Source organism: Schistocerca cancellata, chromosome 11 (genome assembly GCF_023864275.1).
Source record: "Schistocerca cancellata isolate TAMUIC-IGC-003103 chromosome 11, iqSchCanc2.1, whole genome shotgun sequence".
NCBI lineage: Eukaryota > Metazoa > Arthropoda > Insecta > Orthoptera > Acrididae > Schistocerca > Schistocerca cancellata.
The window spans coordinates 60,307,373-60,451,551 of record NC_064636.1 but is presented as its reverse complement, the minus strand read 5'-3'; the positions used below and the strand labels follow the sequence as shown (position 1 = coordinate 60,451,551).

At 40.5% G+C, this 144,179-nt stretch overlaps 1 protein-coding gene across 1 annotated transcript; it reads left to right on the top strand.

Annotated features, from left to right (window-relative positions):
- The first annotated feature begins 69,048 nt into the window (after positions 1–69,048).
- LOC126108895 (uncharacterized) lies at positions 69,049–128,020 on the top strand. The gene is made up of 4 exons (XM_049914263.1): positions 69,049–69,158; positions 95,326–95,406; positions 108,953–109,033; positions 124,071–128,020. Exons 1-4 carry the CDS (start codon positions 69,147–69,149, stop codon positions 124,875–124,877), a joined length of 981 nt encoding a protein of 326 aa, XP_049770220.1. The 5' UTR covers positions 69,049–69,146; the 3' UTR covers positions 124,878–128,020.
- Positions 128,021–144,179: the final 16,159 nt, after the last annotated feature.

The following is a 144,179-nucleotide window of genomic DNA, read 5'->3' as shown; positions in this document are numbered from 1 at the left end:
TCACCATCCACAACACGAATTCCTACAGATTCTTCCCCTCTGCCGATGTGCCCCAGGGTTCCGTCCTCTCCCCTCTTCTGTACCTCTTGTATACAGCGGACATGCCACCGCCTTCACCTGCCCATCCACCTTCTCCAGTACGTCAATGACACCACCTTCCTTGCCCTTGCCCCCACCCTGCAGCACTCCCAACACCTTCTCCAATCCCATCTTGACCAGTTCATCGCTTGTTGCAACCAGTGGTTGCTTAAGGTCAATCTTGCCAAAACCCAGGCGATCATGGTAGGCAAAAACCACCCCTTCCTTTCGCCTCCTCGATTTCTACATCACCATCTATGTCTGTCCTATCGCCCTCACCCCCACCCTTAAGTACCTTGTTGTCACCCTCGACCGTCGCCTCTCCTGGACCCCCCACCTCCGGACGATCCAAGCCAAGGCACGCTCCCGACTATGTCTCCTCAAACTCCTTTCCGGCTGTACTTGGGGTCTGGTGTCCTCCACCATCCTCCATACCTATAAATCCTTCATTCGCCCTATTCTCTGCTACACACACCCTGCCTTGATCTCCGCTCCCCCAACCTTTTACAAATCCTTTCAGATCCTAGAACGCCATGCTCTTCGCCTCGCATATAGCATCCATCTCTCCTCCCCTACGCAGATCCTGTATGAACTTATTCCGTTCCCCCACCTCCTCCTTTTCCTCAAACGGATACGGATCCTCTACACCTCCCGTAAACTTGATCCTCCTCACCCGCTTGTCTGTCCCATCCTCTCCCGCCCCCGTCCGTTGCCGCGCCTGTATTTCCACGTCCCACCTGCTCTCCATCTCTCCACTCTCCTTACCCTCTCCCAACGTGGCTTCCGCCGTCCCTGATGATGCCCTCCTCCCCTCCATCTACCCCTCCTACCAACTTTGATACTCCCATCCCTCTTCCTATGTTTTTTCCTTTGGGCACCCTCTCTCCCTTCTCTCCCCACTCCTCCTCCAGGCTTCTCCTACCCCCATGCCTACATTCCTCCTCCAATCTCCTCTGCCACTGGCATCTTTCCTCTCCCCTCTCCCCCTCCCTCTCTCCCTTCCCCTCTTGGCAGGTCCCCGGACTTGCACACGTTACGTGGACATTTGCGCACCGGAGATCAACACCATCCGTTTTCTCATGTGTGTGCCATCGTGTTTGTGTTTAGTGATCGCCGTCACGCTCCAAAGTTCACCTGTGCCATCGAAGTCGTCAGTGCTTGTGCACCATGCCAACATGTTTCAATGTATTTTTCGTCGAGTGTGAAGGGCTCCGTGTTTTTTTTATTTCTGTGTCTACTGTTTTTTGCCCGTCAATCTGTCCATTTGTATCTTCTTTATGTTTTCTCATTGTCGACTCTAAGGCTGAAGAACTGCGTAGGATGCTGCTGCCAGCATACCTAATGTACAGGTATTAAAACTACAATAAAGGGAAAAAAATTAGTAATTTTGAAGGCTTTAGTAGCATATCTTCCGTCTTCAATTTTTGGCGGGCCTGGATCATACAGTTGTGATCCGCGTCGATTCGTTGAATGTAGTTGTGAAATGTCAAGGAACTCGTTAGAAATGATTCCTTATATGAAAGTACCATCCGTAAGAACTACTGTCATCTTTTGAATGTTTTCGTACGTAAATTCCAGTGACATACCTCGTCAACGATAGTTGAAAGTGATGGTAATCGTAAATAGCAGTGAGGGGGATGCCAAATGACCTGCGCAGATCGGCGAATATTTCGTCGCTCTGCGCGTGACGTCAGCCTAGGAGAACGTGCCGAGGCACCAAACCAGCTTCTTTTTCGTAGTGTTGTTTTACTTTAGTTTGTGGTGTTGCGGCGTTGTAAAAGTTTTCCTTTAAAATGCCTGGGTGTGCTGTAACAGGGTGTCTGTCGTACAGCAGAAAGACAAAAGGCATGGATATAATTTATCATTCGTTCCCAAAAAACGTTAAAAATGCAGAAGGTCTGGATAATGAAGTGCCACCGAAACGATCGCTTCAGTGTTGCGACGTCAACTGTTTGTTCGTTACATTTCACATCAGATGATTATCTCCATGACTTGCGAGCAGAACTTCGTAATCTACCACCGAAGAAAACGCTTAAACCAGACACAGTGCCGAATGTAAATACACCAGGAAGTGTTCCCAGTGTTAGTGGAAATTCAGGCGCTGATGGTATAATTTATCCGAATAGGGCAGACAGGTTGCAGGCAAGAAAGACAGTGGAAAATGCAATTGAGCACGTGGCTAGTGTCTCCGAAGAAAAGAAAAATAGACCAGTCAAGAGCGACAGATAACTCTGACACTGATAGTAAACAGATCAGCGAACTCTGTAAACGTATAGAAGAATTAGAATACAGGAACCGCAGACTGACAGCTATGTGTGTACACCTCAGGTATAGTGAGAAGTGTTTGAAACTCAAAGTGAAAGTTTGTGGTGAGAAAATAAAATATCAACGAAAATGTCAAAAGAAGCAAGTGCAGGAAAAAGTGACACAAACATTAGGCAAATTGTTTTCAAAAACACAGATAAACTGCTTGTTGAGTGGAAAGAAACGAGCGAAGTGGCAAAGGGAAGATATTTGTTAAGCAGTTGCACTTCGTGTTGTGTCTAGGAAGTGTTATTTGTTTTTAAGGAATCAGGTCGGTTTCCCACTTCCAGGACTGTCAACAATTGAGAGAAGGACGTCACTCTCTTTCAGAGTACACCTCCTGCAGTATGCTGATGACATCGCCTTCCTTGTCCTCGCTCCTATCCTTCAACGGTCCCAACGCCTTCTCCAGAATCACCTTTTTAACTTTTCTGTAGGCTGCAGAGCGGCGTATTATGCTGCTGCCATGCCGCCCCCCCCCCCCCCCCCCCCCCAGAGGGGGCCCACTCATCTGTATTGACAAAAACCGAACGTGTGTGTGTGCTATCATTCGACGAAATAAATGTAGATGGCAATATTACTTATGATCCTGTTGAAGATCGTATCGTAGGGCCACATACGTGCTATTTGTTATGGTATGTGGTTTGTTTTCTGGATGGAACAAATCATTTACCATGATTCTGACACACAAATAACAGCTGATCAGTTAATGGAGGTAGGACGTCAAACGGGCCGACTAGGAGAAGGAGAGGCACCACAGGACATTTTAATTTCCACTGTCTATACTTTTACAAATAAATTCATAAAACTTTGTCAGCATGACCAGGAAGGATTCAGAATACACACTCATAGGAGTGGAAGTTCGAAAACAACGAAATGATTTTTTTTTTTTTACATGTGAAATTTCATCATTTTTTTCACTTACTAATGGCAGTATTTGTTGCTATAGGCACACTTTCCTTGATAAGTAAGAGAGATTCTTCGATGAATTTTGCGCAGCATACAAATCATACTTAGAGGTGTATGAAACTCTAGAATTTTATAAATCTATTAAAAACTGTGGTAAAAATTGAGGTAATTAACTATAAAACTTGTGTTTTTTTCTAAACATGAAGTTTAAAATATAACAGTTCATTCGTTTTTTCATAAATTAAGTAATTTTTAGAGTTTCAAACACCTGTGAGTATGGTATGTATTCTGTGCAAAATTCATCGAAGAATCTCTCTAACTTATGAAGAAAAGTGTATCTATAGCAACAAATGCAGCCATTAGTAAGTGAAAAAAATGATGAAATTTCGCACGTAAAAAAAATTATTTTATTATGTTTTCGAACTTCCACTGCAATTAGTGTGAATCCTGAATCCCTCCTGGTGTTGCTGACAAAGTTTTATGAATTTATTTGTAAAATTATAGACACTGGAAATTAAAATATCCTGTGATGTCTCTCCTGCTCCAAGTCGGCCGGTTTGACGTCCTACCCCCCTTAAACGGTATTATGTGCTCGGTACAAGATGTTGGTTGCGATGTTGTTGTGGTAGTGTGCGACATTGGAACAAAAAATCGATCTGCATGGAAAGATTTTAATGTGACAGAAACAAATTCCTGCTTTTCCATTCCGCAGTATGAAAAGAAACGAATCTGGCTGTTTTCAGGTGTTCCACATGTGTTTAAATTAATGAGGAACCACTTTCTGGATGAGGGATTAAAGCTTCCAAGTGGGAAAATTGTTAATAAATCTATTATAGAAAGACTGCTCGCATTTTATAGGAGCGAAATGAAGTTGTGTCCTAAACTGCCAAAGCTTCACCTCAGTGTTAAGGAGAGAGAGAGTCAAAGGGTTTATTTGGCAATGCAACTTTTTTCGAGTACCATAGCTAAAGCCATAAAGTACATAATGCCTGAAGAAGAGGAAGCAGCAAATTTCTTTCAGTTAGCAAACGAAGCATTTGACTTTCTGAACGCTGGGAGTACCACAAGAGTGCGTTATCATGTGGTTATGGGATACATAAGGATGTTCAAGAAATAATATTACGGGAACTGTATACCGTACGTGTGCTCCCACTCCAGAAAGGCATTATGACAACTGTTTTCAGACCTTCAGCCACTACAAATGACATATATTTTAACTGCAACATTGAACCAGGATGCACTGGAAAAAATTTTCTCACAGATCAGAGGAACTGGTCATTCCCATTTGAACCCTTCTGCAACAGAAGTAAAATATCGATTACGGCTGTTCTGGTGGGACACAATGCTCGTGATATTCCTCTGTCATGTGACACATTAGTAGAGGCAGATGAGTGTGACGGATTTTTGACGTCACATCGGTTCACAGGAATTTTGCCCGACATGAGCGAAGCACTGCAAATGATAGATGGTGAAAAAGAGCTACAAGATATTGACTTTCCTCTTCAACCTGCGAATCTGCTGTCAAAGAGGGATGTGACTACTCTGCAGGATTCCGCTACCTGGCTGGCTACATTGCATATCGTGCAAAGAACTGTGACAACACACTGGGAACGCCGTCTGGTGATATTTTAGGTCCTCCAGCAAATCAAAATTATGGTTGGTTTGAAGCCCTATCTGGGCGTACAGTTCCAACAGAACAGTGGCTACATAAGTTGTCTCAGTTTGAACTAATTTTTAACGTATTTAATGGATTGGATAGTATTTCCAAGGGAAAAAATATAGTGAAAACAATATGCACTGCTGTCCAAACCAAATATCCGGAGTTTTCTTCACAAGTTATAAAACTGTATGTCAGAATACGACTTTTCATTTGTATGCAGTTCCTCAATCTGAAGCATAAAATGCAGAAAGCAGCAGCAGCAGAGAAGCGGAAATCAAGACAGTGCCACTCTTCTTCCACTACAAACATCTAAACAAGTAAATCAATTGTTTTCAATGATTTCCTGAGAACTTGTTGCTTGTCTTTAATAAGAATCGCTTGCTGCGCTAGCCGCTGCCTTGCTTTGCTCCTACAGTGACGTCACTGTGCCAGCCAATCACAGCCGATTTAGCTTCGGACCCAACCTCCCTTTTAAATAACCTAGGTAAGTAGCCTTGCTAAACTTCCCAGTACAGAGGAACGTAACTTCGTTTTGGAATCTTACAGAGAAGCAGCCCCGCGACATTTTTAACTCTTCTGATAATTTCTTTCTCTGCCCACTGTAACATCACCGTCAATTATTGTAAACATAAATACTCGTTCTTAGGTTTTGTGATGTTCACCTACTTGTTTGCTTGTACATTAATTATTTATTACTATGTAGGGTTGAAGCAACTAAATTTGTTTTTCCTTTTATTGGGTTTCGATCCCTCCAGAGGGGGCGGGCTGGCAGCAGATTCGTACGCCGCTCTTAAGCACCAAATTTGAAGCCTGCTTTGAAAATTACTTTTTTTTTCTTTATTGTTATTTTGCACCTCATACAAGGTGGGCTGGCAGCGGAAAATTTTACTCCGCTCTTCAGCCACAAGCAGTACAATAAAAGAGAAGAGGAAGACAGAAAAGTAACAGACTGGTGGTTAAAAAACAGTAGATACAATAATAATTAAAAACATGAAGCTGTTCACACTCCACGAACAAACAAGAAAACTGTCGGCACTGTACACAAACACTGACGAGTTAGACGACACATGCGAACGAAGGAGCGTGGGCGGCGAAAAACACTGATGCACAAACACGACGGCACGTACACTAAACCGAGGGCGATGATCTCCGGCGCGCGAATGTCCACTTAACGTGTGCGAGTCCGGGGACCTGCCAAGAGGGGAAGAAGGTGGTGGGGGAGGGAGAGGGGAGAGCAGAGATGCCAATGGGAATGGAGATGGGGGGAGGAATGAAGGTATGGGGGGTAGGGGAAGCCCAGGGGAGGAAGGGAGGAGGGAGGGAATGGAGAGAGGGTACCTTAAGGAAAAAACACAGGAGGTGGGGGGGAGGATCAAAGTTGATAGGAGGGGTAGATGGAGGGGAGGAGGACATCATCAGGGAGAGGGAGCTGGCGGAAGCCACCTTGGGAGAGGGTAAGGAGGGTGGAGAGATGGAGACCGGGTGGGACTTGGGAATACAGGCGCAGCAGCAGGCGGGGGCGGGAGAGGATCGGGGATACGAGCGGGTGAGGAGGATCAAGTTTGCGGGAGGTGTACAGGATGAAAATTACTGTTCTTGCTTACCTAAAATCGACGACATCACTTTATCTGCGAAAGAGATTGATTCGCCCGTACGGAGGGCTGCTGTTGTTTTGTAATTGATTCCAGAAAGAATCAAAATCTTATAAACGAATCAGAAACTTATAAACAAAGAAGTGGCTTCTCTCCAAGATTGTCTTTTACGTCGCGCTGTGCTATATTTAACCCGGGTTGAAGATCTCTGCAGGAGGTGTAGCGGCAGAGACGCCACACCCGGACGCTCTTCGTAGTACGTATTGCCGCCGATAGATGGCAGGAACGAGCTGCAGAGCGCAGAAAGCCAACGCCCCTACGGCGGCCATGGTTCTTCAGGCAAACGTTCGGACTGGCGATAGCGGGGTGCTGTGGAAATACCTACGTCACCGAGACAAAAGCACGAGATGACACGGAAAAATACGCTGCTAACGTTTCTCGAACGATTAGGCGCTTACTGGATCAGTAATGGTATACGCTCCTAGTAGTACAGTTACAGTGCGATTCCGTACAGTGTATCCAAATAGTAATCGGCGCATATATAGGGTGGTCCATTGATAGTGTCTGGGCCAAATATCTTATGAAATAAGCATCAAACGAAAAAACTACAAAGAACGAAACTCGTATAGCTTGAAGGAGGAAACCAGATGGCGTTGCCATAGGTCAAACGGATATCAGCTGCGTTTTTTTTAAATACGAACCCCCCCCCCCCTTTTTATTGTGTATTCGTGTAGTACATAAAGAAATATGAATGTTTTAGTTGGGCCACTTTTTTCGCTTTGTGATAAATGGCGCTGTAATACTCACAAACGTATAAGTACGTGGTATCACGTAACATTGCGCCAGTGCGGACGGTATTTGCTTCGTGATACATTACCCGTGTTAAAATGGACCATTTACCAACTGTTCATCTAAAATTGTGAGCTGTATGTTTGTGACTATTACAGCGCCATTTATCACAAAGCGAAAAAAGTGCTCCAACTAAAACGTTCATATTTCTTTACATACTACGTGAATATGTAATAAAAACTGGGGTTTCCTATTTTAAAAAACGCAATTGATATCCGTTTGACCTAGGGCAGCGCTATCTAGTGGGCCAACCATAGCGCCATCTGGTTTCCCCTTTTAAGCTAGACCAGTTACGTTCTTTGTAGTTTTTTCGTTTCATGCTTATTTTGTGAGATATTTGGCCTGGTCACGACCAATGGACCACCCTGTATATTTCTGGTTTGAAACTTGTTTAGAAGACAAATCACGACAATTATAAAAACGTAAACAAGAGTATTTGTTTTCCGTCTCAGGTGCAAAAAGTTAAAAATGGAACGCACTTTATGACTGATAATATAAAATCGTACTCAGTGATCCGCTTGAGAGATCTTCAGACAATCCAAGCCAAAGCACGCTACCGACTCCATCTCCTCAAGCTCCTCTCTGGCTGCACATGGGGTCTGGACCCCTCCACCATCCTCCACACCTATAAATCCCTCATTCACCCTATCCTCTGCTACACCCACCCTGCCTGGATCTCCACCCCTCCTACCTTTTATAAATCCCTTCAAATCCTAGAACGCCACGCTCTCTGCCTCGCCTATCGCATCCGTCTCCCCTCCCCCAGACAATTCCTGTATGACCTTATTCCATTCCCACACGTCCTCCTTTTCCTGGAACGGATATGGATCCCCTACACCTCCCGGAAACTGGATTCCGCTCACCCGCTTGTCTCTCCCATCCTCTCCCACCCCCGTGCACTGCCGCACCTGTATTCCCACGTCCCTCCTGCTCTCCATCTCTACACTCTCCATACCCTCGCCCAAGGTGGCTTCCACCAGCTCCCCCTCCCTGATGATGCCCTCATCCCCTCCATCTACCACTCCTATCAACTTTGTTTCTCCTCTTCCACTTCCTGTGTTTTTTTCTTCAGGGCACCCTCTCTCCCTTCTCTCCCTCCTCCCTTCCTCCCCCCTCCTCCCCCTGGGCTTCCCCTACACCCTATACCTTCTTTCGCTCCCCCCTCCCCATTTCCTCTGCCCCTGTCATCTGCACTCTCCCTTCTCATTTCTCCCCCACCTTTTTTTTCCCCCTTTGGCAGTTCCCCAGACTCGCACACGTCACGTGAACATTAGCACGCCAGAGATCATCGCCATCAGTTTTGTGTGTGTGCCACCATGTTTGTGCTTCAGTGTTTTTCGCCGCCCACTCTCCTTCGTTCACGTGTGTCGTCTCAATCATCAGTGTTCGTGCACAGTGCTGACAGTCTTTTGTTTTTTCTTCGCTTGTGAACGGCTCCATGATATTTAATTACTGTGTCTACTGTTTTTTTGTCCACTGTTATGTTATGTTACTTCTGTGTCTTCATTGTTTTTCTCTCTTTGTACTGCCTGTGGCGGAAGACCGGCGAAAAATTGCCGCTGCCAGCCCTCCTTGTGTAAGGTGTAAAATGAGAATAAAGGAAAAAAAATCCGCTTGAGACGCACAGAAATAAAGATGTGATAACAAATTTTTGCTGGCTGGATACTACTCACGGCTAACTTCATCAGTAAGAAGCATTACTGAGATCAAGCAATGTTAAATGCATTGGAGTAACGAGCAAATATAACGAGAAAACCACCTCTACCCCACAACAAACATTGTTGTCTAAATTCAAACAATAAATCTGCAGATCTGGTACAATACAGGGTGAAAACGTTTGCAAAAGCAGTTTGCTCAGGAAAAAATTTTAGACAAGTGTTCCGCACTCACGATTTTCTACTGGGTCTAGTATATATCATGGGCATACACTGTCTTTGCCACAGAATATGAACACTCAAGCTGCAACAACCAACGGAGAATCGCGCTCCAAAGTGACACATGCAGTGCTTAGCTATAAGGTGGCTCACAATTTTGATAAGCTGTTCTCCTAATTTCTAGCCTATGTAGTTTACTATACACACGGCTTTCGCCAACAGCACTGAATTAGATTAAATGAGTTGGTACAGAGGATCCACATTGAGGGTGCAATGCACAAGAGGACAGGTGGGTGTTCACCAGGCAGGGAAATCATTGAGGATCATATCGGCCCGCGGAAAAAACTGTGTGATTATCTTACTTTATTCATGTACTGATCTCTAATATTGTGGCCAGACAGAGAACACTGCCTCCACCCATCTTAAAGACTTTTTAGTCAAATACAGAAAGAAGATGGAGTGCAGAACATTATGAGGCATGACTGTATACAGGTAAATGTAGAAGTGCATGTTGTTACCCATACAAGTATCTGGTGAAGTACGAGGGCAGTTCAATAAGTAATGCAACACATTTTTTTTCTCGGCCAATTTTGGTTGAAAAAACCGGAAATTTCTTGTGGAATATTTTCAAACATTCCCGCTTCGTCTCGTATAGTTTCATTGACTTCCGACAGGTGGCAGCGCTGTACGGAGCTGTTAAAATGGCGTCTGTAACGGATGTGCGTTGCAAACAAGGGGCAGTGATCGAGTTTCTTTTGGCGGAAAACCAGGGCATCTCAGATATTCATAGGCGCTTGCAGAATGTCTACGGTGATCTGGCAGTGGACAAAGGCACGGTGAGTCGTTGGGCAAAGCGTGTGTCATCATCGCCACAAGATCAAGCAAGACTGTCTGATCACCCGCGTGCGGGCCGGCCGTGCACAGCTGTGACTCCTGCAATGGCGGAGCGTGCGAACACACTCGTTCGAGATGATCGACAGATCACCATCAAACAACTCAGTGCTCAACCTGACATCTCTGTTGGTAGTGCTGTCACAATTGTTCACCAGTTGGGATATTCAAAGGTTTGTTCCCGCTGGGTCCCTCGTTGTCTAACCGAACACCATAAAGAGCAAAGGAGAACCATCTGTGCGGAATTGCTTGCTCGTCATGTGGCTGAGGGTGACAATTTCTTGTCAAAGATTGTTACAGGCGATGAAACATGGGTTCATCACTTCGAACCTGAAACAAAACGGCAATCAATGGAGTGACGCCACACCCACTCCCCTACCAAGAAAAAGTTTAAAGCCATACCCTCAGCCGGTAAAGTCACGGTTACAGTCTTCTGGGTCGCTGAAGGGGTTATTCTGTTCGATGTCCTTCCCCATAGTCAAACGATCAACTCTGAAGTGTATTGTGCTACTCTTCAGAAATTGAAGAAACGACTTCAGCGTGTTCGTAGGCACAAAAATCTGAACGAACTTCTCCTTCTTCATGACAACGCAAGACCTCACACAAGTCTTCGCACCCGAGAGGAGCTCACAAAACTTCAGTGGACTGTTCTTCCTCATGCACCCTACAGCCCCGATCTCGCACCGTCGAATTTCCATATGTTTGGCCCAATGAAGGACGCAATACGTGGGAGGCACTACGCGGATGATGAAGAAGTTATTGATGCAGTACGACGTTGGCTCCGACATCGACCAGTGGAATGGTACCGTGCAGGCATACAGGCCCTCCTTTCAAGGTGGCGTAAGGCCGTAGCATTGAATGGAGATTACGTTGAAAAATAGTGTTGTGTAGCTAAAAGATTGGGGAATAACCTGGTGTATTTCAATGCTGAATAAAACAACCCCTGTTTCAGAAGAAAAATGTGTTGCATTACTTATTGAAGTGCCCTCGTATTTGCTGAAATTTTCAGTTAAGTTGTCCAGGAGGGTGACTATTGGCAACAGAAAAGCCTCTGAAGATTCTAAGTATCTAAATGTCTATTAAGGACACACAGAATGACCCAAACTTGTTAGTTTATTTGCAGTCTGACAAACAGATGCATAACAGAGTGTACATCAGTAAGAGTGTAGGCGATAAAAGCAAGGGAATAAAACACAAGTGATGATCGGTAAGTTACAACCAATATTTTTTCTCCCCTGGCGTTGGAGCTGGGATTTCACGAAGCTACAGTTTGAAGTTTGCTCTACAAAGGGTCTCTTGTTTCTGCGTGCAGCTCTAGTGAGAGAACTACAGAACAAATGAGGTGCACATGTTACTATGGTCTGCTTGTGAAGAGCAGCGAAGTGTAGTTCGATATTTGTAGGCCAACAGGCATAAACCGAGTGAAATTCAAAGGGACGTGCATGTCGTGTGTGGGGACGACTGTACGGATGGTAGCTATGTGCCTAGGTGGTGTGCGTTCTTCCAAGAGGGCCATGTGTACCTCAGAGATTTTCCACACTCTGGGCAGCCGGTAACAACTGCAACCCCTGGGATATGCATCCTGTGTTATCGGTGGACTCTGCTGAATAGGAGACCACTGTGAATGCTGCAGCCTACATTAGGCTCTGATTGAGATGCGTCACGCCCTTCGTGACAAACGCCACAACACTGATGTTGACAGTATCGAAATTCTTTGTGCCTATGCTTGCCCACACGTTGGTGCTCCTGATGGTAAGAAAATCGCCCAAATTTGGGAGGCCGTCGCTCCAGCATCCATCACACAGTCCGGACCTCACAATGCTGGGCTTCCATCTCTTTGGTCAATGAACAAAATCCTGGCCAGAGAATACTCGGTGACAGATGTGGAAGTGAAATCGGCAGTTCGGAGATGACTATACTCCAACCAAATTTCGTTTTGTTATCTATTAAACTTCTTGAGAATAGAGTTATTGTGCATTACCTTCCAATATGCCCTCATAGAATTCAGTATCTCTGTTTGTCAGTAATTAACAACTGACGTAATTACCCGTTTAAAGAATAAAAATAAATAGCAGAAAAAAATCCAAACGTACATTCCATAGACAATATGCACACACAGATTTGCTTGGTACAGAAACTGAAATTCCTTTGCTTTACAAATTTGTCAAATAACAGTACTGAGTAATGTACAACATGACACTCATAAAAAGAACGCAAAAAATACCTAAACATAAAAAAAGAAAAGTATTTGTGTCATATTTAATCCTAAGAACTTGGTATTTTTTAGAAAATTTTTTAGCAGTGATCAAAGGCTATTGCCTTGGATCTGATAGTTATTAGTACAGTGTTTAGTACAAATAATAAAACTTCTAGAGGCTTAAACAAAAGCTTCGATCCCCCCCGAAGGGGGCGGGCTGGCAGCAGCTTAGTATGCCGCTCTTCAGCCTACAGAATTTGTTTTAAAGAGATGAAGATAATAAATAATAAACACAGGCGATAAAATCGGAGACTTAAATGGTAACATGGCGGAAAAATCGTGTAACTTAAAACATAGAACAAAGAGATGATGATGCTAATAAAATACATATGAAGCGACAGGTAAAATAATAGACAGACAATTAAAAAACACGGCGACGGTCTGGTTTCTGTTCGCAACACTTTGGAAAGACGAACAATACTGAACAATCACTTGAACACTACACTAAAAAGTTGGCAAGTTTGATATACCACAGCCGAGGGCTGGTGGGGGGAAACTAGACAGATGATGGGAAAATAAAAAGGGGGGAAGGAGAGGAAAAACGAAAGGGGGAGGGGGGAAAGGAGATGATGGAGGATGAGGACCCATAAGAGGCGGGATGGTGTTGGGCAGACATGACAGGTAGAGGAAGGGAATACGAAAGGGCTCGGGAGGGGGGGGGGAGAAGGGATGTAGGGAGAGGTTAGGCAGTGAGAAAACAGAATGGAAGGGGGGAAGAGGGAGCCCAGGGAGAGGACAGAGGAAAGGAGAGGGGTGAGGATCAGAGTTTGTAGGAGAGATAAATGGAGGGAGAGAGGGCATCATCCTGGAGGGGGAGTTGATGGAAGCCAAATTGGGAAAGGAAATGAAAGGTGTAGAGATGGTGGCTAGGGGGAACACAACAGTGAAGGTGTGGCGGAGGACGGGGATGGGAGAGGAGAGGAGCAACCAGGGGTGAGGGGGATCAAGGCAGCGGGAGGTGTAGAGTATGCAGATATGTTCGAGGAATAGGAGCAGATGGGGGAAAGGATTAAGGTCATAGAGGATCTGCATGGGGGATGGGAGGTATATACGGAAGGCGAGGCAGAGTGCATGATACTCAAGGATCTGGAGGGACTTATAGAATTTGGGGGGGATTAAGGATTTGTAGGTGTGGAGGACGGTAGAGGGGTGCAACCCCCATGTCTGACCAGAGAAGAGTTTGAGGAGTCGGAGGCAGTTGTGGGATTTGGATTGGATGGAGCGGAGATGAGGGATCCAGGTGAGGTGATGGTCAATGGTGAGGCCAAGGTAGGTGAGGGTGGGGGAGAGGTGGACAGGATGGGCGCAGATGGTAAGGGAGAAATGCAGGAGCTGGAAGGAGCAAGAGGTACGACCTACGATGATTGCCTGGGTCTCGGAAGGATTGATTTTCAGGAGCCACTGGTTACATCATGCAGTGAAAAGGTCAAGGTGATTCTGGAGAAGGCATTGGGACCGTTGGAGGGTAGGAACAAGGGCAAGGAATGCAGTGTCATCGGCATATTGCAGAAGGTGTACTGGAGGGGGGGGGGGGTTGGGGCATATCGGCCGTGTACAGGAGGTAGAGGAGAGGGGAGAGGACAGAGCCCTGGACACACCTGCAGAGGGGTAGAAGGTGTGGGAATTGGCATTATGGATGGTAACATAGGAGGGGCGGCTGGAGAGGAAGGAGGCCATAAGAAAATGTAGTTGACAGTAAGGGTGTAGGTTTGGAGTTTAAACAGGAGACCAGGATGCCATACACGGTCGCAGGCCTTTTTGAGATCGAGGGAGACAAAAATGGCGGGGCGATGGGAGTTAAGCTGGAGGGAGAAGAGATGAGTGAGGCATAGCAGTTGGTCATCGGCAGAGAAGGAAGGTCGAAAGCCACATTGGTGTGTTAGGGAGGAGGTGGTGATGGATACGCCGGATAAGAATGGATTTTAAGAGCGTGCTGAACACCAATGTGAGACATATAGGATGATAGGAAGAGGCATCAGATGGAGGCTTGTTGGGTTTGGAGAGCATCAGGATACGGGAGGTTTTCCACAGATCAGGGTAGAAGCCGGTGGCAAGGATGATGTTGTAGAGGATGGCAAGGAGTGAAAGGAAGTAAGGAGGGCAGCGTTTGAGGTGTCAGTAGGTAACGCAGTCGTGGCTGGTAGCAGTGTTGCGTTTAGTGTGGAGTGTGAGGCTGATGTCCTGTGTAGTGATGGGAGTGTTAAATGCAGATGGTGGTTTGTGGCCCAAGTACTGGAAGCTAGGAGCAAGGGCAGGAACAGATGTATTTGTACGGTAGATGACGTCAGGGAAGAGGGAATAATCAAATTGGGGATCATCTGGGATGGAAAAAACATCGGAGAGGTGAGAGGCAAAGTGGTTGGCCTTACTGAGGTTGTCAGGAAAGGGACGGTCATCAAGGAGGAGAGGGTACTGGGCGGTGGGGCGGTTCCCAGTAAGGCAGTGTAAAGCAGACCAATACTTGGAAGAGTTTATTGGGAGTGTTGTGTTGAGTTGTGTACATGTCCGACACAAGGCACCGCGTTTCTTAGCAGTAAGCAGGTAATTGCTGGTGGTGGGTAAGTGTGTCCCGGTCACGAGTGCGAAGGAAAGAGCGGTAAAGGCGGCAGGATTCTCGAAGGAGGACGGCCTGTGGGGGCAGGGCTGGGTGGTAAGGGTGAATGGCTTTGGTGTGGATATGGGAGGCGACAGCGTCAGACACGATTTGGTGCAGGAAGGCAGCAGTGTGAGAGATGTCATCAGGAGATTGGAGGTTAAGGTCGTGGCCGTCACCATGGGTGTGAATGGAGTCCCGGTAGGCATCCCAGTAGGCATCCCAGTTGGCACGAGAGTAATTATGGACAAGTTTTGGAGGCATGTCGGGAGAACGGGAGCATGGTCACTGCCAATGAGGTCAAGGACATCTTCGGTGATGCGCCCTAGGAGGTTGGGAGAGGCAAGGACCACATGGGAGTGGTGTTGGATTCGGGTTGGGTGTGCTGGGGGAGGGGAACCAGGTCACCCTGGAGGGTGGTGATAAACTGATGTCACTGCTGGAGGTTGGCAGGAGCATGACTGGATATTGAGGTCGGTGGCAGTTATGTAGGTGGAGAAGGTGCAGTTATTGTAGGCCAAGAAATCGTATGGGATGGGGGTGTGAGGGTGGACATAAATGGTGACACAGGTGACGGTAAGGGTGGAGAAGAAGAGTCTGAGGGTGAGATGGTCGGCAGGATTGTTAGGGAGAGACATAAATTCCGTAACATTATGTGGGAGGCATACAAGGTCAATTAGCCAAATTTGATGATGTACAAGCCGATTGACGATGGTGACTTTGAGCACGATTTTTGCAAACTTTGCCAAAAGAGTTCGATTATATTTATATCACATGGCATGGTCTACCTGGTGAAGAAAAGAAATGGAATAAATTACAAAAGCGGTGTTTGAATTATGAACTAAGAATAACATATCGTGATGAGGAAGGTGTTGCTACAGCAATTATGTCGAAAATGAAGATTATCAAACCGCAACAGAAGCACAAACAAACCTCTTCTGAAGCAGGTTCGTTAAAAACGCCTCATTATAAATGGAATGAAGACAGAAAATGCTTTTCGTGTGGTAATGTAGGTCACTTATCAAAACATTGTAAGGCAAGGTTGGTTTGTTTCAAATGTAAGAAAAAGGGCCATCGATCCAATGAATGTAGTAGTGTAGACAAAAGAGAAGATTGTGCCATGTTATTAAGTAATCTAACATCAGTGGATAATTCAAGAAGCTGCAGCTACACAGGTACTTCAAAATCGATGGAAACAGTATCAATGGTGAGACGCAATAGTTTTTCAGTAGATGTGAATACACTGGACTGTGATGAGTGGTACATTGACAGTGGAGCGGGTCATCACATAAGAAATCGGCGTGATTGGTACACTGTGTATGAACTATTTGAAACTCAAAGGAAGATGGATAGTGCCAAGAATGGTGTACATGGTACAGGCCGAATTGATGTACAGGTGTTCAATAGACAGACATGGACAGAACGATATTTTGAAGATGTTTGGTTTTGCCCTGATGGATCCTGTAACTTGTTTTCTGTTAAGAAAGCTGCACAGAAGCGAATAAAACAAATAATCGAAAATGATGGCAAATCATGGGTATTTTTCAAAAACAATATTGCAATTGCTATTGCCACATACTGCTGTGAAAATGAGCTTTATCGCTTGGCTGTGAAGGTTGTTCATCAAGAAAAGTCTTGTGTTGTTACTGAAACTGATGACACTTTACAGAGCTGGCATGAAAAAATGGGCCATCACAATAAACGCTATGTGCACCAATTTTTGAAGGATAATGTTGTAGAAACAACAACAGATAACAGTTTTTGTGCAGGATGTGTCTATGCTAAACATCACCAGATGCCATTTGGCGAAAGAGTGCAGAAATCCATTAAACCTGGAGAGTTAGTGTGTGCAGATGTTTATGGTCCGATGGAAGAAAATGATCTGCAGGCTCATCGATACTTTGCAATTCTTAAGGATGATTTTTCCAGTTTTAGAGTAACATATCTTTTGCGACACAAAGATGAAATTAAAGAAAAGTTGCCACTGTTCATTAAAATGATAAAAACTCAGGCTGGTGTTACTGTGAAAGAATTACATAGAGATGGTGACCAGGAGTTCCATAATAAAGATGTGGATAAATTTGCTGGCTCAGTTGGACTGAAACATTCAATCACAGCAACATATACGCCTCAACAGAATGGAATTGCTGAACAGGAAAATAGAATCCTGTGTGAGATGGCACGTTCTCGGCTTTTCTCTGCAGAACATCTGCCAAAAGCATTGTGGGGTTAAGCTGTTCTGGCTCCAACATACACTTTGAATCAGACGGGTCCCACAAAAATTAAAGATAAAACTCCAATTGAAATATTTCTGAAGAAAGAAAGTCGTTTTGATAATTTGGTGATATTTGGAACTGAATGCTATGCTTCATTTCCTGCACAGAAACGAAAGAAGATTGATGCTAAATCTTCAAAAGGATATGTGGTTGGTTATGATGATTGTGGATACTGTGTTTATTTTCCTGAGAAAAGATGCATGTGTATTTGCAGAGATGTAAAGTTCAATTGCAAGCCATTACAGAAACCTCTTATCGGTACTCAAAAGCCTGAAAGGGTTGTTGAAATATCGGCTATAGATAAGATATTTTGGAGACTGAGCATGAAGATGTTGATTTTGAAGAGGATTGCATAGGCCAAGATGTTGCTACAAGTGATGAAAGTGTTAACAACCACTCATTTGACACTGGGGGAGAAGTTGGAGGTACCTTGGAAGCAAGAAATGAGGAAAGAGGAAACCACAATTTATGTGAACGGCGAAATTTGAAGAAACCATCTTGTTACTGTGAAGATTCAATTGATCAACCAAGAATGATATTTATTTGTGAGACACCAAAAAGCTATAAAGAAGCACTGCAGTCGTAGAATTCTGAAGAATGGAAGAATGCAATGGAGGAAGAGATGGATGCTCTAAATAAAAATGGAACATGTGAATTAGTTTACGAAATTAAACCAAACAACTTGATTGGAAAGCGATGGATCTTTGCTACAAAATCAAATTCAAATAATGATGTTGTTCGATATAAGGCTCAACTGGTGGCAAGAGAATATACTCAACGGTTTGGAGTAGATTATGTTGACATGTTTAGCCCTGTTGCAAGATTTGAGACAATGAGATGCCTTTTGAGTGTTGCAATTCAACATGATTGGTGTATAAGGCAATTTGATCTGAGGACAGCATTTCTCAACGGTATATCTAAGGAAAAAATCTACACGAGTCAACCAGAGGGATTTGATGATGGTACAGGAAAGGTGTGTAAGTTACTGAAGAGTCTATATGGTTTAAAGCAAGCCTCAAAATGCTGGTACGAATATTCTGTTGGGTTCCTTACTAAATGTAACTTACGGGAGAGCAGTTCGGATCTATGTATGTTTTATGGTGAAAACTTGGTATTATTGTTTTATGTTGATGATGGATTGGCTATGGGCTCTACTGATCCAACAGCTAAGTTCATTGAACAGGCGGGTAATCGTTTTTAAATCAGTGAAGAAAAAGTTGATTACTTCTTGGGTTTACAAATCAGGAGGTTTGACAACTGTATTCAAATAAATGAATCTGCATATGTGAAGAGGATTTTGAAGAAATACGATATGATGGATGCAAAACCATTGTCTTTACCCTCTGAGCCAGGGTGGACACGAGGTGAGTCACCTCCTTTTAATAATACTGGACTGCATCGAGAAATGGTTGGAAGTTTAATGTATTTAGAACAAGGCACAAGACCAGATTTATCATATGCTGTTAATGTTGCCTCAAGAGTTGAAGGCTCACCAACTGAGTCGCACTTTGCATTACTCAAACGAATAATTAGGTATCTTCAATCAACAATTACAGATGGCACTAAGTTTACAAAGGATAAAGACTGTAGTATTGAAGCCTATAGTGATGTTGACCATGGTGGGGCCAGAGGCACAGACGATCAACAAGTGGCATCCTGCTCAAGTTCCAAGGGGCCAGTTGCGTGAAAAAGTAAATTACAGCAGTGTGCTGCTCTTTCTTCAGTGGAGGCAGAATATGTGGCTGCAAGTGAAGCTTGTAAATCGCTTGTATGGTTAGACCGACTTCTGAAAGAAATTGGAGTTGTTGATGAGTCATCAGTTTCTGTTTTACAAATTGATAACCCAAGTGCTATCAAATTTATTCATGGATCAAAGTTTTATGAATAATCAAAACACATAGAGACAAGGTATCATTACATTCGTCAACTGGTTAGAGAGAGGAAGACTGAAGTGAATTATATACCAACTGGTGGACAGGCAGCAGACATCCTGACAAAAGGACAAAGTTGCAAATGATGAAGGAACTTGTTGGTGCAGTGTCTTCTTCATCATATATATAAAACATAGCGGGAGAGTGTGAAAGTATTAATGTCTCGATGTTGTTATATGTATGTGTACATATGTACCGTTCATATTCTTTGAAGGTGGTCTGTCGTGGGTAGCATTCATTTCACGCTAGGTGAGGAGAGCCCTACGTCAACGTGATGTAGGCACGCGTCATCATGAGTTCCATGAGTCGTCCTATCGACTGTTGTGTGCATTCTGTATGCATCGACTGTTGGGTGCGTCTTGAATTTGCACTGTTCATTGTTCTTAGTTGATTTACAACATGACGGCAAAATTAAATCGACCTAGATGGTTTAATATTTCCAGCAACATTCGGAATTACTTCGAACTTCAGTTTCACAGTTTAACGTTTCTGCCCACATGAATTATGTACAATTCATTGGCTTTTTTAAAATACGAAACACTTTAATTTCTCCCTATTTCACGTTTTTATCCACATGATTTATGCACGATTAATCGGACTAAAAATGCCTACACACTTTCGTTATGGTTATGATTCCTTCATTCAGATTTTCGTTATGTTCATGAAACACACAATAACATCTCACATTCTTTGGATTGCAGCTTAATAATTAATTATTTCATGTTTCTATCCACAGGATTTGGACATGATTCATCGGATTCTTCAAAAAATTTCAGGCTAGAAAAATAACAAGACACTTTCCTTATGGTTATGATTCCTTCAATCAGATATTCGTTATGTACATGAAACACACAACAATATCCCACATTCTTTGGATTGCAGCTTAATAATTAATTATTTCACGTTTCTATCCACACGATTTATGCACGATCGGATTTTTTAAAAAAATTGAATAAAAGTTTTTTTTTTTTTTTAACTTGCGTTATGGTTCCTTTGTTCAGACATTCATTATATTCCTGAAACACACAATACCATCCCAAATTGTTGGGATTACAGCTTAATAATTAATTCAACTGGGATGAGCGTAACAGATAACTCCTGTCACTTCGTTTGTACACATGTATTTACATTTAGCTTTGACGTTATCGGTACAACCGCAAAGATCGATTAACGCACTCATGTAGTCGATTTAGGTTATTTACGTCTCGATGACGTAGTGTTACGTCACTATGACGTAGGGTTCTCCTCACCTAGCGTGAGATGAACGCTATCCGTCTGTCGCATGTCTCATAAATTCTTTGGTTCAGTTTTGGTGTAGTAGTGACCTAGTGATGATCTCTGGCTATGTTTTGAAATGTGCAGTTATTGTTTCGTATCATATTGTCGTACTGTGTGATGCTTAATAAATGATTCGTTTCTAAAACTGCATTTGATGATTTGTCAACAGGGTACAACACTATTCCGAGTTCACTTTAACGATTACACACAATGTAATGCACTAACAGAAATAGTGCTTCTCACTGATGTCGGCAACTTTTTAATTTCTGCTGAGTCACCAAAAATTCTGCAGTTCTAGTTGTACCTACGGTAGTACAAACATAGACAAGGAATAGGAGAGCTACGTAGATAAGCTGGAAACGATACACTTCTGCATAACAAAGAAACCTTACCTACTAAATCTGAATATGAAACAGCACTTCGCAAAATGAGCCCCAAAACCTTAAGTTCTTTGCTGTGTATGCTGATGAGCAGCTGATATAGCACAAACTCATCAAATACCCTGAAAATGTAATGCATGCTCCCAAATTATAGAATATATAAGTAACTGCTCATGATTAAGACCATTTTACTAGTTTGGTGGAAGTAGTGTTGTCATTCTGAGATCTGACCGTACACAAAATTGCACAAGCAATTAGATGCAACTTAAGTACAGTACTTCACCTCAGAAAAGGTTTCAAAACTGAAGCATAAGAAATAATTTGCAGCAACTATCAAATAATACAATTCAAATTCACATAACTACCTAACATTTTAAGTAAGTGCATGCATAGCATAGGTTTTACTGGCCACAGCATTGGCACATTTCAAGTGTATATTCTACTTCATTTTCAAACAGAATATCTTCAGGCAAAATCTGACAAATCGTATCACCAGTTTCAGTTTAATTTTGTGACAGTCAGGAAACTGAACTCGATATGTCTTATCACCACCATGAAATTTATCTATGACAAATTGGAAACATTCAATTTCTGTGTGTTTTCAAGTGCAGGAGCAATATTAATAAAAATCACTTCCATTGTCAAAAGCTGTCTTAGATTAACAAAAGCACAACAAAAAGCAGTATGTGAAGCTACAACTTTCAGGCGCTTTTCACACAGCTAATCAAACTTCATTGAGAAACTGAAATACCTTTACAATTCCATTGTGGAAACTGTGGTAAAACAATGACTATCAGGAAAAATACTTGGTTTCACTATCCAAAATTATCGATCCAGACCAGCATAGTTCATGTATCTTGATGGATTAGTGAGTACATCCCGCAAGCAAGAGCATCAAAAAGTGACTTATCTACCAATACCGTGGAAGAGTATTTCTTTCTTTTTTTTTTTTTTGTAATATTGACGAACGACCGATCGGTGTACCAAATAAAGTTGTTGAAATGGACGAGTCGCACATAACAAGCAGGAAAAACCAGAGAGGACGACCTTTGAAAAATGAAATCGATCGTATTTGGGTTCTCGGTGGCATAGAACATGAGACCCGGAAGTGCTTTATGGTGAGAGTATTCTCCAGAGACAAGGAACTTTAGTCCGTTTGATTAAGCACTTTATATTGCCTGGGCCCAAGGCTTCGATAGGCAAACATTCTTGGAAATGACCGACGATAGGTATACAATAATACAAGGAGCACTGCAAACAGCATGAGCACACAACCGGAAATGTTCGCGGCCAGTGTGAACACAAACAGAGACAGGAAACAAAGGATTGCAGAAAACAATGTTTCCGACAAAAAATGCTTCCAGCGCCAGTATGTGCGCGGCTTAAAGTCTTGTCAATTAGGTTAGTCTATGCTAAAGTCTTGTGTGCGTTGTACGACACCATTTTACTCTCTGGTTAGTTATTCCCGGAATAGCTTTCCCATGCAGTTAACTTGGCAACAACTTGGAGAGCACAGAGGATATTTTAGCTTCTGTCATTTCATATTTACTTTAGTCGTAGTCTGCAGAAATGGCGTGTCTAACATGAGCGATAAGCGTTTCAGATCGCAAAATTATTAGTTTGCGGGTATTTTGAGGCTGGTAGATACTGTAGACAAGTTCAAGGGTGTTGTAGAAAACACGAAAACTTCTGCAGTCTCATTCAATGAAACGTTTAACTAAGTTTGTAGGTTACTTGCACGTATGACAATATAACGTTCTATCATGTTGTTGTTGTTGTGGTCTTCAGTCCTGAGACTGGTTTGATGCATCTCTCCATGCTACTCTAACCTGTGCAAGCTTCTTCATCTCCCAGTACCTACTGCAACCTACATCCTTCTGAATCTGCTTAGTGTATTCATCTCTTGGTCTCCCCCTACGATTTTTACCCTCCACACTGCCCTCCAATACTAAATTGGTGATCCCTTGATGCCTCAGAACATGTCCTACCAACCGATCCCTTCTTCTGGTCAAGTTGTGCCACAAACTTCTCTTCTCCCCAATCCTATTCAATACTTCCTCATTAGTTATGTGATCTACCCATCTAATCTTCAGCATTCTTCTGTAGCACCACATTTCGAAAGCTTCTATTCTCTTCTTGTCCAAACTATTTACCGTCCATGTTTCACTTCCATACATGGCTACACTCCATACAAATACTTTCAGAAATGACTTCCTGACACTTAAATCTATACTCGATGTTAACAAATTTCTCTTCTTCAGAAATGCTTTCCTTGCCATTGCCAGTCTACATTTTATATCCTCTCTACTTCGACCATCATCAGTTATTTTGCTCCCCAAATAGCAAAACTCCTTTACTACTTTAAGTGTCTCATTTCCTAATCTGATACCCTCAACATCCCCGACTTAATTCGACTACATTCCATTATCCTCGTTTTGCTTTTGTTGATGTTCATCTTATATCCTCCTTTCAAGACACCATCCATTCCGTTCAACTGCTCTTCCAAGTCCTTTGCTGTCTCTGGCAGAATTACAATGTCATCGGCGAACCTCAAAGTTTTTATTTCTTCTCCATGGATTTTAATACCTACTCCAAATTTTTCTTTTGTTTCCTTTACTGCTTGCTCAATATACAGATTGAATAACATCGGGGAGAGGCTACAACCCTGTCTTACTCCCTTCCCAACCACTGCTTCTCTTTCATGTCCCTCGACTCTTATAACTGCCATCTGGTTTCTGTACAAATTGTAAATAGCCTTTCGCTCCCTGCCACCTTTAGAATTTGAAAGAGAGCATTCCAGTCAACATTGTCAAAAGCCTTCTCCAAGTCTACAAATGCTAGAAACGTAGGTTTGCCTTTCCTTAATCTTTCTTCTAAGATAAGTCGTAAGGTCAGTATTGCCTCACGTGTTCCCATTTTTCTACGGAATCCAAACTGATCTTCCCAAAGGTCGGCTTCTACTAGTTTTTCCATTCGTCTGTAAAGAATTCGCGTTAGTATTTTGCAGCTGTGACTTATTAAACTGATTGTTCGGTAATTTTCACATCTGTCAACACCCGCTTTCTTTGGGATTGGAATTATTATATTCTTCCTGAAGTCTGAGGGTACCTCGCCTGTTTCATACATCTTGCTCACCAGATGGTAGAGTTTTGTCAGGACTGGCTCTCCCAAGGCCGTCAGTAGTTCTAATGGAATGTTGTCTACTCCCGGCGCCTTGTTTCGACTCAGGTCTTTCAGTGCTCTGTCAAACTCTTCACGCAGTATCGTATCTCCCATTTCATCTTCATCTACATCCTCTTCCATTTCCATAATATTATCCTCAAGTACATCACCCTTGTATAGACCCTCTATATATACTCCTTCCACCTTTCTGCTTTCCCTTCTTTGCTTAGAACTGGGTTTCCATCTGAGCTCTTGATGTTCATGCAAGTGGTTCTCTTATCTCCAAAGGTCTCTTTAATTTTCCTGTGGGCAGTATCTATCTTACCTCTAGTGAGATAAGCCTCTACATCCTTACATTTGTCCTCTAGCCATCCCTGCTTAGCCATTTTGCACTTCCTGCCGATCTCATTTTTGAGACGTTTGTATTCCTTTTTGCCTGCTTCATTTACTGCATTTTTATATTTTCTCCTTTCATCAATTAAATTCAATATTTCTTCTGTTACCCAAGGATTTCTACTAGCCCTCGTCTTTTTACCTACTTGATCCTCTGCTGCCTCACTACTTCATCCCTCAAAGCTACCCATTCTTCTTCTACTGTATTTCTTTCCCCCATGCCTGTCAATTGTTCCCTTATGCTCTCCCTGAAACTCTGTACAACCTCTGGTTCTTTCAGTTTATCCAGGTCCCATCTCCTTAAATTCCCACTTTTTTGCAGTTTCTTCAGTTTTAATCTACAGGTCATAACCAATAGATTGTGGTCAGAGTCCACATCTGCCCCTGGAAATGTCTTACAATTTAAAACCTGATTCCTAAATCTCTGTCTTACCATTATATAATCTATCTGATAGCTATTAGTATCTCCAGGGTTCTTCCATGTATACAACCTTCTATCGTGATTCTTAAACCAAGTGTTAGCTATGATTAATTTGTGCTCTGTGCAAAATTCTACCAGGCGGCTTCCTCTTTCATTTCTTAGCCCCAATCCATATTCACCTACTACGTTTCCTTCTCTGCCATTTCCTACACTCGAATTCCAGTCACCCATGGCTATTAAATTTTCGTCTCCCTTCACTATCTGAATAATTTATTTTATTTCATCATACATTTCTTCAATTTCTTCGTCATCTGCAGAGCTAGTTGGCATATAAACTTGTACTACTGTAGTAGGTGTGGGCTTCGTATCTATCTTGGCCACAATAATGCGTTCACTATGCTGTTTGTAGTAGCTTACCCGCATTCCTATTTTCCTATTCATTATTAAACCTACTCCTGCATTACCCCAATTTGACTTTGTATTTATAACCCTGTATTCGCCTGACCAGAAGTCTTGTTCCTCCTGCCACCGAACTTCACTAATTCCCACTATATCTAACTTTAAACTATCCATTTCCCTTTTTAAATTTTCTAACCTACCTGCCCGATTAAGTGATCTGACATTCCACGCTCCGATCCGTAGAAAGCCAGTTTTCTTTCTCCTGATAACGACGTCCTCCTGAGTAGTCCCCGCCCGGAGATCCGAATGGGGGACTATTTTACCTCCGGAATATTTTACCCAAGAGGACGCCATCATCATTTAATCATACAGTAAAGCTGCATGCCCTCGGGAAAAATTACGGCCGTAGTTTCCCCTTGCTTTCAGCCATTCGCAGTACCAGCACAGCAAGGCTGTTTTGGTTATTGTTACAAGGCCAGATCAGTCAATCATCCAGACTGTTGCCCTTGCAACTACTGAAAAGGCTGCTGCCCCTCTTCAGGAACCACACGTTTGTCTGGCCTCTCTATCATAATCTATCATAAAATTAGTTAAAGGATCAGGTTTTTGTTGTCTGATGAGTAAGAGATCTTTCTAGATTTCCCAATAAAGTGTGGGGTAAAAGATATGCAACAGTTCCCATTCATAAACAACTTCAATCAGATCGTCAGGGCAGATACGACAGGTGTATGATTTTTTTTCCAAGAAAGAAATATGTAAATATTATGTCTATAAAATGTAGCAGTGGGGCTCCATACGTGGAATTTAAGTTCCAAGTTGTGTACAATGAAATTTACAATTTGATAAAGTTGTCAAGCGAAGGATGCCACAGTCCAGCTAGGGACATAACATAAAAGCAACTGCGAAATGCGGTCTGTTTTGTGAAATAATTGGTCTTTTCAGGGTCTAGAAATGTGGCAATACAGACATCATTCATATTGATTTGACTGACAATCCTGAGAGCATTACTGGCTAACTTGCTGTTGTATTTACATCTTACAATGATTAATTCATTACAGCAGCAAGTGCCCCTACAGAAAGTATATTTGCTGAATTAGTGAACTTTTGCAATTATTGAACATATATATACCTTGATTGTATGAAATGATTATTAATAACTATATAGATCATATATACAAAGAATAAGATGGCAACATTTAAAATAAACAATCATAATCTTTTATTATAATCGTAGGATAGAAATGTACCCCAGGCACATCTGCAGACTGGAAGCTGTTATTGTATCTTACCCTAAGTGTTTGGGGACTTTGGCTTTTGTAATAATATTTAGTAGTATATGTAATCTGGGAGGAAATGGGAAGTAACTGGAGGTATGACACCTTCACTGTGTTCTACCCTTTTTACAATCATCTCAGCTTAAAACTGTCAATTTTGTGTTCAGAATAAAAACACTTGTTCTCAAATGTGGAAGAATTAGCAGAGATGCAGATGGTGCTGTTTTAAAAGTAGCATGACAAGAACCAGAGATGGGAGGAAGAACTGTACAACTAAAGAAAAAGAGCATAAAGTTCAGAATTAGGATCAGAAAATATGATTTAAATAATTAATTTTACTGTGTTAATGGTAGCTTGTGTAAACACAAATCATTTATACATTTATAGGAATAATTTTAAGTGGTGTTTAACGTTTTTGCTCTGAAGAGTTCACTAAAAGATGGAAAGTAGTTGTTCCAGTGGGAGGTAAGAATAAACAATATTTTCTGCTATAGATGTGACTGAATGAATTCAATCTCAAACTCTTTGTTACATTAACTAGTCATAATAAGGCATCCATTTCAGGAAAATGGTACTTCACGGATGCGCAATATGAAATAAAAATGGCTCTGAGCACTATGGGACTTAACATCTGAGGTCATCAGTCCCCTAGAACTTAGAACTACTTAAACCTAACTAACCTAAGAGCGTCACACATATCCATGCCCAAGGTAGGACTCGAACCTGTGACTGTAGCGGTCGCTTGGTTCCAGACTGAAGCGCCTAGAACCACTCGCCCACACCGGCCGGCCAATATGAAATATTTTAGTTTAAGTTACCTTGAGATATCTTCAATCTGGAATAAAGGAGGGCACTGAAAATAGCTCAGTACTCAAGGAAAAATAAAAACATAGCATTCCATGCACTCCTTCCACATGCTACAGCTGCATAGATTCATTAACTAGATTCCTGTTTTGCTTCTATAACATACGTATATAGCTACTATTTTATGCTAAATATGGATAATAATGATACCTGAGAAACACAACAGCTATGTTCTGCAGCTGAGAAAACATCACCAGTTTTTTAAATACTACCTTTCCTGTTATTCTTACTGTCTTAAACTTTTATTTAGCTTGAGTAAGCTTGAGTAAGCACAGATAGTTCACAGGCTTCAGTGAATAATAGCAGGTGGGAGACAATGCCGCCACTCTGATGCATTAATGGGCCTATAATCTTAATATTTTCTCTAAAAGGCGAAAGTTGTTCTGACACTGTTGTGATGTTTGCAAAATGAGTCATTCCTAATAGAAAATAGAGTGGAACAACATTTCTGCTCTTAAAGTAATGTTGCTGAATGAAATTGGAACACTACGGTTTTATCAAAACATTTTGCACATGAAAAATCAATGTTTTTGTCTAAAACTGAAACAGCTGTTAATGCTAATAGTACCCGTAACTGTTGTGGTTCTTCGATTTGGTCAAGCCTATTAAGGAGCTGCTAAATAACACGAAACAGTCCTTTCCACTACTGCAGTGACGGTGACATGCACCAGATAAATAAAACTATTTGCCCTCAAATCGTCATTTTAATGTGCGTGATTTACATAAATAACATGACGGAATTCACAAAGTACTGAAATCAAATGCATACTACTACAAATAAACATATTATTTTAGGAAACAGAGAAACGGTCTCACATATCAGTCATATGCTCTAGTTTATCAGGTACAAGAATGAAAAGATGAGGTATGACTTCCTTTGACAAGCAAAATCTGGCTACAAATTCAGAATCATGTCGTCTCACTATTTTCTCCTTCCTCATTCTCATGAAGAGTTCAAACAAAATTTTGTCATTGCTATCTGCAACTGCATCTGTCACTATTCCTGCCAAATTGAAAACTTATTCCCCAGTTAAGTTCACTAACCAGTGAAAAATCGCCAGTTAAGTTATCCCGAGTTTATTCTCCGAATAGGCATTATTCTAGGTTCGTACAATGTATTCTTCACACTATTCCGGGAATAGAGCTTAACCAGCTGCTATCTGAACCTTTTACAACCGCCCCATACCTCGTTATGTTTAAGCTCAGAGTATGTTCTATGATTCTACAACAAATCGATGTCAAGATATTGGATGGTAGTTTTGTGGATCTCTTGTACTATCATTTCCGAAGAGATTTACAAGTGCAGTTTCACCAGTGTCTCAGGTAGAGACATAGTTGTGAAGATGTGTCATGCAATAACACACACACTGTAGGATTATATTTGGGTTAGTAATGTATACACAAAGATAAATATCTATATATACTTATATTCATACCTTTTCATTAATTGTTTTTTTAAAAACATCATCCTTTGTCCCCATTCAAAATATTTTTGAGCAACAAATCATACGATTCATCAATCTTATCAGCTCTGTTTTTTTACTCATTTGATCTAGCATCCCACATTGCCCATAATGACTTATACATTTCTATGCACTTCAATCTTCTTTTCTTGTTTTGAGCTTATTTCCCACACAACAATAAATATAATCTGCCCAACTGGTCTGTGTAGTATTCGGGAGACTGTCAAGAACATTCAATACTGCCCACAGACGGCACAATATTTCGATCCAACACAGTACAATTTCAAAGCTTTTGATGATCTCAATATTGCTACACAACCCCTCAATTTCACACTTAGATGCTCAATATTATTGCCCACCTAGGAAATATAATATTAATAAGTTTATTGCACCCCAGTAACCATACAAAGTCCAAGTACAATGATAATAACAAACGAAATTAGAAATTTTACATATTCTGATTTGCATAGTCACTTATTGACCATGTCCTTTTGGTACAGAGTTCTATATGGCACCGTTTGTATATTTGATGACACAGTTTACATTCACATATTACGTTTGGTTCATGATATGACGTGTTATTGCTAATATGGTGTTGGAAACCATGAGCTGCCATTCTGGTGATCACATACCTCATTCCGAAATTTTCCTTTCTCCATGTTTGTTCAATCATGGCGCCTGTGCTGAAGAATCCTGGAGATGTGTCTTCCCTTTTTTACTTTAGTGGTTTCCAGACTTTCTGAAAAGCTGGTGTTGGGTAGCATCAATGAGGAAGGGTTCTCTCGCCAGCAAGTGCTGTGTTGTTTTGGACAGTCCTATTGCTTTCTTTATATAGGTCACCTTTATTCTTTCTAGTGTCGCTAGGTTTTTCACTGTAAGATGATTTCTATGCTGTGAGCCAGTATTGGAAAGATTTTGACTCTGAATAATGCCACTGAGGTCTCCAGGCTGATGGATCTAATGTTTGCCATTTCATGGTTCAAATGGTTCAAATGGCTCTGAGCACTATGGGACTCAACTTCTGAGCTCATAAGTCCCCTAGAACTTAGAACGACTTAAACCTAACTAACCTAAGGACATCACACACATCCATGCCCAAGGCAGGATTCCAACCTGCGACCATAGCGGTCTCGCGGCTCCAGACTGCTGCGCCTAGAACTGCACAGCCACTTCGGCCGGCCTGCCATTTCATGGATTGCCACTGTTGCTTGTATTTCTTTCTCTGTTGGATGTTTTGTATTTTATAGTTGTTTGCATTGTGACCCCTAGGTACTTGAAGTCTGGTACGATTTTCACATTTCTCTCCTGCTGATGCAGGTTCTCTTTCTCCATTTCTGAGTACCATCATTCTGCTTTTGCCACATTTATTTCGAGACCATGATCGACACACCAATCTTCCATATCGTTTATTGCTTCTTGTAACTTTGCAATGTTCTTTGCGCCTATTACAATATCATCTGAATATGCATATGAGATTACACCCTCCCTTTGGGGTATTCTCACAATTTCTTCCACACCAATGACAAATAACAGGGGACTCAGTGGGTCTCCCTGAAGTACTCAGCTTGATTGGAGTATCGACTGCGATAGGGAGATGTTGTCCGAAATCCTTATTTCATTGCATCGCAGTATTGTGCTTATGATTTGTTTCCATATGTTGTTTTCCCTAAGGGTTTCTTCTGGTTTTTTAGTCACTAATTTTCTGCTTATAAAGTCAAAAGCTTTTGTGAAGTCTATAAATACCATGTACAACTTTTCTCTGTCTTCAAGGGCTCCTCGTACACTCTCTAGCAGAAGTTTTGTTGCAGTCATGAGTTAATCTTACTTTCCTGCATCCCATTTGGCTTTCAGGGAGGTGTTGATCGATTGTTTGCTTTATTCTTTCTGTTATTATTTTTGTAGACACTTTGAAAGTTAAGTTTACTGGGGCTTTGCCTCTGTACTTGCCACGGTCCTTGGGATCTCCTTCTCCTTTATATAGCACTGTTGCTATTTACTCTCTCCACTGCTCTGAAACGGAGGCTATTTCTATACACATGGGAAATGAAGTAAATATTATTCACCGTCTAGGGCCCACTTAATTTGTTAAGTAGTTTATCAGATACAGCAGTCACGTGGTGTATACTATATTTGAACTGATATCTGCAATCACTGGTCTATACATGTTGCTCTCGATACAAGGAATTGTAGTATTTATATGATTTCACTTTCAAACTGTGATCAATCATGCACATTTTCAACAATCTAAAGGGGTTCTCTCACATTCAATACTGTTGTCAATATATTAACCATCTGACGGTGAATTCTGGCATATTGTCGATAGAACGTCACCATCACATCTGTCTCATCAAAAGATTTTCCTCTGCAGTTCAAATGGTGGCATTCACACACACTGTCAATGGAACTTCAACATGTCACGTTGGGGTTTCTTAGAAATAATGTTTCGACAGACGATATTGTAGCGTACTTGGAGTCACAGTCTAATATAACAGTCGCAACACTCACTGCTGTAAAAGTGGTTACCGTTTGACACCTGGAGCGACACTAGCGCTCCAAGCGGCGAGAAAGAAGAATGTCAGGTGCGTCATAAGTACGAGTATAATGTTTTGGATACAAGGCCTAGGCTTGGGCCTCCCGTCAGGTAGACCTGTCGCCTGGTGCAAGTCTTTTGAGTTCACGCCACCTCTGCGACTTGAGTGGCGATGGGGATGATATGATAATGATGATGATCAAGACAACACAACACCCAGTCCCTGAGCGGAGATAATCTCCAACCCAACCGGGAATCAAACCAGGGTCCCTTTGCATAGCATTCTGTCGCACTGACCATTCAGCTATCGAGGCGAAAACTTGTGAATCCAGTGGCAACCTATAAAATATTCGTGAACAAACATTTGTGAGATTGATAGAACTGCAGCTTACCACATTCATACTAAAGGAATATAAACACACAAATTCACATGCACGAAGCACAGACATGTACCTCTATGTGCAAAGGGGATCGACACCTCATTTGTCGTTCCGTAGGCCTACTGTGTCTTGGTCATTGTCACCTGTTACCAAAAGTACGACCTTCATCTTTATATTATTCTAACTGCGACAAGCAATTGCCAAATAATGGCAGAAATATGATGAAAACATTACGATGAGCTGATTCAAGCATCTACTTAAGCACCTTAGTGAAAATAACATACTGTCAAAGTCACAGTTAGGGTTTCTTAAGGGTTCTGATATTGAGAGTGCTATTTACACTTACAGTGAAAATGTCTTTCATTCATTAGACAACAAAATAGAGGCAACTGGCATATTCTGTGACCTGTCAAAGGCTTTTGACTGTATGAATCACAGCATTTTTTTTTAGTAAAATAAAATATTATGGCATCACTGGTAGTGCTGCAAAGTGGTTTCAGTCATATCTTACTAATAGAAAACAAAGGGCATCATTATGTAACACCTCATCAGTAGGCAATTGGACATCATCTGACTGGGAAGAAATTACATATGTTCCCTAAGGTTCCATACTAAGTCCACTACTTTTTCTTCTGTATATAAATGACTTGTCATATGTTACATTATCATATGTTACATTACCATATGCCAAGTTTGTCTTATTTGCAGATGATACAAAAATTGCAATAAATAGTAAATCAAATATAAATTTAGAAAGGGCAGATAATCAAATTTTTACTAACATTAATACGTGGTTCATAGCCAATTCACTATCACTAAACTTTGAAAAGACCCACAGTATGCAGTTCAGAACTTCCAAGAAATTTCCTTCTAGTGTGTGTATAAAACATGGTGACATGATGACAACTTGATAATAAACTCAGTAGGGAGCGACATACTAACGAACTGCTAAAGTGCCTAAACGAGTCTGTGTTGCGATGCGAATGACGTCAGACATAGGAGATATAAATATAAAAAAACTGGCATTTTTTGCTTATTTTCACTTCATTATATCATATGGTATCATATTTTGGGGTAACTCCACAAACCGAGAAAAAATTTATAGAGTACAGAAGCGTATAATAAGAGTAATGTGTAGAGTAAATCCAAGAACATCATGTCGAAACCTATTCAAAGAACTAGGCATATTAACCACAGATTCTCAGTATAGTTATTCCTTAATGAAGTTTGTTCTAAATAATACATCTCTTTTCTACATAACTGCTTACTACACTGTATCAATACTAGGAATATGAACAATATGTTGTTGTTGTTATGGTCTTCAGTCCTGAGACTGGTTTGATGCATCTCTCCATGCTACTCTAACCTGTGCAAGCTTCTTCATCTCCCAGTACCTACTGCAACCTACATCCTTCCGTATCTGTTTAGTGTATTCATCTCTTGGTCTCCCTCTACGATTTTTACTCTCCACGCTGCCCTCCAATACTAAATTGGTGATCCCTTGATGCCTCAGAATATGTCCTACCAACCGATCCCTTCTTCTGGTCAAGTTGTGCCACAACCTTCTCTTCTCCCCAATCCTATTCAATACTTCCTCATTAGTTATGTGATCTACCCATCTAATCTTCAACATTCTTCTATAGCACCACATTTCGAAAGCTTCTATTCTCTTCTTGTCCAAACTATTTATCGTCCATGTTTCACTTCCATACATGCTACACTCCATACAAATACTCTCAGAAACGACTTCCTGACACTTAAATCAATACTTCATGTTAACAAATTTCTCTTCTTCAGAAACGCTTTCCTTGCCATTGCCAGTCTACAGTGTATATCCTCTCTACTTCGACCATCGTCAGTTATTTTGCTCCCCAAGTAGCAAAACTCCTTGACTACTTTAAGCGTCTCATTTCCTAATCTAATACTCTCAGCATCACCCGACTTAATTCGACTACATTCCATTATCCTTGTTTTGATTTTGTTGATGTTCATCTTATATCCCCCTTTCAAGACACTATCCATTCCATTCAACTGCTCTTTCAAGTCCTTTGCTGTCTCTGAGAGAATTACAATGTCATCAGCGAACCTCAAAGTTTTTATTTCTTCTCCATGGATTTTAATACCTATTCCGAATTTTTCTTTTGTTTCCTTTACTGCTTGCTCAATATACAGATTGAACAACATCGGAGAGAGGCTACAACCCTGTCTCACTCCCTTCCCGACCACTGATTCCCTTTGATGTCCCTCGACCTGGTTTCTGTACAAATTGTAAATAGCTTTTCGCTCCCTATATTTTACCCCTGCCACCTTCAGAATTTGAAAGAGAGTATTCCAGTCAACATTGTCAAAAGCTTTCTCTATGTCTACAAATGCTAGAAACGTAGGTTTGCCTTTCCTTAATCTTTCTTCTAAGATAAGTCGTAAGGTCAGTATTGCCTCACGTGTTCCCATTTTTCTACGGAATCCAAACTGATCTTCCCAAAGGTCGGCTTCTACTAGTTTTTCCATTCGTCTGTAAAGAATTCGCGTTAGTATTTTGCAGCTGTGACTTATTAAACTGATTGTTCGGTAATTTTCACATCTGTCAACACCCGCTTTCTTTGGGATTGGAATTATTATATTCTTCCTGAAGTCTGAGGGTACCTCGCCTGTTTCATACATCTTGCTCACCAGATGGTAGAGTTTTGTCAGGACTGGCTCTCCCAAGGCCGTCAGTAGTTCTAATGGAATGTTGTCTACTCCCGGCGCCTTGTTTCGACTCAGGTCTTTCAGTGCTCTGTCAAACTCTTCACGCAGTATCATATCTCCCATTTCATCTTCATCTACATTCTCTTCCATTTCCATAATATTGTCCTCAAAAACATCGCCCTTGTATAGACCCTCTATATACTCCTTCCACCTTTCTGCTTTCCCTTCTTTGCTTAGAACTGGGTTTTCATCTGAGCTCTTGATATTCATACAAGTGGCTCTCTTTTCTCCAAAGGTCTCTTTAATTTTCCTGTAGGCAGTATCTATCTTACCCCTAGTGAGATAAGCCTCTACATCCTTACATTTGTCCTCTAGCCATCCCTGCTTAGCCATTTTGCACTTCCTCTTGATCTCATTTTTGAGACGTTTGTATTCCTTTTCGCCTGCTTCATTTACTGCATATTTATGTTTTCTCCTTTCATCAATTAAATTCAATATTTCTTCTGTTACCCAAGGATTTCTACTAGCCCTCGTCTTTTTACCTACTTGCTCCTCTGCTGCCTTCACCACTACATCTCTCAAAGCTACCCATTCTTCTTCTACTGTATTTCTTTCCCCCATTCCTGTCAATTTTTCCCTTATGCTCTCCCTGAAACTCTGTACAACCTCTGGTTCTTTCAGTTTATCTAGGTCCCATCTCCTTAAATTCCCGCCTTTTTGCAGTTTCTTCAGTTTTAATCTACAGTTCATAACCAATAGATTGTGGTCAGAGTCCACTTCTGCCCCTGGAAAGTCTTACAATTTAAAACCTGGTTCCTAAATCTCTGTCTTACCATTATATAATCTATCTGAAACCTGTCAGCATCTCCAGGCTTCTTCCATGTATACAATCTTCTTTTATGATTCTTGAACCAAGTGTTAGCTATGATTAGGTTGTGCTCTGTGCAGAATTCTACCAGGTGTCTTCCTCTTTCGTTTCTTACCCCCAATCCATATTCACCTACTACGTTTTCTTCTCTCCCTTTTCGTACTGACGAATTCCAGCCACCCATAACTATTAAATTTTCATCTCCCTTCACTATCTGAATAATTTCTTTTATTTCATCATAGATTTCTTCAATTTCTTCATCATCTGCTGAGATAGTTGGCATATAAATTTGTACTACTGTGGTAGGTGTGGGCTTCGTATCTATCTTGGCCACAATAATGCGTTCACTATGCTGTTTGTAGTAGGTTACCTGCATTCCTATTTTCCTATTCATTATTAAACCTACTCCGGCATTATCCTTATTTGATTTTGTTTTTATAACCCTGTAGTCACCTGACCAGAAGTCTTGTTCCTCCCGCCACCGAACTTCACTAATTCCCACTATATCTAACTTTAACCTATCCATTTCCCTTTTTAAATGTTCTAACCTACCTGCCTGATTAAGGGATCTGACATTCCACGCTCCGATCCGTAGAACGCCAGTTTTCTTTCTCCTGATAACAATATACATAAAGATTTAAAATCACTTACTCCCACTCAGAAAGGAGTCCAGTATTCAGCAACGTATATTTTCAGTAAGTTACCAGCAACCATTAAGAGTTTAGTTTCAGACAAGGCACAATTTAAACATAGTTTAAAAGAATTTTTGGTGGCCAACTCCTTCTTTTCCATCTATGAATTTCTCAAAGGTGCAGTGGCCCATTTTAATGAAAATTTATTATATTTTAATTTTTGACAATACTTGGTTGTAATAGACAAGTAACTAGCTACTGTGTGAATGACAGATTTAATGAAAGCAGATGTTGAGCATTAAACCTGTAAATATTAGAAGTTTAATTTTAATTCATGTACATAATTTTATTGTTTATTGACTGAGAATCATTAAAATTAATGAAACCCAAGCTTTTCTAATTACATTTTTGTAATGTTTGTATCTGACATGTTCCACACCCAGGAGGATCCCCTCTTTAGTGGGTCTATGGAATGAATAATTAATCTAATCTAATCTAAATCTAATTACATTATATTTCACGCAAAATCAAACATTTCAATAATTTTCAAACAATCCGTCAGTAAACAAGGTACTAAACAAAAGAATGTCATCACATGAACGAAGCAAAGACAAAATAAGTAACAAGCAATGGTAGTGAATGAAATACATGCCAAAGAAGTCAGCAGCCCAAATGAACCAACTTCTCAGTTTCTTATTTGGTTTCTCATTGTTAGAAAGTAAGTCTTGATTCCAATATTTGAGGCAGTAAAAGAATCTCACTTTAACAGATAACCTGATCAACAGCAGCTTAATTTCTTCACAACATCCACGAGGAAAATTTGGGAGAGCCATCAACAAGTCCACAAATAATGCACCACAAATTTTCTTGTGAGCATGTTAATTGAAAACTGAATCCATCTGATCTTCACAACCCTCAAAAAAACTAACTTTTTCATTGCAGATAACCAAGCTTCCAAAATTGTCTTCATAACTTTTAAAATGTTAATAAAATTTGTCATTTTCATCTAAGTCCTGGCTGTTGTCTACAAGCAGAGTCCTGCATTTGACTCAATTATGTAAAGGACAAAGTTTCTTCAAGATGTAGTGAACATATATCTCATACTATTTTGTTCTCCCAGATCTGCGGGAACTTCCATACTTGGTAGATTTGTGACAGAACTAGTATCACACTTGCATAACAATGGTGAGACCTGTAACGTGTGAGCAGATTTCATGTCTACCATTGCCTGACCCCAGTCAATTCCTTCACAATTACTGCTTGCCACATTGGAAGAGTTTATCAATTTACTTAACATACAGTTGTTAAATGCAGCACAAAATTGCCTTGGAGATGTGTTGCTGCAAAACCATTTCTCTACTTTATACTAAAAGAAAGTTTTCTAATGTGTCTTGGTTAATTTTACATGAGAATAAATACAATTTGGTTCCACTCAGTACCTCAGCAGCAAGCATTTCCAACGCACATATATTACTTAGAAACCCCTTTACACACTTTATCGTTGTGGAGTAATCTTTCCCATCACAGTCTACAAATTACTGATAGTGAATCCATGGCTTCATCACATGTAGAACATCTAGATGCTCTGAATCACTTCTTATACAATCTCTTAAAGGCACGGGCCCTTTCACATTGTATGCATTACAGATTTCAAAAATGTCATTAACTTTGTGACAAAAGCCTGCAGTAACGATTCCAGATAATGGCATATTACCACAAAAAACAAGTGTCAATACCATCTTAACACATTAACTGTATTTCCCACTTTCATTTTAGAAAAAGCTGACAGTTACATAACTTTTGTCAGCTTGGGAGCTAACTTGTATCTTCTTTGGAGTTCATCTGAATAGAGTTGGGACGTATGCTTCTGAACAGAGCTGGGACATGTCCTTCTGAATAGAGCTGGGACATGTCCTTCCAAGAAGCAGCACCAACCAAACAATCATTTAATGTATGAGTTCTATAATATCCATACAAATTGTTTCTGATACTCCTTAACAAATGTGGGGTGTCATAGAAGAAGTAGATCTTCATATAGCAAACTTGGATTGTCTTGTGTATTTCCCAGTCTCTTTCCCCTGTCCACAAAATCTGAACCCTGGTCAGTCATACAAGTCTCCACCACCAAATCTTTTGACTACTTCGTGCAATATAGCTGTCAAATGCATAGCTCTCACTGTTCCTTTACAAAAACATTACAGCAATGGTCGTTTGAAACACGAAAAAATGGCATTAGTCATTATCACCAACACACTGTTGGCAATTTTAGCTATGAGTGTAAACCCCAAGTCCTCAAAGCCAATAAAACTGTCAGAAGTGCTGTCATATGTTAAATTTGCCATTAGAGACATTTCATCCAATGACATATTCACTAGTTTATCAGTACTGGAGAAATGCTGTAACTTCTGCTTTAAATAGTGGAATATATTGTCACTTATCCCACATTTTATTTGTATGCCTTCCACATACCACTGTAATGTACACATTGATGAAAGCATAAAACATTCTGACAAAAATCTGTATGCCTGAGTGCTGTAATATCATAAATTTAGAGCAAACAGCTTATTTTCATCTTTCCATCTTGCAGCACGTTTCTCGTTCAGTGGCATGCTAGGCTCAACAACAAGTCAAGGACATCTTTTTTTAAATATTGGGATTCTTTAGTTTTCAAAATTTGTTTCTACGTCTTCACATAATCCTTCAGATTCAGTTTCTGTCGCTGTCTGTACTTAAAGTAACAGGCACTCTCCTTGTCCCATAATAGTTTTGCACCAAGTCTAACTGCACCTTCTCTTGCTTCACATGCTTTTTTCAAGACACGAATAACTGGACTTAACCTAACAACTTCATCATCAAACCAGGTCTGTGTTGATGATTCAGATGAATCTAGACTGTTTCACAACTGTAGACAGATTGTCGAACCTTTGTGGCAGTTTCCTCTTCATTATCAGTTCAGGTGGCTTATTCGGGATGCCAAAGAATGTGGGTACTGTATTCCACATGAGTTTATTATTGTCTGCATTCATGAACTGGTTTTGTTCGAAGTTCAGCAAAGAAAACTTAACATTATTATAAAGGTAGACAGGGCCTTTTTTCATAAGTTTTTCTCATCTGCTATTCACTATGTAGCCATTTTCTGACCTAAAACGAAACATTAATCATTAATACACCCGTAGTTTGCAAGCAAACCCTGATGACATAGTTTGGTAACATCATGGTTATATACCTCTTGGGTCCTTAGGAATCCTAAAAAGACACATGTGGTTTCTTCTTCTTTTTGTTGCTGCAATTTATTGCGCTACAGACACTCCCATTTGTAATAATCATTGTACAAACCAAACTAAACAACCACTATTCACTTTCGCTTTCACCATCACGCCAAACTCAACAGAATGAAATTTACAAACACTAAACAGCTCAGTTGTGTGTCTTATGGAACACTGGTGTGAAGAGAATGAAAGCTCATACAGGTTGTTTCAAAAATGACCGGTATATTTGAAACGGCAATAAAAACTAAACGAGCAGCGATAGAAATACACCGTTTGTTGCAATATTCTTGGGACAACAGTACATTTTCAGGCAGACAAACTTTCGAAATTACAGTAGTTACAATTTTCAACAACAGATGGCGCCGCGGTCTGGGAAACTCTATAGTACGATATTTTCCACATATCCACCATGCGAAGCAATAATATGGCGTAGTCTCTGAATGAAATTACCCGAAACCTTTGACAACGTGTCTGGCGGAATGGCTTCACATGCAGATGAGATGTACTGCTTCAGCTGTTCAATTGTTTCTGGATTCTGGCGGTACACCTGGTCTTTCAAGTGTCCCCACAGAAAGAAGTCACAGGGGTTCATGTCTGGCGAATAGGGAGGCCAATCCACGCCGCCTTCTGTATGTTTCGGATAGCCCAAAGCAATCACACGATCATCGAAATATTCATTCAGAAAATTAAAGACGTCGGCCGTGCGATGTGGCCGGGCACCATCTTGCATAAACCACAAGGTGTTCGCAGTGTCGTCTAAGGCAGTTTGTACCGCCACAAATTCACGAAGAATGTCCAGATAGTGTGATGCAGTAATCGTTTCGGATCTGAAAAATGGGCCAATGATTCCTTTGGAAGAAATGGCGGCCCAGACCAGTACTTTTTGAGGATGCAGGGACGATGGGACTGCAACACGGGGCTTTTCGGTTCCCCATATGTGCCAGTTCTGTTTATTGACGAAGCCATCCAGGTAAAAATAAGCTTCATCAGTAAACCAAATTCTGCCCACATGCATATCGCCGTCATCAATCCTGTGCACTATATTGTTAGCGAATGTCTCTCGTGCAGCAATGGTAGCAGCGCTGAGGGGTTGCCGCGTTTGAATTTTGTATGGATAGAGGTGTAAACTCTGGCGCATGAGACGATATGTGGACGTTGGCGTCATTTGGACCGCAGCTGCAACACGGTGAACGGAAACCCGAGGCTGCTGTTGGATCACCTGCGGCACTAGCTGCGCGTTGCCCTCTGTGGTTGCCGTACGCGGTCGCCCTACCTTTCCAGCACGTTCGTCCGTCACATTCCCAGTCCGTTGAAATTGTTCAAACAGATCCTTTATTGTATCGCTTTTCGGTCCTTTGGTTACATTAAACCTCCGTTGAAAACTTCGTCTTGTTGCAACAACACTGTGTTCTAGGTGGTGGAATTCCAACACCAGAAAAATCCTCTGTTCTAAGGAATAAACAATGTTGTGTACAGCACACTTGCACGTTGTGAACAGCACACGCTTACAGCAGAAAGACGACGTACAGAATGGCGCACCCACAGACTGCGTTGTCTTCTATATCTTTCACATCACTTGCAGCGCCATCTGTTGTTGAAAATTGTAACTACTGTAATTTCGAAAGTTTGTCCGCGTGAAAATGTACTGTTGTCCCAAGCATATTGCAACAAACGGTGTATTTCTATCGCTGCTCCTTTAGTTTTTATTGCCATTTCAAATATACCGCTCTTTTTGAAACACCCTGTACCTACTGTGGAGATGTCGGTGGTATAAGTAACATAGACCTTTCGCTAGGGAACGCAAAATCTCTTCCACTAGTCAATACATGGAGGGTATTAGATAGAGCCACACACAGCGACTACAACGCAATCATCATAACCACGGACAGATATATCAATACACTTAACATGGACCTCAAACAGCAGCATTTACTCATAGGAAGAGACGACTGGCAAAAAGGTTCGAGATATCGTTCAGGCGTCGTCGCTACGCACTATTCAAGGCAGTATAGATTATAAAACGCGTGTACTGACAGAGGTCCTACAAAGGGCACAGGAAGCAGCTTTACCACGCACAAAAACTGGGTAGGGACAGAAACAACCGTGGTCGACAGACCTAGCAAGACTAAGGAAGGATTCACGGGACAAAAGAAAGTAATACCAACAAGCAAAGACAGCTCCTGAAAGACAGATAAGACTTGATCTCTATCGTGACGCTAAACAGAAATACCAAAAACAATTAAAGACAACAAGGCAAGACTACTGGACCAATTTTGCAAAAACCCGGATACAGAACGACATCTGGGGACAACCATTCAAGATAGAAACAGAACGAGTTGAGACACCGACAGTTCTGTCAACACTGAAACAAGTTGACGGCACAGGCTGGAGAAGCACAGTAGAATATCTTATGAACAGGCTCCTCCCAGATGACGACCCCACACAAGACGAGCGACACCACGCTGACCTACATCTACATCTACATTTATACTCCACAAGCCACCAACGGCCTGTGGCGGACGGCACTTTACGTGCCACTGTCATTACCTCCCTTTTCTGTTCCAGTCGCGTATGGTTCGCGGGAAGAACGACTGCCAGAAAGCGTCCGTGCGCGCTCGAATCTCTCTAATTTTACATTAGTGATCTGCTCGGGAGGTATAAGTAGGGGGAAGGAATATATTCGATACCTCATCCTGAAACGCACCCTCTCGAATCCTGGACAGCAAGCTACACCGCGATGCAGAGCGCCCCTCTTGCAGGGTCTGCCACTCGAGTTTGTTAAACATCTCCGTAACGCTATCACGGTTACCAAATAACCTTGTGACGAAACGCGCCGCTCTTCTTTGGATCTTCTCTATCTCCTCCGTCAACCCGATCTGGTACGGATCCCACACTGATGAGCAATACTCAAGTATAGACCGAACGAGTGTTGAGTGTTTTGTAAGCCACCTCCTTTGTTGATGGACTACATTTTCTAAGGACTCTGCCAATGAATCTCAACCTGGTACCCGCCTTACCAACAATTAATTGCATATGATCATTCCACTTCAAATCGTTCCGCACTCATACTCCCAGTATTTTACAGAAGCAACTGCTACCAGTATTTGTTCCGCTACCATATAATCATACAATAAAGGATCCTTCTTTCTATGTATTCCCAATACATTACATTTGTCTATGTTAAGGGTGAGTTGCCACTCCCTGCACCAAGTGCCTATCCGCTGTAGATCTTCCTGCATTTCGCTACAATTTTCTAATGCTGCAACTTCTCTCTATACTTCAACATCATCCTCGAAAAGCCGCATGGAACTTCCGACACTATCTACTAGGTCATTTATATATATTGTGAAAAGCAATCGTCCCATAACACTCCCCTGTGGCACGCCAGAGGTTACTTTAACATAGACGTCTCTCCATTGATAACAACATGCTGTGTTCTGTTTGCTGAAAACTCTTCAATCCAGCTGGTCTGATATTCTATAGGCTCTTACTTTATCAGGCGACAGTGTGGAACTGTATCGAACGCCTTCCTGAAGTCAAGGAAAATAGCATCTACCTGGGAGCCTGTTTCTAATATTTTCTGGGTCTCATGAACAAATAAAGCGAGTTGGGTCTCACATGATCGCTGTTTCCGGAATCCATGTTGATTCCTAAGAGAGAGCATGAGTGAACCATACATCGGCAACTGTGTACCCACACCATTCGCGCAAGAAGAAGTCGCGACAGCAATCAGCAGGCTTAAAAACCGAAAAGCACCCGGCCCAGACAAGATACTTTCAGAAACATTAAGCAACACAGATCACACCTTTTCTTACTAACATGTTCAACGAGGCACTACTAACAGGCAGAATTCCAGAACTGGAAAACTGCTAATGTAGTAATAATCATGAAATCACAAGACAAAGAGCCAACAGACCCCAAAACGTACCGACCGATCTGTCTCTTAAACATTCTCGGCAAGGTACAGGAAAGGCTCCTGTGTGACCGCTTAAAATCGCACTGACACCTCCTCGGCCTAACGCCCCTCGAGTTCGGCTTCAGTGAAGGTAGGTCAATAGAAGACGCCGTCAACCAAGCACCGACAGTTACAAATTGTGTCAGCGACAAATACGCGGCCGCCATTCTAATCGACATAGCTGGGGCTTTTGACAACTTGTGGTGGCCGTCCCTCTTCGCCAGGTTAGGGAAATGAGGCTATCAGCTTCCCTCTACAATAGCCTCCTCGATTACTGCGGAGGCAGCGTGGCGGAGTGGAAGGCTGGTAGACGGAAGGTTGTCAAGAGAATAACAAAGGGATGTCCACAGGGCTCGATCTGCGGACCAATATTCTGGGATATCTCAATCGAGCCCCTACTGAACGCCCTGGACAATGACGACAGGGTAAGAGGTGTGGTGGCTTACGCAGATGACCTGCTCATAGTGATGTCAGCCAACTCGAGAGCAGCACTACAGATAAAAGGCACGCAACAGCTTCAGAAAGTTAACAGTTGGTGCAAAGAAAATAAATTAAAAATACCTTCCAACAAAACTGTACGGGGTGATTCAAAAAGAATACCACAACTTTAAAAATGTGTATTTAATGAAAGAAACATAATATAACCTTCTGTTATACATCATTACAAAGAGTATTTAAAAAGGTTTTTTTAACTCAAAAACAAGTTCAGAGATGTTCAATATGGCCCCCTCCAGACACTCAAGCAATATCAACCCGATACTCCAACTCGTTCCACACTCTCTGTAGCATATTGGGCATAACAGTTTGGATAGCTGCTGTTATTTCTCGTTTCAAATCATCAATGGTGGCTGGGAGAGGTGGCCGAAACACCATATCCTTAACATACCCCCATAAGAAAAAATCGCAGGGGGTAAGATCAGGGCTTCTTGGAGGCCAGTGATGAAGTGCTCTGTCACGGGCTGCCTGGCGGCCGATCCATCGCCTCGGGTAGTTGACTGTTTATACCAATGTTTAATACACCACCTATCAGGAGGTTTAACACCATACGTCGTTCGAAATGCACGTTGAACAACTGTCGTCGATTCACTTCTGCCGTACTCAATAACACAAAAAGCTTTCTGTTGAGCGGTCGCCATCTTAGCATCAACTGACGCTGACGCCTAGTCAACAGCGCCTCAAGCGAACAAATGTACAACTAAATGAAACTTTATAGCTCCCTTAATTCGCCGACAGATAGTGCTTAGCTCAGCCTTTTGTCGTTGCAGAGTTTTAAATTCCTAAAGTTGTGGTATTCTTTTTGAATCATCCTGTATATTTACTGCTCAGAGGGACACTACAGAGGAATTCATTTCTAAAATTAGACAGCACCTTTAGCAGTTCAGAGGCGACCTCTACGGTAACTTCCCACCAGATTGCTTTCGCCCTGACTAACATAACTCAATTGAAAGTCCGCAATAAATATTCAAAAATTAATGCTCGCCATAAAAGTGGAAATAATTTCACCACTTGCCAGCGGAATTGAATTCACGGACGGCACACTAACAGTTATTTTACCGAATTATAAACGATCCAGGACGGTGTACAGCCCTCGCGAGTTCACTATCCGTTTTCACCGCCAAATACACGCTTGTCACAGTTCGGCATGACGTCATTCGAGGCAGAGCGCGACCAGACGTTTAACTGGCGTGGACCTCACAGTGTCTGAGAGCGAAGTGAACCTGCCTACTGCTTCAGGGGCTGTATTTATAAGGTGCCAGTGCGGACTGCCGAGAAAACATCTGTTGTCAGTGTCTGTTTGCATACTGCGGCAGTCTACAAATGACCGCTATCTCAGGCACATAATCTTTAATAATATAGTTATCAATTACTTCTCAAACTTCTTAATTTTTGCTGGTATGCAGATAAGCAGTTTGAAAGCACATAGAAAGTTTCAGCTCGCTAGAATGAAAACTTTGCTTAATAGGATTTATTTAGTGGAACTAACGGCAGATTGTTACCTCTGAACCATACCTTTGCTAAGACCTATATCAGTTGCTATTTATGTTACAAGTCTTAAACTTGGTGTAGCTCTATTATTTGATATATTTGATTATCTAGTTTAACCAAAATCCTCTATCATTAAAATTTCAGGTACTTAATCTACAACACTTAGGTACATTTTAGTTACAAAATTAGTTTTTATTTAATCACTAAAAAACTATAAGAGGTAGATTAACGTGGACTCTCTGTTATTATTTTTGGAGTGTACTGAAGCATAAAACAAATTTTCAAGTTTATAAGTCCATTTTCCGAAAAACGAGGATTCTGGCGTTAATTTTTGTTTTATGGTTTTGGAAACCAGCATCACTTATTTATAACTTCTAACTGCACTTTCTGACCAAGACTTGGTATTTGGAACATTATTATACTAAACTATAATTTAAGGAAGTTTTAAACATAAATTATGATATTTATTTTCATACTAAATTGTGGTGCAATACTTGTGCGCTACATGCAGACGCGTTAAGGTGACGTGGCGCTACTAGCAGTGAACTGGGGTAAGTCCCGGCGCACTCGCTCGCATCCGTATCTCAGACATGATACAGCGCTTGGTTTGCTTCACTGGGACACCAGAACATGTCACACTGCTGTGCAACACGCTATTACAGATGAGACCTATACAGAATGACACTGACATCGCCAGAGTAATACGTAATCCTGATAACTGGAACACAATAAATAGCGTAGCCAATATTGTATCGAACACTCTACACAAAGAACACAAGTGCCAAAACCCCTTATGGAAGGAGGAGTAGACAAGCACAAACAACACAGTAAACCACGTGGGAAAACACAAACACGACCACAGATTCCGAAACTGAGGAAGGAACGCTAAGCAAACATGACTCAGAAGGGATCAACATGTAAGGGACCAAAACCAACAATGTATGTCACTGTATGCCACAACACAGTCAGAAACAACACAACAATCATAAAATAAATAAACACTGGCACCACATACGAAGACTGTAGTAACAGCATAATGTTGCTCGGGAGGAGAAGGCTCGAAGAACTTTTATTCCGAGGCTCCTCCTCCCCAATGGCATCCTGCATAGTGTTTAAAGTATACTGCACACAAGCAGTAATGTATTGCTCGTCTTATTGTGTGCAGACAGAGAGGTATAGTCTCTTCACTACCGAAGCTATAATCAATGAATTCCATATATCAGAAATGTATTAAGTTACTTAAGGAATAATGCATTCAAGAAGCAACGAACTAAATTCTATTTCAACTAAAAAGTTACAAACATAAGTGTATTTCTCCTGTGAAGCTAAAATTCATGTATTTCATGTATGAAGTGCTCAATCAGCATTTAATGTGTATAATCTGTGCAAACATACATTAGCGCAAACCATTTCAGATGAGAATAGCTCGAGATTGTACCAAAACCTTCGCATCTGAAATACACTCCTGGAAATGGAAAAAAGAACACATTGACACCGGTGTGTCAGACCCACCATACTTGCTCCGGACACTGCGAGAGGGCTGTACAAGCAATGATCACACGCACGGCACAGCGGACACACCAGGAACCGCGGTGTTGGCCGTCGAATGGTGCTAGCTGCGCAGCATTTGTGCACCGCCGCCGTCAGTGTCAGCCAGTTTGCCGTGGCATACGGAGCTCCATCGCAGTCTTTAACACTGGTAGCATGCTACGACAGCGTGGACGTGAACCGTATGTGCAGTTGACGGACTGTGAGCGAGGGCGTATAGTGGGCATGCGGGAGGCCGGGTGGACGTACCGCCGAATTGCTCAACACGTGGGGCGTGAGGTCTCCACAGTACATCGATGTTGTCGCCAGTGGTCGGCGGAAGGTGCACGTGCCCGTCGACCTGGGACCGGACCGCAGCGACGCACGGATGCACGCCAAGACCGTAGGATCCTACGCAGTGCCGTAGGGGACCGCACCGCCACTTCCCAGCAAATTAGGGACACTGTTGCTCCTGGGGTATCGGCGAGGACCATTCGCAACCGTCTCCATGAAGCTGGGCTACGGTCCCGCTAACCGTTAGGCCGTCTTCCGCTCACGCCCCAACATCGTGCAGCCCGCCTCCAGTGGTGTCGCGACAGGCGTGAATGGAGGGACGAATGGAGACGTGTCGTCTTCAGCGATGAGAGTCGCTTCTGCCTCGGTGCCAATGATGGTCGTATGCGTGTTTGGCGCCGTGCAGGTGAGCGCCACAATCAGGACTGCATACGACCGAGGCACACAGGGCCAACACCCGGCATCATGGTGTGGGGAGCGATCTCCTACACTGACCGTACACCACTGGTGATCGTCGAGGGGACACTGAATAGTGCACGGTACATCCAAACCGTCATCGAACCCATCGTTCTACCATTCCTAGACCGGCAAAGGAACTTGCTGTTCCAACAGGACAATGCACATCCGCATGTATCCCGTGCCACCCAACGTGCTCTAGAAGGTGTAAGTCAACTACCCTGGCCAGCAAGATCTCCGGATCTGTCCCCCATTGAGCATGTTTGGGACTGGATGAAGCGTCGTCTCACGCGGTCTGCACGTCCAGCACGAACGCTGGTCCAACTGAGGCGCCAGGTGGAAATGGCATGGCAAGCCGTTCCACAGGACTACATCCAGCATCTCTACGATCGTCTCCATGGGAGAATAGCAGCCTGCATTGTTGCGAAAGGTGGATATACACTGTACTAGTGCCGACATTGTGCATGCTCTGTTGCCTGTGTCTATGTGCCTGTGGTTCTGTCAGTGTGATCATGTGATGTATCTGACCCCAGGAATGTGTCAATAAAGTTTCCCCTTCCTGGGACAATGAATTCACGGTGTTCTTATTTCAATTTCCAGGAGTGTAGACAGAAATAGGCCATTACTAACCAACATGCTGCTTAGACTGTATTACTCATCAAAATACAGCATATCACTTCCCTCTATATGTTACAAATTGCTCATTGTGTTACATTTTCTTTTTTTATTTTTCTTTGACATTTGCATTCTATAAATTATGTTCTCATCAGCTAGGTAGTAACAAATTATATGGAACCATTTTAACAATTGTTAAGCATTCAATTCACTGTAACCTCAGAGAAATCTTTATATATTATGTTCTTTATATTATTTTTAAAAAAGCATTAACAACTGTATACCAATAAGAATGTAACAATGAGAAGTCTTTGCTATTAGATTCAGAAGCATCCAACCATCCTTACATTTCAAGGTGGTGGGTTACTCTTAGTGTTAATGAAATAAATAAATACCACAGCAGAAACCAATGGAGGCATATTGTTCACCAAGTTCCTACCCTGCTTGCTGGAAGGATGGGCAGGAAAAGGTGCCTAACCATGAAACTCTTCAGATGTTGTCAAAACACCTGTACCAACAAAAATAACAAAAGACATGTAGGAAACTGGAGTAGCACATAACAGCATCCAGGATCACTCAGTTTTTAGATAACTTAAAAGAGAGCTTTCAGGAAAAACCACCCCATAAGAAGAGAGGCACACAGTGTACTAAGGAGAGAGAACAGCAACACAGCAAGAGAATGAGTGAGTACTGGGCAATCATCATGACCAAAATTATTTGCCAAACGTGAATGTGCTGCCAACACTAGTCATACCAATTCAGCATTTGTTAAATAGTGTCTGAAGCATTACAAATTACTAACTACAGTACAAGGAAAATCCCTATCAGTAGTGTGAAGCAACACAATATAAGTGAAACCTGTGAAACAGCAAAACAAAACATAAGTTAGTACAACACATGAACAAATGAAATGTGTCATTACTTGACTAGTACATAGAATCATATCTGTTCTCTAATTTTTAAAAGTTGTGACCTTCTATGGGTCATGGTTACTGTAGGCAATTTCTGTGTCTTATGCAAAAATAGCTTAGACAACAACCCGACACACTGAGCCATTAGTTGTTGAGCTCAAAGAGCATGAGCGCGGCGTGTGCGTGCCCACACACACACACACACACACACACACACACATACATACACACCATTAAGAAACATTAATCCATTTGAATTTCAAAGATATTCATTCATGCATTCAATACTAATAAAAATTATTAATCAGAAATTCCTTTTGTATTTGGCTATTGCACTAAAAATAATTTCTGGGCGATACAGAGGACTTTTAGGAAACAAGGCTTTTTCTCTGTCATTATCGATAAAAATATCATGTTTCTCATTTTGTAGGCATGAATTTTGTGGTTTAGCACTAAGTGAAATGATTTTAGACTGATAACACAAGAAAGGAAACAATCTTCCACATGAAACCAAACAAGAACTAATATTAGACATGAAGTAACCATACACCTTCGTAAATTATTGACATTAATTTGCCAAATGAAATGAAAATCAGAATAAATTGAAATTCAAAGTAGTTTTGAAAGTGTTCTACAGGTCTAGATGAGCTCCTCCAAAATCTTGGGAACAATAACATAATATTTTATTGTCATTGCCAATCTAACATCATTGTTTGTTCTTAACAAGTTGATAACATTCAACAAATCTGAAGAGTCAATACACTGATTATTGGCAAAGGTTATACAGTCTCCTTTTTGAGGTCAGATTTTTAACATTTAAAAAGTTCTTAATACAATATTACTGTTACAAATTTTCTTTTTCCCAGCACAAGGAATTAGCACAGCCATTGAATGGCATCGACATGTCAAGTACTAGACACAGATTATGTAAAAATATACTGGAACAATTTAGTTGAATGTTGGAGTACAAAATGAAAAACAACACTATAGTTTTACCTTTTGTGAATGCACAAGTCAGCAAACCTCTCTCATCATATGCATTACGATCACCTAAACAGAAGTTGTGACTCTCCAGGAAGTTAGTAACTTCTCATGCCCAGAAGGTACATTTTGCAGGTGGTGGAAGTACAGAAAAGAAAACTTTTAAACAAATATAAAAATCTTTTCAGTCTTAGTGAAAATAAAGGACACATAGCTCACTGGGCCTCAGTTATGCAGGTTTAGTCAATGCAAAACTGGCAATCACACTGTTTAATTAAAACCAAAGTTTTCCAGAAGTCTTGAAAAATCATTGACATTAAAGTTTCCATTGACCGTTTCCAATATCTAACGTGATTTTCATGGTACCCGAAGACCTACTGAGGCAAATAAAACTCAATGCTTAAATAAAATTAATACTCAGTCATAAGTACAAAAACAGTTACATTAGTATTATGAACATATAATCAATACTAAACATTTCTTGCAAAACACAACTAGCTCTTTATACTCATGAAGTAATGAGTGTTATCGGCAGGGGATGTCAAATTGATTCCATATTTTTCGATTTCCAGAAAGCTTTCTACACTGTTCCTCACAAGCGCCTTCTAACCAAATTGTGTGCCTCTGGAATATCACATCAGTTCGGATTCGTTATTTTCTGTCAGAAAGGTCACAGTTCGTAGTAATACACGGAAAGTTATGGAGTAAAACAGAAATAATATCCGGCGTTCTCCAAGGAAATGTTATAGGCCCTCTATTGTTCCTTATCTATATTAACGACACAGGAGACAATCTCAGTAGCCGTCTTAGATAGTTTGCAGATGATGCTGTCATTTACCGTCTTGTAAAGTCATCTAATGATCAAAACGAGTTGCAGTATGATTTAGATAAGATATCTATATGGTGCGAAAAGTGCAATTGACCCTGAATAAAGACAAGTGTGAAGTTATCCACTGGAGTACTTAAAGAAATCCGCTAAACTTCGATTAGGCGATAAGCCACACAACTCTGAAGGCATTAAATTCAACTAAATACTTAGGGATTACAATTACAAATACCCTAAATTGGAATGATCATAGAGATAATGTTGTCGGTACAACCAACCAAAGGCTGCGATTCATTGGCAGAACACTTAGAAGGTGCAACAGATCTACTAAAGAAACTGCTTACACCATACTTGTCCACCCTATTCTGGAGTATTGTTGTGCGGTGTGGGTTCCGCATCAGATGGGACTGACGAATGACATCGAAAAAATACAAAGAAGGGCAGCTCGTACTGTCTTATCACGAAGTAGGGGAGATAGTGCCACAGACATGATACATGACTTGGAGTGGCAATCATTAAAACAAAGGCGTTTTTCGTTGCGACGGGATCTTATGAAATTTCAATAGCCAGTTTTCTCCTCTGATTACGAAAACTTTCTGGTGGCACCCACCTACATAGGGAGAAATGATCATCATGATAAAATAAGGGAAATCAGGGCTTGCACAGAAAAATTTAAATGCTCGTTTTTCCCGCTCGCCGTTGTAGGGTGGAACGGAAGAGAGACAGGTGATTCACTGAACTCTCTGCCAGTCACTTTATTGTGAATAGCAGAGGAATTATGTAGATGCAGATGTAGGTGGCCCCACACAGTGTAATTATTAAGGTACTGAAATCTAAATTGGAGTGACTCTGGTACAATTTTAAGCCCTCCCGTAATGATTTCCATATGACAAGGTTTCTTTAAAGATATCCCTACTGCTCCCCTGTCTCATTCCATTCAAACTGAACTAATCTCATATCCAAATAACTGTATTATTGATAGGATGTAAATTTTTTTCTTATTTCCATAATATTTTAACTCCAGATTAAAAACTGGTCTTTCGAATGGAAACATTTTACTTACTATATAAGAAATTTCATATGTTACTCACTCTTTATTGTTACGTATGGATTTTCTAGGCCCTCCCCCAGGATGACTTCTATTATGTGTCAAGTTCTTTTTTTCTTCTGCTGATTGCGGAGAGCTGAACAGGAATGTGATTACCATGATTTTTTTCTTGATTGTCTTGTGACATATAAAAATAAAATTAAAAGAAATATGCAATTATCTTTCTTCTGTAAATTTTATTTACATTTGTGACTTACTTACCATCACCAAAATTTAGCAAATGAGACACACATGCAGAAGGTATTTTAATTTTTTTCACCTTTTCATACATTACTTCAAGGCTCTTGGTCATTTCATATGGCGACCTATTTGAAAAGTCCTTGAGAAGAGTTTGAATTACATTTATTTGGTCATTATTCTTTTTGTGTGACATTTTTTCAAGAAGATTTGTTTCTGCCACCTCTTCTTCACTTTCACAAGTTACCTCTTGTGTCTCCAAATGATGCCACCTTGGGACCCACACAGAGGCTCTAGTCAATTTTCTGGAGGCTCCTCCTCTGTTGCTATGAAATAATATCTTTTACATAAAGAATCAGTATTGATTGCCTCTGTATATCTCTCTGATGGGCGAACAATACTAAACCAGTTTGCATGTTTGCAGGTCTTCCCAGTGTTGCCCTGAAAACAAGTGCAAAGGAACACAGCTGTGTTCACTATATAACAATGTTTCTTTCTGTCTTCGCTGGGAACCAAGAGAATATCTTAGTTAATCTGTTTTATTTTTGACAATATTTCTGATGAAGGGACCTCAATGGGCTTGCAGAATTATCTATGGTTTGCTCTGTTTGCAGACTCAAGGCACCTTCTCAGGAAATACAAATTCACTCTGGTTAGAATAAAATCAACCATTTACATATCATTGAAGGCTCAAATCCTCATAAATGCTTCACTGATATTGTTCATGATGTGTCTTCCTATCAACATACCTACATGATATAATTTGCCCAATGCTCCCACCTTGCCCTGTTCCTCATAAAACAAACTTGTGATAAGGTGAATTCTCATCCCAGTTACCAGTACTGTTCAACTGTGCACTGAAATGTGAGAATAGTGCAAGGTTAGCTCAAAGAAGACAAGAACTGAAAGTACAAAGAATAATATAAGTTTAAAGTGCTTGGAATTTGCTGATGATCTTGCTCTCCTACCTAACAATTTTCAAGGGACTAGACAGCTAGTTAAATTATGACAAGCACAAAAAATTTGCACAGGAATGTGATTACCATGATTTTTTTCTTGATTGTCTTGTGACATATAAAAATAAAATTAAAAGAAATATGCAATTATCTTTCTTCTGTAAATTTTATTTACATTTGTGACTTACTTACCATCACCAAAATTTAGCAAATGAGACACACATGCAGAAAGTATTTTAATTTTTTTCTCCTTTTCATACATTACTTCAAGGCTCTTGGTCATTTCATATGGCGACCTATTTGAAAAGTCCTTGAGAAGAGTTTGAATTACATTTATTAGGTCATTTTTCTTTTTGTGTGACATTTTTTCAAGCAGATTTGTTTCTGCAACCTCTTCTTCACTTTCACCAGTTACCTCTTGTGTCTCCAAATGATGCCACCTTGGGACCCACACAGAGGCTCTAGTCAATTTTCTGGAGGCTCCTCCTCTGTTGCTATGAAATAATATCTTTTACATAAAGAATCAGTATTGATTGCCTCTGTATATCTCTCTGATGGGCGAACAATACTAAACCAGTTTGCATGTTTGCAGGTCTTCCCAGTGTTGCCCTGAAAACAAGTGCAAATGAACACAGCTGTGTTCACTATATAACAATGTTTCTTTCTGTCTTCGCTGGGAACCAAGAGAATATCTTAGTTAATCTGTTTTATTTTTGACAATATTTCTGATGAAGGGACCTCAATGGGCTTGCAGAATTATCTATGGTTTGCTCTGTTTGCAGACTCAAGGCACCTTCTCAGGAAATACAAATTCACTCTGGTTAGAATAAAATCAACCATTTACATATCATTGAAGGCTCAAATCCTCATAAATGCTTCACTGATATTGTTCATGATGTGTCTTCCTATCAACATACCTACATGATATAATTTGCCCAATGCTCCCACCTTGCCCATACCCTTCCACGTATTTTATAAAATTTTGATGTTTGTCACAAGTATTTGATTTGGCTACGTTATAATTAGTCTCAGCTTCATCTTTTTGTACAAACATAATTTTTTTGAAATTCTGAAAGTGTTCAACATGTTTCTCTTATGGCATGCCTTTTTTTGATTTGATGAGACAGGTTTTGATGCTGGGAAACATCTTCTGATTGCATTCTGCTCTGACTGACTGTCATAAGTGAGAAATGCACTTGGTTCCTGGAAGTTTCCCCAAAAAATATTTTCCCCTACTAGCTCTTTCAAAATCTGGAAGCCTATTTCCAAAATTTCACAGCTTTCAGATGAAGTCACTATAATGCCCAGCAGCAATCCTCCACACTCACAGTAGGTGAGTAATACAAAAGCTCTGCAACTAACATAGTCCAGGGGACCTGTAGAATACATAAAAACCATTTTGGATGCAGCACTTTCTACATCAATGATGAACGATTGCTGAAAAGAAAATACACTAATATTAATACTGGCAGCATTTATGCAATCTACTCATGATAGACTACAACTAACTGAAAGTGCTCTCTTACCATATTATATAATCATCACAACTAAAAACCATCTTAGAACATACAGTCCTAACTTCCACTAACTTGCCCTAATACTTATCATGCACAGCATGGATTGTGACTTTCATTTTTGAAGGGCAGTTGGTGTTCTCTGTCACCTTATGCCCTGCTAGAGCATGAGTTCTCTCAAGACATGTATTATTCTGACAGTTTAACCTTTGTTTAAAAATGACTACTTTTCCTGCAACTTGTTCAGTGTGACTTACTGAGTATGCTGTTTTACTTTTCTCTTGAAACTGTGCCAACAACTACCTAAACTCGTCTCTTGATTTAGCTTCCACTAGAAAATTCTTAGCTCTGGCACGTCACTGGCACTATCCTCAATATCCAGCACATATGTTTTCTATTCTGGAAGAATTTCCTGTTGAGAAAAATAACACTGTGTATTAGTAAGATACCAAGTTGAGAATCTACCTCTCTTGAACCACGAATGAGTCATGCATGGTGGACACTAGAATGTCACAAATTCCATGAAGAAAAAACCGAGCATAGTTAAATTTTCAGACGAAACAGAAGAAAATGCCAGCAGCCTCAAAAGCTTTGGATAATTAGAGACGATTTCAGAAAGACATAATAAACTATAATGAAGATAAATACTACAAAGCCAATTACATGTACTAGCACAAAATCTTTGGGAAACAACTACAAGTGTATGAGCCCCCCTACACTAATGCTGAAAGGGGATGATGGAAGAATGGCATACAGTAACAAAGGAACAGTTGAAATCATGGCAAAAGCATTTAATAAACTGGAAGCAACGCAAAGAAATGTTATGAATCAATGTAGATATCCAAATAAAATCCAAACTCAACGAATTAAACCTTTCAACTTTCCAAGAGATATGAAAGGCACTCAAAGGACAGAAACTTAATTGTGATATGATGAAGATTACGATTGTGTTGAGATGTGAAAGTATTCAAGTGACAATCAGGACCTCCTTACACATGGCTTTGGATAACAACTTTTTCCCCAAAACTATACTATAGCTTCTGTCCATCCACTACACAGAAAGAGTGATACGAGCAATCTTGACAACTGAAGAAGACTCTCTCTCGTTGACTGTACATGCAAGTTTTTATCAAATATTCTATATGGAAGAATCAAGGAAGAACTAGAACAGGAGTTATGGGTATGCCAAGATGGTTTCAGAGAGCAGATCATTAGTTTAAAGTCAATTATAGCATAGTACAGATAACAGAACAAATGCCTAGCAGTAATAATTGTGGACTTTTAGGCATTTGGCTGTCTCTATAGACCTTCAGAATTAAAAATTATAAGAAAGCCAGAACTCAATCCCAGACTGATAGAATTTATTCTAACCAACACCAAATCAAAAGTATTTCTGAACTGTTCCTCATAAAACAAACTTGCGATAAGGTGAATTCTCATCCCAGTTACCAGTACTGTTCAACTGTGCACTGAAATGTGAGAATAGTGCAAGGTTAGCTCAAAGAAGACAAGAACTGAAAGTACAAAGAATAATATAAGTTTAAAGTGCTTGGAATTTGCTGATGATCTTGCTCTCCTACCTAACAATTTTCAAGGGACTAGACAGCTAGTTAAATTATGACAAGCACAAAAAATTTGCTTATATCATTTGGAAAAACAAGAGATCATGGTAACTAATCCACCACTTGCAAACAAAATTACAACTGAGGAACAGGAAATCAAAACTGTTTATAAATCTAAATTATTTCTATGTAATCATGACATACAATCAACATGAGAGAGTAACATGGTAAACTAGAATAAAAAACTGAACAAAGTGAATTACATTACCTAAAACACAACAAAAAAGAATGTCTACAGATGGAAAATTAAAACAATATAAAACAGTTATGCAACCAGAAACAATATATGCAGCTGAAACCACCTTCAAAACAAGTAATACAGTAGGAATTGACAAAATACTGCAGATAGAAAGACAGATAATTACGACATGCATACATAAACAGTATCAAGTAAATGGACATTGAAGGATGGCAACAAATGAAACATAGACAAGGAAACAGAACCAGAAATGAGTACAATCAGGAAAAATCACATCTCGCTCTTTGGACATCTGATGAGAGCAGCAGAAAATAGAGTTAGTAACAGGATAGCAGATAAATTAGAACATAGTAAGAGTAAAATGAAACGGTTCACAGAAATTCAGGAAGATGTAGGATAATTCCAAATTATTGCAGATGACTTGAAAAAACGAAACTGTGAAAACTAGAATACTGCAAGAAACATGAGCCACGCTACAAAAGAAGATCAATTAACTGACAATATTGAGATAGCTCTCAAACGAAGAAAGAAAATATCAGAAAGTACGAAGAAATGTTGGGCAGGCAGAAATAAACAGCTTTCATCCAATAATACATCATTATCATCCTTGTAGAGCCACTGTATAAATCTTTGCATAACTGGCTGTAGCTGTCCAGTAAAGACCATAAAATAATGTTAATAATAAAAGTAAGAAGCTAAAAAGGGTAACAGGAAAACAGTACTGTAAATACACTACTGGCCACCAAAATTGCTACACCAAGAAAAAATGCAGTTGATAAACGGGTATTCATTGGACAAATATATTATACTACAACTGACGTGTGGTTACATTTTCACGCAATTTCGGTGCATGGATCCTGAGAAATCAGAACCCAGAACAACCACCTCTGGCTGTAATAGCGGCCTTGATACGCCTGGGCATTGAGTCAAACAGAGCTCGGATGGCATGTACAGCTACAGCTGCCCATGCAGCTTCAACACGATACTACAGTTCATCAAGAGTAGTGACTGGCGTATTGTGACGAGCCAGTTGCTCGGCCACCATTCACCAGACGTTTTCAGTTGGTGAGAGATCTGGTGAATGTGCTGGCCAGGGCAGCAGTCGAACATTTTCTGTATCCAGAAAGGCTCGTACAGGACCTGCAACACGCGGTCGTCCTTTATCTTGCTGAAATGTAGGGTTTCGCAGGGATCGAACGAAGGGTAGAACCACGGGTCGTAACACATCTGAAATGTAACGTCCGCTGTTCAAAGTCCCGTAAATGTGAAGAAGAGGTGAGCGAGACGTGTAATCGATGGCACCCCGTACCATCACGCCAGGTGATACGCCAGTATGGCGATGACGAATACACGCATCCAATGTACGTTCACTGCGATGTCGCCAAACACGGATACGACCATCGTGGTGCTGTAAACAGAACCTGGATTCATCCGAAAAAATGACGTTTTGCCATTCGTGCACCCAGGTTCGTCGTCGAGTACACTATCGCAGGTGCTCCTGTCTGTGATGCAGCATCAAGGGTAACCGCAGCCATGGTCTCCAAGCTGATAGTCCATGCTGCTGCAAACGTCGTCGAACTGTCGTGCAGATGGTTGTTGTCTTGTAAACGTCCCCATCTGCTGACTCAGGGATCGAGACGTGGCTGCACGATCCGATACAGCCATGCGGATAAGATATCTGTCATCTCGACTGCTAGTGATACAAGGCCGTTGGGATCCAGCACGGCGGTCCGTATTACCATCCTGAACACACCGATTCCATATTCCGCTAACAGTCATTGGATCTCGACCAACGCGAGCAGCAATGTCGCGATACGATAAACCGCAATCGCGATAGGCTACAATCCGACCTTTATCAAAGTCGGAAACGTGATGGTACGCATTTCTCCTCCTTACACGAGGCATCACAACAGCGTTTCACCAGGCAACGCCGGTCAACTGCTGTTTGTGTATGAGAAATCGGTTGGAAACTTGTCAGCACGATGTAGGTGTCGCCACCGGCGCCAGCCTTGTGTGAATGCTCTGAAAAGTTAATCAATTGCATATCACAGCATCTTCTTCCTGTCGGTTAAATTTCGCGTGTGTAGCACGTCATCTTCGTGGTGTAGCAATTTTAATGACCAGTAGTGCAGTTACAGCTATTTCACTCTTTTGTTCGTCCGCAATTTTATCACTGAAAGTAATCATGATGAATTATAATTGCTAACTTCGACCAAGCGAATAAAAAGCGAAAATACCACGACTCCATGAGAATACAATGCACGTGTTAAACACCACAGAACAACAATTACATACTGATACAGGTTTACGTGCACGCAGGTGAAAAATTTCGCTCTCCCACTCCCCTTCCAGTTCTGTCTTCTCAATGGTCGTTTGGTTAGAGCTGGTATGGCGTGGTGGAGAGAGTGCGAAACCACAGCCTGTGTTGTGACATCACAGCAGGTGTCACGCAATATCGGCTCTTTGGCAGCCTGGAAGACCCTGCAACACAGCTGTTCAATAATGAACAAACGTTCGTAAATCTACCATTACTTCCCGCGTCTTGTGGTATAAACCTAAATTGACATTTCAAATAGCATAAAATAAATATGGACGTAATTTCCTTCACTAATGCCTATTACAGCTGCAAATATCATATTCGCAATATTTCGACTTTGTTGATGTGCAACTTCATAATTTTAACATAAGCTCGTAGAGTGACAATACATAAATGGTAATGTGCCTTTTCATATAACGATTAGCGACCCACACCTGTGCATATTTTATGAATCAGAATAAAACTAACACATTTCAATGGAAAACAAGTGCAGATGTGAACCACTAATTGTAAAATATAGCAGGTGCATACCATGTTCATTTTCTGTTAATGGAAAATTACCAAATTAGCTGTAACCTAGCCACCAAAATTTTGTTACATACGATTATACAGTTAAAGCAGCAGCACACAAATTAATGCAAACATTACTGAACCTACTGATTTATGTCATGTCCTCAATGACTAAGGGAACTAACATTCACGACTCTTTAAAATAATTGAGAAATTCAGTTACAGGTTGTTTTGAAACACACACACACACACACACACACACACACACACACACACACACACAGAAAGTGAGGGGGTGGGTGGAAAGAAACAGAAAGGAATAAAAATAAAAACATAAAAGTGACTTTATTTCGCCTGATAATATGATTAACAAAGCACTGTTCTACATGTCAATAAAAAAATGAAAGTACAGTTTAGTTACATTTTTTCATTATTTTAAAGATATTTGTATTTTTCTTCGTAGAGGCCTCATTTCTTCTCATAGTATAATAATTTAATACTATATTTACACAACAGAGCAGCATGGAACACCTGGTAGAGTCGAGGCTATGTCTGTTTTTACATTGAAATCCACTACCTCTACATCAACGCGGATACTCGGCAAATCACATTTAAGTGCCTGGTAGAGGGTTCATCAAACCACTTTCACAATTCAGCTAGAGAAGGTAAGTTACTGCTCACCATATAACGGAAATGCTGAGTCGCAGCAGATAGGCACAACAAAATGATATTCTTCACACTTAAAGCTTTCGGCCAAAGGCCTTTGTAACAACAGACACATACTGCGAGCAGTGTGGTTTCAGTTGCCTGAGACTGCAGTCGTGTTTGTGTGTGTGTGTGTGTGTGTGTGTGTATTGTTGACAAGGGCCATTGCCCGACAGCTTTAAGTGTGAAAATGTTTTTGTTGTGCCTGTCTGCGACCCAGCATCTCCGCTATTGGTGAGAAGCAACTTTCCTTCTCTAGTATAGTTACATTCCATCCTGGATTTTCCATTGTTTGATTTTCACCTTCACAATTCTCTATTATTCCCATCTCGTATAGTGCGTGAAAAGAACGAACAACTGTATCTTTCCGTACAAGCTCTGATTTCCCCTATTTAATCATGGTGATTGTTTCTCCCCATGTAGGTAGGGACCAATAAAATATTTTCACATTTGGAGGAGAAAACTGGTGATTGGAATTTCGTGAGAAGATTCCGTCGCAACGAAAAATGCGTGTGTTTTAATGACGTCCACCCCAAATCGTGATCATTTCAGTAACACTCTCTCCCCTATTTCGCGATAATACAAAACGTGCTGCTCTTCTTTGAACTTTTTCAATGTACTCTGTCAATCCCATTTAGTAGGGATACCACACTGCGCAGTAGTATTCTAAAAGAGGACAGATAAGTGTAGTGTAGGCAGTCTCTTTAGTGGATCTATTACATTTTCTAAGTGTCCTGCCGACAAAAAGCAGTCTTTGGTTAATCTTCCCCACCAACATTTTCTATGTGTTCCTTCCAATTTAAGTTGTTTGTAAGTGTAATTCCTAGGTATTTAGTTGAATTTATGGCGTTCAGATTTGACTGATTTATCGTGTAACAAAATTTTAACAGATCCCTTTTAGCACTCATGTAGATGAACTCACACTTCTCGTTATTTAGGGTCAACTGCCAATTTTTGCATCATAGAGACATCTTTTCTAAATCGTTTATCAATTTGGTTTGTCTTCTGATGGCTTTATTGGTCGATAAACGATAGCATCATCTGCAAACAACAAGACAGCTTCTCAGATTGTCTCCCAAACCGTTTATAAGGAACAGCAAAGGGCCTGTATCACAGCCTTTGGGTACGCCAGAAATCACTTCTGTTTTACTCAATGACTTTCCATCAGTTACTACAAACTGTGACCTCCCTGTCAGGAAATCACGAATCCAGTCGCATAACTCAGGCGATATTTCATAAGCACGCAGTTTCAGTACAAGCCGCTTGTGTGGTATAGCATCAAAAACCTTCCGGAAATCCAGAAATACGGAATCAATCTGCAATCCCTTGTCAATAGGTCTCGGCACTTCATGCGAATAAAGGCCTAGTTGTGTTTCACAAGAACGATGTTTTCTAAATTCATGTTGACTGTATGTCAATAGACCGTTTTCTTTGAGGTAATCATAATGTTTGAACAGAATATATGATTTAAAATCTTGCTGCATACCGACGGTAATGATACGGGCCTGTAATTTAGTGTATTATTCCTACTACCTTCCTCGAATACTGGTGTGACCTGTGCAACTTCCCAGTCTTTGGTTATAGATCTTTCGTTGAGCGAACAATTGTATGTGCTTGTTAAGTGTGAAGCTATTGCATCAGCATACTCTGAAAGGAACCTAATTGGTATACATTCTGGACCAGAAGACTTGCTTTTATTAAGTGATTTAATTTGCTTCACTACTCCAAGGATATTCACTTCCACGTTACTCATGTTGGCAGCTGTTCTTGATTCAAACTCTGGAATATTTACTTCATCTTCTCTTGTGAAGGCATTTTGGAAGGCATGCTTTTAGTAGCTCTTGTTTGGCAGCACTGTCTTCGCTAGTATCTCCATTGTTATAGTGCAGAGAAGGCACCGATTGCGTCTTGCCGCTAACATACTTCACATATGAGCAGGATCTCTTTGGATTTTCTGCCACATTACGATACGAAGTTTCGCTATGGAAACTATTATAAGCATCTCGCACTGAAATCTGCACTAAATTTCGAGCTTCTGTAAAAGATCGCCAGTCTTGGGGATTTTGCGTCTGTTTAAATTTGGCATGTTTGTTTCGTTGTTTCTGCAACAGTGTTCTCAGCCATTTTGTGTACCAAGGAGGGTCAGCTCCGTCGTTTGTTAATTTATTTGGTACAAATCTCTGTGTTGGTGCCGACACTGTTTCTTTGAATTCAAGCCACATCTGGTCTACATTCATATTGTTAATTTGGAAGGAGTGGAGATTCTCTCTAAGATTTTCTGTTTATGTTTGGAGGATTTTGTTACAATATTCAATCTCGCTACGACAACTTTGTGTTCGCTAATCCCTGTATCCATTTTGATGCCGGTTATTAACTTAGAATTATTAGTTACTAGGTCAAGTGTGTTTTCACAACCATTTACACACGCCAAAAAACATTTTGCAACACCCCAGTTCCCAGAACTCCTGAAGATAGACGTCGACTGTGAATACTGTATCACAGACCCAGTTCCTTTGACTGTTCAGAGATGTCACTAAACCCACCCAAAGATGTAAACAACCGCGAATGAGCAGCACCTATTTAGACGGAGGGGTCCGACAGCCGATCAGTTCCAGTCATTCCACCAGGAAGGAGCTACACGGCTTGTGTTGTCTGTAGTTCAACCATGCCTAGATAGTCAATGCTGTGGTTCAATCGCATCCGCATTGCTACTTTGTGCCTGGAAGGACTCTCAGTGAGGGAAGTGTCCAGGTATCTCAGAGCGAACCAAAGCGATGTTGTTCACACGTGCAGGAGATACAGAGAGACAGGAGCTGTCGATGGCATGCCTCACACAATCAGCCCAAGGGCTACTACTGCAATGGATGACCGCTACCTATGGTTTATGGCTCGGAGGAACCCTGACAGTAACGCCACCATGTTGAATAATGCTTTTCGTGCAGCCACAGGATGTCGTGTTAAAACTAAAAACTGTGCACAATAGGCTGCATGATGCGCAACTTCACTCCCGACATCCATCTTTGCAACCATGACACCATTCGGCGCGGTATGGATGGGCCCAACAACATGCCGAATGGACCTCCCAGGATTGGCATCAAGTTCTCTTCACCGATGAGGGTCGCTTATGCCTTCAACCAGACAATCGTTGGAGATGTGGTTGGAGGCAACCTGGTCAGGCTGAATGCCTTAGACACACTGTTTAGCGAATGCAGCAAGGTGGAGGTTCCCTGCTGTTTTGGGTTGGTATTATTTGGGGCTGACGTACACTGCTGGTGGTCATGGAAGGCCCTGTAATGGCTGTATGATACATGAATGCCATCCTCCGACCCATAGTGCAACTGTATTGGCAGCATATTGGTGAGGCATTCGTCTTCATGAACGACAATTCGCGCACCATCATGCACATCTTGTGAATGCCTTCCTTCAGGATAACGACATCGCTTGACTAGAGTGGCCAGCATGTTCTCCAGACATGAACCCTATTGAAAATACCTAGAATAGATTGAAAAATCGCCTGTGAGGAGTGGGACAATCTGGGCCAACAGTGCCTTGATGAACCTGTGGATAGTATGCCACGATGAATTCAGGCATGCATTCGTGCAAGAGGACGTGCTACTGGGTATTAGAGGTACTGGTGTGTACAGCAATCTGGACCACAACATCTGGAGGTCTCACTGTATGGTGGTACAACATCAATGTTTGGTTTTCATGAGCAATAAAAAGGGCAGAAATGACGTTTATGTTGACCTCTATTTCAATTTTCTGTACAGGTTCCGGAACTCTCGGAACCATGGTGATGCAAAACTTTTTTTGATGTGTGTACTATTCACGTGAGCTCATGAACTAACAGCTTGAAATAATTTTCAGAGAATGTGCTTAGCGCAATTTTGGACTATGTTTTATGCATATCTCCGGAATTAAACATGTATTATCTTCTACATATCGAGGGTAAATTAAAGACACCATCAACTAGAATCGTATAAGTCGGGTACATGTTTGAAATCAAACTCAAGTTTTCTTTGAACCTTCAGCAATTGTATCATCTGATTTGGGAGGTCAGGAAAAGCATCCAATCATTATTTTATTCTGGTTGCCAACAATGACCTCTGCCCATACTGATGCACAGGAGCTGTCTACTTCAATTTTGGAACAAGATAAACTAGTTCTAACAGCAACACACACGCCACTGTCAACCGTCTTCAGGCTATCCTTTCGGAACTCCGTTAGGTTCTTCACGAAAATTTCGGCTGAGCTTATCTCCAGCTTTAGCCAGCTTTCAGTGCCTATAACGATTTGAGTATCAGTGCTTTCTATTAGCACTTGCAGCTCTGGTACTTTCCCAACACCACTATGACAATTTACAACTGTTATACTGATGGTTCCTGTGTCTATATTCTTCCTGTGTTCAGATTGCGCCCTTTCTGACTGAAACCCTTTTTGTGTTTTCGTGAGACCCTCTAACCTAAAAAAACCGCCCAGTCCACGCCACACAGCCCCTGCTACTCGTGTAGCCACGTCCTGCCTATAGTGGGCTCCTGACCTATTCAGTACAACCCAGAACTCAACCACCCTTTGGCGCAAGTCGAGGAATCTGCAGCCTACACCATCGCAGAACCGATAAGCCTCTAATTTGGACCCTCCACTCGGATCTGTACCATAGGTCCGCAATGAGTCCTATCGACTATTTTGCAAATGCTCAGCTTTTCCTTCATTTTGCTTGCAAGACTGGCAGCCTTTACCACTTCTGTTAGCCGCTAGAAAACAGAGAGAACCTCTCCTGATTCAAATTGATTCACATCATTGGCACCAGCGTGAGCCACCACCTGCAGCTGGCTGCACTCTGCGCTCTTCAAGGCATCCGAGAGGACTCATTCATCTGGAGTGACTCCACCCAGTGTGCACACATAACGCACATTGGTTTTCTTCCCCTTCTTGGCAGCCATGTCCCTAAGGGGCCCATAACGCGCCTAACATTGGAGCTCCAAACTATCAATAATCTCAACCTCTGTGATTCTCCAGATCTTGCAGGATGAAAGGTTTCCTCTGAAACAGGACAGGCAACAGCCTCTGGCTCAGCGACAGTGTCAGCCACAGGCAGCACCCGGAACCTGTTAGTCAGACTAACAGGGGAGGCCTTATTTGCGACCGCCTGGGAAGTCTTTCGTCGCCTGCTACGCCCTGGGCAACCTCCCACTTGTCCACAGGTGAAGTGTCAACTTCAGTATGAGCAGTAACTGGAGTGGCCGCCGGTGAGGACCGACTGGACGTGCTGGACGTCTGTTGGATCCCCATGACCGGCCCACGAAAGTGGTGCCTATCCACTGGAGCATCAAGCTGTGTAACTGAAGCCATCATGGCCTGGAGCTGAGAACAAAGCGTCACCAACTTGGATCGCACCCACACACAGCAATCACAGTCCCTGTCCATACTGAAGACCGTGGAAAATTAAACTATCCAGATAGGCAGACTACCAGCGTCTGCTGAGGAACTCTACTGTAGGCACTGACGCAAACACAGGAACTGTGTCTAGTAAATTGGATTATTACACAGAGATTAGAAAATCTAACTACCAAAGCACTCAGGTGAAACGAAATAAAGAATAGAAAAATTTCCACTGTCAGCCACAATAAAAGATTATTTATTCATCACACAACTGGTTTCAGGCTTGTGCCCATCCTCAGGTGTTTATACATTCATATACATGTTTATATTGCTGGAGATCAATAAAGATGAAGCATCATTATTACAATTAAGTAAATTACATCCATAGTGGATACTGTAGAACTCCGTAACTGTTCCCTAATGGGAAACTTAATAATTCGCCCCTGATTAGGAACTTGTAATACGCCACAAACTCGGTTTAATTTCCGATGCAATCAAAAACACGAGAACTGTGGCTATTAGATATTATTTTAACACACAAGAACTCAAGAAACTAAACTATTAAAGCACACAGATGATGATATAAAATTCGCTTCTGGTTAGGAACTCATAAAAGTCACAAAATCAGTTACTTCCCTGTTGCTCTGTGTGTCTCAGCCACCTGCTGCTGCCTGACTAAACAAATGACTGGGAATATTACAGCACACACCTTAGATTTGCCTGTTGCAGAAACAAAATTTCATGTTTTTTATAATTTTTTGAAAAGTTACAATATTATGAGAAGGAAAGTTGCTACTCACCACATAGTGGAGATGCTAAGTCGCATAGGCACAACAGAAAGACTCACAATTATAGTGTTGTTTCAGTTGTCTGAGACCGCAGTCGTTTGTGTGAGTGTGTATGTCTGTCTATTGTTTATATAAACATAAGTTATACATGCCACTACATCTTCTTTGACATATGCTAAGCCTCCTTGATCCTTTGCCATTATCAAATGGTCATCCTGCTTCACTTCATCTGTAATGAGAAATACTTTGCAATATTCAATGATATTTTTTCAGCACTTGGTGTGAACAGTATCCTGATATGTAGTGCAATATTGGCCAGGTGTCCTCCACTATCCCTTCAACATAATTCTCACCTACTACCACATTTAATAACTCTGGTACTGGGGTATCTTTAACTGCTGGACTTCAAAAGTTGTTTCAAAAATATCTGACACCTTAATAACCACATATCCAACGACTTAAGATTATACTATGAGGGAAAACATGCTCTGAGCCCTAAGTTTTTGCTCAGTTTCAAAAACCAGTCTAAGATAAATGTGGTAATTTCCTCCACTTTGTTGGTGGTATTTATAGAATCTTCCAGACTGTCAGTCTCTACCTTACCACAGAGTAAATAAGACCTGTTTTTATCAGACAGCCAATAGCTACTGAAATCAATCGAAGCAGTTGTATGTATAGAATTAGTAGTTACAGGTTCCTAGAAAACATTTCGTAGCTTCTGACCCTTAAGTAATTTTGAATTCGTTTCTTTGAACATTGTTTCCGTAAAGCAACCACTGTCATTTTATTATAGATACAAAGCACCAGTTTAAGCTTTTGCCTTTCAATTGAAGTTGGAGACTTTACAGTTAGGGAATTTCCGTATAATAATGAATCATATTTTTCAATCATGTGTAGCTATTTCAGTGCTGTGACTGATTAAAACCCTCCTTCCATGCTCTCATCGAAATCAGGAAAACACAGAATCTGCTCCTTTTGATTTAACCAGTTGTTCTGGATACACTTTAAAAGATGAACTGCAGAAGTTTTTGCAGAGTGACAATACTTTATGTTTACTTCTGGCAGAGTACTAAAGTTAGATATTGCTTTTCTATTAACTGAATTATTGTCTGTCACTAACACAACCAGATCAGTTTCAGCTGCTTCTAATTTAAGAATTACTTTTTTTATGTATGAGAAAAGTACATCATCCTGAATTGTTTTAACTGGGAGAATGTGTACCACATCCTTGTAAGGTGGATCTAAACTTTGTATCGTAAAAATACAAGCACTTGTTGCAAATAAAAATTTGTCACTGTTGGAGGCACCACCGACAATGTTCCCACCTTGGTATTCAAGCTGGGATTTCAAATGTATTTCATCAGTTAACAGAAGCACTGTTTTATCCCATAAGGCTAATGTTCCAGCTTTTTGTATGATATAACTTGTGAACTGATCACTATCTTGTTCAATGATTGGGCTAGTTAAAAGTTTACTACAATGCCCGGACAGTGTATTTGTATTTGGCATACTAATAATGCCACTGCTTCTCAGAAACTTATGTCCACTTGGGCTAATAGTATTTACTAATGACCACATAATCAGAGTCAGCATAATATCTAAACTGAGATAAACTTTAACATTTCAGGAAAGAAACCTGTTCCTTTAAAAAAAATGTATTAGTTTCCCTTTCTGGGACCTTCTCTACTAAATTCTGCAAATTATATTCAATAAACGACATAAAATTATCAACACGTACCTCATCTTTATTGTACACCAAAAAAATTTCCGTAACAGTATCACTCAGCTCTTGTGTGTTGCAGACTTTTTTGGGAAATTTCATCTTTCCAACACATTTCAATTCCACATCATTCATAAAAACAATGAGAAATAAGTCGCTGTTTATAACACAGTAGCAAACAACTCTTGGGTAAGCACTGTGGTTAATTAACAATAAACACACACTGTCTACTTTGTATACTGCCTATTTTGTTAACTACACTCCAGTGACTATGCTTATCGCAGACGCTTATTTTACTTTTTAGCTGCTCTAAATTACGGAAAGAAGTCGCTTCTATCAACTTCTCCTGCGTTTCTACACTTTCTCGAATGGCAATGTGAAGGCGCTGTCTTCTAGTCGCTCCCTGCGACTTTTGGGGGCCTCTCAGGCTGATGTTGGCATATTGGACAAATATGAAGGGCATCCTGGTAACTCTGAAGGTATAGCATCTGAAAAAGAAAAGCTTAATATAAAAAGACATGCAACTACACAATCAGCTTTCTCGCTACGACATTACAATTTACAAATGTAGCCTCCTCCCTAACATTTGGCTCTTTAACCTGCCTTTTCTTAAGCGTCGACGATCCAGTGGTGCCGTTAACAGCTTCCAGTTCTTGGGTCGTACATACTTGTACTGCTTAGTGTTTAATATATCTTCTTCGTTGAAATGCAACTCACAAACCTTAAAAGAAATGTACAGTTGATTGTTAAAGATGTTATGAAACTACCGTTAAGATGTACGAAATTGTGTATTGCTTCCATTCGTAAAACATTTTGGAATAAAAGGTATTATGTGTTACAGTTTATGTAATAGTACTGTAGTAGTTAACAAACACAACGATACTTACAACTGAATGTTTGCTAAGCACTCAATCTTGTTTGTGAACGGCCGAGATCTATTTCCGTCTTAGAGATTCATCAGACAGAAAATAAAACACAGAGACCTTAGGCCCATTGGTGTAATTGCCTCTGCAATACACCACCTCCGTGGCATTCTGATAGAGCTTTAATTTATTTGGCACAATCGAAAACGTTAACGCACACTTGAATCGAAGCACAACACACCATTTGGTACTAGGTATGGTTCAAGATCAGTACGCTTGACGTCACAGCCATCTGAGACGTGTGCTATTTGGCTTTGTTTCTAGGGAAGGCGTTGGCGAAACCCACTGCCGATTCCATTCTCGCGGGCTTTTACGCCTTCCAGAGATGTAATCGAAGATAACTCTTTGGATAGAACAGTTGCTCACCGAAGTTCTTTGGGTTGTATGAAAGTGCGCATGTAAATTCGACGGGCATTGGTGTTTTGCCGCTGCTAAAACAATTTTCATTCTGTTTTAAGGATGAAGCAGGAAGTGAGTTGAATTTCTGTTATGTATTTGTAAATATTTTTATTTCTTATTGTTATAATTACAAGCATTTGCGACGTATTCGAAAATTGGACATTACCAGAAAGCCATAATCACAAATATGAGCGCCGTTTAGCCAAAAAAGATCTGTCCACTACGGGTCAGCTGTCTCATCCTTCAAAGTGACCGTTCGTGGGCTGGTAGTTGATTTATCTTGATTCATTGTGAGTGCATATTTGATTTATAGTAATGATATTTAATTAGTGAACCCCAAATGTTTCGAAAGCAGGTTTTCTAAACTGATCTAACCGACGTTACCTATACACAAGAAACTCGTAACTTGGTATATAAAAATATGAATGTTTCTGTTAAAAAGCATGTAAGTGATTGGCAAAGTGAAACCAGCCGTGGATTTGCTTCCAAGCATAAAGTCTTTTTGGTTAGATGTACTTTTGATCCCTTGTGAAGAAATACTCTGAGGTATAGAACATGTCAGGAAACAACAGTACACAAATATTTATCAGAAATACGAATACACTAATTACCATCCACAGATCCAAAGCATTTTAAATCCCAGATGGGCTTCATAGGTGTGGGATAAGTCAAAAAAATCCTAGATAAAAAGAATGTCATTGAAAGGTAATAGGCCTACATAACTTTTCTCAGAACTTGTAACTGTTCAATAGACTGAGCTGTCCGTGCTAATTCTTAGGCAACTCTCTTAGACATCAAATAGGAAGAAAATCATTTTACAATACTTATTTGCAATGACTGCATTACTACATTGAATTTGCACAGAAGTTATGGAAAATGTGTGTACTTGTACAAAGGACACATTTCTCGACCAAAGTAAGAATAATAACTCTAATTATTTATGAAGATTATCGTACTGATTCCAAGAACTGAGCTGTTGGTTTGACAAAGAGAGATTTTTAATGCCAAAACTTCATTAACAAATGAATGTCAGAAAGCAGTAGTTAGTATCCCTAGTTCCCCTTTAGTAAAGGTCATACAGTCAGAAACTGTGTGAAGTAAAAAAACAAGTGTATTTGACATGTGTAAAGCAAAAGGTATTTCACATGTCTAAATCTTAACATAGAGAAGTAAATGATGATGTTTTAGAAAGCTTGAACACTTTTTAGTGTGGCAGCCAAATTAGTAATACTACGGTTTTGACCTATGACATAAGGCTGTTGTGGTGTGTGACGTTATGACGGCGCGGAATTTAGTTTGTCAGAGTGGCATGTTTGTAGGTGCCGTTTTGATGTGATCGGTGGTGCTCTCTGGTGGTGTGTTAGGTGATGTTTTTGGTTTAGTTTGCGAGTGTGGCCTCGTGTGTGAATTTTGGTAAATTGCTTTTTTTATGTCTTTGGTAGGTATGGATATGACTGACAGGGTCAACAGTTTTTGGTTGTCGGCTGTGATGGGGGACAGTGTGTTGTCTCTAATAAAATTTCTTCTACTATTCAGATTTTTGGATGAAGTCGTGAAGTGTTCAGTATGTCGTGAAGAAATGAGGCTTACTCAAAGTTCCGGCGTCTCGGACCAGAGACGGCTGTTTGTGGAGATGTAAGGATAACAGGTCAAGGGAAGTGTTCGATCCCAATGTGTGGTTGTGAATGTTGGTATCGGGAGATGTTTTTGAGTTGAGCTATATAGGTAAAGTGAAGTGTTCGATCCCAATATGGGATCGGGAGCTGCTGTTGAGCTATATAGGTCAAGGGAAGTGTCCGATTCCAGATGATATTGTCTTTAGTGGTATTTGGGGAGTTTTGTGATGTCGGTATTTTTCATCGTTTTGCGTGGTTTTGTATGGGGGTGAGTGTCTAAATTTGTTTAGGCCTATATTTAGTTTGTCCCCACCCAAAAAACCCCTATTTCCCTCGCTTGTCCCATTAGTATCATTAGGCTTTTTGTGGAACGTGTGTGGTTTATGGTCGTTTCCGCCATATTCGTGACGTCATGGGTCAAAGCAGACGGGCGGGATCGGACGCTTCCGTATTTCCGCAGATGTATGTCTGCAAAATCTTGGTTGTGGTGATATTAACCTTTAATGTGGTAAAAAGTCTTATATAACTGATATGGTACACTTCCGCTCATTTGTAGTTTTATGTGACCATGTTGCCTTTGAAACATTAAAATAAGATGTAATTTTATGTTTATATTAGCTTACTTTTGCCTCCAGTACTGTTCTACTACTGGCCCTTTTATCTGCCTTGAGCATATCATTCATTTAAATAATGCTGATTGATTTTAAATGGTCCTACAAATTACTGTTTATGAAGTTATGTAGGGTGTACTTGTAACATAGCACACATCATTATGCGTACAATCTAGTCATTGTATGGCCTCAACTTGTCACAGCTCACACAGTAAATACTTATAATAGCTTACACAATACATAATGCACAATGATTTGCAATACGTAATCCTTTTGTTATCAAGCACACTATCCAATTGCACCCATCTGCTTTGACCCATAACATGCTATGTGACATCACGAGTGTACATTGTGAAAGATGTAAGTGGCCAGTTAAGAAATGATACTTGTGGTTGTCTTTGCAACTCATGTAACTACACTCTTTACTCGAAATATGACATTGTGGGTCAAAGTAGACAGGTGGAATTGGACTTGCTATATTCTCCCACAGAAATAGGGAAGCATCCGATCCCACCCGTCTTCATTTGGCCCAGGACGTCACAAAATGGCGGAAACGACCATAAACCACGATTCCAATATGGGGCATATAAAGTCGTTATGTACACATTATGAGGATGAAAATACATCGAAAAACACACACACACACACTTTCCACAAAAAGCCTAATGACACTAACGGGACAAGTGTGGGAAATAGGGTGTTTTTGGATGCGGGCAAACTAAATATAAACAAATTTAGACACCCACCCCCACACAGAACCACACAAAACGACGAAAAAAAATGACATCATGACGTCAAACACGACAACACCCTTATGTCACTGGTCAAAGTCGACGCGTGGGATTGGACGCTTCTGTCAACCCTCTCCCACCAGTTTTTTCCTCCCAATACATAAAGATGCCAGTTTAAAATCTACATTTTTGTGACATATCATCTTTGATTGTACCTGAGGGTTTGTAATTCTAGTTTGCATTCTAGTGGTAGTTTCTCTGAAACAAGATACATAATATTTATTACTCATGACGAACTTTTGCTCACTGTCTGCTCATATACGCAACAAGATTATAGGATTTTTCTTGTATTAGCATTCTTAGGGTTACAAGGAAAGACATCTCAGGTTCGAGGTTTTGTAAGTATCTGGACAATGCTTTTGTTAACTTGATACCGGAGTATTGAGGCTCATTTTCAAAGATCTGCACTCTGTATGAAAGGCACTAAAATTATTTTCTGTTTCTTGTCTTATGGGACTGAAGAGTCTCATTGGTCTCCAGTTTTGCGGGATCCCTTAATGCAGTCACAGTGGTCCTGAATACATAGAGTGATATACAGGAGTTGGACAAAGTATGCAAATGCACTGAGCAGTGCACGCATGGACATAAATGCAGAGGTGCTAGTTGAGCCTGTAGGTTGCCCTGTCATATTTGACCATTAATGCCGCCTGTGCAATGTCCTCAATATGTTGCATGTGTCAGTTGAGGTCAGAATGGTGTTGTGTGTAGTTGCGAGTGTGTTATGTTGGACCTAAATGAATTCAAACGTGGGCAAATTGTCGCTGCTCGTATGCCTGTTGCCTCTGTAACCAAGGGGTCGACTGAAGCGTCCAATCCCACCCGTCGGCTTTGACCCATGACATAAGGCTGTTGTGGTGTGTGACGTCATGACGGCGCGGAATTTAGTTTGTGAGAGTGGCATGTTTGTAGGTGTCGTTTTGATGTGATCGGTGGTGCTCTCTGGTGGTGTGTTAGGTGATGTTTTTGGTTTAGTTTACGAGTGTGGCGTCGTGTGTGAATTTTGGTAAATTGCTTTTTTTTATGTCTTTGGTAGGTATGGATATGACTGACAGGGTCAACAATTTTCGGTTGTCGGATATGATGGTGGACAATGCGTTGTCTCTAATAAAATTTCTTCTACTATTCAGATTTTCAGGTGAAGTCGTGAAGTGTTCAGTATGTCGTGAAGAAATGAGGCTTACTTAAAGTTCCGGCATCTCGGACCAGGGACGGCTGTATGTGGAGATGTCGTAAGGATAACAGGTCAAGGGAAGTGTTCGATCCCAATGTGTGGCTGTGAATGTTGGTATTGGGAGATGTTTTTGAGCTATATAGGTCAAGGGAAGTGTTAGGTCCCAATTTATGGGATCGGGAGCTGCTGTTGAGCTATATAGTCAAGGAAAGTGTCAGATTCCAGATGATATTGTCTTTAGTGGTATTTGGGGAGTTTTGTGATGTTGGTTTTTTTCGTCGTTTTGCGTGGTTTTGTATGGGGGTGGGTGCCTAAATTTGTTTATATTTAGTTTGTCCCCACCCAAAAACCCCTATTTCCCGCACTTGTCCCGTTAGTGTCATTAGGCTTTTTGTGGAATGTGTGTGTGTTTGTTTTTCGATGTATTTTCGTCCTCATAATGTGTACGTAACGACTTTATAGGCGCCATATTGGAACGCGGTTTATGGTGGTTTCCGCCATATTTGTGACATTATGGGTCAAAGCAGATGGGCGGGATCTGACACTTCCGTATTTCCATAACCAAGATAGCAGAAGTGCTTGCTGTTTCAAGAGGCACTGCATCGAAGATTTCTAGTGCATGCAGTGAAAACAGAAAAAAAAATCATCCACTGAGTCACGACCTGGGAAAGTGTGTATCGAGCGATCGTGACAGGCGGCCGTCGAACAGGATTGTGATGAAAAGTAAAGAGGATGACAGCTGCAAAATCTGCAAAAGTCACTGCAGAACTGGTGTCACACTCGTGAATACTGTTAGCTCCGTGAGGTGGCAATTGCAGGGTGGGCTTGAGTTCGAAAACCATTTGTCAGCGATGCAGGATGTCTGTAGCAGGAAAATGTGGTGCTGAAGGCATAAAACCGGAACTGTGGAGAAAGTCATTTGGTCACATGTGTCTTGTTTCATACAATTTCCAACTTCTGGTCAGTGTGGGCTCCCAAGAATGAAACATGGTGGGGGTTCGGTGATAAATTGGGCAGCCCCGTTATAGTAGTCCATGGGCCTTGTGATTACAGTGTAAGGTCATATTTCTGCCAGGTGTTATTTGACCATTCTGGCTGATCAGGTCCATCCCATGGTACTGTATTTGTTCACCATTGGTGTTCCTGTATTTCACAATAACAAGGCTCCTGTTTCATGGAGCTCACATCATCCAGGAATTGGATGAATTATTGCATCTTCCTTGGTTGCCACAGTCACCGGATCTCAGTGTTATGGAGCCTTTGTGGTCTACTTTGGAAAGAAGGTTGCGTGATCACAGTCCACTTCCATCATTGCCATTCAAAGATGACTTGAAACTGATTTGAGTGTCTGCAGTTTTCCTGCACTGTATTAAGCATGATACAGTGATGGGTTGCTGGGGTATCCATATTTTTCTCCAGTCCCTGTAATCTGAGTGCCTCCTTTTCTGTAGTATGAATAATCTTTTATTCTTGTGATGATAGAGTTCCCCACTGCCCCCACCACCACCACACTATGATTCCATGTTTCATATATGGCTCAAAAAGTACATGACAGACTGTGCGGAAGAGGTCTTGATAGGTATATTATTCCAGTTACACCATTGCAAATATCACTGAGCTTCGATTGTTGGAAACAGTATTTATCTGCTAAACATTCCCCCCCCCCCCCCCCCCCCCCAGATGGAAATACAGAAGCGTCCGATTCCACCCATCTGCTTTGACCCATGACGTCACACATATGGTGGAAACGACCATACACTAAGACCCCAATATGGCGCCTATGATGTCATTATGTAAACATGACCACAAACACAAAAGTACATTGAAAAACCAACACACACACGTTCCACAAAAAACCTAACGAAAGTAACAGGACAAGTGTTGGAAATTGGGGGTTTTTTGGTGGAGACAAAGTGAATATAAACTAATTTAGACACACAACACAATACCAAACCACACAAAACGAAAAAAAAAAAAACTGACAACACAAAACGCCCCTAATTCCACTAAACACATCCGCTGGAATCGGACACTTCCCTTAACTTATATAGCTCAAGAGCAGCTCCCGATCCCACAAATAACACTTCCCTTGACCTATATAGCTCAACAGCAACTCCCGATACCGGAACTCCCACAGCCACACATTGGAATCGAACACTTCCCTTGACCTATGTAAGTCAACAGAAACTACCGAAACCAAATCTTAAAACCCAAAACTACAACCACATCCACAGTCATCACTACCTCAAAAAACACAACAAACCAACAAAATTGGAATCTAACACTTCCCTTGACCTGTTATCTTTACGACATCTCCACGTATAGCTGTCCCTCGTCCGAGACACCAGAACTTTAGTAACCCTCATTTCTTTACGACACGCTGAACACTTCACAACTTCATCCAAAAACGAATAGTAGAAGAAATTTTATTAGAGACAACGCACTATCCCCCATCATCGCAAACAATCAAAAACTGTTGACCTTGTCAGTGATATCCATGCCCACCGAAGACATAAAAAAAGCAATTTACCAAAATTCACACACAGTGAACAGAAAACTACAATAACGTCGGCATAACAAAACCAAAATCATTAACTCACTGAACAAAATTCTGCTGAAAGTGCAGTCACTACCAATACCACACACGTGCAATGCTACTATGCAAATGAACCCCGTACGCCACGTAACATGCTTCCCATAAACACACCACCAGAGAGAACCACTGACTGCAACAATATGCCACACACGAAAACTAAACCAAAAACATCACCTAACGCACCACACATAAACACCACCAGAGAGCACCACCGATCACACCGAAACACCTACAAACACGCCACTCTCACAAACTAAATTCCGCGCTGTTGTGACGTCACACACCACAACAGCCTTACGTCACGAGATTAAAGCCGGCAGGTGGGATCGGACTCTTCGGTCGACCCTTTCAGATTAATGATTAGCTCACTCTCCATGAGCCATTTTGCTGTATTATCATTAGGCCATATTGACTTTGAATTACTGTATTCATAATCTGAGCTCTTTTTGTATCACTTGACATGTTTGAAATTAGTCTAATCTTCTCTTTCGACTTTGTCAGTTACCTACTTTGTGAAGACATGAACATTAAAAGGTATAGAAGTTTCCTATATAACCCTTTTCTGTCTGTCTTTGTAAATATGTTGCTCATATATAGGCATTTCCTTCAAGAAATTTTAACAGTATTGCTGCTGCTTTGGACATCCATTCTGTACATTTGGAGACCTGACATGATGTGCTCTTTATTAACTTTAATTCAGACTTGATGGAACATCACTAAGACATTCTACAACATATTTAAAATTGCAATGTTCATGTCGGCTGCCAACAGAATGTAATGGAATGTAAAGAGTGCTTCAGTGTCGATGGAACTATGGTATCTGCTTGAAGCATCAGAACTTAATGTCTCATCTTTGTGCTTACTGATGTAACAAACTTGCTTCCTCCACATGCTCTCCATTTCATTCCTAGCAAAATCTATGCAAGGACATGTGGGAAGTAGTGAAGAGTACAATTCAAACCTTCAGTTTTGAATAGTGACACTATCAGACAGCATGCGGACTGTGATGCCAGTCATCCACACATATTCTGTTGTTTGACAATTAGGAATAGCATCATACCGAGTGAGGTGACACAGTGGTTAGCACACTGGACTCGCACTTGGGAGGACGACGGGTCAAACCTGCACCCGGCATATATTTATAGTATATAGCCATTGGTGATGAATGTGTGGTGTACTGCCACAGGTTGGTTAATAGCCTGGGATTGATGTGGTCAGGCCTTACATGGTAGTGAATTGGATGTATTGTGTTTTATATAACTTGAGTGATAGTTCAGTGAGGTGTACTGCAGTTCTTCTGTTGTGTGCTGCTATTGGCAATTCATTATTGTTATGTGTAGCCAACCAGGTGATAGTACACAGTAGCCAATGATAATTGCTAAATCTCACGGTTTTTGTCAGCAGAAGATACATAAATGTTACATTTGCTTTGCATTGTGAATACAGGATTATAATAACAAAATCAAATAGGGGTAATGCATGAGTAGGTTTAATAATGAATAAAAAAAATAGGAGTGTGGGTAAACTGCTACAAACAGCATAGTGAACGCATTGTTGTGGGCAAGATAGACACGAAGCCCACGCCTACTACAGTAGTACAAGTTTATATGCCAACTAGCTCTGTAGATGATGAAATTGATTAAATGTATGATGAGATAAAATAAATTATTCAGATACGAAAGAGATGAAAATTTAATAGTTGTGGGTGACTGGAATTCGATAGTAGGAAAAGGAAGAGAAGGAAACGTAGTAGGTGAATATGGATTGGGGGTAAGAAATGAAAGAGGAAGACGCCTGGTAGAATTTTACACAGAGCATAACTTAATCATAGCTAAAACTTGGTTCAAGAATCATGAAAGAAAGTTGTATACATGGAAGAGGCCTGGAAATACTGGAAGATTTCAGATAGGTTAGATAATGGTAAGACAGAGATTTAGGGACCAGGTTTTAAATTGTAAGACATTTCCAGGGGCGGATGTGGACTCTGACCACAACCTATTGGTTATAAACTGTCGATTAGAACTGAAGAAACTGCAAAAAGGTGGGAATTTAAGGAGGTGGGACTTGGATAAACTTAAAGAACCGGAGGTTGTAGAGTGTTTCAGGAAGAGCATTAGGGAACGATTGACAGGAATGGGTGAAAGAAATATAGTAGAAGAAGAATGGGTAGCTTTGAGGGATGAAATAGTGAAAGCAGCAGAGGATCAAGTAGGTAAAAAGACGAGGGTAAAAGAAGAAATATTGAATTTAATTGATGAAAGGAGAAAATATAAAAATGCAGTAAATGAAGCAGGCAAAAAGGAATACAAACGTCTCAAAAATGAGATCGACAGGAAGTGCAAAATGGCTAAGCAGGGATGGCTAGAGGACAAATGTAAGGATGTAGAGGCATATCTCACTAGGGGTAAGATAGATACTGCCTACAGGAAAATTACAGAGGCCTTTGGAGAAAAGAGAACCATTTGTATGAATATTAAGAGCTCAGATGGAAACCCAGTTCTAAGCAATGAAGGGAAAGCAGAAAGGTGGAAGGAGTATATAGAGGGTCTATACAAGGGCAATGTACTTTAGAACAATATTATGGAAATGGAAGAGGATGAAGATGAAATAGGAGATATGATACTGCGTGAAGAGTTCGACACAGCATTGAAAGACCAGTGCGTGAAGAGTCTGACAGAGCACCGAAAGTCCTAAGTTGAAACAAGGCCCCGGGAGTAGACAACATTCCATTAGAACTACTGACAGCCTTAAGAGAGCCAGCCCTGACAAAACTCTACCATCTCAATGAGACAGGCAAAATACGCTCAGACATCAAGAAGAATATAATAATTCCAGTCCCAAAGAAAGCAGGTGCTGACACATGTGAAAATTACCGAACTATCAGTTTAATAAGTCACGGCTGCAAAATACTAGCACAAATTCCTTACAGACGAATGGAAAAACGGGTAGAAGCCGACCTCGGCGAAGATCAGTTTGGATTCCGCAGAAATGTTGGAACATGTGAGGCAATACTGCCCCTACGACTTATCTTAGAAGATAGATTAAGGAAAGGTAAACCTACATTTCTAACATTTGTAGACTCAGAGAAAGCTTTGGACAATGCTAACAGGAATAGTCTTTTTCAAATTCTGAAGGTGGCAGGGGTAAAATACAGGGAGCGAAAGGCTATGTACAATTTATACAGAAACCAGATGGCGGTTAAAATAGTCAAGGGGCATGAAAGGGAAGCAGTGGTTGGGAAGGGAGTGAGACAGGGTTGTAGCCTCTCCCCAATGATGTTCAATCTGTATATTGAGCAAGCAGTAAAGGAAACAAAAGAAAAGTTCGGAGTAGGTATTAAAATCCACGGAGAAGAAATAAAAACTTTGAGGTTTGCCGATGACATTGTAATTCTGTCAGAGACAGCAAAGGACCTGGAAGAGCAGTTGAATGGAATGGACAGTTTCTTGAAAGGAGGATGTAAGATGAACATCAACAAAAGCAAAATGAGGTATACACTCGCGCACACACACACATATCCATCCGCACATACACAGACACGCTTGTGTCTGTGTATGTGCGGATGGGTATGTGTGTGTGTGTGTGTGTGTGCGCGCGTGCGAGTGTATACCTGTCCTTTTTTCCCCCTAAGGTAAGTCTTTCCGCTTCCGGGATTGGAATGACTCCTTACCCTCTCCCTTAAAACCCACATCCTTTCGTCTTTCCCTCTCCTTCCCTCTTTCCTGATGAAGCAACCATTTGTTGCGAAAGCGTGAATTTTGTGTGTATGTTTGTGTTTGTTTGTGTGTCAATCGACCTGCCAACGCTTTGGTTTGGTAAGTCTCATCATCTTTGTTTTTAGATATATTTTTCCCATGTGGAATGTTTCCCTCTGTTATATTCAGAGTAGTCAAATTGTTATACAACATGAATGACAAGTGTTTCATGTGGAATACAAATACTGTAGGTTTCTCAGCTGTTAAAATCGGTGCCTGATTTCAGCTATGGATGACTAAGAACAGAGACCGAGAGTTCCACTTCATACAGCTTGTAGTGACAAGAACACGACCTTAGTGTACCTGTCATATTAGTTTGTTATCTCATAACTCAGTGTGGCAGAGGCAGATGCATGTATGGTCTCCGTGCATTATCTTGCCTGCCTTTGTTCCACTTCAAGGAAGAACAATTCAGCAGTATGCATTGTCCAATAAACTGTCAGTTCTGCAGCCATCAGTGTAGCAGTTATGGACTATTACATTTCATAACCTCGAGGAATCGGTTGATGCAAAAGTCTGATTAAGTAACTGCTGTTGTGAATTCAGATGGCTTTGTACAGTGCTGTTCTATTCGGCCACCCATATTGCTATAACAGGGAAAGTTGTAAAAAAGGAAGGATTATGCACATATTGTCTGATATTGACATATCAGATGTCTGATATTGACAGATCAGACAGTGAAATAAACTAAGTATGGAATATTGTTAAAATGGAGACAGGGAAGCAAGCCATAGATGATATTTTCTGCTATAGGATGGGACCATTGTAAAAGACAGTTCATGTGTAGCATATATTTTTAATATATCTAAAAAGAAAGATGATGAGACTTACCAAACAAAAGTGCTGGCAGGTCGATAGACACACAAAATTCAAGCTTTCGCAACAAACGGTTGCTTCGTCAGGAAAGAGGGAAGGAGAGGGAAAGACGAAAGGATGTGGGTTTTAAGGGAGAGGGTAAGGAGTCATTCCAATCCCGGGAACGGAAAGACTTACCTTAGGGGGAAAAAAGGACAGGTATACACTCGCACACACACACACGCACACACACACACACACACACACACACACACACACACACACACACACGTCTGCTTGTGTCTGTGTATATGCGGATGGATATGTGTGTGTGTGTGCGCGAGTGTATACCTGTCCTTTTTTCCCTCTAAGGTAAGTCTTTCCGTTCCCGGGATTGGAATGACTCCTTACCCTCTCCCTTAAAACCGACATCCTTTCGTCTTTCCCTCTCCTTTCCTCTTTCCTGACGAAGCAACCATTTGGTGCGAAAGCTTGAATTTTGTGTGTTTGTTTGTGTGTCTATCGACCTGCCACCGCTTTTGTTTGGTAAGTCTCATCTTTCTTTTTAGATATATTTTTCCCACGTGGAATGTTTCCCTCTATTATATTCATTTATTTTTAATAATTACTTTTTACAGAGATCAGAAAACTGGTGCAAATAGTTCAGAAGAGAAAGCAAAACAGTACGCCAAAGTCACTACAGAGGATGTTAAAGAAATAAAAATTAATCTTGCATCCCCATCTGAAATTAGAAAAATCATTGTGATTACAAAGAGTGAAAGTTCAAATGGGTGCATAGTAACTGAAAAGCTGTAGGTTTCTAAAATGTAACATCCTACTTCAGTTAGGTAATGCATGATGTAATGCTTCGTTAGACTGTTTCTTTAGACAGGTTGAAATATGCCATTGTTAGGTCGAATCAGATATTCATACAGTAATTTACTGAGTACATAACAACATCTTTAAATGATAAAATATCACCAGATGGGATCTTCTGACTTTCTAAGGCATTTGACTTTGTGAATAAAAATATTCTGTTATAGAAACTTTTATAAAGTGTTTAGTTCCAGATATGTCTGGTGTAATTATTATTCAAGAAATTGAATTCAGAATATTAACTAAGGCTTTTTGAGTATTAAAAAGAAAGCCACCATGTCATCTGCATGGGAGAAAGTATGATGGGAGTTCCAAAGGATTTGATCGTTGTCCCAATAGTGCAGGGCTTCACAGCAAACATGCTCTGTGAGCAGGCAGTGAACTCGTACCTGCAAGCAGCGAGTACCGTACTTCCTCCACCATCATGGGGAATAGGACGAGGAAACCGTGTAAGCAAGGAATTCAATCCTGAGGGAAATTTTTGAATAAATCTAGACTACCTCTATATTTCCTGTTGCATTACAGATCAGTCACTTTCAGAATGCAGAGTAGTACTATTTTGTTACTGTAAGCTGTTTGATTCTCCCATTCTGTTGCACTACAAATCCTGGTTTTTGCCCTTAATATGGCTGATGGTCCATCTGTAGACACACAAACTAATAAATTCTATGACAAACCCACATTTTCTATACTTTCTTCGACACTGATACAAATGACACATCCAGCTGTGTGCTTGTGTTATCTACACTTGCATAGAGTGCTAAAGAGTAACAGCGAACTTTTTACAAAGATTTTTGCAAACTGGTTCTGAACATCATCTGCCATAACCTTTGTGGACCCGTGAGTGTCACAATCATTCTACCTGAAGTGGACCTAAATCTTCAGGTGGAACTACCATGTATTCTTTTATTAAATTACAATACGTGATAGGGCACAAGGACTTTGCTAAAAGTAGTGCAGTTTTGTAGCTCATCCAAACAGCACACTCACATGATATTTTTTCTTTTTATTCTTCCTCTTCAGTAAGCTTCTTCTTAAGTCTCAACAACTCGTGTACATACTCAAGTTGTGTGCATTTTTGCGTTTTGGTGTTATTTGATGTAATAAAAAAAAAAAAAAACAGTGGCTTTATAAATTGAACTTCCTGGAAGTATTGAGCATCTTACGACACAGTAAACAGTGTGCAGATCCACCTTTTTGTGTAGAATAATGAGATTCCTTGTACTGTGGATTGAAGTGCAAAGACATTCTTGGTGATATGCAATGCCGACTCACATAGCTGATATTAAGTGGCACCACAGTTAAAACTGCCCTTCACTTATGTCAATTTGCACTTCGTCCCTATTGTTGTGGTATGATGCACACACATTTCCCTCACTCCCCACTTTGTTGCAACTGGTGCATTTGTGAGCAAGAGAATGAGCAGATGCAGATGCACACACTCAAAATCAGCGAGTTGTTAAGCCGTGCACTAGTGTTCATGCCTTGTGTAAATGATCTGCCATGAGCCAAAATTAGTCCTGTTTGCAGATGGTACAAGTACTGTTGTGAAGTGGAGCAAAGAAGTTTCAACAGAGAAAATAGTAAGTCATGGTTTTTTTTAGTGACTGATTTTGCACAAACGGGCTAGTTTTATACTAAAAAATAAAAATAAAAAGAACACACATACACACACAGAGGGGGAGGGGGGGGGAGAGAGAGAGAGAGAGAGAGAGAGAGAGAGAGAGAGAGAGAGAGAGAGAGTCATCCAGTTGTGGACTGTTATAAATATCCCACTTCCTAGTAACATAGTGGACCAACAAGAAATAACAAACAGAATAGAAAGTTCTGTTATTTCTAGAAGATTTAGGTTTGACTAGTTTTAGTGTTTGAATAATTGCCAAGTTGGGGGATGTAGATGTCAGTGAGCTAACATATTTTCATTCTCTGATGATGTCTTATGGGACAATATTCTAGGATAACTCCTCACTTAGGCAAAAAGTGGACTATAAACTGCGTAAATCAAGTAATCAGAATTGTGTGTGGGGTTCTGTACATGTTGCAGGCACCTCTTTAAGCAACTGGAATATCAACTGCATCCTCACAGTACTTTTATTCACCTACGAAATATGGTTTCAACATTCCATCTGATTTTGAGAGCAGCCAGATATATTTACAAGTGCAACACTGTAGGGGGAAAAGATCTGCATTACCCTTTAATGAATCGTAACTTTTGAGCAGAAAATAGTAAAATATCCATATAAAACTCTTTGTTTGTCCTTTGTTATAAAATGTCTGACAGATAGCAGAAGTGTTTTCAAATGTAGATTAAAGATGTCTCTCCATAACACAACTTCTTCTAAGCTGTAAATGAATTTTTAATAGAAATAGTCATTTTTGTGAAAAAAAAATTGTGCAGCAGCTTGTAGACATATAAATACCGTATTTACTCGAATCTAAGCCGCATTTTTTTCCGGTTTTTGTAATCCAAAAAACCGCCTGCGGCTTATAATCGAGTGCAAAGTAAGCGGGAGTTGTGAAAAATGTTGGTAGGTGCCGCCACAACTAATTTCTGCCGTTGAATATATGTAGCGCTACACAGGCATGCTTTTCAGGCACAGAGATAAATACTGGCACCAAAACCTCTGCTTCAGTAAATAAATAAAAAAAAAAAAAGGTGGAAGGCGAGCTTTTTTTCTCCACCCCGAATTTCGACCACTGCATTTTCATACATTATCCAATGAAGTAAATACAAATTCCGTATTATTCATCTTCGAATGTAGCAGCCTTTCAATGTACTATAAAAATCCAACTGGCAAGACTGTTTGGGATGTTTGTCAATATGGCCAATTCTACGTTCTGAATTTTTTTCTACCTGTGACAAGAGATTGTTGCTATTAGGAACTTTTATGAATTGTGAATCACATGCGGTATTCTCTTCACCATAAGAATAATACGAATATAAACATTTTGCCATGTATTCTTTCGTGTTTACCGCTATCTCATTTAAATCCTGTCTGCCTAATAAACTACGAAACTAGAGTAAGACAACAGCAAACGCGGAAGAATATACATATAATGTCATGTTTATATTCATATTATTCTTATGTCGAACAGTAATACAGTCAGAAATGGAACACGGCAACTGACTACATTTTTAAGTCTAAGATGACTAATTTCTGTGCAGAATGTAATGTACTAATCAGGCGTCTGCAAAGATTTTCAAATGGAGAAAAATTTTTGCTGAACTTTTGTTCAGAACATCTTCTATCATACGCAGTGTATTATTTGGTTCTTGTTGATCATTATCAAAGAAAGCAGTAGTGTAAGTAACAACAAATAGCAGTCTATTGCCTTTGTTTCACTAATGAAACGGTTTCTCTCTCTTTTTTTAATTGTAGGTGGCGGTAGGCCGCACAAAAGCAAGCCATGCCGTGAGCGGTGACAGGCCGTAAACACTCATTATCAGAATGCGACAAACAATGCATGACACAGTACAACAATGCATTTTCAGCTCAGAGTGATGTAAACACCTATAACAAAGAGAATGGCACTTACCAGATCAAAGAAAAATAAGCAATCAATTCAAGCCAGACGAAGCACGTGAAAAAGGGTACCCTTATAAATATGGGCCTGATGCATAGCAATGGCTACCTGGTAAACTGTAACTACTAAGCTTACGACTCGAACCAAACTAATGTAGCTGTATCGTCATACATTTGACCTAAATTGTGTCTCATATTACAATGGAACAACTTTGTTTCGGTTTGGAGGTGCGGCCTAAAACTTAAAAACTTTTCTCTCTCCTTGAATTTAGAGTCTCAAATTTCAGGTGCGGCTTAGATACGGGGAAATTTTTTTCTTTGATTTCGAGTCTCATTTTTCAGGTGCGGCTTAGATTCGAGTAAATACGGTATTATTTTCATCTAATTTTATATAATTCTTTGTGTATTTGTGTTTCATTTTTGTTCTGTCAAAAGTTTTACAACATTCACCATCGCTTGTCATGAATATGATCTGTTGAAAAAAAAAAAAACTAACTAACATACTACGTTTAGACATATTTTGAAAGATACGTGTCTCTTCATAGAGTTACAAATGCTTCTCATTTTGGATCAGATAATCAGCAGTGCAGGAACTTTTTGTAATACTTATCACAGAAAGCTTTGCTAATAGGCTTCACTGCTATCTGTTTAAACAAGAAATGAAATATATATATGGTTATAATAGAAGGAAACATTCCACGAAGGAAAAATATATCTAAAAACAAAGATGATGTGACTTACCAAATGAAAGTGCTGGCAGGTCGACAGACACACAAACGAACACAAACATACACACAAAATTCAAGCTTTCGCAACAAACTGTTGCCTCATCAGGAAAGAGGGAAGGAGAGGGAAAGACGAAAGGATGTGGGTTTTAAGGGAGAGGGTAAGGAGTCATTCCAGTCCCGGGAGCGGAAAGACTTACCTTAGGGGGAAAAAAGGACGGGTATACACTCGCACACACACACATATCCATCCACACATATACAGACACAAGCAGACATAAAGAGTTTGGGCAGAGTCATATCTCTGCCCAAACTCTTTGTCTTTAAATATGTCTGCTTGTGTCTGTATATGTGTGGATGGATATGTGTGTGTGTGCGAGTGTATACCCGTCCTTATGGCAGTGGTTTACATATCAAGAATTCTACTTGTGTCTTCGGCAAATGATTGATGATCCAGATATGTATTACCAGTGCATGGTTGAGTAATGTTTGTAAAAATGGGTGCAGTTTGAAGTACTCTTTCATAATTAGAGTTAATACACCATCCAGCACGTTAATGTGAGCACAGTGAAGAGTATATGTCAGGGGGCGTGGGAAACAGTGCAGTCATTGTTATTCAGAGATGAAGCAATTTATCTTACATCCAAAAGGTTATGATCATTGGCTTTCCAACCAAGGACAGAAGCATTTCTGAAACAGCTAAGGCTGTAAACTGTTCACATGTTTCAGTGATATAATGTGCATGTGCCATTTAGGCACTACCCGAAACTGGTATTGAGGCAACTGTGGTGCACCACAGGCCACAGATGAAAGGGGTGAACGACAGCTGTGGAGATGTGAACGGGCAAATAGACGTGTAACTGTTGAGTGACTGACTGCCCAGATGAACCGAGGGACTGCACGTATCTCTCCTCAACGATCATTCGGCAAACAATGCGGCAGGTGGGCCTCTGCAGTATTCGTCTGGTTTATGTGCCTGTACTGACAGCTGTTCATTGGTGACGAAGGCTGGAAATTTTCATTGGGTAATAACAGATTGTCGTTTCAGACGCGTAATCTTTTACGTTCTATTAAAGAGGTGGCTGTTGGTACGTATAGCCCTGCAAGAATCGTCGGAAGGGTCCCCTCTGGAGGAGGGAGCATTATGGTCTGTGGAATGCTTTTGTGGCTTTCCCCGGGTGATCTCGTCATTCTGGAATGGATCGGCACTAGTCTGTATAGATGTTTGTGGAACATATCTACCACTAAATGCAGTCCCTTTCCCTCAGCACGATGGCGACTACCTGCAGGACGATGCAAACCATCACGCAGCTTTTAACATTTTAATGTTCGTATAATAAGTTGCAGTCTCTTTAATCTAAGAATAGATGATCAATGCAGCTAGCCGCTATCTCTGTGTAATGTCTTGTCTGTATAGACGTGTATCTGTTGTCTTTAAGATCCCTTCACCTTCACACATAAGTGTATATAGTAAAGTAATGCCCTCCCAGTTCTTGGCTGATCCATGATAAGACAGGCGAAAAATTAGACTAATGGAGGATTATTACTATTATTTTCATTCACTCTCTCTCTCTTTCTCTCCGTTATCTATGTATAGTTTTTAATATAAGATTTCATTACGTGATATAGTGATGAAAAGAATCAGCCAAATAGAATCTTTGGTGGAGTCCTTCGTCTTGGTAATCAGCGGCTGGCTTGCTGTAAGTGATCTTTACATTTATTATTTCTGTTAAACACTGCAGTCAGTCGGGAGAATCAATCGTTTGGACAATTTGTTCCTTTTACGAAAGATTGCAAATTCCAGATGTGTACGAAGCCTTTCTGGACGATTTAACACAGACTCAGTGATTGCAGGCTCTCTTCGACACAGCTGAAACTTCCCCACTAATTACAGGGCCAACGTGATCAACAAATGATACAGAAAAAACTCATTCGTTCATTCACTCCACAACAAAAAAGTCACAAACCTTATTTATAGAGGAAATCGTGTATCAAATCCATCTCCATTACATGTCCAGATCTCCGGTGATTCCACGCCTTAATTATTTTTCTTTTACAATCTCTTTCTCTTCAAAACAAACCGCTAGCGGCACAAATGTTAATTGGCTCGCTTTAGCGAGAAGAAAAGCAGAATATGTATCTCTCGGAAACACTTCAATCCCTCAACAGATACTCCAGAAGCTGTCCTAGTTACCCCTCTAACAACCATGGAGAATGCATATATGCATCCCTGTTATTTCAAAGAATAAATGCACTAGAAAATAGTGTGGCGTTGATGAGATGTCGCCGCATATATTACGAGAAAATCAGATCAGATAACTTTTCCAAAGTGAATGAATGTGGATGGTTTGATTGAAAATGATTAATTGGTGTGTGGTAGAGGGTATTTGCTGTGGGGACATTACAAGCTCACAGTGTACGTGTGTGAACCGAAGAGCACCAGAATGAGTTTCTGTACTCCAATGACCACCAAAGTCCCTGGATTTACAGCTGATTCAGAATCTGTGGGACCACCTGGATCGGGCTGTTCACAGTACGGATCTTTGACTGAGAAACTCGGTGCTGCTGGCCACGCCGCTGGAGTCGGCACGGTCCTACGTCCCTGTCACTACTTTCCACAACCCCATCGACTCTCGGCTGCACGTTTCACAGCGATTGACGCTGCAGATAGTGATTATTTATGCTTTTGATAGATGGTCACATCAGTATGACTGGACTGTGTGTTTTTGCATAGAATAAATATTTGTGGTTGCGAAGATGCATATAACAGAAATTTCTGCGGATATTTAAGTAGTGGTGCCTAAGAACTAGGAATTTGAGTGGCTAAGTGATGTGAGTATAATTAACAGAATGTGTTTGGCAGCAAAAGAGAATGAAGATGGTGTGACGGAAGAACATGTCATCACACACACCGACGCACTGAAATCCTTCAATCTGTTACCAGAGTGTGCAGGACTAAATTGGTGACTGCAGAAATGTTTCAACTTTACTGAAATTCAGAACGTTGTTGGGGAAAAAAGCAAATGAAGAACAGAGGTGGTAGATATGTTGAATTATTTACCACAAGTATTTTTAAGTGTCATTTTCTATGTAAGTTGTCTGTAAATGCCTAACAGGGTGGGGGTTGTTCTGGAAAACGTGTAACTCTCAGGTAATTACATTTTACCCGGGAAAATCAGGGAAATCTCAGAGAATTTCAGTAATTCTGTAGAATCTTGTGGAATTCTGTGTTTTTAACCTATCATTGGAACTTAATTTTATTGAGCTTTATCAGTCATGAATTTTAAAATACTTAATTTCATAGTGTTAATTATTTCAATATTAGTCACTATAGATTATCAATGTTTATAAAAACTGCTGCTAAAGTATAGCGGAGAGTACAGAAAAGTCATTACTGTTAGCTGCTCATACCCCTCCCCACCTGTTACCGTTAACTTCTCAGGAGCCTTTTATGACATATTCTTCCCCCGCTTACAAGGAATTGTCAGAGAATATTTTTTTCCAAGTTTGAATTGCTACCCTGTCTAGACCAGGGCCTGTGGCATGCATAGTTGCGTGTTCTGTGTAGCAGTGTTGTCAGCACTCACTATTAGGTATGGTGGGAAGCAAAGGGTGTGTTTCAACTGCCGGTTCTGCACAGCCAGTGAGAGAGCAGTGTTTTGCAGCAGTAGACAAAGGAATATTGCAACAACGTCCACTGTCGTAACACAGACAGAAGAACTGTACAAACATTTTGAACACAGGTTAGTAATTTAATTCATCCTGAGCTGTTCGGTCTCAACCCAGCCACAGCCATAAAATTCATGACACATTCAGGATGAAGCGTATATTTGAGACAGCTGAATTAATACGCACTAAAGTAACTGCAACCTCATAATTCATGACATAATTGGAAAAAAGCAGTCAAATCTATGTGATGACAGAGATCATAAATTTAAGTTCTTCAAGTGAAACACACACATTCTAGTCTAATCTAGATCTCGTGTTAAGGTCAGTGTATCACCATGACCAGGATTTTTATAGTCTTCACATTTGTTGGTTTCACCAACTCACAACCAGTTTGTTCCATTCCAACCTAACCACACCCTCATAATTTGTGCCGTATTTGTAAAAAAAATAGCTAAATATTTGTGACAACAGCAAAGAGGAGAATGGTTTCAATTTTGGTGCTAGAAATTCATTGCCTGGTTTCTGGGCTCTCATCGATTACTGAAGGTATCGTCCCTTTGGCTATGCAAAACTGATGCGTTGCAAATCTGTGGACAGTAAAGAAACACTTATGTAACTGCCTCTGACCTTCTCTTATGTGGACTTTGATGTAAGATGTCAGTTTCTAGTGACGATGTGTAAATAATACAGTAGGCTTTGAAATATATCATGTTTTGTAGGTATAGTAAATAGTAGCTTTTCGATAATAACCCTCCTTGAGTTGTTATTAATCCTGATAGTTAGTAGCTTGCTGTAATTTTTTGAAGTAGGACAGCAAGTTTAGAGAACCGATACTGGTGCACTGTGCAGATCTATACAGATATTGCTGTATGTCTTGAACAAAGACTTATAAACCTGGAAATGTTGCCTTCATAAATTGCATTACAAGGAATTTATGAAGTTGCTAATCTCACAATAGGTTATTAATTAACTTTGTTGATGAAACTCCCTGGCAGATTCCAACTTGTTTGGATAGCTCAGTTGGTAAAGCACCTCCCTGCATAAGGCAGAGGATACAGTTTTGATTCCTGACCCAGCACACAGTTTTAATTTACTTTTTATTTTACACTTCTACTTCCATAGGACCAAATTGAGGAGCAAATCTCAGAGATCATGGAACATGTCAGTACATGAAATTACAAAATTAAAGTAATGACAGATAAAAGAAAATGTTTATGAATACAAAAAAGACAAGCTATATGTTTAAGTAAATGCAATCGACAATATAATATAGGAATCAGCTTAATTTTTCAAGGAACTCTTTGACAGAATAGAAGGGGTGACCCATGAGCAAACTCTTTAGTTTCAGTTTGAAAGCATGTGGATTACTGCTAAGGTTTTTGAATTCTTGTGGTAGCTTATTGTAAATGGATGCAGCAGTATACTGCGCACCTTTCTGCACAAGAATTGAGGAAGTGCGATCCAAATGCGTATTGGATTTCTGCCTTGTATTAAATGAGTGAAAGCTGCTAATTATTGGGAATAAGCTGATACTGTTAATAGGAAACAAGTAAAGAATATATATATTGAGAGGCCAATGTCAGAATAACCAGACTAGTGAACAGGGATTGACAAGAGATTTGTGAACATACACCACTAACTGCCCAAACAGCCCGTTTATGAGCTAAAAATATCTTTGGAGAATGGGAAGTGTTACCCCAAAATTGGTAACATATGAGATAAGCAAATAAAGATGAACAAAGTAGACTAATTTTCGTATTGAATGATCACTTCCTTCAGATACAGTTCCAATAGTAAAAATGTCAGCATTAAGTCTTTGAACAAGATCCTGAATGTGGGCTTTCCTTGATAGTTTACTGTCTATCTGAACACCTAGAAATTTGAAATGTTCAGTGTCACGAATCATGTACCCATTCTGTGAAATTAAAGGAGAGATTTTGTTGAATTGTGTGTTAGAAACTGTAAAAATTGAGTCTTTTGTGATTTGTCGTTAGTATATTTTCTACAAGCCGTAAACTTCTGTCATAAGTGCACTATTTAAAACCGGGCCAGTGTTGCACACAACATCCTTCACTACGAAGCTAGTGTCTTCAGCAAACAGATATATTTTAGATTCTCCTGTAATACTAGAGGGCATAGTATTTATATAAATAAGGAAAGGAGTGACCCCCACATTGATCCATAGGGCACCCCCCCCCCCCTCCCCTACACCCCCCCCCCCTACACACACACACACACACACACACACACACACACACACACACACACACACACACTCTCTCTCTCTCTCTCTCTCTCTCTCTCTCTCTCTCTCCGCCCCATTTTACCATGTCCCACTCAGATCCCACATCACAAGCCATTCTCAACACTGTGAATAATGACCTCCTGCTGTTTGTTGCTAAAGTAAGAGGTGAACCAATTATGAGCTCCTCCCCGTATTCTTTAATGGTCCAACATCTGGAGCAGTATTTTGTGACCAACACAATCAAATGCCTTAGTTGAATCAAAAAATATGCCTAGCATTTGAAAACTTTTGTCTAATCCACCCAGTACCTCATAGTGAAAAGAGAAGAATTCTAAATCCAAACTGTACATTTGATTGCAAATTGTGTGATATAAAATGATTAATTATCCTTATATACACAGCCTTTTCAATAACTTTAGCAAACACTGACGGCATAGAAACAGGTCTAAAATTGTTATGTTATCCCTTCCTCCCCTTCTCCCCTTTTATAAAGTGGCATTACTACTGAGTACTTTAATTGTTCATGAAACAGACCATTCTTAAAGGAAAAATTACAAATATGTCCAAGTGTATGACCAACATGTGCAGTACTTTAATATCTTTCTAGGCACTCCATCATATCCATGAGAGTCCTTAGTCTTCAGGGATTTAATTATTGATTCAGTATCACAGACAGGTATTTCAGATATCAGTCTTGGAAACGTATTTTCCAAGAGAGTTACATGATTCCCTGCAGAATGTTTTTATTTAATTCACCAGCAGTGCTCAAAAAACGATTATTGAATACTGTACATATTCTGACTTATCAGTAACGGAAATAGATTTATTGCTAACTGACTTTATATTGTTGACCTTGTGGTATTGACCAGACACTTCCTTCACGACTGACCATGTGGTTTTAATTTTATCCTGTGAATTAGCCATTCTGGTATTGACCAGACACTTCCTTCACGACTGACCATGTGGTTTTAATTTTATCCTGTGAATTAGCCATTCTATTTGCATACCACTTAATCTTTTGCCTTCCTAATAACATTTTTGAGCACCTTACAGTACTTGTAATGGGCTAATGTAGCTTTTTATGACTTCTTCTAACATTTTGATAGAATTCCCCACTTTTTTCTACATGATATCCCCATCCTGCTAGTTAGCCGCCCACACTGCCTTTTGCTACTATTACGCTGTTTAGAACATTCAAATTGAAAGCAACTTTCAAAGGGCATGTTAAGTGTGTTAAAGAATGCATTATATTTGTCATCTATGCTAGCCATTCTTGTTTCTTAACGGGGTTTAAAAAACTCTCTGTTGCTGTTGGATTACCTTTCCTGCATAGTTGGTAATTATATGAGACATTTGTTTGGTCTTGTAGTGTTAAAATTTGTGCTTCATGGTCGGAAAGACCATTCACCCATTTACTAAAAGAATGTCCATCTAATAATGAAGAATGAATAAAAATATTGTCTGTGGCTGTGCTACTGTTCCCTTGCAGCTTAGTTGGAGAAAAGTCTGCATCACATCATATGAGTTGCGAGATCTAGCAACATCCTTTTCCTTGGGCAGTCACATACAAGATTAATGTTGAAGTTACCGCATATAACTAATTTTTGGTACTCCCTATAAAGTGAATCAAGAATCCTCTGTAGCTTGAGTAAATGCTCTGAAGTCGTAGTTAGGGGTTAGGGGACATATAAACAACAACAATTAGAAGTTTAGTTTCACTAAATTCAACTGACCCTGCACAACATTCAAATACCTGTTCAGTGCAGTGCCATGATAAGTCTATGGACTCAAATGGAATACTACTTTTTACATATATGCCCCCCACCCCCTCCACAAAGAACTCCTTGAAAAACAGCCATCTAATCTCTATTGTGGTAAAGGAAGCCTCTGAATTGTCGAACTATTGAAGTGGTGCTCTGATATAGCAAAAATGTCAGATTCAACATCTATAAGCAGTTCACTGACTTTATTTCTAATACTTTTTATTTTTTAATGAAATATCTTAATTCCTTCTCTACTTGGATACCTGACCTCCTCTGAAGATGATTCCTTTGTTAGAGGGACTTCCTTTAAGCAGGTATACCGATCGGCTGACTACAGTCTAACAAAGGTGCAACTCTAATACCGACTACCACAGGAATTTTTCCACAAGTGATCCCACCACCACTCACCACACTGTCACCTATAAGGTTTGCGAGGTTCCCTTTCCATACCTATTGAGGTGCAGGCCACGCCTAGTGAAATCCACTCTCTTGATATTCTCAACAGACATCACTGCAATGTGACCCGTGCCCTCTGCCATCAGTGTCTTCTCCAGCCCCATGTTAACACGTGTAACAGCAACATTAAGGTGAGGCCAATCATGACCCTGAAACAGTTGCACAAAGTGCACATTAGTGCCACCAGTTTGAGTAGATATCTTTACCAGGTCACCACTTACATCATGTTCCTTGTCCCTATCAAGGCTATACCATCCTCCACCCACAATCACTACCTTATCCTCTTTTGTAAAATTCCTACATAACTCCCCTGTACTGTCAGTCATGTGAGCCAACTGTGCACTATGCTTCACAATGCTGGTGGCCTGGTACTCACTCCCCATTCCCCAACACTTCCTGCAACTGCTGGCCCACACCTCTACCGTGTGATTTACCTAGCAGCAGAACCTTCTTCTTTCTGTTAGAATTTGTGACTGACTTAGGTGCCATACCTCTGAGTGCTGCTGCATGCTTCCCACGCTTACATCTACAAGAGGCTCCTCTCCACTCAGCTCTGACAGTTGGTCATATCTATTGCATATCCACAATGTACAGCTATCTGAATAGCACGTCCTCCTAGGTGCCTTCTTACCAACAGCCAGTTACACTTTCCCCAGCACCCTTCACCTTCCTCAACCCATCTAGTTCCTCCTTTCTGTCTTGTAACTGCACTTGAAGGGCACAGATCTTATGCTCCTGCTCCTCTACCAACTTATTTCTACGTCAGATTCTGTATTCCCGGGAGAGTATCTTGCAAGAATGCCCACTGGCTTCTCCACTGCATTCCTCCCACCCGCCCCCTTCAAGAAAATACCTTGAACAAATCCCACACCGTAACCCACTACTCACAAATCTATGACAAAGCCCACACTTCTCACTCACGTTAAAATCTTAACAGTTACTGAAAAAAGTACCTAAGTTCAGTTACAACAGTAGAACTAGTTAAGGAACTAACAATAGTGGTCTCAAAATTCTCTCTCTTCTAAGAAATCAATAACTTCCATCAGTACTACTAAATCACAACTAATACCACCAAAACTTCACACAATTTTGTAGCTAAAACAAAAAATGGAAGGGGCTACTGGAACATTCAATAAATTAAAACTATGAATGAAAATTTTACTGAAATGTTTCACTAGAAACCATAAAAAAGTCAGCTGAAAACTACTGCCAGGAAGTTTTCATATCACACTCCATTGCAGAACCAAAATTCATTCTGGGACCATTGTTGAGTTTTGATAATACACAATGATTTTACAGCTACGTGAAGAGTTGTACCGAATGAAGTCATTGAAATTAGTTTGTGCATGTTCTAGGCATGAATCAAGTAACTGTGCTGAACTTCTTTATAGAAATATACGCAGAAAATTATTTCAGTTACTGTAATGTGGGTTGCTACTTATTGAGGTATGCGATACTTTCATTGTGAGACTGGGGAATCTGAATTTATTGAGCTGTTTGACGTTTTATATGAAAAATCCACATACCCATGTCTTGATGTATTTACAATATTTGAAGTTTTAAGTGAGACATCTATATAACTGTGTCTTTTACATTTTTAATGCTGTAACACTTCTCAGTTTCTTTTTACCCCTTTCTAATTTCAGATACCTGCCTGCTTAGCTGTGAATGGAAGTTCCATCAATGGCGAAGAAGAAGAAGCCAAACTGTTAGAGGTGGTGGAAAAGGTATTTTTCTGAAATCTGACTCTTAATGTCAACTAAGTTACTCCAGTTGCCATGGCATCTCTATGGAGAGTCTGTTTCATATTATGAAGACTATCCACAAAGCAACCTCTGTTTGACTGTAAATAACATACTGTAATAGTTATACCAAACTTTTTAGAAGAATCTCAAATTTACCAGCTCCCTTAATGAGTTGAAAAACAGTCTATTCACAATGTGACAGCATATCACTTGAAGCAAAGTATGGGTTCAGGGCTGATGTTCAAATACGTCCCGTTTCTGCTGATTCAAAAATTTTTGTGTTCGCCGCCCCAACACCATTATCTGCTATTTTACATCTGTGTTAGCATAGAAAACTTACCTTTCATCATTGGTGACAATGTCATTCAGTAAATTAATGTTGCATCTGAATGAACACCAGTTATGCACAGAGATTTATGAATCTGGCAAAGGACTTCAGGTACCCAATAAAAACAGAACTTGGGGATTCCCTAATTGTTTGGTAGCCATTTTGTGCAATACACTCAGAATTCTGCATAACAATTGAGATGTTGTGTAACACTGGTTTTATATGGATTTATTTGTTATTTGACAACTACAAGATAACACAACTTTCTGTCATTGTCAAAATTTGTCCTCCACCTGTCGTGTACATGAAACCATTGGTATACAGCACATTCACTTGTCACATTTGATCTGTCTACAGAGGATTTTGACTTTCTCTGGAAAATGTGGGAAATTAGTCATTTATTACAAATCATTTTGAAATTCTGCTTCGGAAACAATTAGTTGGGTAAGGAACAGTGAAGAAGGGCATTGAGATGTTGTAATGTTGTTTTATCACAGCTAATTCCAGCATGCTACCCAGATGTCAGGAATCTTAGTTTTTGTTCATTATTTATTGTATGATTGCATCTCTTGCCTCTGAGAATTTGTCATGGAGTTATGTATTTGTCGTTCACAAAAGAGCAAAAGTAGATTTTAATTTTATTAAAAGTCTAAATAAGGTAGATATCTGATCATGTGTTTCGCAGATCAGCACTGAATGTTCAGTCTTCAGTTCTTTTCCAGTAGTTTCAATACTAGGAGGTATTTTTGGCAACTTTCGTGCAGTGTTGGGCCACAAATTAATAGTGTGAAGAATGTCAGGTTTTCAACACGATGTGACATGTTATTGTTATCAAAACTTACTGACAATAGTTTGCAGCATTTTTATACAAAAAATTATTAAATGTTTGATGTTATTGGACAGTGTGACATGTTGGTAATAAAGAAATTTCCAGGAGTGTCAAGACCTTAACACTTTAGGAATTGTTGTTAAAACTTTAAATCTTGGCTGAACTTGGAATCTGTATTACTAAATTGGTAACCCAGTTCATGGTGCACATTCTCAGTTTGAGGTTGCCTATCTAATGGTGTCCAGGGGCAACAAAAATTTGATTCTTAATATTTCATGTAATTACAATTGACCAAATTCAAAATGCTTGCCATTCAAAATGCTCTATTCATTAAGAGGTATAATCCTGTAGTAAATATTGAACACAGTAAGACAAGTAGACGATCACATGTTCCGAGTCAGACTTTAGTCGTACTGTATTGGAGAATAAGATCACTTGCAACTTCCAATAAACCATATCTCGCTGACATGCACGCCCCCTCACGCTCCTGACTTCTCTTTCTGCAAAATAATGAGAGGACAAAAGTTAATTTTGTCTGTTTGTGCAATAAAACTTCAATATCAGTCATGATGTTTCAAATTTTTACTTCTTTACTATGGACTGTATTTGCAATGCTTTTTGCCGTTAGTATCGACTTACTCCACTGAGTATACCCGCAATCTTGTATAATTCTAAGACACACAGTTCAGGAGAGACATTGAGATGTGAGAAAAACTAGCTTTTGTTTAAAATGTAGTGCAAATCAGCCACACTGTACTCGTCCAGTGTGTGATAATGAGAGTATTTAGTTACTTCCGATAACTTCTAATATAATTTTGAACCTTTTCTAAACATCGTTTGTTTACTTGCTCGACATAAAATAAGTAACTCATTACTTCATTTGTAAAGTAATCAGCCATGTTAAGCTGTTTGTACAAGGTAGTTCGATTCTTTAAAGAAACACGCTTTACTAGGGATCACTAACAGGTGATATGGAAAACTTAAATTTCTTTTGTGGCCATGAAAACTAGTTCCTTTACAAAGGACACCCAGGAGAAATGCCACAATTTAAGCATCGTATCCCTATCCCTGATGTTATTCAATCTGTATATTGAGCAAGAAGTAAAGGAAACAAAAGAAAAATTCAGAGAAGGAATTAAAATTCATGGAGAAGAAATAAAAACTTTGAGGTTCGCCGATGACATTGTAATTCTGTCAGAGACAGCAAAGGACTTGGAAGAGCAGTTGAACGGAATGGATGGTGTCTTGAAAGGAGGATATAAGATGAACATCAACAAAAGCAAAACGAGGATAATGGAATGTAGTCGAATTAAATTAGGTGATGCTGCGGGAATTAGATTAGGAAATGAGACATTATAGTAGTAAATGAGTTTTGCTATTTGGGGAGCAAAATAACTGATGATGGTCGAAGTAGAGAGGATATAAAATGTAGACTGACAATGGCAAGGAAAGCGTTTCTGAAGAAGGGGAAATTTGTTAACATCGAGTATAGATTTAAGTGTCAGGAAGTCGTTTCTGAAAGTATTTGTATGGAGGGTGGCCATGTATGGAATTGAAACGTGGACAATAAATAGTTTAGACAAGAAGAGAATAGAAGCTTTTGAAATGTGGTGCTACAGAAGAATGCTGCAGATTAGATGGGTAGATCACATAACTAATGAGGAGGTATTGAATAGAATTGGAGATATGAGAAATTTGTGGTACAACTTGACTAGAGGATGGGATAGGTTGGTAGGGCATATTCTGAGGCATCAAGGGATCACCAATTTAGTTTTGGAGTGCAGCGTGGAGACAAAGAGATGAATACACTAAACAGATTGAGAAGGATGTAGGTTGCAGTAGGTACTGGGAGATGATGATGCTTGCACAGGATAGAGTAGCATGGAGAGCTGCATCAAACCAGTCTCTGGACTGAAGACCGCAACAACATCCCTAAAAGATAATGAAATAAGTATTGTTGTCAGTGGTGTTGAGAAACAGCTGAAATCATTAAATTTTAACATAGATTCAGAGCCCCATGGAATCCCTGTAAGATTCTGTCCTGAATTTGCAGTTGAGTTAGTCCCTCTTTTAACTACAATCTATCGTAGGTCCCTTGAACAAAAAACCGTGCCCAGTTGTTAAAAAAAGGCACAGGTTACATCCTTCTACTAGAAAAGTAGTAGAAGTGATCCACAAATCTATATTCCAATATATTTGGCATTGATTTGTTGTTGTATCTTAGAACATGTTGTGAGCCCAAACATAATGAGGTATCTTGAACAAAATTACCTCCTCAATTCCAAAAAGCATAATTCCGAAAACATTGATCACATTTTTCTCACATGGCGTACTGAAAGCTTTGGCTCAAGGCAGCCAGGTAGATGCAGTATTTCTTGATTTTCAAAAAGCATTGTGTAGCAACCCTTGCTGTTCATATTGTATATTAATGACCTTGCAGACAATAGTACAATCAGGATTTTTTTGGGTGATGCAGTTATCTGTAATGAAATACTGTCTGAGAGAAGCTGCATAAATATTCAATAAGTTCTTGATAATATTTCAACATGGTGCAGAGATTGGCAACTTACTCTAAATGTTCATAAATGTAAAACTTGACACTTCCCAAACAAAAAAAGTAGTATCCTATGAATATAATATTAGTGAATCACTGTTGGAATCAGCCAACTCATACAAATACCTGGGGGTAAAATGTTGTAGGGATGTGAAATGGAATGATCACATAGGTTCAGTCATGGGTAAAGCAGGTGGTAGACATCAATTTATTGGTAGAATACTGGTGAAGTGCAATCAGTGTACAAAGGAGATTGCTTACAAATCAGTCATATGACCGGTTCCTGAAACTTGCACAAGTGTACGGCACTTGAACGTAATAGGACTAACAGAGAATATTGAACATATACAGAGAATGGCAGCACAAGTGGTCATAGGTTTGTTTAATATGTGGGAGAATGTAACAGAGATTCTGAACATGCTGAACTGAAATATTCTTAAAGATAGATGTAAACTGTCTGGAGAAAGTGTGTTAGTAAAGTTCCCCCTGGGGGCGGAGCTCACGGTTCTTTTATGAGTTTGTGTTTGATGCACACAGTGCTCTGAGCTATTACAGTCCATTCTTCCTTCCCGACTGTATTTCCTTCACCGTGCCCTTCCCTCCCTATCCCCACTTCTTTCCTGCTTCCCCATCCTTCCCCTCTTTCCGTGTTCTGATTTATGTCGACCTGGCTATCATCTTGGTTCCCTGTATTGCTTCCAGTTCAGTTTAATCCAGCCTGTTCTCTTTCATCCTTTTTGCCATTTAGATCACCGATTGGTGTTTGACCTCCATTTCTACATTTTCTGTTTTTTTGTGTAAACCCTTTGGGGGAAGAACTCCCTCCCAAACATCTACATTGTGGATTCCTCTTCCTCCTTCCTTCCTCTCTTCCTTTGCTGCCGTAGCCCCCCCTCCACCTTACTGGGTCACCAGCACGTGTAGCCGCTGTGTGTGGTGGGGCTGGTATGCACCCATCTGGCTGAGCTCACCTAACAATGCAGGGACCCCACTACTGATACCTGAGCTGTCCCCTTTCCATTTTTTGCAAGAAGTTGTTGCTTGAGCATAGGAACTTGGGGCAATGGCTGCTGTGCCAGGTGGCCCTAGTTATAGCTGAGTGGCACCCATGGGGAGAGTCCCTGATTGGGTGGTATCAGCATGGACACTTGGCACCTGAAGTGTATCGAGGTGCAAAATATCTGGCCATTCTCAAATGGCTGTCTCTTCAAATGTTAAAGGATCATAGAATTCTGTTTGGTATGACCCGGCAGCCTTCCCTTCCCTGGCTACACCCAGGGAATAGGTTCAGGCTTGCTGTCTTGGGATGAAACACTTTCCCTGATACCTCGTCTGTACTAGGATGGACAGGGACACATTCACTGCCACAAAGAGGACAAGTTCGATGAAGTGGAGTCTCTCTGCAAGATGCGGTTGGGCTCCTTGTTGATCAAAACTTCTTCTGCTGCCCAATCTGCAGCTCTTCATGCTTGTGATTGTCTTGGCAATGTCACAGTCTATTACCTCTCACCAGTTTCTGAATGTGGTCCAGGGAGTGATTTTTCATAGGGACCTCATCCTGCAAACTGATGAAGAATGCAGGGCAATCTGGAGCTACATGGTGTCAATTTTGTTCAATGTGTGCAGAAGAGTCGTAAAGACAAGCGCACTGATGCTGGTGCCTTCATTCTGGCTCTCAAGGAAGATACCCTCCCAGAGAAGATAAAGGTTATGAGAAGCTGTACGTCCCACCACCCACGAGGTGTTTTCGGTGCTTGCGTTTTGGGCATATGTCTTCCCGCTGGATGGTGGACCCTCTTTGTGGTAACTGTGAATACCCCTCCATGAAGGAAGCCCCTGTGTTTCAAAACCTGTGTGTGTCAGTTGTCATGAGTGCCACTCTCCTCGGTCACCAGACTGCCCGGCTTACTAGAGAGAAAAGAAGATCCAAGAGTGCAAGTCCCTGGATCGTCTATGTTATCCTGAGACTTGCCAAAAAATATATTACTTGACTCCATCGAGCGTCTTTGAGGAGCTTTTGCCCCTGTTGCATCCTTTCCCATTCCTACAGCACATGTATGGGATAACACCCAGACAGTGAACTTACAATATTTCTGATTGGCTGTGTCACTTGAGAACCGCTAAACGTACCTCGTGAACCGGGGCGCTCAAGGATGCAACAGTGTGGTCTATATATGTAATGATTTTTGTAAGAAGGTCTCAGTCTTCGTGCAGCTGCTTGAGCAACATCATTGGACTGCTCACACAGAAGATGCCACAATATTACAGGAGGAGAAGACGTACCCGCCCAACAGTGTATAAAGCAATAGACAGTATTACCATTAAAACCAAGAACTCTGTAGGTGCACAAGTCTGCCTGCATGGTCCTTCAGTGTTCTGTGGTGGTGTTCTTAACTTTACCATTACCGACAATGATGCCTTTTCCATTTCGGTGTTATTTGACCTAATAAAAAAACGAAGCCATGGCTTTGTAAACTGAACTTCCTGTAAGTGTTCAGCATCTTATGATACAGTAAACAGTGTGCAGATCCATCTTTCTGTGTAAAATAATGAGATTCCTTGTACTGTCGATTGAAGTGCAAAGACATTCTTGGTGATACACAATGCCGACTCGCCTGAGCTGTCACATCAGTGTGACTGGACTGTGTATTTTTACGAGGGTTGACTGAAAAGTAATGCCTCCACCTTCGTAACTCCTCAACAGTTGGCAGCATTGGTATGCGGCAGATACTGGCTTGTTCTGTAGCCTCTTCTCTACAGCTCCAGTTGGTGGGAAGCCTTAGCATTGAACGGTTGTGTTGTTACAGTGTTAAGTATGGAACCCTGCACAGACGGTCGATCAGTGCGATTTAAGCAACGTGCAGTCGTGGAATTCTTGACAGCAGAAGGTGTCACCACAAAGGAGATTCAGCAGAGAATGAAAGCAGTTTATGGGTGAGTGTGTGGATGTGAGTACTGTTCATAGTTGGGTGAGTAAGTTTAAAGATGTTGAAATGGGAACATCTGACCTGCATGACAAACAGAGTTGGATGTCCTGTGACAGCAACCACCGAGTTTCACTAGCAAAATGTTGACAGATTGATTCAAGACAATCATTGTATCACTCAGAGAGAAATTGCAAGCACTTTCGGATTTCACTAGAATGTGTGGTCATGGTTTTTCCAGCTGAGGGCTGCATCTTGATTTTCTTTTTCTGGGGCGAGTCTTTGTGTTGATATTCCATATACTGATGTTTTGTGTCCTGGTTGTAATTGTGTTCCCACGTTTTGTCTCCTGTCACAGTTGAATGGAGAAAGGCGTCACCTTCATTCTCGTAACACGAGAGGAGTTCCTGGCAAATTTAGAGTCTGTGCACTTTCATTTGACGAGTCAGCATCTGCTGTACCCATCGTGCACAAATCTTCCGATAGCCAAGCAAGCTATAATGTGACCCACACGTTCTTGTGAAATGCCGATTGTGCTTGCAGTTTCTCTCTGAGTGATATGATGATTGACCTGAATCAATCCGTCAACATTTTGCTTGTGAAACTCTGTGTTTGCTGTCACAGGGCATCCAACTCTTTGTTTGTCATGCAAGTCAGATGTTCCCGCCTCAACATCTTTAAACTTACTCATCCAACTGTGCACAGTACTCACATCCACACAATCACCATAAACTGCTTTCATTCTCTGATGAATCTTCTTTGGGGTGACACCTTCTGCTGTCAAGAATTCCATGACTGCTCGTTGCTTAAATCGCACTGATCGACCATCTGTGCAGGGTTCCATACTTAACACTGTAACAACAGAACCGTTCAATGCTAAGGCTTCCTGCCAACTGGAGTTGTAGAGAAGAGCCTACGGAACAACCAGTATCTGCCGCATACCAATGCTGCCAACCCTTGAAGAATTACGAGAGTGTAGGCATTACTTTTCAGTCAACCCTCGTACATAAAATAAAAATTTCTGGTTGTGGAGATGCATATGACAGAAACCTCTGCGGATATTTAAATAGTGGTGCTGAAGAAATAGGAATTTGAGCAGCTACGTGATGTGGGTATAATGAACAGAATGTGTTTGGCAGCAGAAGAGAGAGAAGATTATGTGATGGAAGAACCCGTCATCTCACACACTGGGGCACTGAAATGCTTCAATCTGTTACCAGAGTGTGCAGGCCTAAATTAGTGACTAGAGAAATGTTTTTACTTTACTGAAATTCAGAACAGTTGTTGGGAAAATAGCAAATGAAAAACAGAGCAATAGAATTGTTGATTTATTTACCACAAGTGATACAAAATACTGTTTTTTTTTTTAGTGTAATTTTCTAAAGAAGTTGTTGGTAGGGTTGTTCTGGAAAATCTATAATTCTCAGGTAAATACATTTTACCTGGAAATCTCAGAGAATTTCAGTAATTCTGTAGAATCTTGTGGAATTCTGTGTTTTTAACCTAACATTGGAGCTTAATTTTATTGAGCTTTATCAGTCACGAATTTTAAAATACTTAATTTCATAGTGTTAATTATTTCAATATTAGTCACTATAGATTATCAATGTTTATAAAAACTGCTGCTAAAGTATAGCGGAGAGTAAAGAAAAGTCATTACGTTAGCTGCTCAAACCCCTCCCCACCTGTTACACCCCCCCCCCCCCCCCCCTTACATGGAATTGTCAGAGAATATTTTTTCCAAGTTTGAATAGCTACCCTGTCTAGACCTGGGCCTGTGGCATGCATAGTTGCGTGTTCTGTGTAGCAGTGTTGTCAGCACTCGCTATTAGGCATGGTGGGAAGCAAAGGGCGTGTTTCAACTGCCGGTTCTGCACAGCCAGTGAGAGAGCAGTGTTTTGCAGCAGTAGACAAAGGAATATTGCAACAATGTCCACAGTCGTAACACAGTCAGAATAAATGGACAAATATTTTGAACACAGATTAGTCATCCTGTGCTGTTCGGTCTCAAACCGACCACAGCCATAAAATTCATGACACAATCAGGATGAAGCAAATATTTATGACAGCTAAATTAATAAAGCTGTGGTGTTAGGCACTAACGTAACTGCAACCTTATAATTCATGACATATTTGTAAAAAATGTGATGACAGAGATCATAAATATTTTTCAAGTGAGACACGCATTCTAGTCTAACCTAGATCTTGTGTTAAGGTCAGTGTATCACCACGACCAGGTTTCTTATAGTCTTAACATTTGTTGCATTCCAATCTAACCACACCCTCATCATTTGTGCCATATTTGTAAAAAATAGCTAAATATTTGTGGCAACAGCAAAGAGGAGAAACAAAGCCTTATCAATCTGGAAATGTTGCCTTCATAAATTGCATTACAAGGAATTCACGAGTTTGCTACCCTCACAACAGGTCATTAATTAACTTTGTTGATGGCAGATTCCAACTTGTGTGGATAGTTCAGTTGGTAAAGCACCTTCCTGCATAAAGCAAAGGATGCAGTTTTAATTCCTGACCCAGCACACAGTTTTAATTTACTTATTATTTTTATTTTATACTTCTACTTCCGTAGGAGCAAATTGAGGAGCAAATCTCCAAGGTAATGGAACATGTCAGTACATGAAATTACAAAATTAAAGTAATAACAGATAAAAGAAAATGTTTATGAATACAAAAAATGACAAGCCATATGTTTAAGTAAATGCAGTCAACAATATAACATAGAAATCAGCTTAATTTTTCAAGGAGCTCTTTGACAGAATAGGAGAAGTTACCCATGAGGAGACTCTTCAGTTTCAATTGGAAAACATGTGGATTACTGCTAAAGTTGTTGAATTCTTGTGGTAACTTACTGAAAATGGATGCAGCAGTATACTGCACACCTTTCTGCTCATGAATCGAGAAAGAGTGATCCAGATGCAAATTTGATTTCTGCCTAGTACAAACACTAGTGGACAGGGGTTGAGAAGAGATTCGTGAACTTACACCACTTACTGCCTGAACTGATGGTTTCTGAGCCAAAAATTGTTGAATTGTGTGTTAGAAACTGTAAAAACTGAGTCTTCTGTGATTTGGCATTAGTATATTTTCTACAAGCCATAAACTTCCATCATGAAGTGCACTATTTGAAACCGGGCCAGTGTTGCACACAACATCCTTCACTACGAAGCTAGTATAAATAAGGGAAGGAGTGACCCCCACAGTGATCCCTGGGGCACTGGCTCCCCCCCCCCCCCCCCCCCAATCTGTTTACCGTGTCCCACTCAGACCCCACTTCACAGCCATTCTCAACACTGTGAATAATGACCTTTTGCTGTCTGTTGTTAAAGTAAGAGATGAACCAATTGGGAGCTACTTCCCATATTCTTTAATGGTCCAACTTCTGGAGCAGACTTTTGTGATCATCACAATCTAATTCCTTAGTTAAATCAAAAAATATGCCTATCATTTGAAACCTTTTGTTTAATTCATCCAGTACCTCACAGAGAAAAGAGAATACTTCTAAAGCCAAACTCTAGATTTGATCTCAAATTATGTGATATAAAGTAATTAATTATCCTTATATAAACAGCCTTTTCAATAACTTTAGCAAACACTGATGGCATAGGTCTAAAATTGTCTACATTATCCCTTTCTCCCTTTTTATAAAGCGGCTTTACTGCTGAGTACTTTAATCGTTCAGGAAACTGGCCATTCTTAAAGGAACTCCATCGTAACCACGAGAGTCCTTAGTCTTCAGTGATTCAATTATTGATTCAGTATCACAGAGGAGTATTTTGGATGTCAATATCGGAAAGGTTACACGAGTCCCTGTAGAAACTAAGTATTTATTTAATTCACCAGCAATGCTGAGAAAATGATTGTTGAATACTGTACATATTCTGACTTACCAGTAACATATATATTTTTACTACGAACTGACTTTATATTGTTGACCTAGTATTGTTGACCAGACACTTCCTTCAGAAACGACCATGTGGTTTTAATTTTATTGTGTGAATTAACTATTCTATTTGCATACCACATACTCTTTGCCTTCCTAGTAACATTTTTAAGCACCTTACAGTACTTGTAATGGACTAATGTAGCTATGTTATGACTTCTTCTAACATTTTGATAGAATTTCCACTTTGTTCTACATGATATCCCCATCCTGCTAGTCAGCCACCCAGACTGCCTTTTATTGCTAGTACCCTGTTTAGAATATTTAAATGGCAAGCAACTCTCAAAGAGCATGGGAAGTGTGTTAAGGAATGCATTTTATTTATCATCTGTGCTAACAGCACTGTAAACAGCCTACCATTCTTGCTTCTTAACAGGGTTTAAAACACTCTCTGTTGCTGTTGGATTACCTTTCCTGCATAGTTGGTAATTATATGAGACATTTGTTCAGTCTTTTAGTGTTAAAATTTGTGCATCATGGTCTGAAAGGCCATTCACCCATTTCCTAACAGAATGCCCATCTAGTAATAAAGAATGAATAAAAATACTGTATGTGGCTGTGCTACTGTTCCCTTACACTTTTGTTGGAAAAAAACAGTCTGCATCAGATCATATGAGTTGGGAGATCTAGTAACATCCTTTTCCTTGCACAATCACATACAAAATTAATATTGAAGTTACCACATATAACTAATTTTTGGTACTTCCTATAAAGTTAACAAGAATCCTCTCTAGCTTGAGCAGAAATGTTCTGAAGTCATAGTTACGGTTAGTGGACATATAAACAACTAAATTCAACTGCGCCTGCACAACATTCAAATATCTGTTGAGTGTAGTGCCGTGTTAACGCTAAGGACTCAAACGGAATGGTGTCTAATTACGTAAATGGCCACTCCCCCAGTCCAAAAAGAACTCCTTGAAAAACAGCCAGCTAATCTGTATTCTGGTAAAGGAAGCCTCTGAATAGTCAAATTATTAAAGTGGTGCTTTTTTTTATACCAGTAATGTCTGATTGAACATTTATAAGCAATTCACTAACTTTATCTGTAATACTTCTTATATATTGATGAAATATGCTAATTCCTTCTGTACTTAGATACCCGACCTCTTCTGAAGCTGATTCCTTTGTCAGAGGGACTTCCATTAAGCAGGTATACCTATCAGCTGAATTGAGTCTAAAAAAATGCAGCTCTAACACCAACTACTACAGGGATTTTTCCACAAGTGATCCCACAACCACTCACCACACTGTCACCTATAAGGTTTGCGAGGTTACCTTTCCGTACCTATTGAGGTGCAGGCCATGCCTAGTGGAACCCAACCTCTTGATACACTCAACTGACACCACTGCAATGTGACCCGTGCCCTCTGCCATCAGTGTCTTCTCCAGCCCCATGTTAACACGTGTAACAGCAACATCAAGGTGAGGCCAATCATGACCCTGAAACAGTTGCACAAAGTGCACATTAGTGCCACCAGTTTGAGTAGATATCTTTACCAGGTCACCACTTACGTCATGTTCCTTGTCCCTATCAAGGCTATACCATCCTCCACCCACAATCACTACCTTATCCTCTTTTGTAAAATTCCTACATAACTCCCCTGTACTGTCAGTCACGTGAGCCAACTGTGCACTATGCTTCACAATGCTGGTGACCTGGTACTCACTCCCCATTCCCCAACACTTCCTGCAACTGCTGGCCCACACCTCTACCGTGTGATTTACCTAGCAGCAGAACCTTCTTCTTTCTGTTAGAATTTGTGACTGACTTAGGTGCCATACCGCTGAGTGCTGCTGCATGTTTCCCACGCTTACATCTACAAGAGGCTCCTCTCCACTCAGCTCTGACAGTTGGTCATATCTATTGCATATCCACAATGTACAGCTATCTGAATAGCACGTCCTCCTAGGTGCCTTCTTACCAACAGCCAGTTACACTTTCCCCAGCACCCTTCACCTTCCTCAACCCATCTAGTTCCTCCTTTCTGTCTTGTAACTGCACTTGAAGGGCATAAATCTTATGCTCCTGCTCCTCTGTCAACTTATTTCTACTTCACATTCTGTATTCCCAGGAGAGTATTTCGCATGAATGCCCACTGGCTTCTCCACTGCATTCCTCCCACCTGCCCCCTTCAAGAAAATGGTTTGAACAAATCCCACACCATAACCCACTACTCACAAACCTGTGATGATGCCCACACTTGTCACGCAAAATAAAATTACTGAAAAAACTAAACGTCTACATTACCAAAGTTCAGTTACAACAGTAGAACTATTCAGAGATCTCGAAATTCTCTCTCTTCTAAGAAAGCAACAACTTCTATCGGTACTACTAAACGACAACTAATACTAATACCACCAAAACTTCACACAATTTTGAAGCTAAAACCAAACATACAAGCTGCCACTGGAACATCCAATGAAATTAATACAGTGAATGAAAATTTTACTGAAATATTTCACTAGAAACCATAAAAAAGTCAGCTGAATACTACTGCCAGGAAATTTCCATATCACACTCCACTGCAGAAACAAAATTCATTCTGTGACCGTTGTTGGTATTTGATATTACACCAGTGATTTTACAGCTACATGAAAAGCTGTCTCAAACGAAGTCATTGAAATTAGTTTGTGCATGTTCTAGGCGTGAATCAAGTAACTGTGCTGAATTTCCTCATAGAAATATATGCCGAAAATTATTTCAGTTTCTGCAGTGTGAGTCACTGCTTGTTGAGGTATGCGATACTTTCATTGTGAGACTGGGGAATCTGAATTTATTGAGCTGTTTGAAGTTTTATAGGAAAAATCCACATAACTGTATCTTGATACATTTACACTGTTTGAAGTTTTAAGGGAGACATCAGTATAATTGTCTCTCTTACATTTTTAATGCTGTAACACTCCTCAGTTTCTTTTTACCCCTTTCTAATTTCAGATACCTGCATGCTTATCTGTGAATGGAAGTTCCATCAATGGCGAAGAAGAAGAAGCCAAAGTGTCAGAGGTGGTGGAAAAGGTATTTTTCTGAAATTTGACTCTTAGTGTAAACGAAGTTACTCCAGTTGCCACGGCATCTCTATAGAGAGTCTGTTTCATATTATGAAGACTATCCACAAAGCAACCTCTGTTTGACTGTAAATAACGTACTGTAATAGTTATACTAAACATTTTAGAAGAATCTCAAATTTATCAGCTCCCGTAATGAGTTGAAAAACTCTCTCGTCATAACATCCTGTCACCTGAGCTTGCAGCCACAATGGCAGCATCAAAGTAGTGCGGGGTGCAAACTACTTTTTCATATCACTTGAAGCCAAGTATGGGTTCAGGGCTGGTGTTCAAATACATCCCATTTGTGCTGATGCAAAAATTTGTGTGTTCGCTGCCCCATCACCTTTAACAGCTATTTTACATCTGTGTTAGCATAGAAAACTTGCCTGTCATCACTGATGACAGTGTCATTCAGAAGTTAATGCCTGCATCTTACGGAACACCAATTATGCACAGAGATTTATGGTTCTGCCAAAGGCCTACAGGTACCCAATAAAAACAGAACTTGGAGGTTCTCTAATTGTTTGGTCACCATCTCGCGCAAAACAATTGAGATGTTGTGAAACACTGGTTTTTATATGGATTTATTCATTTGTTGACAACTACTAGATAACGGAGGTTTGTCATGGTGAAAATTTTTCCTCCACCTTTCGTGCACATTAAACCATTGGTATACAGCATATTCACTTGTCGCATTTGATCTGTATACACAGGATTATGACTTCCTCTAGAAAAAGTGGGAAATTAGTCATTTGTTACAAATCACTTTGAGATTCTGCTTCGGAAACAATCAGTTGGGTAAGGAACAGTGAAGAAGGGCATTGAGATTTTGTAATGTTGTTTTATCACAGCTAATTGCAGCATGCTACCCAGATATCAGGAATCTTAGTTTTTGTTCATTATTTATTGTATGATTGCATCTCTTGCCTCTGAGAATTTGTCATGGAGTTATGTATTTGTCGTTCATAAAAGAGCAAAAGTAAATTTTAATTTTATGGAAAGTGTAAATAAGGTAAATATTCGAATACACATGTCAGATCAGCACCAAATGTTCAGTCTTCAGTTCTTTTCCGGTAGTTTCAGTACTAGGATGTATTTTGTCAACTTTCGTGTAGTGTTGTGGCTCAAATTAATGTTGTAAGAATGTCAGTTTTTCAACGTGATGTGACATGTTATTGTTATCAAAGCTTTTTGACATTACATTCTAGTGACAACAGTTTGCAGCATCTTTATACAAAAATTTCTAAATGTGTGATGTTTTCGGACAAGAAATTTCCAGGAGTGTTGTTAAAACTTTAAATCTTGGCTGAACTTGGAATCTGTGTTACTAAATTGGTAACCCGGTTCATGGTGCACATTCTCAGTTTGACGTTGCCTATCTAATGGTGTCCAGGGGCAACAAAAATTTGATTCTTAATATTTCATGTAATTACAATTGACCAAATTCAAAATGCTTTGATAATGAGAGTATTTAGTTACTTCCGATAACTTCTAATATAATTTTGAACCTTTTATAAACATCGTTTGTTTACTTGCTCGACATAAAATAAGTAACTCATTACTTCATTTGTAAAGTAATCAGCAGTGTGAAGCTGTTTGTACCTGGTAGTTTGATTCTTTAAAGAAACACGCTTTACTAGAGATCACTAATAGGTGATGTGGAAAACTTAAATTTCTTTTGTGGCCATGAAAACTAGTTCCTTTACTAAGAACACCTAGGAGAAATGCCACAATGTAATCATCGTATCCCTAAAAGATGTATGAAATAAGTATTATTGTCAATGGTGTTGAGAAACTGCTGAAATTGTTAAATTTTAACATAGATTCAGGGCCCCATGGAATCCCTTTTAGATTCTGTCCTGAATTTGCAGTTGAGTTAGTCCCTCTTTTAACTATAATCTATTGTAGGCCCCTTGAACAAAAAACCGTGCCCAGTTTTAAAAAAAAAGCACAGGTTACATCCTTCTACTAGAAAAGTAGTAGAAGTGATCCACAAATCTATATTCCAATATATTTGGCATTGATTTGTTGTTGTATCTTAGAACATGTTGTGAGCCCAAACATAATGAGGTATCTTGAACAAAATTACCTCCTCAATTCCAAAAAGCATAATTCCGAAAACATTGATCACATTTTTCTCACATGGCGTACTGAAAGCTTTGGCTCAAGGCAGCCAGGTAGATGCAGTATTTCTTGATTTTCAAAAAGCATTGTGTAGCAACCCTTGCTGTTCATATTGTATATTAATGACCTTGCAGACAATAGTACAATCAGGATTTTTTTGGGTGATGCAGTTATCTGTAATGAAATACTGTCTGAGAGAAGCTGCATAAATATTCAATAAGTTCTTGATAATATTTCAACATGGTGCAGAGATTGGCAACTTACTCTAAATGTTCATAAATGTAAAACTTGACACTTCCCAAACAAAAAAAGTAGTATCCTATGAATATAATATCAGTGAGTCACTGTTGGAATCAGCCAACTCATACAAATACCTGGGGGTAAAATGTTGTAGGGATGTGAAATGGAATGATCACATAGGTTCAGTCATGGGTAAAGCAGGTGGTAGACATCAATTTATTGGTAGAATACTGGTGAAGTGCAATCAGTGTACAAAGGAGATTGCTTACAAATCAGTCATATGACCGGTTCCTGAAACTTGCACAAGTGTACGGCACTTGAACGTAATAGGACTAACAGAGAATATTGAACGTATACAGAGAATGGCAGCACAAGTGGTCATAGGTTTGTTTAATATGTGGGAGAATGTCACAGAGATACTGAACATGCTGAACTGAAATATTCTTAAAGATAGATGTAAACTGTCTGGAGAAAGTGTGTTAATAAAGTTCCCCCTGGGGGCGGAGCTCACGGTTCTTTTATGAGTTTGTGTTTGATGCACACAGGGCTCTGAGCTATTACAGTCCATTCTTCCTTCCCTGGCTGTATTTCCTTCACCGTGCCCTTCCCTCCCTATCCTCACTTCTTTCCTGCTTCCCCATCCTTCCCCTCTTTCTGTGTTCTGATTTATGTCGACCTGGCTATCCTCTTGGTTCCCTGTATTGCCTCCAGATTAGTTTCATCCAGCCTGTTCTCTTTCATCCTTTTTGCCATTTAGATCACCGATTGGGGTTTGACCTCCATTTCTACATTTTCTGTTTTTTGTGTAAACCCTTTGGGGAAGAACTCCCTCCCAAACATCTACATTGTGGATTCCTCTTCCTCCTTCCTTCCTCTCTTCCTTCGCTGCCGTAGCCCCCCCTCCACCCTACTAGGTCACCAGCACGTGTAGCCACTGTGTGTGGTGGGGCAGGTATGTACCCATCTGGCTGAGCCCACCTAACAATGCGGGGATCGCACTACTTATATCTGAGCTGTCCCTTTCCCATTTATGCCAAGAAGTCGTTGCTTGTGTGCCTGTGGCATAGGAACTCCTGGCAATGGCTGCTTTCCCTGATACATCGTCTGTACTAGGATGGAGAGGGACACATTCATCGCCAGAAAGCCATTTTTTTTTTTTTTTCTTGAGAATATAGAGGACAAGGTTTGGTGAAGTGGAGTCACTCCACAAGATTCGGTCGGGCTCCTTCTTGATCAAAGCTTCTTCTTCCACCCTGCAGCTCTTCATGCTTGCGATTGTCTTGGCAATGTCTTAGTCTATTACCTCTCTCCAGTCTCTGAATGTGGTCCAGGGAGTGATTTTTCATAGTGACCTCATCCTGCAAACTGAAGCAGAATGCAGGGCAATCTGGAGCTACATGGTGTCATTTTTGTTCAATGTGTGCAGAAGAGTCGTAAAGACAAGCGCATTGATGCTGGTGCCTTCATTCTGGCTCTCAAGGAAGATACCCTCCCAGAGAAGATAAAGGTTATGTGAAGCTGTACGTCCCACCACCCACGAGGTGTTTTTGGTGCTTGCGTTTTGGGCATATACCCTCCCGCTGTACCTCGAACCCTCTGTATGGTAACTGTGAATACCCACTGCGTGAAGGAAGCCCCTGTGTTCTGCCACCTGTGTGTGTCAGTTGTCATGACCACCCCTCTCCTTGGTCACCAGATTGCCCAGCTTACTAGAGAGAAAAGAAGACCCAAGAGTACAAGTTCCTGGATAGCCTATGTTGTGCTGAGACTTGCCAAAAATAAATATCTTACTCCTTCGAGCATCGTCGAGGAGCTTTTGCCCCTGTTGCATCCTTTCCCTCTCCTACCCCTTCCTTACCCCAGCCCCATCCCTTTCTCCTCTCCCTTCCCCCTCCCCCTACCCATCCTCCTCAGTGTTCCCATTCCTTCTCCTTTGGGAACTGCTCCCTCTCTCTGGTCGAAATAGTGCCTCTCTTCTTTGGCACCTGCCGGTGATCAGGCTTCCCCTGGGACTCCTTCCCTCCTTCCCCCCCTTCCTGTGGCGTCTGATGTCAGAAGCCTACTATGACACTTAGCAACAATATACACAATCTATGCGTCCCATCGTCCCATGGTCTCCTGCGCTCTCGCAGTCTTGGGTGTTACAGAAGCCTGCTCTCCCTCTTTGCCCTGTCCTCCTCCACTTCTGATAGAGAAGAAGTATAAGAAGAAAAATAAGAAACAACATAAGTCCGAGGACAAGATTACCCTGGTGGCCCCAGAGTTGTCATCTCGCCCCTCACAGCTACATTTACATTTACATTTACATTTATACTCCGCAAGCCACCCAAGGGTGTGTGGCGGAGGGCACTTTACGTGCCACTGTCATTACCTCCCTTTCCTGTTCCAGTCGCATATGGTTCGCGGGAAGAACGACTGTCTGAAAGCCTCTGTGCGCGCTCTAATCTCCCTAATTTTACATTCGTGATCTCCTCGGGAGGTATAAGTAGGGGGAAGCAATATATTCGATACCTCATCCAGAAACGCACCCTCTCGAAACCTGGCGAGCAAGCTACACCGCGATGCAGAGCGCCTCTTATGCAGAGTCTGCCACTGGAGTTTGTTAAACATCTCCGTAACGCTATCACGGTTACCAAATAACCATGTGACGAAACGCGCCGCTCTTCTTTGGATCTTCTCTATCTCTTCCGTCAACCCGATCTGGTACGGATCCCACACTGATGAGCAATACTCAAGTATAGGTCGAACGAGTGTTTTGTAAGCCACCTCCTTTGTTGATGGACTACATTTTCTAAGGACTCTCCCAATGAATCTCAACCTGGTACCCGCCTTACCAACAATTAATTTTATATGATCATTCCACTTCAAATCGTTCCGCACGCATACTCCCAGATATTTTACAGAAGTAACTGCTACCAGTGTTTGTTCCGCTATCATATAATCATACAATAAAGGATCCTTCTTTCTATGTATTCTCAATACATTACATTTGTCTATGTTAAGCATCAGTTGCCACTCCCTGCACCAAGTGCCTATCCGCTGCAGATCTTCCTGCATTTCGCTACAATTTTCTAATGCTGCAACTTCTCTGTATACTACAGCATCATTCGCGAAAAGCCGCATGGAACTTCCGACACTATCTACTAGGTCATTTATATATATTGTGAAAAGCAATGGTCCCATAACACTCCCCTGTGGCACGCCAGAGGTTACTTTAACGTCTGTAGACGTCTCTCCGTTGTGAACAACATGCTGTGTTCTGTTTGCTAAAAACTCTTCAATCCAGCCACACAGCTGGTCTGATATTCCGTAGGCTCTTACTTTGTTTATCAGGCGACAGTGCGGAACTGTATCGAACGCCTTCCGGAAGTCAAGAAAAATAGCATGTACCTGGGAGCCTGTATCTAATATTTTCTGGGTCTCATGAACAAATAGAGTGAGTTGGGTCTCACACGATCGCTGTTTCCGGAATCCATGTTGATTCCTACATAGTAGATTCTGAGTTTCCAAAAACGACATGATACTCGAGCAAAAACATGTTCTAAAATTCTACAACAGATCGACGTCAGAGATATAGGTCTATAGTTTTGCGCATCTGCTCGACGACCCTTCTTGAAGACTGGGACTACCTGTGCTCTTTTCCAATCATTTGGAACCTTCCGTTCCTCTAGAGACTTGCGGTACACGGCTGTTAGAAGGGGGGCAAGTTCTTTCGCGTACTCTGTGTAGAATCGAATTGGTATCCCGTCAGGTCCAGTGGACTTTCGTCTGTTGAGTGATTTCAGTTGCTTTTCTATTCCTTGGACACTTATTTCGATGTCAGCCATTTTTTCGATTGTGCGAGGATTTATAGAAGGAAGTGCAGTGCGGTCTTCCTCTGTGAAACAGCTTTGGAAAAAGGTGTTTAGTATTTCAGCTTTACGCTTGTCATCCTCTGTTTCAATGCCATCATCATCCCGGAGTGACTGGACATGCTGTTTCGAGCCAATTACTGATTTAACGTAAGACCAGAACTTCCTAGGATTTTCTGTCAAGTCGGTACCTAGTATTTTACTTTCGAATTCACTAAACGCTTCACGCATAGCCCTCCTTACGCTAACTTTGACATCGTTTAGCTTCTGTTTGTCTGAGAGGTTTTGGCTGCGTTTAAATTTAGAGTGAAGCTCTCTTTGCTTTCGCAGTAATTTCCTAACTTTGTTGTTGTACCACGGTGGGTTTTTCCCGTCCCTCACAGTTTTACTCGGCACGTACCTGTCTAAAACGCATTTTACGATTGCCTTGAACTTTTTCCATAAACACTCAACATTGTCAGTGTCGGAACAGAAATTTTCGTTTTGATCTGTTAGGTAGCCTGAAATCTGCCTTCTATTACTCTTGCTAAACAGATAAACCTTCCTCCCTTTTTTTATATTCCTATTAACTTCCATATTCAGGGATGCTGCAACGGCCTTATGATCACTGATTCCCTGTTCTGCGCTTACAGAGTCGAAAAGTTCGGGTCTGTTTGTTATCAGTAGGTCCAAGATGTTATCTCCACGAGTCGGTTCTCTGTTTAATTGCTCGAGGTAATTTTCGGATAGTGCACTCAGTATAATGTCACTCGATGCTCTGTCCCTACCACCCGTCCTAAACATCTGAGTGTCCCAGTCTATATCTGGTAAATTGAAATCTCCACCTAAGACTATAACATGCTGAGAAAATTTACGTGAGATGTATTCCAAATTTTCTCTCAGCTGTTCTACCACTAATGCTGCTGAGTCGGGGGGTCGGTAAAAGGAGCCAATTATTAACCTAGCTCGGTTGTTGAGTGTAACCTCCACCCATAATAATTCACAGGAACTATCCACTTCTACTTCACTACAGGATAAACTACTACTAACAGCAACGAACAAGTCTGAGTCTGATGTTTTATGTGTGGATGTCACCCTATCCTTGTCGGTGAAGACCAGCGACTGAGTGAAACGACCTCCCCTTGGCTTCTTTATGTCTAACCTGGACTCTCACCACACGATATTCCAGTGGAATTGCATTGGATATTATTGTCACCTACGAGAAATACAACAGCTTGTTTCCTATTGTTCTGCTTTCTTCTGTGATGACCACTCTCCAACATTTTGTAGTTATTGGGCATTTTGTCGGAACCGTGTCGGTCCCGAGATAGCATGTGAAGGGTCTGCACTTTGGTTCGCACCGATGTCATTAGTGACTGGATCCCCCTTTGCACCAATGTGTAAGCAGTAGTGGTTAGAGTGCAAACAGCCCCAGCATTCACTGTTTGCAATGTCTACCTCCCTCCAGGCAGTCTACTTCCTTACATTGAATACAGCAACTCCCGTCCCCTATGTCCTCCTCGAGGACTTCCATGCACAACATCCCATGTGGGAGAGTGCCACTTTGACAGATAGGGATCTTCTAATTGACTAACTTAATACAGACGTTGATTTGTGTCTCTCAGTGAGGGTTCCGCTACCCACTTCAGTGCCGCTCGTGGCACATTTACTGCTATCGATCTCATAACCTCCTTCCCTGCTCTCGTGACTTCCCTATCACCCCATAATGATCTTTGGGACAGTAACCACTTTCTGGTGAATCAGTCAGTCCCCTGCCACCATTGTTGCGCATTTGCAGGGCCAGTTGTCCTTCATATACATCTGCTGTGCACTTAGACGCCTCTCTGTCGAATTGCATTGATGTGGTAGTGCAGGGTCTCTCTACCACTATGTTTCATGCTGCTGGCACTGCTATCCTCCTATCCACCGGTTCCCTTTGTTGTCGATCGGTAGCGTGGTGGACTGAGGTCGTAGCGGTCGCTGTCCAGGACTGCTGACACGTGCTTTAGTGATTTAAACAACACCCTTCGCAGACCGACCACCTCGCTTTTAAGTGTTAAGCAGGAATGATGGGAGTGCTATGTTTCCTCTGTGGGGATGTATGCCTTCTCATGACAGGTTTGGTCCAAGCTCCATTGTATTCTGTTCCATCAGTGACGATCAACTGTCCAGGATCTTATCCTTCAGGTTGCTCCGTGTACTGCTCCATTGGTCTATGCAATACACCTTTGGACACACTGCAACAGCATTGGCGTTCTCCCCCTTCCTGCTACATTTTTCCGGCAGAAATGCTGAGTTGAACAGACTCCCCTCTGTTTGAACCCCCACCAGGGTGAACCCTTCACTGAATGGGAATTCTTGCAGGCTTTATCTCTTCACGTGACATGGCTCCAGCTGTGAATTCCACCCACAACCTGGACTCCACTCAGAGGCAATATCTGCTCAGGGTCTTCAGCCGCATTTGGCTCACAGGTGCCTTGCCCTTGCAATGGCGAGACAGTGTAGTTATCCCTGTCCTTAAACTCGGGAAGAACTCGACATCTTGCGACGACTACCGCCTGATTAGCCTAACGATTGTACTTTGTAAACTGCTCGAGATGATGGTTAGCTTCCGGTTATGTCTGGTACCGTATTTACTCGAATCTAAGCCGCACTCGAATCTAAGCCGCACCTGAAAAATGAGACTCGAAATCAAGGAAAAGAAAATTTCACGAATCTAAGCCGCATCTGAAATTTGAGACTCGAAATCCGAGGGGAGAGAACAGTTTTAGGCCGCACCTTCAAATCGAAACAAAGTTGGTCCATTGTAATATGAGAGAGAATTTAGGTCGAATGAATGACGATACAGCTACAGTAGTTTGGTTCGAGTCGTACACTTAGCAGTTAAGCTTTACCAGGTAGCCATTGCTATGCGTCAGGTGCTCCATCTGTATTTATACAGGTACCCTTCCTTTTTCGCGTACTTCATCTGGTTTGAATTGATTGTTTGTTTTTCTTTGATCTGATAAATGCCGTTCTCTTTGTTGTAGGTGTTTACGTCACACTAAGCTGAAAATGCATTACTGTACTGTGTCATGCATTGTTTGTCGCATTCTGATAATGAGTATTTATGACCTGTCTCTGTTCGTGGCATGGCTTGCTCCTGTGCACGCTACTGCCGCTTACAACTAAAAAAAGAGGGGGGGGGGGGGGATCGTCTCAGTAGCAAAACAATGGCAAGAGACTGCTATTTGCTGTTACCTACACTCCTGCTTTCTTTGATAATCTTCAACAAAAACCAAATAATAGACAGCGTATGATAGAAGATGTTCTGAATGAGAGTTTAGCGAAAATTTTTCTCCTTTTGAAAATCTTCGCAGATGCCTCTTTGGTACATTATATTCTGCACTGAAATTAGTCATCTTAGATTTAAAAATCTAGTCAATTGCCGTGCTTCATTTCTGACTCACTATTCAGCATAAGAATAATGCGAATATAAACATGGGATGATATCTATATTTTTCCGCGTTTGCTGTTGTCTCACTCTAGTTTTGTAGTTTATTAGGCAGACAGGATTTAAATGAGTTAGCAGAAAACACGAAAGAATACATGACAAAATGTTTATATTCGTATTATTCTTACGGTGAAGAGAATACTGCATGCGATTCACAATTCATAAAAGTTCCTATAAGGAACCATCTCTTTTCACATGTAGGAAAAAATTCAGAACGTAGAGTTGGCCATATTGGCAAACATCCCAAACAGTCCTGCCAGTTGGATTTTCGTAGTACATTGAAATGCTGCTACATTCGAAGATGCACAATACGGAATTTGTATTTGCTTCGTTGGATAATGTATGAAAATGCAGTGGTCGAAACTCGGGGCGGAGAAAAAAAGCTCGTCTTCCACCTTTTTTTAAATTTATTTACTGACGCAGAGGATTTGGCGCCAGTATTTATCTCTGTGCCTGCAAAGTGTGCCTGTGTAGCGCTACATATATTCGACGGCAGAAGTTAGTTGTGGCGCCACCTACCAACATTTTCCAGAACTTCCGCTTACTTCGCACTCGATTATAAGCCGCAGGCGTTTTTTTGGATTACAAAAACCGGAAAAAAAGTGCGGCTTAGATTCGACTAAATACGGTACTCGTATCTCAGGACCTTTTGTCTTTGTATCAGTGTGGCTTCCGGGACGGACGGTCTCCAACTAATCATTTACTCACTCTCCCATGGCTTCCAGTTTTCTACCTCCAAAACCCAGGTTATGCATTTTTCATCGACCCACAGCACACCTTGATCCGGAACTTTATTTAGGTGACCAGCTCCTAGATGTTGTAGTGCAGTCCCTTTTCTTGGGCCTTATTTTTGATAAAATGCTGATGTTGGGTCCCCATATCCACCACCTGAAGACTACCGTATTTACTCGAATCTAAGCCACACTTTTTTCCGGTTTTTGTTATCCAAAAAACCACCTGCGGCTTAGAATCAAGTGCAAAGTAAGCGGAAGTTCTGAAATATGCTGGTAGGTGCCGCCACAACTAACTTCTGCCGTCGAATATATGTAGCGCTACACAGGCATGCTTTGCAGGCACAAAGATAAATTCTGGCGCCAAATTCTCTGCGTCAGTAAATAAATTAAAAAAAAAAAAGGTGGAAGACGAGCTTTTTTCTCTGCCCCGAATTTCGACCACTGCATTTTCATACATTATGCAACGAAGTAAATACAAACTCCGTATTGTTCATCTTCAGATGTAGCAGAAATTCAATGTACTACAAAAATCCGACTGGCAAGACTGTTTGGGATGTTTGTCAATATGGCCAACTCTACATTCTGATTTTTTTTCCTACCTGTGAGAAGAGATGGTTGCTAATAGGAACTTTTATGAATTGCAAATCACATGCAGTATTCTCTTCACCATAAGAATAATACGAATATAAACATTTTGCCATGTATTCTTTCGTGTTTGCTGCTATCTCATTTAAATCCTGTCTGCCTAATAAACTACGAAACTAGAGTGAGACAACAGCAAACGCAGAAGAATATACGTATTGTTTCATGTTTATATTCGTATTATTCTTACGCCTAATAGTGATACAGTCAGAAATGAAGCACGGCAACTGACTAGATTTTTAAATGTAAGATTACTCTAATTTCTGTGTAGGATTTGATGTACCAAAGAAGTGGCCGCAAAGATTTTCAAACGGAGAAAAATTTTCGCCTAACTCTCGTTCAGAACATGTTCTATCATACGCGGTTTATTATTTGGTTCTTGTTGATCATTATCAAAGAAGGCAGCAGTGTGAGTAACAACAAATAGCAGTCTCTTGCCATTGTTTCGCTAATGAGACGATTCCTCTCTTTTTTTTTTCTTAATTGTAAGCGGCGGTAGCATGCACAAAAGCAAGCCATGCCGCGAGCGGTGACAGTTCGTAAACACGCACTATCAGAATGCAACAAACAATGCATGACACAATACAGTAATGCATTTTCAGCTTAGAGTGACGTAAACACCTATTACAAAGAAAATTGCACTTATCAGATCAAAGAAAAATAAACAATCAATTCAAACCAGACGAAGCACATGAAAAAGGAAGGGTACGCGTGTAAATACAGATGGAGCGCCTGATGCATAGCATGGCTACCTGGTAAAGCTTAACTGCTAAGCTTACGACTCGAACCAAACTACTGTAGGTGTATCGTCATTCATCCGACCTATATTGTGTCTCATATTACAATGGACCAACTTTGTTTCGATTTGGAGGTGTGGCCTAAAACTTTTCTCTCCCCTTGAATTTCGAGTCTCAAATTTCAGGTGCGGCTTAGATTCGGGAAATTTTTTTTTCCTTTATTTCGGGTCTCATTTTTCAGGTGCGGCTTGGATTCGAGTAAATACGGTACATGTATGCGGAAGCTTAATGCTCCCCACCTCCTGGTTCACACATCAGAGGGGGGGGGGGGGGGGCAGACCGTGCTACTCTTCTCCATCTTTACTGTGCTCTGGTTTTGTCCAAACTAGATTGTGGTAGTCAGGTTTACGGTTCAGTGGCTCCTTCCACTCTGAAAATACTTGACCCTGTTCACCATTATGGAGTGCATCTTGCTATTGACAGTCTCCTCACAGAAGTGGGGATTCCCTCTCTACAAATATGATGGAGCCAGCTCCTGGTTTCTTACACCATCACCATTCACCGATTCCCTGGCCATCCCATGTACCCTGCTCTCTTTGCAAAAGAGGGACGTCTCCTTCCTGATAACTGGCCACGGGTGAGGTTGGCAGTTTCAATGTGTCTCACTTCCCTCTGTCGGGATCTCTATGCCCGCTCTCTGGAATGCCCCTGTGTTGTAACAGTCACCACCCAGAAACCATACAATATTTGCAAAAAATGTCAACAGTTTTGAAGTTTTTTGCCACTGAAATCTGTATTACACAGTGGATTTCATGTTTGGCAGGATCTTCAGTATTGTAACACTCATTTCGAAGTTTTAATATTGATATCCTTTCAACATACAAGGCATGTTCTAAAACTAAGGTCTGGTGACTAACATTTAACTGACTGTAGGTCTGAATGAAGTTTCACACATGCAGCCCTGTCTACTGACTCTTTAGGAAACAACTGCAATGTTCGTTTGATTCAGTATCATTTGCCAGTTGATGAGAGCAGATCACAATGGCCAAGACAATTGTAGATTCTGCCATTTGTGAAGTGCGGGAGGTGCTAAGATTTTTGCTGGCGAAAAAGATCTTAAGCTGCTGAAATATGTCGTGAGTTGTGCTTACTACACGAACCTAAAAAATGGGTGACAAACACGTTCAAAAATGGTGTCAATAATTTCAAATTTGCTATACAAATGTCCATGATGAGCAGTATTTATACTAGCAACATTGTTGATAAAAGTGAACTGAAAACTTCTAAGCAATCAGCGATTGATGATTATTTATCTGGCTAATGAATTCCAAAATGTTGCTTGAATCGCAGTTTACAGAATTGACACTGAACAGCTTGGATATCACAAACTGTGTGTGAGGGAGGTTCCAAAAATGCTCACTGATCAGCACAAAGAGCAGAGAAAACACAGTACAGACAGTTTTTGGAGCACTATAGACAAGGAGGAGATGAATTTGTTTCCCACATTGTTACGACCGACAAGTTATTGATATCGTACACCAGTGCAGAATCAAAACAAACCAAATAAGTTTAAGCAATCTCTGTTCTCGAATTGAAAAGTGATTGCTATCATATTTTGGGAAAAAAAGAGCATCCTTTTGATTGATTTCATGTACCATGGGTCAATAGCAGCTGATGTATTCTGTGAAATGCTGACCGAACTGAGACATGCAATCCATAATCGATGCAGTGGGGAAATGTCGTGTGGTTTAATCCTCCATTACAATAATGCACACCTTCACACACTGCCAGAACCAAGGAGAAGATTCAAGATTTTTGTTGTGAACGTTTTGAGCATCCTCTATACAGTCATGACCTTGTACCAAGTGACTATTTCTTCTTTTTGCATTTGAAGAAGTGGCTGGGTGGGTAACAAATGACGAACTCAAGACTGGTGTTACCAACTTATTCAGTGGCCAGTTGAAGACTCCTGTGAGAGGGGTTAAAGAAGCTGGCGCAGTGTTACAGAAAGTGTAGAGATGTAAATGGCAATTATGTGGAAAAGTAAAGTTGATATATAGTAAAATATTATTGTTGATGAAAACCTTTCCTAATGAGCTGAATTTTTTAATGCCAAATGTACCCTAGTTTTTGAATACACTTTGTTTATTCAAAATTATTAATTTGAGGAAAAACGTAGGAAGCTGATATTTGTAGCGCAAAATCTATATAAATTCAGGCCATGTCAGTGATGCATGCAGCAAATGTTGAATATAAGGGATCATTAGTTACTTTTGAATGAGCTGTTACTGGGTATTTATAAAAGAACAACAATACAATCTTTTTTAAGATTTATGCTTCAATATGCAAGGCAAAAAATAATACAGCCTTTTCCAAGTTAGTGTGAAATAATGTGACAAATGGAACCATACAGGGCATTTGTATTTTATAAAAGTATAACAGTGTTTTACATTATAGATTTTTGATTAATTAATCTCTGCTTTTTCCTATAAAATCAAGTTTTATGTTAGAATCCTAAGTGAACCAGCTTAAAATTTCAAGTTTTGTACATTGATTTTAGTTATTAATTATTCTGCTAATATCAGACTTCAAAGCTTGCCTACATAAATTTAGAAGTACATTGTCAATCTACATTCATATTCATTATTAGTTTTTGTGAAAGAAGCAAACCGTATCTGAAATTTTTGATTATGTGATGTAAACAGTGGAATGTCCTGTACTTTTGTATTTTTATCTAACATTATTAACTTTGCCACATGTGAAATGTAATTCCAGAATTGTGCAAAATTCTCTTATTAGCAATCAGTAGTGTCAGCTTTCTACCAAAAATTGTCATTGCCAAATAAAAAAAAACCAAGAAGACAATCGGTAAATTGAAAAGATACGTATGTATCAGGTGCTTCACTGATTCAGAGTAGTGAATATTCCACTACTGTTCTGCTGTTGTGGTTAAAGTTCAGTGGATACGGTAAGTGAATGAGAAGCAATGTAGTGTGGCTTCCATGCTGAGCTTAGTGACCAGGGTAAATGTAGTGACTGTTCTGTCCCCCTCACTGCTTCTCGTGCTAGATTGAAATGGAGGTTACTTTCAGGATAGCCCTCGTAATTTCTACAGATTATTATTATATGTTTAACAACTGAAAATTATGCATCTGTTGCACTTCTTATTTATGACGTACGTCTGTATTTTAACTTCTCATTTAAGGAACAGCAGCGTGGAAAAAGACAGCGGAGTGGAGCTCAGAAGCGCAAATTGAGAATGCAGCGGGCACTGGCAGCAGGAGAGAAGGTGATTCCCAGATCTGAACGATCGCAGAGAGGGAGAGCTCCGGCTAAGGTAGCTCCAAACTCCAGGCCCGTGGGTGCGACGAATGGCAAACTGGAGGTGTCTCCAGGAGAGGAAGCCGGTCATTCGGAACCGGGGCAAAACCCGAGCGACGGCCCCGCGTCTCCGTGCGGGGACCCGACGACCTCCGTGAGGATGGCCGTCGTCTGCAGAGGGTTCCCGTCGGTTAAGATCACCGAGGAGCAGCACGATGCGCTGCAGGATGCCCTGCTCGACAGGATCGAGCTGTCCGGTGGCACGCAGCCGTTGCAGTTCCTGTCTGCTCGGTGCTCCGACGGGGCCTCGTATTTCATTTGCGCCAACAAGTGGACGGCGGTGTGGCTGGAGGAGACGATACCCGACATCAGCCCGTGGGGAGGTGCCAGGCTGAAGGTCGGGCCTGCCAACGCCGTGATGCGGCTGGCGAAGGTTCTCGTCTGGATCCCGAAACCTGCGAGCAAGAAGGGTACCCCCGAGATTCTGGCACTTCTGCAGAAGCAGAATATAGGCGTGCCATCTGCAGAATGGAAGGCCGTCAGCAGGAAAGATGCGGACGACGGCACGTCACTGGTTCTCGTTATCGACGAGAAGTCTTACCGGGCACTGAGAGGGTACAAATTTAAACTGTATCTCGGTATGGGGCAAGTGTCCTTCAAGATCCTCACGAGACCACCCGGATTCAATTGAATTAGTCTCTCCCCACCCCTACCCCCACCCCCCTTCCCTGTGAGGGGGCAGTTCGGCGACCTCGCACACGCGATTGGTGGCTGAGAAACGTTTCTCGGCACCCCTTTGAGGAACTGAGACTCGGGATTGTGGTCCTCAGTCACGCAGAAAGTAATAAACTGTGTAGATGGGTGTCCAGCTGTAAATCTACATATTTTCTGACACGTCGAGGCATTGGACTGTTTGATTTGCTTTGTGGAGTTATACCAGCTTTGGTCACGCAGTCATGGCTGGACTTTGGTTCCAACACCTAGTGCATACACCTTCCGGCAGAGCTCATTATGTGCTTCAGGCTGGTCTAACCTGGAACTGTTGATTAAGACTACGATACATTGCTCTGTGCTGTAGACAGTCATTATTTGAATGTTACCAACTGTAATTTGTTAAGATTACTTCTCAATTGTAACATGTACCGTGTTGAGAGGATAAAATCCTCATGTATAATTAGGGGAAAGAAAGTTTACCTCAGACTGCATTTAATGTTCTTCATTTTATTTTGCCATCACCAATTTCAAGGCTTTCAGCCTCATCATCAGATGTATTTAGTATAAATACATACATCAAATTGATATGTTGTATGTATATTATACAACTGTCTTGTCAACATAATTTTTCCTACAAAAGCTTGCCCTATCAAATGGTGGAAAGCTATAATATATGTGTACACTGTCTAACCATTTGACAGCTATGAGCGAGACTTTGTAGCTGTGCTTAAAGTCCTTCATTACTACACTCATTGCAGTGTTCTGGGTGCTGAGTACTTCTGACTTGCTCATCGTTTCTCAGCTTGCTTTGTTCTTCCAGTCTTCGAACAGGCACTGGGAGAGTTAAGTTAGAAGTTATTTATAATTTTACTCGTAACAACACTGCAGCCGCACAGATGCAGTGACGCAGATTCGCCAGAAGTCACAGGATGTACATTGCAGTGTAATCTGTTAAATGTCCAGCAAACTATGAAGTGAAGTGTGCTGTCACTCCACTGTTAACACTGATGGCAAAATTGCATAATGTACATCACATCACCAACACTAGAGTTCACTGCTCGCTACAAAGTTTGGTGCCAGCCTGTTGAAGGTGCTGACATCAAATTGACAGTGAAGTCTCCGGAAGGAATTTTCACTTTGCAATGGAGTATTTGTTGATTGGGAACTTGTGTGTGCCAGACTGGGTATTAAATGCAGAACTTTCTTGGGCAAATACCCTACTTAATTTTCCTAAGTTCAGAGCAGTTGTCCAGCACACCTTACTGGACTAGCACTTCTGAAAAAGTTTGCAAAAATACCACCTGTCAGGTTCAGACCAAACGATAAAGTGTGACAGAAGACAGGCAGTAGTGTAGCAATCTACTGTACCTCATATTCCACCATAGTCAAACAATAAAATGAGTGTATACCTCAAAAGTTCTACAAGAATGTCCTAGTTTGGAACAGGACCTGTAAGACTGACATCCATCAAGATGGCAGTCACCTAATTGGCACAGACATTGCTTCTGGTCAGTCTTAAGGACATCACGGTTTGTGCCTACCGGAGCGATCCATTTTTATTGCTACAACCGCATCGGTGTATCACCTGACTCGGCACAGCACCTCATCTCGTGTCGAGGGATGTGCTCTTGGGGTGTGCAGTCGTCGGTTGCTCGGCCACGTGTATCAGTAATTGGATTTCTCAGTGCACCTAAAGCTGCATTTTTATGTACCATATTTTGTGATAGTGTTGGCCACAACATTGTTGCTGGCAACATCACTGCATTGTGGCTACAATACGAGGCAGTGTAGTCGTACGGCCTGGCGACACTGCTGACGGAGCAGGCTGCTGCAGGTAGTTACCGAGGTATGCGTGAGGTGTTGCCAGTCGTGCCTGTCTGGGGTGGAGAATATTTCATATGGTCGGGCCATACCTGCCTCTGTCATTGTCTGTAAATACCTCTATCTCGCTTTCACTCTTTTTCGTGCAGACAGCACTGCAGTATTGAGTCACATAACAATATTATTTCACTTTCGTGCATTTACATAGACGCACTCTGTCTGTTGTCTCCAGGAATGTAGAAATGAGATAGCAGGAAAACCACGAATTTCATAAACGTGATTCATTTATGACCACAGCTGTTGTGGAACATAGAAAGTAATATATATATATATAAAGAATGCAGTCTCAGAAATGACATTATCGTATTTACTCGAATCTAAGCCCCACTCTTTTTTCCGGTTTTCGTAATCCAAAAACCCGCCTGCGGCTTAGAATCGAGTGCAAAGCTAGCGGAAGTTATGAAAAATGTTCGTACGTGCCGCCACAACTAACTTCTGCCGGCGAATACATGTAGCGCTACACAGGCATGCTTTGCAGGCACAAAGATAAATACTGGCGCCAAAACCTCTGCGTCAGTAAATAATTTTTTTTTAAAAAAGTGGAACATGAGATTTTTTTTCTCCACCGCGAGTTTCGACCACTGCATTTTCATACATTATCCAACGAAGTAAATACAAATTCCGTATTGTTCATCTTTGAATGTAGCACAATTTCAGTGTACTACGAAAATCTGACTGGCAAGACTGTTTGGGATGTTTGTCAATATGGCCAACTCTACGTTCTGAATTTTTTCCTATCTGTGAGAAGAGACGGTTGCTAATAGGAACCTGATGAAATTTGAATCACATACAGTATTCTCTTCACCATAAGAATAATACGAATATAAACATTTTGCCATGTATTCTTTCGTGTTTGCTGCTATCTCATTTAAATCCTGTCTGCCTAATAAACTACGAAACTATAGAGTGAGACAACAGCAAACGTGGAAGAATATACATATCATGTCATGTTTATATTCGTATTATTCTTATGTCTAATAGTGATACAGTCAGAAATGAAGCACGGCAAGTGACTAGATCTAAGATGACTGTAATTTCTGTGCAGAATTTGATGTAATAAAGAACCGGCCGCAAAGATTTTCAAACGGAGAAAAATTTTCACAAACTCTCGTTCAGAACATGTTCTATCATACACAGTCTATTATTTGATTCTTGTTGATCATTATCAAAGAAAGCAGCAGTGTAAGTAACAACAAATAGCAGTCTCTTGTCATTGTTTCGCTAATGAGACGATTCCCCTCTCTCTCTCTCTCTCTCTCTTTTTTTTTTTAAATTGTACGCGGCGGTAGCGCGCACAAAAGCAAGCCATGCCGCGAGCCGCGACTGGCCGTAAGCACGCACTATCAGAATGCGACAAACAATGCATGACACAGTGCAGTAATGCATTTTCAGCTTAAGAGTGACGCAAACACCTATAACAAAGAAAACGGCATTTATCAGATCAAAGCAAAATAAGCAATCGATTCAAGGAAGGGTATCCGTATAAATACGGACGGAGCGCCTGACGCATAGCAATGGCTACGTGGTAAAGCTTAACTGCTAAGCTTACAACTCGAACCAAACTACTGTAGCTGTATCGTCATTCATTCGACCTAAATTGTCTATCATATTACAATGGACCAACTTTGTTTCGATTTGGAGATGCGGCCTAAAACTTTTCTCTCCCCTTGAATTTCGAGTCTCAAATTTCAGGTGCGGCTTAGATTCGGGAATTTTTTTTTCCTTTATTTCGAGTCTCATTTTTCAGGTGCGGCTTAGATTCGAGAGCGGCTTAGATTCGAGTAAATACGGTATTACTGCTACTATTTTAATTTGGAAGATCAACGGCAGTGAGCCACAGCTGTATTCTATGTAGGTTCTGGCAACATTTAAACTTTTTGTAAGTGTCGTCGCTTGTGCTTCCGTGTTCATGACCAAGTATACATTGACCTACTTTCCGTGTTCCACATCTCTTTCATACATGTATCACACGTATGAGGTCCATAGTTGTTGCAGTGTACTGGTGAACTACAATAAAATATAAATGTAAACATTTGATACTTCTGACAAACCTTAATGAATTTTTTGAGCCCTTCCACAAAATCATTGAAAGCTTCCTGTATTAAGACACATACCGATGCAAAGTGTGATTTAAAAGTACATCAAACGTGTGTGTGAATCTCCAGTAGCCACTAACCCAAGGGTGATTTCTAGTCTTGCTATAATTGGTATACAGTCTCTCATATTGGTATTGCTCTTATCAACTCTCAAACCAATTGCTTTTACAATATATTCAAATTGTGTTGCAATTATAGAAAAACTATCCACCCAGCATCAATCCATGACTCAGAGTTGCAGTAGCTCTTCCCCTATTTAAAAGAAGAATGCATACACAATGTCTGATTTCACTTTTCCTTGTAAACATTTTTCTTCGTGGGATGCAAAAGCAAGAGAGCTGCAAACTCGTCCACTAATTCCCGTCCATCTATTTTGTAACAGTAATGTGACCCCGAAATTCGTGTCTGCATTGTGTTGCTGAGTCATAATTAGGGCAATACTCAATTTCTGTGTCCCATGTAAATGTACCTCAATCTACAGGACAGCTTTTCTGCCGCACTTGTCATTAGCAGATTAAACAGAAACTGGGCAGTGGATACTGCGTAGGATGCCATTTAGAAACAACTCCTGGATACAACTTGTATAAACAGTGTACTCAATTTAAATAAAGTATCGTAATTGATGTGCGGAAACTATCTCGCAGGAAGTAGAAACAGGTTCCAACACTTGAGTGCCCGTATTTATGCTGACTGTCATGCCAGCCACAAATACACATTTGTTGTGAATGACATCATTTTCGTCTTTGACATGCATGTACAGAGTGCAGAAAAACAATTTGACCAAACGTTTAGAGCAAAAAGACAGCATCAAATTGAGGAATTTTAGTATAAGAACTAAGGGTCATAGTTGAATATTAACGGCAATATGCCAGTGTGAAAACGGTGATCGGTTTTGAACATACTTAATGTTAATTAAGTCGTGGCTAGTCTGTGCACAAGAGAATACTCATTTACTTTGACCCTTTTAGGACATACTGAAACATCGACATATGATTGTTTTAATTTCTGAAGAAGTGCTGTTGGGTTTGTCAGCTAAGTATGATACACGAGTATGTGGTGCTTTCAAGTTTTTCTTGTTGTCATCGTGACGATTGGTTGGTCCAAACATTTTGCTCACGTATACATTTTCTGTGAATTACAATTCATTTTGAGTAAAGACGTCCATATATTAGATTTCAATTACATTCCTGTAGTGCCGAAAACGTGCAGCTGCGACTCCTAGTTCCTGTACTCAAAGTCCTTTGTTTGGTGCTGTCTTTTTGCCCTTTTCTCACGTGATATGCTGTGAACAGTGGATGAGGTGCATCAGGCAAATTCCATATTTCTAGATTTTCGGAAAGCATTTGAGACGGTGCCCCATTTCAGGTTATTAACGTAGGTACATTCACAGGTACACAGATGGCTCAGAGATTTCTTAAGTAATGGAACCCAGTGTGTTGTCCTCAACAGTGAGTGTTCATCAGAGACATCAGGAGTTCGCCAGGAACGACCACTGTTGTTCTCTATATACATAAATGATTGGTGCACAGGGTGGGCAGCAGCCTGCGATTGTTTGCTGACGATGCTGTGGTGCACGGTGAGGTGTTGTAATTGAGTGACTATAGGAGCATACAAGATGATTTAGACAAAATTTCCAGTTGGTCTGATGAATGACAGTCAGCTCTAAATGTGGAAAACTATAATTTAATGCAGAAGGTGGCAGGGGTAAAATACAGAGAGCGAAAGGCTATTTACAATTTGTACAGAAACCAGACAGCAGTTATAAGAGTCGAGGGGTATGAAAGGGAAGTAGTGGTTGGGAAGTGAGTGAGAGACTGGGTTGTAGCCTATCCCCGATGTTATTCAATCTGTATATTGAGCAAGCAATAAAGGAAACAAAAGAAAAGTTCGTAGTAGGTATTAAAATCCCTGGAGAAGAAATAAAAACTTTGAGGTTCGCCGATGACATTGTAATTCTGTCAGAGACAGCAAAGGACTCGGAAGAGCAGTTGAACGGAATGGACAGTGTCTTGAAAGGAGGATATAAGATGAACATCAGCAAAAGCTAAACGAGGATAATGGAATGTAGTCGAATTAAGTCGGGTGATACTGAGGGAATTAGATTAGGAAATGAGACGCTTAAAGTAGTAAAGGAGTTTTGCTATTTGGGGAGCTGAATAACTGATGATGGTGGAAGTAGAGAGGATACAAAATATAGAATGGCAATGGCAAGAAATGCGTTTCTGAAGAAGAGAAATTTATTAACATCGAGTATAGATTTAAGTGTCAGGAAGTCTTTTCTGAAAGTATTTGTATGGAGTGTAACCATGTATGGAAGTGAAACATGGACAGTAAATAGCTTAGACAAGAAGAGAATAGAAGCTTTTGAAATGTGGTGCTACAGAAGAATGCTGAAGATTAGATGGGTAGATCACATAACTAATGAGGAGGTATTGAATAGAATTGAGGAGAAGAGGAGCTTGTGGCACAACTTGACTAGAAGAAGGGATCGGTTGGTAGGACATATTCTGAGACATAGAGGGATCACCAATTTAGTATTAGAGGGCAGTGTGGAGGGTAAAAATCGTAGACGGAGACCAAGAGATGAATACACTAAGCAGATTCAGAAGGGTGTAGGCTGCAGTAGGTACTGGGAGATGAAGAAGCTTGCACAGGATAGGGTAGCATGGGGGGCTGCATCAAACCAGTCTCAGGACTGAAGACCACAACAACGACAATGCAGATGAGTAGAAAAATGAAACCTACAATGCTGGGGATACTGTATTACCAGCGTCCCACTTGACACAGTCAAGTTGTTTAAGTATCTGGGCATAATGATGCAAGACAGTCTGAAATGGAACGAGCATGTGAGAACTGTGATAGGGAAGGCTAATTCTCAACTTCGGTTTAATGGGAGAATTTTAGAAGAGAGTGGTTCACCTGTAAAGGATACTGCATATGGGTACAATGGTGTGACATGTTTGAGAGTACTGCTCAAGTGTTTGGGATATGTTCCAGGTCGGATTGAAGGAAGACATCGAAGTAAGTCAGAGGTGAGCTGCTAGATTTGTTACCTGTAGGTTTGAACAACATGTGAGTACCACGGAGATGCTTCAAGAACTCAGATGGGGATCCTAGAGGGGGGGGGGGGGGGGGGGGGGGGGGGGGGAAGGCGATGTTCTTTTTGAGATTTGAGAACCGGAATTTGGAGTTGACTGCTGAATGATTCTACTCCCGCCAGCATACATAGTGTGGTAGGACCACGAAGACAAGATATTTGAAATTAGGTCTAATACGGAGGCATATAGACAGTTGTTTTTCACTAACACTATTTGTGAGTGAGTGTAACAGGAAAGGGAATGGCTAGTAGCGGTACAGGGTACCCTCCGCCACACACCATACAGTGGGTTATGAAGTATCTGTGTAAATATACACCTGTGGTCAAATTCTTTTTCTGCGCCCTGTGTTCATAGTAAATCCCACTATTGTTGTGGTTTTGTCTGTTAAGTCATTATCAGGGGTTTAAGTGCAGCCAATAGAAAATATTAAAGCCACACATTTCACGGGAAACAGTTACGTCTATTACCCAGTGCCTTCAAGAAGAAGATGGGACTGATAAGTGGCCAAACTTATCACATACTGTAAAACAGCAACAGTCAAAGTGGGTACAAAAAATAACTTTGATGTCACCTTGTATGGCTCTTCTGAGTATTTGTTATACACGCTGTCTGTATAAAGGATCAAAATGTAACATCTTATTATGAGAACATTTCATAAAATTAACATGCTTTGCCAGGTTTAGGGCTATATGTAACAACTGCAATTGATTCTCAAGAAATTGGCTTTGTGGTGTGTACACATTCCAGCACAGTGCACCATTCGGTCAAAAACAGGTGGGTTCAGCTTCAACATTTTTCCTATAACTTTTAGCTTCACATGTAACAGTATATTTGTTTATTCCACCAAAGGTAACAATGAAAATTACAGGAAATTACAAATCCAGTTACAGAAAAAATGAAAACACAAGACTACAACCAAACAGAAACCAAGTGGAAAACAAACACTGAACAAGAATTAGCACATGTTGTACAATAATACATGACAAATAAAACAATAAAAATGTATGCATGAAAATTCTAGTAATCTAATGAACTTCAATAATTTTACCAAATACGTCTTCATTTTATTTTATACAATACTCTATTACTACATAGATCTTTGGTGTTATTTGGCACTGAATTAAATATTTTAGTACTGGAATACTCTACATTTTTGTGTAGAAGAGTTAATTTTTTGAAATCCCAATGGAGGTTGGCCTTCCTTCCTTGTAATATCATTATGGTATATTTCACTGGTTCTCATAGTGCATAGGATTGTCAACCATGTAGTTGATAATGGAATAAATGTATTGAAAAGTTGTGTCTTCAGAGTCTTTCACAGCATCATGCTTCAATAAAATCTTGGTTACAAGCTGTATCATTTCAAATAAAACACTCAATGTTTCGACAGCTGCTTTCACCAATGTCATCAGCAGTTGAAATCACTGCCAGCCCCGGCAGCCAGTGATTTCATCTTCTGATGACGGTGACAGATACAGCTGTCGAAAGCTCAAGTGTTTTATTTGAAATGACGCAGCTTGTAAACTGAGATGATTTTATTATTGAGAAGTTGCTGTAAATATTTCAAGTTTCTTAAAAAGATTACATCTGGAGTTTGCAGGGGAACTGTGTACATAATTTGAACTATCCTTTCATGCAGAAAGAGAAGTTTCCTTGATGTCATTTGAAAATGTCATAAGAAATCTGTTCAGAGTGAGTTTAACCCATTACTGCCCGAACTATTTTTTATTTTTATTTTTTGTGTTGTACATTTAATTCTTCTAGCATGTTTGCTACATTTGAAAAGAAGCATCTAAAGTGAAAAAAGCATTCTTTTCCTTCTAGTTTTAATATAATCTACTGTACCATATATGTACATGCACATGAGAACAAATTACAAATCAAAAACAACAAATTACTTGGTAGAATCAGCTGTAAAACATTCCAACACAAGGCCTCACACTACATTTCTTGCACTGAATATGTGCTGGTGTCTGAAAAGTTTATTCCAGTACACCATCTTTTGAGCTCCTGTATTTTCACAGTCATCTGCTTCATTCCATCATACCAAAGGTCATCTGCTACGGTACTGAAGTGCGGGATTCGTCCAGGCCTTGTTGGTAGTGGCCATGCTTTCAAAGGATGTAAACCCGTCATATTGAGACATATATGTAACTAAAATTTCATATTGTAGAAACACCAGATGATGAAACAGTCACATTTTTCCAATGAAAATATGCTGTATCATTGAATGCATTATTAAATATGCTGGCCCGTATGATCAGGACTTGTCAAGCAAGAACACTCTCCATTTCCTGTCAGGCAGTGTGCTGCTCACAACATGAACTGCCATTTTATTTGCTTGGTTTTATTTTTGGATTTGAACTATTCTTGCTTGACAAGCCCTGATCATAGGGGCCAGCATATTTAATAATGCATTCAATGATACAGCATATTTTCATTGGAAAAATTTGACTGTTTCATCATCTGGTGTTTCTACAATATGAAATTTTAGTTACATATAAGTCTCAAGATGATGGGTTTACATCCTTTGAAAGCACGGCCAAAGGTTGAAAAAGGCACCTTTTGTTGCAACTTGTTGGCTGCTTTGGATTCATTTACTGATCTCTAACTTGCTGAGCTACAGCCATGTTCAAAATATTTAACTTTTTCTTTTGCCTGTGGATCATGCAGTAGTTACTAGAACAGTTCTGGCACTATTTTTAGTAAACTACATAGACAAAAAATTATGCCTCTCGTGTTCTTTCTTCCTTGCAGTTGTCCCATGTTATTTCATTCTCTTCAAGAAAAGAATCTAGGAAACCAAATGTTTCAACCCCAGTAATATGTGGTGGCAGAGATTTGCATAAAATTGAGATCCTCCAGTTGTGTGCTGAAACCTAGCTATTATAATTAATACTGAGAGTCAGCTACATTGTTAAATTCATCCATTTGTAATGAACATACTGATGATTTGAGACCAAAAAGTATGTTCATTTTTGAACTGGTTGCTAAATCTCCGAGACACTGAGCTGGCATTTCTTTCTTACATGGAATGTTAGCTATTTGTTTTGCTGATTCTTCATTTACCATACATTTTACCATCTGCATAGAGAAAGGTTAAGATTTTCCAAAACAGACTAGATTTCACATTGAGCTATCTGGTAGCTAAGTAAGAAGTCTCAGTTGCTTCTTCATTCGTCAGCTTTGTGGTTGCAACTATAAATATTTTTTCTGTAAGAGTTCATCACATTTTTTAATAAAGAATTGAAATTTTCTCCTGTAACCTATTAGTGCCCACATTACATTAATGGTGCATGTGATACAACTAGCCTTTTGCTGGCTTTTTAGACAAAAATGAACTTATATAATCTTGTTATGCTTATTTAAGGATTGTTTACTGTTCTTTCATTCCTGTGTTAGTAGTTGTGAAAAGCAGCCCACTATTGGGGACAACTGGCAACTGCAAAAACTGTATGTAATTCCTTAAATGCAATCACATGTCAATAAATTTATGTAGCATTACTTGTATTGCAGAAACACATGCTAAATTTTCAGCCTTACATAAAACTAATGCTAGCCCCCAATGAGATCACTTCAGTAATTTTTGTGTGTTATTCTATGATGCCTATTTCTGTTGTAATTTTGTATTATTTTGGTGCACTGGGACTGCGAGAGAGAATCATATCCCCCAAAATTGCCCTCTTCTAAAGGAGGGGGGAACAGGGAAAGACAAAAGAGCTACTTGTCATTCTGACACATGAAAGGAAAATGGTCTGTTTCTATGTCAGGGTGACAACTCAAACTTAAAAAATGAATAAATAAAGAAAAACTTTCCATGAGAATTCCAGATATGGGAAGAAAGATGGTGTCATAAGAAGGTCCTGATAAATTAACAGTGTCGGGGGGGGGGGGGGGCGCATACCACAATAACGATTCTGCTTTCCTTGCTGCTGAGATATACTAGCTATGAGCAGTAGAAAACTGTGATTTATAGAACTCAATAAAATTAAATTTCATGCTAGGTTAAAAACATACAATCCACTTATATATATTAATAAATTCCTGAAATTCCCTGGGATTTCCCCCGATTTTTCCATGTAAAATGTAATTCCTTGAGAATTTCACATTTTATAGAAGTACTGCCAACCTGCATATAAATTGGATAACATCTCCATTATTCTTGCAGCATCAGATAAGACAGGTGTGAATCCAGTAACCAATGTTAGAAGATAACCTCGACAGTCATGAGAACACATTGTACTTCCTGAACTCGCCATCGTCACAGAATAAAACAAGCACATGGATGGGACTGATTGAATGGATCAAAAAGGGAATCAGTACAGGATAGATATCTTAACAGGAAATGGTATGGGGTTCATTTCAGTTGGTTATTGAACATGACTGAATACAGGGTGTCCCATTTATCTTGACCACCCTAAATAACTGTTTGCTCAGGTGCAAATTGCAAAATGTTTCAAGCAAATGTTCTTTAGCCATCAGGGGGATATCAATCAGCATGATTGCCTTTGTTGTAACTTGGTTTTTTTACAAAGATATGGAGGGTGGTATGACTTTTTTAAATGGCACCCTGTATTTTTTATTCAGTAATTCATTTCCTCTTCTAAATACCTATTCAAAAATGTATCACAGTGTACCATTCCCTGAAACGCAATTACATAACACAACACTGACTTTGAGGGCGGGATCACAAACTCATCCACTTGCTTGAGTTGTCAGAAAACAGATGATAACAAAGTAAAAACATAACACAAAACTGACTTTGACACTTCTATACCATTGCCCAGGAGTAGAACATTCAAAGGTACTAAAAGTGGTGACCCTGGACACCGATACACCGGTGCACTCGCTGCATGAAAGAATTATTTACTGCTTCCATTGTTGCCTGGTCATAAGTGTATTTAATAATGTATCTAATGAAATGTGCTGAATGCATATTTTCATTGGATAAATGTCAGATTGCTTCATTATTTGTTACTTTTCCAATGTGAGATTTTACTTACATGTGTTCCTGAAGAAGACAGGTTTACATCTGCCAAAAACAGTGTCAAAGGTTGATTAAAACAACCTTTTGTTGTTGCAACTGTTTGGCTGCTTTTGATTGATTTTGTATTAAAAAAAGATTATCCATTAGTTACAAGAATGCTCTTAATGTGGTCAGAAACTAGCTAAAATTTTAGCCACTAAATAATGATTTACTCAAAATCACACGTGAGGACATGGGATGTGTATGTGCATATCATCCTTAATGTACTAAGGTCAGGCAGTTATTTTGAGGAAAGATACTGACCTGTATTGTTGCACTGGGGTCAAAATGGATGCTTTCTTCGTAGAATAAAATTTGAAATTGAGAGGTTATTTGAAATAAACTCTCTCATTCAGATTAGCTGTTTAAGTGACATTTTTATAGAGATCAATGAACTTAATTTAACTTTTCAAACCAAACAAGTTAATGTTTTTATTGCTCACAATACATTCTTACTTCCTATAAAAATGAGTTTGTTCATTTCCCACCAATAAAAAGCTTTTTTGAAGATTCAGGAATTGAAATAAGGAGATGCACTGAAGTTACACAAGGTGTGAAAAGTTTGAATGAAGCTTTTAACAGTTTTCAAACTAAATGGCAGATTAAATATCAGAATTAATTCTAGATTAAAATCCTCTATTGTCAAGACACATACAGGTTGGTCCAAAAGTCTGGAAACACCCTGATAAAATCCAAATGGAGTAGCAAAAAAGGAAACAGTCCCTACACGTGAGGAACTGGAAGGAGGGAACTTTATAGGCTATGCCACCAACAAGGCGACCATCTTGAAAGCCGCCATGTTGGACTCAACTCCAAAATTTCAAATGGGAATGTGGTCATGAGACATATCAAACAGATAGAGAATTTCACTAGAAAAACGATGACGTCCTTATTTAAACATAGCTTTATTCATTCTCAGGCTATAGCCAGTTATTTGCGGCAGCAGTGGGACGCTCGGCAGTGTGAGTGTTACGTACTGAGAAGTCATAAAATGGAGTCTGAAACTGTGCAAAGTGACTATCCCATGCCTGATATGTTACATGTGTTTAACTGTTAGGTATCATTTACTCATGCTAACGTTTTAATCATTGTTTCCTTATTTACAGGTTACAAAATGTCCTTAACACATGAAGAACTCATTGAAATCATCTTGATATCAGGAGAAAGAAGCACATGGGTCATTGCTGAGGATTTCAGCAGTCGTCACCCAGCCAGACAGCCCACCACCCAACCAGACAGCCCACCACTCACAGCGCAGTTGCCAAGCTTTTGGCCAAATTCCGAGCAGCAGGTTCTGTCGCAGATAAACCTAAGGCTGGAAGACCAAAATCCGCCACCGATGAAGCAACAACAGTGAGCGTGTTCGCATCATTTAGCAAGAGTCCGCAATGGAGTACTCGTCGCCTGTCACAAGAATGTGGGGTTCACCGTACCTCCATACTGCGAATTTTATCACAGCATAAATGGCACATGTACAAAATTCAGCTGCTCCAACACCTGAACGAGGATGACCCAGACCATTGGGTACAGTTCTCAGAATGGGTGACACAGCAGCTGCAGATAAACCCATGTTTCCCCTATCAGGTGCTGTTGAGTGATGAAGCCAATTTCTTTATCAATGTTGAATGAACAAGCAGAATCACAAATTCTGATCCGACACAAATCTGCACTGGATTGATGCTTCCAAAATGATCGACTCACAAAAGTGATGGTCTGGTATGGGGTACCAAAGTCGTTGGACCTTTTTTTATTGATGGTACGTTAACAGCCAGCGGTTATCTGAAGTTATTGGATGAAGAAGTGTTTCCCTCATTGTTAATGGAGGACGGGACATTTCTGGATTTCTTTCTGCATGATGGAGCCCCACCACATTATGGGCACAACGTGCGAGCATACCTGGATGTGCAGTTCCCTCAAAAGTGGATTGGTTGTAGGGGTGCTGTGGAGTGGCCACCACGTTCATCAGATTTGACTCCTTTGGATTTTTATCGTTGGGGTCATGTCAAAGCACTGGTTTATTCTGTGAAAATACGGGATTTGCATCATCTAAAGCAGCGCATTGTTGATGTGTGTGGTCAAATTCAGTCAGATGTGTTGGTCAAAGTTCATCAGGACTGAGTTCGGAGGATAGCATTAACAATCCAACATAATGGACAACATATCGAGCCATTCTTATGACTGTTGGTGGTCTCTCGGGACTGTGTAACATCGGCGTAATGTCTCTTCGCCACATAACACACATGCTGCTGAGTGTCCCACCGCTGCCACATGTAACTGGCTATAACCTGAGAATGAATAAAGCTATGTTTAAAATAACAACGGCATTTTTTTAGTAAAATTCTCTATCTGTTTGATATGTCACATGACCACATTCCCATTTGAAATTTTGGAGTTGAATCCAAGATGGCGGCTTTCAAGATGGCCGCCATGTTGGTGGCATAGCGTATAAAGTTTCCCATTCCTTGTGTAGGGACTCTGTTTCCCTGTTTGAATTTTATGAGGGTGTTTCCGGACTTCTGGACCACCCTGTACTTTGTGTTCGCAGAAGGATGTGTTTTTATTGAACTGACATCTAATTAATCGTAGGAAGGACGTTTAAATTAGTCCCATTAGCAGAATTCTGGCGCAGTTTAAAAGGTGAGGAACATTGTCTCAAAAGGCTGCTTTGATATTTTTATCATTTCCAACTGCGTATATTTGTGAAACAAGGTTTCAGGTTATTTAGTGACAAAAAATGTTTTGTGTGCACAGTTCAGGTACTTGCCATAGATTTTTTGTGAAAATATTGGGGTAAAGTCATAAATGTTGAGTATTAATATGTAATTTAATTATTGATAACATCACAGCCTACCATAGCATCCTCTGTTGGTGTATGTGCATTGATGCCCGACATGTCAGTTTCAGTTGACAACACAACAATATTGGGTTGTCATGATACTTGTTTGGCACTTTCATGTTTTTGGTATTTCCTTTCAATGATGCGAGCACACGTTCTGTAGATGTTGGATGTTTTAGGCTTTTTGGATTCATTTCGACTCAGGCGTTCCTCTGACTTTTGTTTTCTATAATTCCATTCATATTTATGAGTCGTATGAGGTGACAGCTTTCATTATTTTGTAATTTTTTAATTTAATGCTGATCTTCACTTATATTCTAGCAAGTATTTTTATTGTTTCACTGCGGGTCCTTGTAGTGCTCCGTGAGCTCTTTACAATTACAACCAAATCAGTGTCCTGGCTAAATGCATTTCCAAGGTACATGAATTTATAACTTTTCACAAAGCTAATTTGAAACAACCATGCATGTGCCTGCATTCGTATGATAATGTCACAAGCAAAACAAATGCAGCACAAGAAACACTTGCAGAAATGATCTACCCATTGTAGGCTCAAGCATTGTTAATGTATGAGCTCACCGACTATGTTCATCAAATTTACTGAATTTCTCTTCTGTGGCAATTGATACATTTGAAGTGAAGCTTTCGTGATGCTTAGCCAAAAGTTTTGTATATCCTGAAGCAAATGATTATATGATCTGAAGAGTTTTCTTCTTCATTACATTCCCATTGATGTATTACAGGTAACATGCGAGTGCTTCCAACTGTGAAGTCAGTATTACCTTTTGCCCCTGCATCTGTGTTGTTCTGTCACTAGCTTCATCTCTAATAAAGTAGTCTTTGACATTACATTATTCTTTCATATCTTTGTCAGTTGCCAAAATGTGCCACATCTTCATCCTTCAATTACTGTCTGTGGCAGTTACAATACCAGTCCTTTTCTTAATAGATTGTACACATCCCTTGCTATATTGAAATAAATGATAACTGTATAGAATATTTTTAGCACCTCAACGTTATTGCATTTATTCCGGAGTTGATGGTTATTGTTGCAGCATCTTTTCTTTTGGTTCCTGCACTGGAAGTTAAGTACTTTCATGTTAATCCAGAGGTTTATTTTGTATACAGCATTTATCCTGGGTGAACATTAGACCTGTTTTGTTTTCTTGTATTAATTACAAAAGATTGTTGTTGCAGTGTGGGATCATTGTAGCTTTGTGTAAATGGACGGAGATGTCTGTCTTGGTGGTATTTGTGATTGCAAGGCAAGAGACAATTGTTGCAACTTCTATGTTGTTTTAATGTCTTTCATTCTGAAGACTGTCTTTCCTATCTCCAATTTTAGGATGCTGAGGTCCTACATAAATTGTTTTGCTACTAGAAGCACCTGTTAAAATGCCTAGTTGCTTTCAAGAACCTTGTAAATTATGTATGGGAAAGGAGTTGCCTTCTTCACAGCATGATTTGTACTGTGTCGTGCCGGCAGTCAGTATTCCAGTTGTAACTAGTTCACATCCAAACATCGTAGCCAGTTCATCCGTGTCGGCTGACCATAGCTTGGGACATTTCGCTTTCTAAGTGGTCAGTTACAAATTTATCGCCGTAAATATGACACATTGAATTGCAATCAGGCTTAATGAAAACACTCTTACATACAACCAGGCACATGTCACACACACTTGACCACTATCTGCAGCCACAAAGCTCAGTGTGTAACTTTTCAGAAACTCTTTATCCCAGATTCCATGGGGGAGGCGAGTAGGTGCCCCCCTTGCAGATGCCTATGGTGGTACTTCCTCGTTTTGATTGACGTGTGCAAGTGAGAGTTTTTTGTTGTTTCTGTCACTGTGTACTAACAAGCCCTTGTACATTTCCAGAGGCTCCTACAGTTTACCCCTGGCTGTATTATTTGTTTGCGTATAGTGTTGGGTATTTTTCAGTCAGATTTGTGACACTTTTGAGTACTTCTAGGAGTAATGCCCTACTGTTTTCATTAGGTAGGGAAATATTTCAAGGCTTCCATCATATGTGTAGCTATTCATTATGACGTTTTTGCTGACTTTTATTACATAAATCGTAGTAGCTGTTTCTTGGTGTTTTAAATTGTTTGTGAATGATAACATCCCTATTAACATCACTTGAATCGTTCATTTCTGATGCTGGGAGAGGTTATATAGGTTCTTTACAACCGTCGTATCCCCTTATTTTGCTGGGACCAGCTGCATGCTTGGTTTTGTTCTAAGCTTTTTGCCTCGCTCTTTGTTTTGCTGTTGTTGCAAACACAGATGTTTCGTTTTGTTCCTGGTTAACTTTTTCTTCCATGTAGTTATTCATAGTGGGTGTATTAACTATCCTTTCCTCACATAACTGTGTCCTGGTTATTGCATACAGGGTGCCATATGGATTTTTTTTGTGTGTGGACTGGAAGCTGGCGGAATGTACTTCACTTGCAACAAATAATATCTTACAGTTTTCCTTCACATGTCCCATTCCATTCCATACAGTGTCATCCATTGTAGTATGACTTACGAAACAGCTTTATATGAATTGGTTTTTTATTTTGGAACGTTATCCCAGTGTCATCAAAAATGTAATTTGCTGTTCCGTGAAATGATTTGGTAGTACTCCATCCTGAAACTTCCAATCCAGAAAGTATCTCATATAAATGACCTACATCTTACTAAATTGTGACTTTTACTGAAGATTGTCATGTTTGATTGATGGAAAGACACTAGAAAAAATCTCTCCTACTTGCTTCTTTAAACTTATTTGAGCCTGACATGTTTTGTGTTGATCTTCTTGTAGAAGTTGGTGGACATAGGTAATTGGTTTGAGGAATACATGTATTTTTCCTGCAATTCTGAAGCCGGGTTTATATTCCATCTGTAGTGTGTACAATGTTCTTGGTAATAATTGCCTAGCCTGCTGAGTCTTTTGTTGTGTGATCGCTTGCATTTTTTAAAAATATAAATGACCTATAATTTAATGTAATTCCCATTCAGTACTATTTACAGATATGTGACCAGTACTGAATGAAAATAGTAATGAAAACATCTCGAGAATATCATAGATGCCCTAGGAAACTGAGGTACTTGATTCCAGCTTAATGGATGAAAATTAAATGTTTCAAAAACCCATTTGGTACAATTAAAACTAAAAAAAAAACAATCCACAAAAATCAGGAACTAAATAAAGCAGCTTGTAAAATCCTTGGGAATACATTTGAATGAAAACCTGTCATCATGTATTGCACACTTGACAAATAAATAGCTTAGCATTTGCTCTGACAACCTTTACTAACACATCCAACATGTACACAAGAAAAATAATGGGTCATTTATATTGATGATTACCATAGCAGAATATTATTGAAAGCTCTCGGAAAATCCAAAGAAACTCTGGCCATATGTCAAGGCTGTTCGTGGTGCCAAGGTTAGTGCCCAGACACCCATGGTTGAGACAGGAATTGACATTGAGGGCAGCAGAGTAAAATCAGAAATGGAGAACTTTTCGTTTTTTTCTTTTCATTTTTCTTCGAATGATCCTTTACAAAGGACAACACGGGCATATTGACCCAGTTACCTACTCAGATCACTGTGAATATGAGCGATGCAGAGAATAGTGCCAGTGATGTTGAGAAACAGCTGAAATTGCTAAAACTGAAAAACTGAGTCAAATTCAACGGCTCATTGTAATCCCTATCAGATTCTATATCAGATTTCCTATTATGAAGCCTCTCTTCTAGCAAAGATATACCATAAATTCCTCGGACAAATACCTGTGCTCAGTAGTTAGAGGAAAGCACAAGTCACACTCGCCTACAAGAAGGGCAGCCAAAGGCATCTACAAAATTGCAGTTCAATATCCGTGGTATCCATTTGTTAAAATAGAAAATTAGAATGTATTCTGAGCTCAGATAAGGAAGTTTATGTAACAGAATTAACTCCACCTTGACAGACAGCTTGTATTCCAAAAACATCAGTCATGTGAAACCCAGCTCTCACCTTTCTTACATGATGTTCTGAAAGCCATGGATCAGTGAGGTAGCTGCAGTATTTATCAACTTCCGGAAAGCATTTAATTCAATAAAATAGGCTTATTATTGAAAGCATGATTTATAGGGTTCCCAAATGTACGGAGAAGGGCAACACAAATAGTTACAGGTTTGTTTGACCTGTGGGAGAGTGTTACACAGATGCTGAAGAACCTGAAGTGACAGATACTTGAAGATAGGTGTAAACATGCATAATTTCAAGAACCAGCTTTATGTGATGAATCTAGGAGTACGTCATCATTCAAAAAATTTCAGGAGAGTCGTAATTTCATGCCAGTGGTTGTGGGA

Coding starts and splice junctions, on each gene's coding strand:
- LOC126108895 (XM_049914263.1), top strand. Junction 95,407..108,952: donor TGTTAGAGGTGGTGGAAAAG/GTATTTTTCTGA, acceptor TTCTAATTTCAG/ATACCTGCATGCTTATCTGT. Junction 109,034..124,070: donor TGTCAGAGGTGGTGGAAAAG/GTATTTTTCTGA, acceptor TTCTCATTTAAG/GAACAGCAGCGTGGAAAAAG.